At 48.0% G+C, this 116188-nt stretch overlaps 11 protein-coding genes, 1 long non-coding RNA gene and 1 other non-coding gene across 23 annotated transcripts; 7 read left to right on the plus strand and 6 right to left on the minus strand.

The window, feature by feature from the left end:
• The first annotated feature begins 430 nt into the window (after positions 1-430).
• On the plus strand, positions 431-1844 carry LOC120692368. Of its 2 annotated transcripts, XM_039975640.1 has the most exons (3): positions 431-870; positions 955-1022; positions 1111-1844. In XM_039975640.1, the coding sequence occupies exons 1-3, from the start codon at positions 494-496 to the stop codon at positions 1197-1199; spliced, it is 534 nt and encodes a 177-aa protein (XP_039831574.1). In that variant the 5' UTR covers positions 431-493; the 3' UTR covers positions 1200-1844. The 2 variants fall into 2 exon arrangements, 1 of the variants encoding a protein (XP_039831574.1); XR_005682598.1 differs by lacking the exon at positions 955-1022.
• A 4731-nt stretch (positions 1845-6575) lies between these two features.
• Positions 6576-10639, minus strand: LOC120691746 (probable 4-hydroxy-tetrahydrodipicolinate reductase 2, chloroplastic). Of its 4 annotated transcripts, none has more exons than XM_039974925.1 (8): positions 10211-10639; positions 8873-9110; positions 8407-8540; positions 8247-8321; positions 7865-7966; positions 7176-7285; positions 6940-7027; positions 6576-6843 (listed from the first exon to the last, which is right to left on the minus strand). In XM_039974925.1, the coding sequence occupies exons 1-8, from the start codon at positions 10343-10345 to the stop codon at positions 6775-6777; spliced, it is 951 nt and encodes a 316-aa protein (XP_039830859.1). In that variant the 5' UTR covers positions 10346-10639; the 3' UTR covers positions 6576-6774. The 4 variants fall into 4 exon arrangements, with proteins under 4 accessions (XP_039830859.1, XP_039830857.1, XP_039830861.1 ...); XM_039974923.1 differs by having other exon boundaries at positions 7176-7288; XM_039974927.1 differs by lacking the exon at positions 6940-7027.
• A 19-nt stretch (positions 10640-10658) lies between these two features.
• Positions 10659-11863, plus strand: LOC120691747 (chaperone protein dnaJ 11, chloroplastic-like). The gene has a single exon (XM_039974928.1). It carries the CDS (start codon positions 10799-10801, stop codon positions 11276-11278), a length of 480 nt encoding a protein of 159 aa, XP_039830862.1. The 5' UTR covers positions 10659-10798; the 3' UTR covers positions 11279-11863.
• Positions 11864-23569: 11706 nt separating this feature from the next.
• Positions 23570-26917, plus strand: LOC120692460. The gene is made up of 2 exons (XM_039975766.1): positions 23570-26113; positions 26727-26917. Exon 1 carries the CDS (start codon positions 23997-23999, stop codon positions 25938-25940), a length of 1944 nt encoding a protein of 647 aa, XP_039831700.1. The 5' UTR covers positions 23570-23996; the 3' UTR covers positions 25941-26113; positions 26727-26917.
• A 3154-nt stretch (positions 26918-30071) lies between these two features.
• Positions 30072-35230, minus strand: LOC120692570 (auxin transporter-like protein 2). The gene is made up of 7 exons (XM_039975923.1): positions 34919-35230; positions 34588-34773; positions 34357-34469; positions 34029-34212; positions 33815-33912; positions 32329-32794; positions 30072-30695 (listed from the first exon to the last, which is right to left on the minus strand). Exons 1-7 carry the CDS (start codon positions 35102-35104, stop codon positions 30378-30380), a joined length of 1551 nt encoding a protein of 516 aa, XP_039831857.1. The 5' UTR covers positions 35105-35230; the 3' UTR covers positions 30072-30377.
• Positions 35231-63110: 27880 nt separating this feature from the next.
• LOC120690668 lies at positions 63111-65156 on the plus strand. Its single transcript, XR_005681863.1, has 2 exons — positions 63111-63410; positions 64503-65156. It is a non-coding gene; the product is annotated as an uncharacterized LOC120690668 (long non-coding RNA).
• Positions 65157-68145: 2989 nt separating this feature from the next.
• On the minus strand, positions 68146-71664 carry LOC120690667 (thaumatin-like protein 1b). The gene is made up of 3 exons (XM_039973409.1): positions 71177-71664; positions 70315-71062; positions 68146-68642 (listed from the first exon to the last, which is right to left on the minus strand). The coding sequence occupies exons 1-3, from the start codon at positions 71235-71237 to the stop codon at positions 68471-68473; spliced, it is 981 nt and encodes a 326-aa protein (XP_039829343.1). The 5' UTR covers positions 71238-71664; the 3' UTR covers positions 68146-68470.
• A 6192-nt stretch (positions 71665-77856) lies between these two features.
• LOC120691081 (thaumatin-like protein 1) lies at positions 77857-80824 on the plus strand. The gene is made up of 3 exons (XM_039974044.1): positions 77857-78660; positions 78748-79435; positions 80227-80824. The coding sequence occupies exons 1-3, from the start codon at positions 78603-78605 to the stop codon at positions 80462-80464; spliced, it is 984 nt and encodes a 327-aa protein (XP_039829978.1). The 5' UTR covers positions 77857-78602; the 3' UTR covers positions 80465-80824.
• A 6229-nt stretch (positions 80825-87053) lies between these two features.
• Positions 87054-93106, minus strand: LOC120691034 (calmodulin-lysine N-methyltransferase-like). Of its 5 annotated transcripts, none has more exons than XM_039973991.1 (9): positions 92898-93106; positions 91271-91493; positions 90975-91054; positions 90294-90354; positions 89394-89509; positions 89103-89235; positions 88628-88728; positions 87642-87781; positions 87054-87442 (listed from the first exon to the last, which is right to left on the minus strand). In XM_039973991.1, exons 1-8 carry the CDS (start codon positions 93022-93024, stop codon positions 87660-87662), a joined length of 963 nt encoding a protein of 320 aa, XP_039829925.1. In that variant the 5' UTR covers positions 93025-93106; the 3' UTR covers positions 87054-87442; positions 87642-87659. The 5 variants fall into 5 exon arrangements, with proteins under 5 accessions (XP_039829925.1, XP_039829924.1, XP_039829921.1 ...); XM_039973989.1 differs by lacking the exons at positions 87054-87442; positions 87642-87781 and adding an exon at positions 88233-88375 and having other exon boundaries at positions 88464-88728; positions 91271-91386; positions 91461-91493; positions 92898-93100; XM_039973990.1 differs by lacking the exon at positions 87054-87442 and having other exon boundaries at positions 87516-87781.
• Positions 93107-93319: 213 nt separating this feature from the next.
• LOC120693711 lies at positions 93320-93516 on the plus strand. Its single transcript, XR_005683165.1, has one exon. It is a non-coding gene; the product is annotated as a U2 spliceosomal RNA (small nuclear RNA).
• Positions 93517-93647: 131 nt separating this feature from the next.
• On the minus strand, positions 93648-96850 carry LOC120692381 (endo-1,4-beta-xylanase 5-like). The gene is made up of 6 exons (XM_039975649.1): positions 96610-96850; positions 96464-96495; positions 95505-95661; positions 95244-95416; positions 95054-95155; positions 93648-94958 (listed from the first exon to the last, which is right to left on the minus strand). The coding sequence occupies exons 1-6, from the start codon at positions 96707-96709 to the stop codon at positions 93834-93836; spliced, it is 1689 nt and encodes a 562-aa protein (XP_039831583.1). The 5' UTR covers positions 96710-96850; the 3' UTR covers positions 93648-93833.
• Positions 96851-99364: 2514 nt separating this feature from the next.
• Positions 99365-105181, minus strand: LOC120688593 (acyl-CoA-binding domain-containing protein 5-like). The gene is made up of 5 exons (XM_039970956.1): positions 103546-105181; positions 100701-100806; positions 100560-100618; positions 100107-100159; positions 99365-99722 (listed from the first exon to the last, which is right to left on the minus strand). The coding sequence occupies exons 1-5, from the start codon at positions 105048-105050 to the stop codon at positions 99694-99696; spliced, it is 1752 nt and encodes a 583-aa protein (XP_039826890.1). The 5' UTR covers positions 105051-105181; the 3' UTR covers positions 99365-99693.
• A 3425-nt stretch (positions 105182-108606) lies between these two features.
• Positions 108607-113227, plus strand: LOC120690569 (26S proteasome non-ATPase regulatory subunit 4 homolog). 3 transcript variants are annotated; one of them, XM_039973262.1, is made up of 11 exons: positions 108607-108772; positions 108858-108971; positions 109110-109215; positions 109391-109505; positions 109589-109798; positions 109881-110190; positions 111048-111168; positions 111825-111922; positions 112032-112100; positions 112562-112644; positions 112988-113227. In XM_039973262.1, exons 1-10 carry the CDS (start codon positions 108761-108763, stop codon positions 112619-112621), a joined length of 1215 nt encoding a protein of 404 aa, XP_039829196.1. In that variant the 5' UTR covers positions 108607-108760; the 3' UTR covers positions 112622-112644; positions 112988-113227. The 3 variants fall into 3 exon arrangements, with proteins under 3 accessions (XP_039829196.1, XP_039829197.1, XP_039829198.1); XM_039973263.1 differs by having other exon boundaries at positions 112565-112644; XM_039973264.1 differs by lacking the exons at positions 112562-112644; positions 112988-113227 and adding an exon at positions 112221-112529 and having other exon boundaries at positions 109881-110191; positions 111046-111168; positions 112032-112173.
• Positions 113228-116188: the final 2961 nt, after the last annotated feature.

Raw genomic sequence — 116188 nt, forward strand, 5'->3', positions numbered from 1 at the left:
TGCCCAAACTAACCGCATGTGGCAAACAAATAAGAGTATTAGGATCTTTTCATGCTACCACTAATCTGTTTGAAAAAATCTTGAATTACACTTTTTATGGGACCGAGGGAGTAGTTAATATTACTGTTATTACAAACAACAAGCAATAATGTATGTATTAATCGCCGGCCATAGCAACACATATGTATATTTGCTACTTAGTAATATTATTATTATTGAGCCTCTTATTTTGATTTCGCCCCCGGCCACCCAAATCTCAGGACCGGGCCTGGGTACGAGCCAGGCTCAAAGGCATACCGTGTGTATGACCCAGCGAGCGGCAAGCTGCACATCACCCGTGATGCTGTCTTTGATGAAGCAAAGGGGTGGAACTGGGCGGAACCCGGCGACGGCGGCGTCCCTGACACGTTCACCGTCGAGTACACGGTGCGCGTAAGGAAGAAAATGGGGTGCGCCCCGGTCGCACTGTCGCTTCAGTGCGACCCCATCCGCGATGCCGTTGCGCTGCAATCTGACGGTGATGCACAACGGCTCAGCTCCCTCGGATCGGCTTCCGTGGGCACCCCATCTCGGCGTCCTCGGCTCGGCTTTCCTCCGACGTCGAGTGAGCGCGAGCCTCCGCTCCACTTCTTCTCCAATCGAAGCCTGGCGGCGGCGGAGAAGTCCACCCCCTCACGCGACTCGTCCCCACTCCGTGCCTCCCTCCCTCTCGTCGAGGTGCAGCCGCCTCGACCAGCCAGCAGCGGCGAGGGGCTGTGACGCTTCCATGCCGAAGATGGCATTCCAATCGTCTTCGCGTGACTCCTTCACTGGTGCCGCATACGCTGCCGTCGCAATCAACGATTCCCTCTCTCCTTTGCAACATCTGGGGTGAGGACTATTCACCCCTCTCACCCTTCCTTCTCCCTCTCGCTCTTGCATCCCCTCTGTTCCCACCTTTCACCAAACTATCAGGTTTATGCTCAGAAAACAAGTGTTTCTGCTATCATGTTTAAGCAGAGAAGACTACCTGCATCATTCTGGTGATTGTTTCTATTGTGCAATCATTTAATTTGTCTATCTTGCAACACATGGTTGATGGTGACTATTTGCATTTCTTCATATCTGCAGGTATACAAACTTCACCAATCAAAGAAATAATGCGATCAACGACATTGCAATCAGATTTCAAACAGATCACCCACAAACAGCTCCTCTAATATGAAGTAGAAGATTTAAGACTTCTTTGCCCTCTGTCTATGTGTTCATATGCCTAAGTTTCTGTTGAAAATGTTGCAACCTCTGGCTGCTGAAGATGGTAAAGCTCAATTACAAAATGGTGTGCAGTTTCTGTTGAAAATGTTGCAAAATCAATGATAGACAAAAGCAGCAATGAAACCTCTTGGGCCAGTCTAGATGATATTGGTGAAGATTTATTTTTCTTGTGCCAGCAGCTGTGAAGAGTGTAGATAGTTGGAGTGTCTTTTGGGATTTTGGGTTAACGGGAATACAAGGTTGTACTACTAGAGAAGACTGATGTGTATGGATGTTTTGAAATCTGCAGCGGAATGGATGTCTTAATAATCTGATTGTTGCCTGAAATGTATTGTGAACTATTGACTTGGATCCTTCCTAACGGCAGAGTGTATATATCCAGCAATGCAACAGAAATTTGTGGCCTAAAATATATGGTTTTATTGCAACAGAAATTATTCTCAACAATCTGTCAATAGTTACAGGCAAAGAAGGATCCGAGTCAATAATTTGTATAGAAATATGTTATATAGGATACACCATTTTGAACTTGTCATCCATTTGAGTGAACCATATTATCCATATCCCTTGCAATATTTTTTTGTCTTAAATTGAATCAGCCAAAACGGAAACCTGTCAATGTATACAAACTGAACAACAGCAATGTTCAAGAACTTTTGTATTTATTTGAGAATAATATCTCTTTTGTAATACATCCATACATTGTACAATTTGAGCCCTACACTATATACATCATGCAAACTTACTAAGCCACAATAGACTAAGCAACAACTGTCTCACTTCCTGATGGTGTTTCTATGGGTGCCCTGCTCTGATGTGATGTTGCATCAGAAATGCCTCCTGGTGTTGTGCTTCATGCATTAGGTCCCTTCTCAATAGACCAGCCAAAAGAGCATTCCCCGATGCTATGTGTGACTTGTCTGAAAATCTGAATTGCATCTGGGCAAGGCCAATAAGATCACTGAAACCATAGAAATGGATCAGGGTCCCTTGCACAAATGCATGAGCATCCAAACCGTTCTTCAGAATAACACTGACAGTACCAAGCACATGCCTTCAGAATAGCACCTCTGCAGCCATTTCCATCATCCCTGCCTTCACATATCCATTGAGCATTGAATTCCAAGTGACTGTGTTCCTATCCAGCATCCGATCGAACACAGCACGGGCACAACAAAGATCTGACACCACTGCATAGGCATGAACCAGGTTGGTGGCTACAATGACAAACTCATCCAGCCCCGGCGCAGAACAACCCCATGAGCCATTATTGCCACTGTCGTTGGTGCCCCATGGCGAACAAATGCCGTGACCACGCCGGCAAGGGTCACCTCATTGCATTGGGGACAACATCCTCAGCGAGCATGCAGCGGAACACGGCCACAGCGCGCCCAGCGTGTCCTGCCTAAGCAAGCGCAGTAACGAGATGGTGTCCCTGTGGCTATGTGGCATATCCTCGAGCAGGCGTGAGGGTAAGTGGCCGCTGGCGACATGGGGCCAGGCCATCGGGCGGGGAGGCGGCGCCGCCGAGCGGACTCGGCTGTGGTCGGCGGGGAGGGTGGCCCGGCGGGGAGGCAGAAGTGGTGGGTAACGGGAAGGGCGGCTAGGGCGTGTGGGAGCGGGGGACGCGGCGTCTCTGGCGATGGAGTTCTGCGGCGGCTCCGGCGATGGGATCCAAAAAAACAGGAGTGAAGAAAAGGAGGCGGAGCCGTACAAACAGGTTGAGCCGAGCCGGGCGCGTGAAGGAAAAGAGCCGAAGGAAGAGGTGAGCCGATTACTGTGCACTCCGTCGGATTGGAGCGGGACGGCATCGGGCCAGGGGGCGCACGAGAAGCTCCCTGCGCCCGGTGCGCATCCAATTTTTTTCCCCGCGTAACGACAGCGGGCGTCGAGCCTGAGGAGCCAGCATCTCCGGCTGCTTCACATGGCGGGGCACCAGACGTGGAGGAGCCTCACACTCCACCTAGTGGTGGCGACAAGACCGTCACGTTCGCCACGCTGCCATCGCATGTACCGCCCGAGATTGATCTGGATGCTGAAAGTGCGCCGCGGCGATACCACACCGTGGTGGACTGCATCAACACCTCTGAGCCGAGGGAGCTTGACTCGGACGAGCTCCTTCTGGTGGCCTCGGAGGAGCCCACCTCGTTCGAGCAGGCGAATGCGGACCCATCCTAGCGCGCATCAATGTAGGAGGAGCTGTCCTCCATCATCGACAACGGGACATGGCAAGTTGTCGACCTGTCGAGCAGCCACCGTCCTATCAGCCTCAAGTGGGTCTTCAAGCTCAAGAAGGACGCTTCCGGTGCCGTTGTGCGACACAAGGCACGCTTGGTGGCAAAAGGCTACGTCCAGCGCGCCGGCGTGGACTTCGACGAGGTGTTTGCGCCGGTGGCGCTACTGGACTCGCTGCGCGTGCTGCTCGTCGTGGCGGCTCACGAAGGCTGGGAGGTTCACCATCTTGACGTCAAATCGGCGTTCCTGAATGGCATTCTCGCAGAAGAGGTATATGTCGCCCAGCCCCCAGGCTTCTCCATCCCCGGGCGTGAACACCAGGTCTTGCGCCTCCACAAGGCGTTGTACGACCTCCATCAAGCCCCGCTGCATGGAACTCCAAGCTTGACGCCACGCTCGTGACGCTCGGGTTCGCCCGATGCACTGAAGAACATGGCGTGTACGTCCGCAGCGAGGGACAACATCGTCTTCTCCTCGGCGTGTACGTGGACGACCTCATCCTCACCGGCGCCAACTCCGACGAGCTGACACAGTTCAAGGAGGAGATGAAGCACAAGTTCAAGATGAGTGATCTAGGCCCGCTGAGCTACTACCTCGGCATTGAGGTTCAGCAGGGCTCTAGAAGAATCACCCTTGGCCAGGCTGCATACGCAGTAAAGCTGCTCGAGAAAGCGGGCCTGAGCAGCTGCAATTCGGTGCAAGCACCCATGGAGTCGCCTCTGAAGCTGACCAGGGAGAGCACCACCCCGGCCGTCGACACCACACTCTACCGCAGCATCGTTGGGAGCTTGCGGTACCTGGTGCACACACGTCCGGACATCTCCTTTGCGGTGGGCTATGTCAGCCGGTTCATGGAGCACCCTACGACTGAGCACAATGCGGCCGTGAAGCACATCCTGCAGTACATCTCCGGGACGCTGCACTACGGCTGCTACTATCGCAGAGGCCACACCGACATCGGAGTGATCGGCTACAGCGACGCAGACCTCGCCGGGGATCAAGATGATCGCAAGAGCACCTCTGGTGGCGTCTTCTTCCTCGGCTCTGCTCCTGTCTCGTGGCACTCCATCAAGCAACCTGTGGTGGCTCTTTCCTCATGCAAGGCACGCTCCTCATCGACAACCAGTCGGCGATCCAGCTTTGCAAGAATCCGGTCTTCCATGGCCGGAGTAAACACATCGAGACGCGCTTCCATTTCATCAGGGAGAACGTCGAGAGCGGGAAGGTCGCCGTCAGGCATGTCAAGACCGACGACCAGCTGGCAAACATCATGACAAAACCAATTGGGCGAGTGCGGTTCCAGCAACTTCGCCTGAAGATCGGCATCGTCAACATCAAGGAACATCTAGCTTAGGGGGGAATAATGTTAGATAAGCTAGCTGTAGATTTTCTTTTCCGTTATTCAGCTGTTGCATGGCGAGCTCATCATGCCGAGTCCCGCCCGGGTCATGCGCATGCTCGGGCTGCGACGTGGGGCGTGCGCCATGGCGTGGTCACCGCCAAGGCCGGGTTACGGGCAGCGTGGGATGGCACGTTCGCTTCCGATCAGTGCGTGATCACGACCAGTTGTAGGTAGTTTGTTTTCCTACTTATTTGCATATATACAACAGAAAACGCTGCAAGTCTTAGCGGCACCAAAAAAACCTCTTGTGTTCCACTGAGTTCGCGTGTGTTCTAGGCTCGCCGGAGAGCTCGCCGGCGCGGCCGCCCTCGAGTTCTAGCTGACATGCTTCGCGCAGCTCCACAGCGCGTCGAGCGCGCTGCCGTGTGCCCCGGGCAGGAGCAATCCAAGATCGTCGCGGCGCCGCCCGTCCACGACGGCGACGACAAAACGTTCGTCGGGCTCGGCGCGCGGCAAGGTGCGCAGCACGTCGCCCGAGTGCACTTCGGCGTTCGTTTGCTACCCTTTCCTCCACAAGCACAACCGTGTAGGGATCCACAAGCCTGTGGTTATCCCTCACGTGCCTGATCACGGCCACTCCCTGCCAGTGCCGCCTGTCACCAAGCCGCCGGTGGACGTGCCTGAGCACAAGCCTCCGTCGACGCCGGTGAACACGCCACCATCGACTCCGGTATACACGCCCCCGTCGACGCCGGCATCCGCCGGCGCAGCGGAATGCCGTCAGTGACTCGGAATTTTTTAATTTTTTTTAGATGATTATGAGCTTGATTTTTTTTCCCTGCGTGAGGTAGCGTTAATTTAGAGTGCGTGCTCTATCTATCGGAGATAATTAAATCTCTTGCGTAATTTTCTGTTAACTGCTTTCATTTATGTAGCTCTGGGTAAGAAAATGGAATGAACCATCATATTATATAGCCCTTGGGGTATGTTATTGTGTAACAAGAAACAACATTCATGCTTGGCGCTTCTAATGTTCTTGTGTTGATTTAATACACATTAAAAGTACATAACTTTCTTATGGGTGCCAAATAACAATCAATACATTGTTCTAATATCTAATTGAGAAAAAATTATGAGAGCCATATTATAAAGTGTAAATAATTTACATTCTTTTTATGGTCGTTTCAATTCATCATGTTGGCAATCTTATAAACGTATAACTTACTCAAAATTTTGATCTTGAAGGAGATGCACTGGATTGGCTTCACAACTTGAAATTATATCCTTGCTGTTGTGTTTGTAGTCAATGAACCGAAAGTTATTCCTGAAGCATGACCCCCCTTTTTGCAATGATGAGCTACGTTTTGACTTTCGTATGCCACTGCACTAATTCAAGCAATACCCCAACATTGCTTACTCTAAGGATGGGCAACCAAATCTTAGTTAAGGGAATCATACTTCACTCAAACTATGGTCATGCTTCAGGAATAACTTTCCGTTCACCGACTACAAACATAACAGCAAGGATAAAATTTCAAGTTGTGAAGCCAATCCAGTGCATCTCCTTCAAGATCAAACTTTTGAGTAAATTATACGTTTATAAAATTGCCAACATGATGAATTAAAATGACAATAAAAAGAATGTAAATTATTTACACTTTATAATATGGCTCTCATAAATTTTTCTCAATTAGATATTAGAACAATGTATTGATTGTTATTTGGCACCCATAAGAAAGTTATGTACTTTTAATGTGTATTTTTTTATTTCTAATGTATTTTTTCTTCAGTTTGATTGAAACTTGAACAACTTAGTACAGACTAACTGTTTACTTAGTTCTCACAAAGAAGCTCTATTAATAAAGTATCTAATACTTCCCCACAGACAACAACAAAAAAAACACTACGTTGCTTCAAGCTATTGAACAACTAATCAGTAAATTTTATCGCATGTATCCTTCTCGCAAGACATCCTCCATGTTGTATATTCTCTTAGAATCCTTTGATTGTACCTACATTAGACAAACCTGGATAAGGTACCAGTAGGCAGCAGTATCTGTAACGCAGTGCTACCATTTAAAAATAATCAATGCAACACATCAAACAACCTTCCTATGCAGAAATATTGCAGCATCAATAGTTCCTTCAGCATAGATTGAACGGCCACAAACATTGTGCTGGAACTCAAATGAAACACTGAAAGAGGAACCCAACAAAATCAACATGGATAAAAATATCAACCTACAAATTGGTCTGATGTATTAAAGAACCTACAAAAACATCCATGATTGAGTAGAATTCCTTTATTATCAGTACCACCATTTTTCAGGAGAATGGTCATTACCTATCATCCGAAGACGTGAGATGGTACAAATGGAATGCATGCCCTTCAATGTGCTCTTCAGGGACACCCACCATCTCAAGCTGCTGCTCAGGATCTCTAATCTTGACCATCTGCTAGCAAAGAAGGTAATAAGCAAAATCTAATAAATTTTCTATTTTGTTTTGAGGATAAAATGAGACAGAACAAGACAGGGGAAAAAAACATCAGTAAACCAAATCAAACAGTGTGCTCATCAAACAACTCTGAAAATGAAACCATGGATCCACATGTTGTTAAATGATGGAACTATTTTCATGGAAATTCACATATTTGTTTGGTCAGTTATGCACATAACATATACTGGTAGAGAGATCCTACTTATGTACTGACTTTCGACTGTAAGGAGACACCTTTTATTGGGTCAAATTATACAGTTCTTTCCGAAATTACTTATTCTATGACCTCATGCAAATAGAATCCTACCACGAATTTAGTTATTAGTTATAATTACTATTTCAATACATGAACTTTGAAAATGAATAGCCACGAGAGTTCATGAGAACAGCTACAAAAATTTACAAGGAAGACAACTTGATCCATGGAAATAGTGTGGTAGTTCTGCATTGACGTGTTTTCCAGAGCACAAACAGCTGTTTTTCTCATAACATGAATAATTTATATAAAATGTCAAGCATAAATATAAAGCATACCTTGTTCATATCATATGGCACACCTAATTTCTCAAAACAAGCAATCACATCTTTAGCTGTACCAGATGTGTCCTTCTTGCTAGCTTGATGCGATTCTAAAACCTGGAAAAAAGGAAACCCTGGCACTCAGAATTGCAGATATGTTAGATCACTTTTTTGTCACTAAAAACATCTTTAGCCTAATTGTCTAAAATAAGTTCATGCTAGAAAACTAATTGAAGCCAGCAGAGCAACTTAAATCACCAAGCATTTTTCCCCCAAGACATTCGACAAGCTTGACAGATGATACATTACTGGTCCAGTAGAAGTTTAAATCCTTAAACACAATGAACCATTATCTTAACCTTTGATTCCTACAGAAACATTCCAGGTAGAATTGCACCTCTAAATGATAACCCGAATAGGCTCCTGGAAACTGCTCGCCGAAGATTCTCATTAGAGCAACAAATGCAACCACCTGATCAAGAATGAAAGAAAATGATACAATAATGACAAACTAACGTGTTAACTTCTATTAAAATAGATAATTTTTTTTAATATACCTGTTTTCCCATCTGTGGAGATATTAGTGCATAGTTTTTTGAATCTTGCACTGACTTGTAGAGTAACTGCCGATTCCCACCAGTTGTGCCCATCACAAATGGCAAACCAAGCTTGCAATAGAGCTCCGCATTAGCTGCATAATGAAGAGCATTTTAACACAGGTCAAGGCTTTCAGCTAGAATGAACCCAATAAAAAATATGTTATTCTTATAATTGTTGTTATCCTGCCATGTAAGAACAGAAATATAATAATTAACAGAGACCTTACAAATTGAATGCACTTTGATTTGAACATAAAAGCAAAGAGATATCATATGAACACCAGCATGTTTAGCATGAACTAGAAAGAAGACTGAAGTGATATCTCAAACTGTGATATCATGATCTCATAATGTAAAGTGATGATAACTTATACTGAGAACTTTGTATAACATACTGAGAAAATAACAGGATTAAACTGTTTACAGTTCACAGAATCAGGTGCTGTGTAGTCCAGAACAATGACATCTGGGAATTCATCAGCGACAGATGAAAGAACATCTTCTCGTGCAGAAGGGCCATATATACGAATGTCTGTTTGTCCAACTTGTATTGTTCTTTTAACCTTCTCTCTACTGCTGAATGAAACGGGGACTAGATGAAGGCCCCTAAGAACAGCAGCCTCGGCAACAGATAGCCCCATGTTACCAGTGCAGCCATTCACCTACATAATTGAACAAATTGACAGACTAAGTACCAAAAAGATCAAGTCCCATCATACCAGCAACATAGAAAGAAGAATTCTGAACAGCTATTACTGTACAAAAATGCATCCACTGCATAAATAAAACATTGACATTGAGCATAGCAGTATTTAATGTGTGAACTGAGAAGTGCTGAAAAGTTTGGAAAATAAAATATAACTGTTACGATATGAGCTAAAATATTTTTGTTTCCCTTGTAAAGTATGAAGTTCTTTCATGAAAAACAGTAGGAACTACCTAAGTAAAGTACTAAACAAGTTGCCCACCTCTTAACATTTAAATAATTACACATGGGCATAGTTGATCAGCTAGGCTTATGTCTTTCTCGTTCCAAATCCTTTTCTCTAAGATCTTATCAAATTCTTATATAGTTCTGATCTTCCTGATGACCCAGACAAGTCACTATCAGCGCAAAGTATTTTTGAGCAGGATTTTTGTTGAGGAAAAGAAAATATGAAGACATTAGCGACTTTGCACTTGCTTTATGTGTTATAGAAGAAAACGCGATAGCTGAAGAAGCCTCCTTTGCAGCAAGGAGACCAAGCTTCATATGACCAAGTCTTTCACCTCAATATGTATCAGCTAACAAGAAACCTAGATTCTTGTTAAAAACATTTGAAAGAGTCGCCGAAAATCTGAAAGTGTAGTAACTCTTGATCAACCCAAGTTAAAAACATTTTTATATTAATAATGAGACATTGTTTCTCCAGAAAGGTAGTGTCGCTGACATTGTCGTCCTAGTAGATGTACAATCGCGGCTCATGGGCACATTTCTTCAGGCATTAGGTTGTAAGCAAAATTATCTTCTGAAGACCCCATGGATCAAAAGACACATCTGAATCCAAACCTAAAATTTTTTAACCCTCTGATTCCCACAAAAGGCAGCCCAAGCCACCGGCGAGGCCCAAGACGGCGAACCGGAACCGCGCTGCGGCATTACATCGAACACGTTGGTGCTAGGTGGAAACCATTATGTAGAATAACAGAGGCAGCATCTGCAGCGCATCGTTTCATCGGAACAGGTTAGCCGCACATCGGGAACGACCGGCGGAACGCGTACCAGGATCGGGAAGGAGACGCTCCCCGGCCCCGTGGCGCCGAGACAGTGCGGCGCGGCGGCTCCGCCCTGGCGGCCCCACCTCAGCCACTGTGAGGTGCGTGGGAACGTGGTGTGGGGTGGCCGCAGCGAGAGCATCTTCCTACTCCGGCGGCGGCGGGACGGGGTACCGGAGCGGGGATAGGGGGGACGAAATGGTTATCTCAAGTGGAACCGGGCCCAGCGGACAGGCATGGGAGTTGGGTTGGGAGCCCGTGATGAACATGCCCAGACGGGCTCCTGTACCCGCCGTATTTCGTGATCCGATCCGTCCATCGCCCGTGGTGGTGCGTACACCGAGGGTTGAGATCCCCTCCCTCGATCTCGGTTGCCTACGAAGTCAACTAGCACACCAGCCAATACGGGCAGCCCACAGAAATCGTTGACCAGCGGGCGCCCACAGCCCACGGCGAAGCGACGCGAGCCAAATAAAAGGGCTGGAGGAGCCTGCAGCGAATCCAACCCACCTCTCACAAAATCTCTCTCTCACACAAGGCTCGGCCAATCCCGATCCCTCCCTCCCCGTCCCGCCACTCCACCGCCAGCGCCAGCATGATCTCCCCGCGCCCCGCGATGTCGCCCAGCTTCCTCGCCTTCCGGCCGGGCTCCCCGGCCGCGTCCCCGCCACCCTCCCCGCGCCTCAACGGGCCGCCGCCCCTCTCCGCGTCCTTCTCCGCCTCCACGGCCGTCACCGCCCCGGACCACGCGGCGGCCGCCAGCTCCTCCTTCTACGACGTCCTCGGCCTCCGCCCGGGCGCCAGCCCGCGCGAGATCAAAACCGCGTACCGCCGCCTGGCGCTCGCCGTCCACCCGGACGCCGCCCCACACCCGGCCTCCTCCTCCGCCGAGGACTTCATCCGCGTCCACGCCGCCTACTCCACGCTCTCCGACCCCGACAAGCGCGCCGACTACGACCGCCGCCTCCTCCTCTCCGCCGGGCGCCGCCGCGCGCACCCGGCGGCGCTCGGCCGCTCGCCCTCCTTCCCGGCGCGCCGCTCCCGCCGCACCTGGGAGACCGACCAGTGCTGGTGACAGCGTAAAGATCTTCCGCACCTGCGGCTGTGGCGGCCCCTCGCTGTCCCCGTCGGGCCGCGGAACCTTCCCATTTGAATGGAGCCTTCCCAGAAGAATAGTGGTATAGCCTCGCGCGCCGTCGCCGGCGACATGTAAAAACGTATGGTGTGTGACGTCCCCCTTTTTGGATTGTGGATGTGTATGTGTGACTTTGGCCTGGTGTTGTGATAGGATCTAGGTCACCTTACCTTAATCTACGCTGGAGATAAGGCTGATGGCTGCAGCAACAATGCAATCCAGGTTTGAGAAGAAAGCGACTTGTTCTGTCTCGTTGCATACTACTCTTCTTCAGTTCTTCTTGGGTGTTTGTGCACGACTGGTCGTGGTGGGGGAAATGAGCAATCTGTCAGTGTCTCTGCATACTCTTCTCGCGTGGGCAGTGCAGACGTGTTGCGCAGCTTGTGGGCTCTGAATGCTTCCAATGGCACAATTGCTTGTTTTTTCCTCGAGGGAAAGGGTCGGGATCCATCTTCCAAAGTCGCCCCACGAGCGACGCAAATTGTATTAAACCCTGATCAAATATTCAGCAAAAATATTTGATTCCCTTGTTCGTTTGCGTCTCCATGTACAGAATTCCGCCGTTTCCGTCAGAGTTGCGTGCTTGATGTGTGCAGTTGTATAAGCTTTGGCGCCTTTGTTTGCACTCTGGTTTCTTTATACGACCAGCTGCCGCTGGCACGGACTAATCCGTTACCACTGCTGCTGATGCTGCAGCACAACAGCACAAGATCGGGCGAACATAGTTCATAGACGTTGTATTTACTATCAGCCAGCAGTTCAGCCGTCACCATCTCACCTCATTTTCGAATCAGAAGCACAAGAGGGCCGGTGGATCTTGGTTGTATGTATAGGTGGCCAAACGGGCGGCCCAGCCCGGCCCGGCACGGACCCATCTAAGCACGGCCCGTTTAGGCACGACCCGCTTAAGCACGAAAATATTAACGGGCCGTGCCGTGTCTGCCCATGGGCCGTGCCGTGCCTGCCCAGGCACGGCCCGAAATTGATTTAATTGGGCCGGGTCGGCCCGTTTGGCCCGGCAGCCCGGCGGCCCGAAAATGTTTAAATAGGGTTTGATAATGGATAACATAATATTTAAACGGGCCTATCGTGCTACCCATCGGGCCGATCAGGCCGCCCTTTTTCGGGCCGTGCCTGGACGCGTCCATGGGCTGACAGTGAGGCCCAGGCACGGCCCGGCTATCATGCCCGTGCCGCCCGGAGCCCAATAATAATCGGGCCCGGATCGTGCTCGAGTCAGACTAAATTGGGCCGGGTCTCGGACCCCATGGGCATCGGGCCAAACGGCCATCTATAGTTGTATGCGGTAGCCAACGGGTCCCGCGGAGGCACAAAGTATGCACCTATGATCCATCCATTAAAATTAATTAAAAAAAGGAATCCAATCCAGTACCAGCAAATATCAGATGCATCCTTTTCGGGCAAATATGGCCTATCCATAAATTGGCTGGTGACATATGATCGGGCAGATACTTTTTTTTCTATATGTGCTTGGCTCTTCGGTGATCTAGTGGTTACACTGCTATCCATCATGGATAATGGATTCATGCGCAGGTGAGACCTACCACGCGCTCAACTCTGTTTCACGCCAAGGCCGTGCTTGGCGCAAAGATGGATGTTTCCAAGAAGGGAAAATAAGGAGCGTTTCTCCTGGGTTCTGGTCGTCGCCCACTGGCATTCTTTCTATGAATCAAACTCTTTTTCTTTTTCAGCAATAATCAAATTCTCTCCTAGCCCTTAACCATGGAACCTTTATTCTCTCATTCTCTGGGAGGATTAAAAGAGTGATGTAGTGAGAGCTCGAGCAGGCAATCTTGTTTCGGCGACTACACGAGTGTGAACTGTGGGTGGATGCTGCGGTAGTGCTTCGCCTTTACTGCCGTCGTCGAATGGAGTGGCGCGGCCTCCTTGAAGACCCAATCCAACATTTTGTATGCTGAGTAGAGTTCAAGTGGAGGTGTGTGGCTATGTTAATATCCCAATCCAACCGGCCGGTGTCGTTGTTGTTGGTGGTGTGCCCAATCTAGACATTGTTTTTTCTTTTTAATATAAATCAGCAGCCCTCCTATCTGGTTCATTTCAAAAAAAAAATGTTGTTTCGTTTGTTTTTGTTTTTGTCTTTTTTTTTTTGGAACGGCAGACAATTGTTTTCATTTTGGGGCACAACTGATTTTTTGAAGGGAATGAGTGATAAACGATGATAAGCATATCACATCAACAAGGGGCCCATGTAGGCTAGCCCATCTGTTCTGAGGAAGCATCGAGGCGTCTTTTTTATTTTTGCATTTTTCAAAAAAAAATTTACAGAAATATATTTTTGGATTTAGGTTTTACAGATCTGTACCCCTACCGCCCAGCAGGGGGCGGCAGGTGGGCAGTAGGGACCTATATGTAAATAAAAATAAATTTTTTTTGCGCAGAGGTCCTTGGAGGGAGCCTGCCGCCAACTGGTGGGGCGGCAGGGGGCCTGCCGCCCGGCAGGGGGGCGGCAGGCTCCCTCCTCAAATATAAAACTCCAACCCTTCCCTCTGCGCCCTCATTTTCTGCCCACGAGATCCAGAGAGGGGAGAGGGAGAGAGGAGGGGTGAGGGAGGTAAAAAACCGGCGAAGCCCTGCAGGATTTTTTATCCGAACCGCAGGTAACCAATATTTCTCAACTATTATAGACTTGTTTCCAAAATAATCATGAATTAGAATAGATTTAGATTTTGGATAGTGAAATATAAAATAGTAAACTTAGTATGACAGTACCTTACTGTTATTGCAGCATAAGGCAATGTCTGCCTCCAATTCTGTTGGATTTTCATGGACCGAAGAAAAATCCAGTATATTTCTTGAGATCATGACACGTCTTGTAATCAGTAAGAAGTTGGATCCATTAGCGGATGGTACGATAGAGATGGTGTTGTCCAAATTAGTTGAGTTTAAATATTTGACATTGTTTCGAGGTATTACAATGTAAGATTTAAAGGAATACCTGCTAGAACGTAGGAAGATATACATGAGGATATGTGAACTAGCGAATCATCAATATGTTATTGGATTCTTACAAACTACTTGTAAGATATGGATGCGGCCAGAGGTGTATGAGATGCACATTAAGGTAACTCTTATTCAGTTCTAATCACGTCCGTTATTTGTAATACATATTTACGAAATAGTAAAATTATTGTGTAATTATATGCTAGGATTACCCCGAGGACACGGAGTTGATTAACAAATCGATACCAAATTTCAAAAAATTGGTATGTATCTTCGGTGGAGTTATGCCGCAAACTAGACGAAGGAGGTGGAAAAGATCTTCGGGTCATAGTTCTCGGCCTCCGCAAGAACACGTGACCGGAGGTTCGGCAAGTCGTGCTGCACCACCTCGAGCACCTAGTTGTGTTAACTGGAATGACGATATGGATGACTTCATGCCCCCCAAATCGTGGCCTCGAACACCTGATGTTCCTCCCCCTGTACATGAAAGTAGAACCATAAAAGAGAGAAAGGGAAAGTCAAGAGGTTCGTCAAGTCAAACTGCACCACCTCCAGCACCAAGTTCTGTTAACTGGGATCACGACTTAGATGATTTCATGCCCTCCAAACCATGGCATCCAAGAGATGATATTCCTCCCCCTGTGCGTGACTACCTAGATGATTTCATGAAATAATGTGTAACATATATTGTTCATCGGTCTAGATTGTGAAGCAAATTGTACTAAAATAATTTGGATTCTTCAGTATCATGGATGTGTACTCATTTAGCTATCTTCTATGTGTCACATTATGTGTCCAAGCATTTGGGGCTAGCCAATTTGATACAATAAACGATATATAAATATAACGTTAAACAAGATACCACATAAGATATTACATTCAAGGTTACGTTCATTACAACCAAATTCTATAGAAATACGCACTGCCAACTAGTTAAACAAGACATTTAGACATAGTACATACACAATATACTTAATTTCGTACACACAAATAAATGCACAACTAGATGCGGCGAATTCTTGTAGGTGGAGCCGATCCATCCGTCGGATTCCCGGAAGGTCCAGCCTCGGCAGCAGCATTGGGTACTGATAGCTGTGGGCACTTCTTGTAAGTGTGACCGTCCGCTCCACACAAGTTGCAATGTTTTTTCTTCTTTCCAGCCTCGGCCTCGTCCATTCCGTTCCGGATACGACGTGTCTGCCTTCGGCCTATGCCCCGCTTCGTAGCTGCATCAGGGATGAGAATTGGATGGAGATTTTTTTGAGTGAATGGGCCTAGACTACCAATGCCGTATATCTCATGACACCAAGTCTGTGCTGCGGCTTCTTTTGTGAAATATTGAGAAACATATGACGCAGCATTTAACCCAGATACAGAACAAGCCGCGATGACATGGGAGCATCGTAAGTGATGCACCTTTGGCTTCTGACATCGGCAGAACACCCTCCCGTCAATGGTTATCAAAACTACTTGAATTACCCTTTGTCTGCGGACACCCTGTCCGGTCCTGTCCCTGCATGATACCTCAAATCTTTGCTCCTTTGTGCCCATCGATATGACTGAGTGAAATCGAGCATTTTCAACTTTTTTCTCCATGTACTCATTGACCCTTCTGCAAAAATGCACTCCTGGATCATTAAGTAAGGGAGCGGCTGATGTGTATCGCTCCCGAAAATACCTTATGCATCCATACATGATGAACTCAACAATGCCAACAAGAGGAAATCCACGAACACGACGCATTCCCATATTGTAACATTCAGCATGGTTGGTCGTCTCGATCCCATAACGTCTCCCATCTATCATACAGAAGTGACCACTTCTCTTTAGGTGCACCATCAATCCACTGTGAAAATGGTTTAGCATGTCCAACTAATGAATCTGTAGAACGTCTCCTGCTGGATGATGAGGTCTGGCTCTTAAGCAATTCAGCACTCATGTCATCAATTATAACCCACAAAGCATCAAACTTTCTCTGCTGATTCTGAGTGCACAATCGCTTGAACAAATTCATCAGATCCTTATTCTTGAACCGCTCATAAAAGTTAGCAGCCATATGCCTCACACACCACCTATTGACAACATCTGGCCATATAGGAGGTGAAAATTGACTACCTTCTTGGAGCTGCCTTATAGCTGCAAGTAGACCTGCATGCCTATCACTGATAAGGCAAACATTAGGCCTTCCAGCAACAACGTGAATCTTCAGACGTTCAAGAAACCAGTACCAGCTTTCTGTGTTCTCATTCTCAACAAAGGCAAAGGCGATGGGAATTATCTGCTTGTTGTAATCAATTCCGATTGCCGTCAATATTGTTCCCTTATATTTCCCTGTCAGGAAAGTGCCGTCAATACACAGAACAGGAAGACAGTAAATGAATGCCCTCACACATGCTCCAATGCAGAAGAAAGCTCGCAGCAGAATGCTTGGCCCCCCTGACAAGCACGGTACACTGTATGTATCAAAAGCACTTCCAGGATTTCTTTGCACAATTACTTCAAGCATACGAGGTAGGTTGTCATATGATGCTTCATAAGTGCCAAACCTCATCTCAAATACTTTTTGTTTAGCCCGCCAAGCGTTTGCATAGCTGATCACATACTGGAAATTCTGTTCAATGTCCCTAATTATCAATGCAGGCTCATAATCCATTTTGTCAAGAATCACCCCATACATCTTCTTAGCCACGAAAGTTGATGTGATATTACGATGATGTCCCACTACACCTGTCATTCTACAAGTATGTGGTGTAACAATTGAACATTCCCAGTGTGTCTTGAACTTTCCCTTGTATGCATGCACTCGTCATGTACAGTCTCTATCTACACACCTCACCTCGTATTCTTTGCTGCTAGACTTCAGTACTCTGAATTTCTTCCTCAGAGATACAGCCCAGAGCTTCACAGCATCCTTCACATCCTCAATGGTACGATACTTTAAACCTTGTATGACCTCATTCACTCTGTATTCAAACTCCGGACATCTAATATCTTGTACCACTGGATTACCAAAACCCTCTTTACGCCATTCACCTAGCACTGGGAAGCGCTCATCGTCCTCATCGTCCGATGAGTCCCCACATTGCTCTATTATTTGTGCATCTTGGTCTTCTTTCTCCATATCCTCCACAATTCCAGGTATCCGCTCGCCTTCATCTGCTAAACCTTGTGGTTCTGGTTCTGGTTCTGGAGCTTGCACGTTCTCTTCTTCTTTATCCTCTTCCATCTCTTCATTGCAGTCAGATGTTGTGTGTGTTGACCCTTCACCTAAATCACCGGTCTTCTGGTGATTCTGAATTACCATTGCGAGAGGCCACCCACTTTCAAGAGCTGCGTGCATGTAATGTTGCCATTCTTCCATACTATTTATATGCGTCAACTCCCAGAAATCCCCATTAGCTTCCCAGGAAGTCAAGGTAAGAACCGTAAGCAAATGAGTCTTTGAATTCACATTGAACATCTTGTGAAGACATTTCCGTATGGACTCAAAACTCCTCTCTAGGGGTTTGTCTACACTGCACTGTCTTCTTTCCAATGCTGATAGATTTACTCCATAGGAATCATGAGTAATTCTATAAAAGTCACCGTAATGAACTTGAAATGCCACTTTGCTCGACATATCTGGAAGTGCAAAGACTTCATTTTAATTAATCTAATATCTACAAATATACTATGCCTTCAATTATAACCACTAATCCGAACCCTAAGTGCTTACAACAATAAAAAATACTAATCATAAAATTAAATATAATAAAAATCTGGAATGACAAAGTTGAGAAATATTGGTTACCTGTGGTTCGGATCAAAAATCCTGCAGGGCTTCGCCGGTTTTTTTACCTCCCTCACCCCTCCTCTCCCCCTCTCCCCTCTCTAGATCTTGTGGGCAGAAAATGAGGGCGCAGAGGGAAGGGTTGGAGTTTTATATTTGAGGAGGGAGCCTGCCGCCCCCTGCCGGGCGGCAGGCCCCCTGCCGCCCCACCAGTTGGCGGCAGGGGGACTGCCGCCCGGCAGGCTCCCTCCAAGGACCTCTGCGCAAAAAATTTTTATTTTTATTTACATATAGGTCCCTACCGCCCACCTGCCGGGCGGTAGTCCCCCTGCCGGGCGGTAGGGGTACAGATCTGTAAAACGTAAATCCAAAAATATATTTCTGTAATTTTTTTTTTTTGAAAAATGCAAAAATAAAAAAGGCTCAAGCATCGAGTTCCTGCGGACATTTGGCCCAACTGCAGCTCATTTTCGTGGTTACATGGGTGGGCTAGAAGAAGGTGCGCAGCTTAATAGGCCGCGCGGCCTTGCTGCTGCTTCCGCGTCTTTTTTATTTTTATATTTTTTAAAATCATTTTTTACAGAAATATATTTTCGATTTTATAATTTACAGTTTTGTATCCCTACCGCCTGGCTGCGGGGCGGCAGGGTACCTGCCGCCAACTGGCGGGGCGGTAGGGACCTGAATGTAAATAAAAATTATTTTTAATCACATTTTGACCTCTGGGGGAGCCTGCCGCCCCCCTGCCGGGCGGCAGGGTACCTACCGCCAACTGGCGGGGCGGTAGGCCAGGCAAAAAATTATTTTCTTTTTAGTTTCCAGAACAGTGAACTTCTAAATTCAATTAAAAATTATAGAAAAATCAAAAAAATGCAAACTAAATTTTAATAGGTTTCTTAAATCAATATCTACAGAGAAAAAATACTCATGCATGTGAAATGTCAATTTTGCCCCTCTAAAATTTTAGGTTGTGTTTAATCTAGTTTATTTTTTATCTATTGTTCTGTTTGTCTAAAAATCTTGAAAATTTTGTGGTAGCCTAATTTTTGCATGTGTATTTTACTGGAAAATTTTCAGGTGCATAGCCTAGGTGCATGTTTGTGGATCTATTATTCTACTGCTAAATGATGGAAATCCAACAATAATAGATCCACAAATATTCACCTAGGCTATGCACCTGAAAATTTTCCAGTGGAATACACATGAAAATATTAGGCTATCACAAAATTTTCAGGATTTTTAGACAAACAGAACAACAGATACAAAATAAACTAGATTAAACACGACCTAAAATTTTAGCATTGGCAAAATTGACATTTCACATGCATGAGTATTTTTTCTCAGTAGATCTTGATTTAATAAACCTAAAAAAATTTAGTTTGTATTTTTTTGATTTTTTTATAATTTTTAATTGAATTTAGAAGTTCACTGTTCTGGAAACTAAAAAGAAAATAATTTTTTGCCTGGCCTACCGCCCCGCCAGTTGGCGGTAGGTACCCTGCCGCCCGGCAGGGGGGCGGCAGGCTCCTCCAGGGGTCAAAATGCGATTAAAAATAAATTTTATTTACATTCAGGTCCCTACCGCCCCGCCAGTTGGCGGCAGGTACCCTGCCGCCCCGCAGCCGGGCGGTAGGGGTACAAAACTGTAAATTATGAAACCGAAAATATATTTCTGTAAAAAAATGATTTTAAAAAATATAAAAATAAAAAAGCGTCGCTGCTTCCGGCTTCCGGCTCGCCGGGCCAGAACTTCCGCAAACGAAAATATCCCCGAAACACCGTGCCTGCTGCCTTGTGAGCAGGCGGCGTCAGCTTCCCCCTCCGCTCATTTTGGCGGTGCGAGTGCGACCGGTGTGAGCCGGTGCCGGTGACCGCGAAACTTGTTGACACAACGGCGCAGGACGGACGGGCAGGAGGCTGGAGGCGTCGCGTCGTCACGGGCCCCGATCGCGCGAGCCCCTGGCCTCCTCCCCTGATCTAGCAGGACCAAAAGCGGCATCGGCATCTGGCAGTGTGGCACCCGTCCACCCGTGCGGGTCCTGCCGGCCAGGTGCCTGTAAAGTAGTGGGCGAGGAAAATTCCCTGGGGCCTGGACGGGCGCCACCCCCAGCTGGGCGACGGCGGCCTTTCTGCCTGTCACAGCTCACGGAGATCGTCGTGATCGAGAGAGAGCCCTTCGCCCCCCGGGATCGCAACCAGCCAACCATTGTTAACTCTCCTGTCAGGTGGCAGCGTGGCCCGACCGGAAAAGTTCAGTCTGTCGCCGCGTGATCTCCTGGCCCGCCGCGTGAATCTTGTCGTCCTCGTTTATTTTCTGCCACTGTGCAGCATTTTTGTGCGTCGTCCGCTGCAGTTCGCGTTCATTTGCTGCCAGGTGAAGCGTGAATCGCATCCGTGGATCGGTGATCCGACAGACAGCACGTACCATACAGAAGCCATTAGCCCATTAGTTTGGACATGGTTGTTGAGCGAATTGAACGAACAGATCGAGCACGCACCTGATTGCTGGAGCGCAGCCGGTAGCCTCTTGAGGGAGGATTTTGTTTCGACGAGGCCATTATTTGGATCTGGATTGCATTATTCCTTCAAACGGACTTGTCAAACAGTTTATTAGCAAATGGGCCGCGATTAGCGTCTACTCAGTTTTGTTTAGGCGCCGCTGGTATATTATTATTGTACTGTTCGCGGGCAAGCAAAGATTTCGCTTCCATGGTTGTTGCGGGATTATTGTCTCTCTAAATTCTAGAATAAGGCCCGGGATCGAGATGTAGGATTTTTCGCCGCATAGGCTCCTGCCACGTATTGCATGGGCAATCAGGCAGCAAATGCTTGGGAGAATATTTGGTGCCGGTACTGTAGATCGTCTGCAATCACCTCAGTCCTCAGCAAGCGTGCGTTCATCATTGCGTATCATTTAGCTACCCCCCATAAATGGTAATCTAGGACTGGTAGACGTGTTTCGTTGATGCATCCTTTTTACGGCCTGTTTGGACCATGCCATACACAAAGGCTGTGGATTGTTGAAACATGAACCGTTAAATGGTGGATTGTAAAAGTTGTGAGGTATTTGGATGTTACTTAGATTGTGGAGAGTGGTTGTCTCACAGGTAAATTAGAGCTATCATGACTCATGAGCTGAGATGTTAGGGTCGCAAGAAGCTGAACTGTAATAGTTGTATTCAGCTTGTACTGTTGAATCCGAACACCTCAAGAACATCGTCTAGCCGAGCGCGGAAAAAAAGTTCTAGAACATGGGGTTAGTATTGTTTAGTAGCTGTCGACCTCGGTTGGTGCTGAGTTAGTTTGACCCAAATGCAATTTGATTGGCCTGCAAAACATCATACTAGTTTATGCTCTTGCCCGCGATGAGCCGTAGTACGCCCTGTGTGCTACCGGGTCCTATTGATAGGGACGGCCCTGAAAAACCAAGGAGATAGGTACGGCCCTGTAAAACCAAGGAGATGGAGATTTATGTCTACAACGTTTTGTTTAGGTCTTGTTTAGTTCGTGAAATTTTTTGGCTTTTGGTACTATAGTATTTTCATTGTTATTTGACAATTAATATTTAATTATGAATTAATTAGACTTAAAAAATTCGTCTCGTCGCTTACGGTTAAACTATGTAATTAATTATTTTTTAATTGTGTTTAATACTGCATGCATGTTTTCGATGATTCAATATGGTGGATACTGTATAAAATTTTTTAGGAATTAAATATGGCCTTACTTGCTGCAACACACGTACTAATCAGATCGACCTCGATTTCTACAGCCCACGTATTTTGTCCATGTCACATCCCATGAGACTTTTTTTTTATCAATGACCCTTGAGACCTTGACCCTTGGGAAAGAGGTCGGCTCGCTGGGGGCGATTTGGCCAGTAGCGCTGGAGCCTGGAGGTGCCACCGTGCCAGTCAGCACCTGCCTTGGGATTACTCTCGTTGCTGTCCACCGATGGGAACGTTGCGCCAAAGGGCGTGGTGGGAACTAACCGTTGGACCGAGTTAATCAATCGCGTCTTGTTTGGACTGACAGGACACACTCGTGTTATGTTATGACCGATAGCTGCGTGGTGAAGACAAATCGAAGAGGGGTCCGTCTCATGACATGGATTGACCAGGGGCGGTAAATGGTCCAATATTTTAAACTAGAAAATCTAAAGGCCGGATTTTAAAAGGATTAGACTCTAATTTTATATAATTTTGAACTAAAAAATTTAAAAATTTTGTTGGGCTGTGAAAATGTCATTAGGGGTCATGGCCCATTACCACCCCTAGTGACAGAGCCCATGCAGGAAGGAATTCAGACCCGGCGAACAGAAACCAAGGGTAACAAAGGCCACTAATGCCATGGCCCATTACCACCCCTATTGACAAGAGCCAATGCAGGAAGGAATTCGGACCCGGCGAACACAAACCAAGGGTAATTACTCATCACAGCCTGACCGGAATACTGCACAAACCACACTGGTAGCAGTCGTAGCAGCGCATCGCGACAGTTCCAGCTCGCAGTTTTCGCGAGGATTACAACGTCGAGAGAGGGAAACGAAGTGGAAGTAGGCAGCGAGAACCGTTGCCCGGCGCCCCGGCGAGTGCACGTACACGAGCCGAAGCTGCGGAGCACACACCACCGATCTGAACAGCTGAACGCAGCGGCGGGCGGCGCAACGACCACCGGCGGCGCGCGGCCGCGGTATGCCGGTACCCGGTATGGCGGTATCTTCCATTGTCCCTCTTAGGGATGAAAACGGTCGGGAAAACTCCTTAACCGTTCCCGCAACTGTATTTTTTGGTCGGGAACGGAAACAGGAACGGAAAAATCGGACGGGAAAACTAAATCGGTATTACGGGATATCGGGAACGGAATCAATCGGTCGGGAGCATGCCGATTACGATCGGGAATCGATAACTCAAAACGGGAAAATACATACAACCCCTTCAAACATTTAACTCGATAAAATAATTACAACTATGCATAAATAACATGGAAACAAGACTCGTATAACTAGGAAACACAGGTAAAGTGAATCACGAATTCACAATTCACGTTGTAACACATACAAACAACAATTCACATTTCTAACACAAGTAACACAACCGACTACGACAAATACGGGAATTCCTGCGGGAATTTTCCCGTCTGAAAACGGGAACCGTGAAAACGGTCGGGAAAACACCCCAACCGTTCCCGTTCGTTTTGTTTTCCCATTTTCCTATTTTTTCCACAGAAACAGTTTACGGTCGGTTTAAATAGTAAACGGTGCCGGTCGGGACGGGATTTTCCCGTCCCATTTTCAACCCTAGTCCCTCTACGCAGAAGGCCAGTAAAGGCACCGTGAGGGCCCGGCGGCAGGCCGCCAGCCAGCCAGGCCGGGGAGGCCCGCCGCGACCGGTCCACCAACCCGGCGGTCTCACGACTTGACTTGCTGGCTGCTAAAACCCGCCCTCCCCAGCTCGCTCCTGCTGTCCTGCAGCCCTGCTCCTCAAGTCTTCCTCATCCCGTGCTGTCCAAGGGACGAAACCGGAGACGGCAACGCCCACAGGCCACAGCCGCGCGCCGCACCAGAGCCAAGCGAGCAGCTTAGGAACCCACGCGCCGGCGCCGCCGCCCTGCCCTTCTCGCCCCGCTAGGCGTGCGGCGGTTCGTCAGTGGCGGGATTTTTCTTCCATTTCCCCCGGCCGCCGTCTTGGGCGTATATCCCGGCTTCTCGGCGGCGTGCCTCCAGCAACCCAAGAAGTAGGAAGCAGCCCCCCGAGTTAAGCCTAATTCGTGGGGGAACGAGGCATCGGGGCATTCCGATTGCCACGCCGCCCGCCCCGCTCCGCCCAAATCTGCCTGCATCCTCGCCGGCGCACACAGCTTCGTGCGATCGCCTTCTGATCTCTCGTCCCGCGTCGTGCGGGGAGGATGGGGGAAGGGGCGAAGGCGATGCTGGCGAAGCCGATCCAGCTCGCGGACCAGGTGGCGCAGCAGGCGGGGTACCAGTGCCTCCGGACGGACTGCACGGAGCTGCGGGCCCGCGCCAAGCGCCTCGCCGACCTCCTGCGGCAGGCGGCGCGGGCCGACCTGTACGAGCGCCCGGCCGCGCGCGTCATGGCCGACACGGAGCGGGCGCTCGCCAAGGCCGCGGGCATGGCCACGCGCTGCTTCCACAGCCACTCCCGCCTCCGCCGCTTCTTCACGCTCAACCCGGTGTCGGGCCTCCCGCGCACCATCGCCATGCTCGACACCGCGCTCGAGGACATCGACTGGCTCATTCGCATCTCGTCGCCGCAGGCCGACGACGACGGCGACCTCCGGGGCCTCCCGAACATCGCGCAGAACGAGCCCGTGCTCGCCCTGATCTGGGACAACATCGCGCGGCTCCACACCGGCGGGCTCGCCGCGCGGGCCGACGCCGCCGCCACGCTCGCCTCCCTCGCCCGCGACAACCCCCACTACGCCAAGTACATCATCGAGGAGGACGGCGTCCCGCCCCTCGTCAAGCTGCTCAAGGAAGGCACCGACGACGGCCAGGAGGCCGCCGCCACGGCTCTCGGCCTTCTCTGCCGCGACGAGGAGAGCGTCGAGAAGCTTCTCCACACCCGGGTCTGCTCCGTCTTCGCCGCCGCGCTCAAGGAGCCGCCGATGCGCGTGCAGGCCGCGGTCGCGGACGCCATCGCGTCGCTCGCGCAGCACAGCCACAAATGCCAGGAGCTGTTCGCGCAGAACTACGCCGTCCGGCACCTCGTCAGCCACCTCGCCGCCGGAACCATCCAGGAGCACAGCAAGTACTCTGTCGGAGGGTACGGCTCAAGGAGCACCCCTACCGCGGCGGCGGCCATGTCGTCGCTTGACAGGCTCCACTCCGTTGTGCTTGCCAAATCGCGCAGCGTCCGACAAGGCGGGCCTGGTTCCTCCACAAACGAGCCGCCGAACCCGTCGGAAGCTTCGAATGGCCAGCACCAGCGAGGACGATCGAACCAGATGCAATCGGTGGTGAAATCCGCGATAGCTGCCAAGACGACGACAAACGTAGTCGCGCCTCCACCTGGTAGGCCTCAGCTCAATTCCAACGGTTCGAGCGGTCGCGGATCACGCGAGGCCGAGGACCCGGCCACCAAGGCGCACATGAAGGCCATGGCGGCGAAGGCTTTGTGGATGCTTGCGCGCGGCCATGTCGGAGTCTGCACCAGCATTACGGAGTCGCGCGCGCTCCTCTGCTTCGCCAGGATCCTCGAGAACGGCGATGGCGGCGCGGGCACGCATCTGCAGTTCTACTCGGTCATGGCGATCATGGAGATCACCCGTGTCGCCGAGCACAACCTCGCGCTGCGGCAGTCCGCGTTCAAGCCCAGCTCCCCGGCTGCCAAAGCCGTCGTCGAGCAGCTCCTCCGCATCGTGCGCAAGGGAGACGACGACCACCTGCTGCGGCCGTGCGTCACTGCCCTGGGCTGCCTGTCCCGCACGTTCACCGCTAGCGAGGCCCGCGTGATCGGCCCGCTGGTGCAGCTGCTCGACGACCGCGAGATTCCGGTCATGAAGGAGGCCGTGGTCGCGCTCACCAAGTTCGCCTGCACCGAGAACCACCTCCACGTGAACCACTGCAAGGCCATCGTGGACGCCGGCGGGACGCGGCACCTCGTCCAGCTCGTGTACCTCGGAGACCACCTGCAGGTCGAGGCGCTCATACTGCTCTGCTACATTGCGCTGCACGTCCCGGAGAGCGAAGAGCTCGCGCAGGCCGGGGTGCTCACCGTGCTCCTGTGGGCGTCGAAGCAGGCACACATGGCGCAGGACCTGCGTGTTGAGGCCCTGCTGCCGAACGCCAAGGCTCGGTTGGATCTCTTCCAGTCCAGGGCATCCAGGTGATGATTGCAGCAATCACCGGAGGACACGATCAGTACATTACAGAATCAGTACTATTCTTGGTTAGTTTCAAGTTCCTATTGTTAGAGTGTTCCTATCGCGGTTCTTCTTTGTCTCAAGAAAATGTTGATTGCATTCAAGGTCCTAAGGAATTCATGTTGATCATTTCTGTACGTGTAAAGTCAGGCCCGTATCTAAGCACGTGCGGGCCGTGCGACCGCACAGGCCCCCGAATTTGAAGGGCCCCCGAAATATTAGATATATATTAGATATAGTCATGTAAATACTTTAATTTAGTTAATTATTGATCTAATTTGTAGCAAAATATGGCCCAAATTGCTCCTAAAAGATAAATCATTGTAGGCGTATCACTTATCACTTCCTTTTACATGGGTGCTACTCGGGGTCAGGTGTGTGATCTCGAGTGGACCTATCACAGCACCACAACCTCTCCAGGATTCCATATTTTGAACCTAAAATCGGCCTAATAAACCAGGGCCCTCAATGCTTTGTTGCTAAAACAAACTTTTTTGGAAAAAAAAATTGTTGCTCAAACAATAACAATTGTTCCAGCAATAAAAGAAATTATTCCGGAACAAAAAAATAGTTATTAGACCTTTTGTGATGATTTAACTATCAGTCACACGTGTGACTTCTAATATTTGTGCTTTCACACAGCACATCGTGCTTGCCGGCTACTATCGCTTGGTATTCGCGATCCTGTACTAGACCACTAGGGCTCAGTCCATTGTTTCGCATAGGGCCCTCGAATTTACCGGTACGGCCCTGGTAAAGTCGAAATGAAAATAAAAGTTCTGTACTACATCCAATTGGTTGTCCGTTAGGTAGCAGTAGCAATACTGGCAGGTTGACTTGACGCACCCTGAGTCGTTTTTTTTTCTTGTTTTGTGTATCGATGTAGTCGAATTTAAGTAGATCATTTAGGACACATAATACTACAGCATAGCACGTACACTCTATCATGTTTATTGTTTTCAGAAAAAAATGTTTTGTGGTCAGAATTAATTTCTGATTGATGATTATGTCCTTTTGGGATAGCAAAATATAACTTCAGTACGTATTTTTAAACACATGTTTGTGAGCTTGTTCTTCCAGATAAATTTACAATGGTACTTGTCGGCTTAGTTGAAATCTTAAGAGAATCGAGGCCGATCAAAATCTTGCAATAGAAGGCCCCGGACCAGTTAGCTCATTTAGTTCGTTTGACCGGGTTAGTGGGGTACATTAGTCAGAGTTTGGCACACATCTAAAGAATGAACACCTGGTGCCGGTGGGTACAATGTTTCTTTATGGGCAAGTGCTCAACCTACCCTTCAGCAGGATAGTATTTGTCTACAAACTTGTCCGCCAATGAGGATCTTGCGGCGTATGCAAAATGTATTATATTGGGCTATTGTCTATCATTGCTCTTCTCAGAATAGTGCTACTTTTGACCTCCGGAATTTTGACTTTAAGCGGCTGAAAACGATGAGTTCCTACGGTGATATTGCAGGTAAGTTTCTCGATATTGATTTCGTCCTTTTTTAGTTGCGCTGTGTAAAATTTTTAAAAGGACATCTTTCTACATTTGAAATATTAAACATAGACTAATCACAAAATAAATTACAGAACTCGTCTGTAAATCGCGAGACAAATCTAATGAGCCTAAGTAATCCATCATTAGAGGTTGTTTACTGTAGCATTATTATAGCAATTTAGCGTCTAATTACGGCCTAATTAGGTTTATTAGATTCGTCTCGCGATTTACAGCAAACTGTGCAATGCGTTTTTTTATTTCGTCTAAATTTAATTTTTCATGCGGATGCCGGAATTTTTTTTTGGAATTTTGAACTTTGCAATTAAACAAGGGGTTCGTGCACAACTTGATCAAGAACAGGAGGAGGAGGGGGAGGTGCACATGGCTTCTACGGCTTGCTATTTTCCTGGTAGCTCTTGGGCAGCGGCTTTTTATGCCATTTTGTGGGGGTTTTCTGGGACAGTAGATCACACATTTCCTGAGTCGATGCTGACCGATGCAAAGTCAACATCGAAGCAAAGAAACGTGCTTGCCTACTTGATTCTGACAACTATGAGCATTGGTCAGTCTAGACTCTACCGTCAGAAAAGAAAAGAGGATTCTGAGTACGGAACATGAGCAGCTGACCAACCGTTGACTGGAAAGGGAAACGCAAAGCCGTAACCATTTATGATTACGGAGTTGACCGTTGATGCAGTACACAAGAATATGGGCCTCGTATACTTGCCGCAATCCAGAAGATCGGACCGGGCTGGTTCGCTTTGGGACGACAAGGGCCCTCGTATCGCGAAGGTTTAATTTTTCGGCGGAATTTCGCCGAAATTTCGGTTTTTTTTTCGTTTCCGCTAGTTATTGGGATCCGAAATTTCGGTATTTTTTGATATATTTCGTTTCAAAATTCAAAATTCAACAAATTTCGTCCAAAATCCACCGAAATCCATCGAAATTTACCGTCGTTTCCGCTAAACACCGGGATTTCATCGGAAAACAAAATGGTTAACCCTGATCGCGAATTAGGCGGGCCGGTCCGCCATGGGGGGTGCGGGATCTACTACGTGGCTGGGGACAGGCCCAGTAAACATCATCCTTTACAAATTTGGCGGTTCCCTAATTTCTGTTGAATAAAAATGGCCGTTCACGGTTCACCCAGACACCCATTCATCTCTTCTCATAAAGCAACTTCTATGAGCGGCAGTCTTGCCATGCCACAAACGACAGCAGTTTCAGTCTCCATACCGGGTAGAGCTAGCTCGAGCACTTGGCATAGGGTGCCAATAAAGCTCACGGCAACCGAGGAATGGGGCAAAGAGCTTCTGGCTCCTGAGTCATGGCACGAGTCCTGAGGGGCTGTTTAGTTCCAAAAACGAAAAAATTTGGATGTTAAATCGCATGTTTGACCAGATGTTGGAAGGGTTTTTCGGACACTAATTAAAAAATTAATTTCAGAACTCACTTGGAAACCGCGAGACGAATCTTTTGAGGCCTTTAACCACATCATTAGCACATGTGGGTTACTGTAGCACTTATGGCTAATCATGCATTAATTAGGCTCAAAAGATTCGTCTCGTCGTATACATTCAAACTGTGTAATTAGTTTTATTATTTAATTATATTTAGTGCTTCATACATGTGTTCAAATGGAAGTGAAAATTTTTTGTAACTAAACGGCTTGAGTTCCTGACTCGTGAGCGCACCAAGTGCTGCCAATGATACAGCACTGAATGGTGGAATACCGGCAGACTGACAGCTAAGGATGGATTCGGATGTATGAACATCCGAATTATCCGTATTCGTATCCGCTTAAAACGTAAATATGAATATCCGTATCTGTATTCGAATTTAATATGGATGTCATATGGATGCATCCGAATTCGATTTTAAGAACTTTTCTCTATCCGATTCCGTATTCGTATTCGAAGAATATCCGATCACATCCGTATCCATCCGTATCCGCAAAGAAAAAATGACTAGTGAGACAATCTTAAACTTATCTTTATACCTATTACTTAATGATGTACACTATTTAAATTATTTAGAAAGCTAGATAACTAATAATATATTTATTAAAATTAATAATGATATAAAAATTAACTTTAACTATTTAATATATTTATTTCATGATTAAAATTATTTAATACGAGTCAAATTAATTATTTATTTAATGATAAAATCTTTTTTTATATATCGTAATTATTAAGTATTTAAATATTTATTTATTTTACATTTATAATTAGTATTATATATTTAATATAAAAGCTATGCATAGATAATTATATTCTTTTTTTATTAGCTATCTCCTAATCCTTTACTCCCTACTTGTATAATGATTTTGATCTGCTATAAAATTATTGAAAAAATAAATATACTTATGATAGCTCTATGTTTCAAATCGAGAAGGTATCCGGATTCGTATCCGGATTCGAACTATCCGTTTTGTATTCGTATCCGATGAGATCCGCATTCGTATTCGTATCCGGATTAAAATGTGGTAAAAGGTGACATCCGGATCCGATTTCATCCGTATCCGATCCGAATCCATACTTACTGACAGCTGCAAAGGTGACGGGCTATATATGCTGTTGCATTCGCATGAGGACGAGAGAAAGCAGCAGGCAGCCAGACTTGCATTGGCATCTGCGGCCGTAGAAATATTCCTCTTTTTTGAGCTCCACGCCAGGACACAGCTCGGAACACAAGAGACTCCATGCTACTGGTACAGTGATACACCCTCGTCAGCCTTCCTGTAGTCACTGAACCCGGGAAAGCGAGCGACAAAGCTAGACAAGTCTGCGACCACGAAAGTGCTGGTGCTGCTAATTAAGCTAGGCTAAGTACTGGATTAGCTGGAACTGAAGCAGGGTCATCCCCAGGTAGCAGCCTGGCTGATCGTCTCTCTTCAGAGTTCAGAGCCCGTGGCTGTGATGCCGGTGGTGGTGGTGGAGGGAATGCGCCGGCGCAGGGGCCGCGGCCGGCGGGTGCCCGCCGGCGAACGGCATGGTGATGTTGCTGAGGCCGCCGGGGAACGCGAGGGGCGGCGGCGGCGGGCACTGGTAGCACTTGGTGAAGAGGCCGAAGGTGTTGATCTGGCGCACGAAGTTGGTCATGCTGGCCCAGCCGCCGAAGCCGAAGCCGACCACCAGCACCCACGCCACCACGAACGCGTTGATGATGTACGTCCCCGTCCACCGCCCCACCAGCCGCGGCGGAGGCTCCACCGCGTTCTGCACCGCACCGCCGCACAAGAGAGTAATTAGTTTAGTAGTTACTACTTGGAGCAAGCATGGTTTTCATTTGCATGGAACTCAGTGCTAACAGTCTACAAGGTTTAACATGTGCTCTACTCTATGATTTTGTTCCTTCTTTCTACCGAGAGATGGTACAAATACTTCCTGCAGATGAAGCATGTCTGTTCTGCTTAACGTTCTTTCCATTTGTCGCATAGCTTTGCGCCATCCTTTCTCTTCTTTCTTGCTACCAAAGATACAAAGCTTGACAGTGCCGTTGGTTTGTCTTATGTTTCAGACTTTTTAGCAATCAGTAGTACGAGCAGCCTTTTAGAGGCAGCGTTGATTAGGACTACCGAGCGGGGCTGGGCATTCGGTCTAACCGAGAAGGAACCGAACCGAACTGAACGGTTCCTTGAATTTTGGTTCCCAACAAATAGGAACCGATCGGTTCCTGCAGAGTCCAAGAACCAATGATTTTCGGTCTCAGTTAGTTCGGTTCGGTTCCTGTCCTCACCGAACTAACCGAGGCTTCCAGCGCCACGCCCTCGCTGCACCTGCCGGGGACCGCCGTCGTCGTCGCGCCTGCCAGGGACCGTCGTCGTCGCACTGGGGAGGAGCCGCGCCGGCTGGATCCGCTGCGGGGATCGGGGGAGCTCGTGCAGCCGCCTAGCCGGGGTCGCGCCGGCCGGATCCGCGCGTCGAGGACGAGGAGGCTTCACCGCCGAGGGAGCTCACTTAGCCGGGGTCGCGCCACCGGAGAGGAGCCGTGTCAGCCGGATCCGAGGGGCTGGTGGTGGCCGTCGGCGGCGGGGGCCGGTGGGGGCGGGATCCGACGGCGGCGAGTGCCGACGGAGGGTGGGGTTCGGCGGCGGGGGCCGACGGGCGATGGGGGCCGGCCGCCGGGGGCCGGGGGCGATGGGGAGGACGCGAGGAGGCCAGGCGCGGAGTCGCCAGTGGTCAGTGGAGATGGAGGGGGCTGGGAGGGGTGGTGAGCGAGGAGGCCAGGCGCTAGTGGAGAGCTAGGGTTTGGTTTGGGCCTTTGGTATTAGGCTTAGTGGGCTGAATTTTTCATGGACTCGATTCCTCGGTTAACCGAGGATAAAAACCGAACCGAACCGAGAATTTCGGTTCCCAAGGAATGGGAACCGAACAGAGAATCGAAATTCCTGGTTCCGGTTCTTTCGGTTCCGATTCTCGATTTTTTCGGTTCGGTCCTCGATTCTCGGTTAATTTTGCCCAGGTCTACTACCAAGCGCTTTATTATGTACTACTCCTACTACTAGCAACATTTTGCCTTGTAGAAGGTGTGGGGCCCAATCGAATGACTACCGGGTCTCGTGAATATTTAGGCTGCTGTCAAAGTGGCATCTAACGCATGCAGAGGAGCTAGCTGTGCAAAGCGAGCAAGCTACGCTACGAAATGCCCAAAGAACATATAGGCGTGCGGCGCTGCTGAGCGCGGCGACAGGCTACCAAATTCTTATGCACGATAAAATAAAGTAGAACCATGGGGTAAAAGGTAAAAGAAAGCAATAATATTGCCTGAGATTGCTAAGAATAAGATTGTAAAAACAATTTTCTTTCAAAAAAAAGATGGTAAAAACAATGCGAAGAAGTGAATATATACCTCACGGGCGGTTGCGGAGCGGAAGGTGATCATGTGCGCGAGCGCCGGGATGATGTAGACGGTGAAGCTGACGAGGAGGGATCCGACGGCGGAGTTGATGGGCCCGAAGAAGGGGAAGATGATGGCGAGGAACCAGATGGGCACGACGACGGGGAGGCGCGCGGCGGCGCGCTTGCAGAGGCTGCGGCAGTCGTGGAGGCCGACGAGCTTCTCCCACACGAAGTAGAGCGGCGTGCAGGCGAAGCCGAAGGTGATGAACTGGTGGACGAGCATGAGCACGACGGCGGCGTCGCGGAACGCCGTGCGCGGGAGCAGCGCCAGCGCGTTGGAGTGGGTCAGCAGCTCGTCGCCGAACGCCCAGTACACGCTCGCCGCCGACGGCAGCGTCAGCGTCAGCACGTACAGCGTCGCCAGCAGGTAGATCGCCTTGAACTTCTGGGGACGCCACATCGCGTGCATGATCTCCCTGCATGGATGCGGATCGAGCATTGTTCAGTCACCTTTCAGACGCTAGCTGCTGCTGGTCATCATCAGATGGCCAGTTTTCCACAGGACTAGACTGGACACTGACGGAGCCGTTGCTTTTGAAACTTTTGCGTTTCTTTTTTCGTGCACGCAGGAGCTTGCCTTGGACATCCGTGCCATGGTCGTGCAAGTTTTTCGTGTTGGTGGCATCCGCGGAGGGGTATCGTATCGGCATCTATCAGGAGTCAGGGCGCCGTGGTTGCAAGTGCAAAAGCAGCAGGAACCCAGCCTGCCGCCGCTGGGTAAAGCGGCAAGTACACGCTCCTAGGGTGGAGTGGCTCCTTTGACTGTACAACTGTACAAGCAATGAATGAGTCAGAGGAAGAGATGGCCTGATCTACTGCGTTCCTCTGAGCCTGAGGTTTTGCGAAGACGCACGAGGCAGAGATGAGATATATGGTGCCAATGCAAGTGCAAGATGGAACAGTGCACAGTGCAGAGTGTCACCATCTTGTGCATTTTCCATTCGGTCGATGGCATGCATCATCTGCAACTGTAGGCTCCATGCCTGCATTTGCATGTCACATTTTACAAGACTCCTATCTCCATTTGCAACAGCTCTCTACTTCTACTACCTTGAGCCAAACACGAAAGACCGGAATGGAGCATGCAAGAGCACTGTTGTGCCATGCACATCCTTCTCCGACAAGCGAGAGGCAAAACTATTTATCTTGTAATAAATTAAACTTGTGCATGCCTACATGTCTAGATGTCTGAAAGCGTATGGCGTGACCTGACGAAATGTATGGCACGGCCTGATCAGATCACACAGAAGAAGAAAAAAAGTTTCATTGGCTCAGGTCATGTGGTCCCCTATGGTGGTGCGTGCTCAAATCCCTACCTCCGCATGGCATGTGACCGCTGCGTGTATCTTTTAGGAAACCAACTCATTCTACTCCTTTGTAGCTTTGTTAGATCACTCATGGACATAAAACAGGGCGGTGCGTGCTTGTCTCCTTACACGGTAACAGCGTGCCCGCCGAAGGTGTAGAGGATGTTCGTGGCACCGGTGAAGTAGAGCACCATCTTGGTCGGCCCGGAGTGCTTCACGCCATCAACCTGCGAGTACATGCATGGGTCACCCATCCACAGGATGCTTCGACACGGCTCATCAGTCATCAATGGCAGCATGTGCTACTCGACGCACTTGAAAATGTGCGTGCAGTGTGTGTTACCTGGCCGTGGATGAGGGAGGCGATGGCGAGGTACCAGGCGGTGTAGGTGGTCATGACGAGGCCGAGGAAGGACCAGATCCGGTAGTTGTGGAAGGAGGGGATGAACACGGTGGTGGCGCAGCAGGCGCCGAAGATGTAGGTCCACGTCCGCTTGTCCAGCTTGTCGTTGATGTAGTAGATGTTGCTGCAGCAGCAAGCAGGCATGTCATCACTTAGACACTTACAGTAAGGATCAAACGCCCCTTTACCCTTTAGCCACAGGCTCCACTCTCATGCATGTAGTATACTGGTAGAAACAAACAGCCAGAGCACAACAATGCATGGTTACCTCGCGCAGGCGATGAGCTGGATGACAGAGCCGAAGAGCAGGAACGTGCAGTTGAAGACCAGGCCGACGTTCCGCCAGTGCTTCCCGAGCAGCCCGTCCAGCACCTCGAACCACTGCAGACGATTGATCAGCAGAGATGCGTGCACGGTTAAATTCAGAACAATGTTCAGACGGACACATGCATACACGCAACACGAGTGGGTAGCTAGCAAGTAGCTAGCAAATGCATACCTGGATGACATGGTTCCTGAAGTCGGCCTTCTCCCTCTCCTTCCGGGTCCGGTACTCCACGTACAGGATGCTGATGAGATACGCCGTCCAGCTGCCCATCAGGCCGTAGAAGAGCTGGAACAGAATGCCGCTCACCATCCCCAGTTGCGAGAAGGAGTAGGGCAGGGTCAGGAGCACCTGAGCCACCTGAGGAAGCACACACACAAGATGCCCGCACGCATGAGCTCCACCGATCTACTAGCTAGCTCGTCTTTGCGGCAGCACGAGCGAACCAGCTCGCTGGCCATGTACAAGAAGGAAATGGGAACGGCAAGCAAGGTCGCTTCATCACCTGGTTGGATGCGCAGCTGAACCAGGAGTCGTAGGCCGAGCCGCCGTGCCAGAGCAGGCCGGAGAGGCGCGACTTGACGGTGCTGGAGTCGCCGTCCTGCTCCATCTCCACGTACCGGCCGACGCCCACCGTCTCCGGCGCCTTCTCGTTGGCCAGGCTCCCATTGGCCGCCGCCTGCGAGGCCATCACCTCTCACTCTCTATAGATAACCTCCCCCTCGATCCCCTTGCGCGGTAGTGCCCGCGCGCGTGGTAGACCTCTCCTCTCTCGGCCTATATACGAGACGTTGGCTCTGTTCAAGTCGAGAAGAGGTGGAGGCCGGAGGGGGTGATATATATGCAGGCGAGGAGAGTGATGCGGTGCCGGCGGGGTGAAGCAAACACGGCAGCACATCCGACAGGTGAGGATAAAGAAACCCGTCTTTCTCCTAATATCTCTCTTCCTTTCCAGGAGCTCTTTTGGATACAAGCAGTCAAGCATGAATAAAAAGAGACAAAGGAAAGTGTCTCTTCCACAGTTCCTTTTCTTTTTGAACCATTTGCTGCTCTATGTTTCTCAGGCAAATATCAATGGCAATGGCGAAACCCGGACGGAATGGTAGAGGCTACTAATGTTGAATGATTAGTAATTCCTCTGTCTTTAAAAGAATGCAACTCCTGCTTCATAAAAAAATCAAACAATTCAAATTTGATAAAATTTCTGCAAAACAATATTAACGTTTATATTGCAAAATAAATATCAATGAATTAATAATGTAATATATATTTTCATACAAAATCCATTTTAATATAAAAATATTAGTACTTTTTTATAAGATATAAAAATAACAATTTTCAAACCAGAAAGCTGTCCAAATGATTTGTTAGAAATTTATTATTTTTATATCTCACAAACGAAGTCGAGTTTGGACAAGATATTTTACAATGTTGTGTATCATCGTATCATCTACATGTGAGATTTTTTTGGTTAATTTAGACGACTTTTTTCCCTTGGTTTGTATGAGTTTTCACGAAAGTTGTAATTTCCACCAGATATGTTCCCAACAAGGATAGGGGTGACAGTATTTAGCTTCGCTCTCTGTGGCACTTAAAAAAACTTGGCAAAAGAAAAAAATAAGATAAATGGAAACCGTCAATGCATAGTTTTTAATTTCCTTCAAAAAAATTAAAAATATATTATCTTATTATTTGGCCAACAAACGGAGCCTCTACGTTCGCTCTCAAGGCCTAGAAATTCCAACATTAATCGGAGAAAAAGAGAAAAATAAAAATTACCCACCACTTCCATTATGATAAAAATTAGCCTAAAATACCCCTATGCCTAATTAAAAATCACCCACCAATGCCATTATGAAAAATTAAATATAAAATATCAATTAGCTACTCCCTCCGTCCCAAAATACAAGTCATCGTAGGAATTAAAATTTGTCCCAAAAAACAAGTCATCCTACCCTATTTAGAAGGTGCATGCGCATGCAAGAATCAATTAGTGCCAAATATGGATAATATACAGGGGCAAACATGGTCATTTTACCTTCGTGTTAAGTTGTCCTAGAATTCTTAGGATGACTTGTATTTTGGGACGGAGGGAGTATATATCAGTTACAAACATATACTATTAATAAATAGGGTGATGTATGGTAAAAAAATAGTATAATCTTTAAGTAAGGTTACAACGACATGAGTTTTTTGAATTTTCAATACTAGCCGTGCAAACGCGCGGATTGTACGCCTAGTTTTCTATAGAAAATTCAAAGAAAAAGTTCCATCTTTCTCTTTAAAAAAATCTTCTCTAAATATTTTTTGGAAACTTGCTCAAGAATTACAGTTTCCAAGGGTTGTTGGTAGAAACATTTTAATGTTTTCTCTGATATTTTTCTCTTCAAAAAAAACATTAGAAGAACGAGCTCACCTGCTGCAGATGCTAACTTTGAGCTCGTATACTAGAAAAAATCGACGTGGTGACGCTTATATAACTATATACTATATATTAGGTGATACCCCGTGCGTTGCTGCGGGATTTCTTGAATAAAATTTTAACGTGAAATTTGAAAGTAGAAAAATTAAAATGATTGCATGGCAACATTCACAAAAAAAATCGATGGAAAACATAAATAGATGGCCCTAGTGGACGTTGATGTGGCATTTGATATAATGGGTTCCTATATGATGCAGATAACTTGCATGTTAAGAGAAATAGAGTTAATGACTTTAATGGGTGTCATCTATATAGGCTATATAGAAGATATGAATTTTACTTGCATGTTATTTTTTATCAGGATCTGGTAGAAATCGATAAACTAACAGAAGTAACATCAATAGAATATTTGATCACATTATAAAAGAATAGGTGCTCAAAGAAATGGAGTATGTATATGAATCTTTACGTTAATAGATTAAAGATTAAAAGTATTGCAAAAATAGAGTATGTATATGACTTTACGTTAATAGATTAAAGATTAAAAGTATTGCACATAGTTGAGGTCATATGGACATTTTCTTATTTATTGAATCTCGTAAAAATCGATAAGCTAAAAGAAGAAACACCAATAGAATATTTAATCACATTATAGAAGAATAGGTGATGAAAAAACAGCGTATGTATATAATTTTACTTTAGTTAATTAAAGATTAAAAGTATTGCATATTGTAAAGATGACATGAATATTTTTTTGTAATTAATAAGATAGTTGAAAGTTGGTGGGACACTTAGTAGAGAATAAGGTGGACACTTTGCATGAAGAGAAAAATAGTTAGTGGGTGCTATAATATATAGATATGTACGCGCAGCCGTTTGATATGACCCAAGTAAATTTTTGCTGCCAACCGGCGAATCCCCCGCCGCTTGTTGCTTTCGTCGCGTACGGAGCGGCGGAGCGCTCACACGATCAGGAATTCAGGATCAGCACCTGTGCTACAAGCGAACGCTGCCATTCGAAATCGGCACATCGCTGGCTCGCTGCGGCGCCTGCCCGGCGGCTCGCTGAACTGGAGGCCTGCGGGGCGTCTGATTGCTCGCCTGTGTGCATGCCGTGCCGCGTTACCTTTATTTCGCCACCAGTAGAGGCGCCCCTTTCCGTTCCCACGCCGCCTCAGCCTCGCGCCGTCGCTGCGCCGCGCCTGCACCGAGCCAGGAAAAGGCGCTTTGCCCACCCACATGGTCCGGAACGGAGGGGCTCTGGCGCTCTGCTGCCCCCGCCGCTCCGCGCGGCGCGCGCCCCACTTCGGCATCCAACCGGAGCACCACCGGCCCACTCCACGAAACACGCGGGGGGCACACCGCCACCACGCTCGCCGCCTCCGAGCACGGCAGATGGTTTCAGCGGCCACGCTGCCAAGCTAGGGGAGGCCCCATGCGGCAGCGAGGAGGCGCGCTTCTCCCCGCGGGGCGCGCGACGCGGCCACCTGGTCCGGGGACATTCCGTCCTTTTCTCCCGGAGCGGTGTCCCCCGCTTTGGCACCGGTTCTCGCGCGCGCGCCCCGCGCCCACGAGCCGCCCAGTAAACAACTTCATCCTCCTGGAGTAGCTCTCCGTGGTGGCTACTCCGCCGGCTCGCCCATTCTGTAGCCCTGCCGCGCCGCCTATTCCGTTCTTCGTCACAGAATGGAATGGAGTAAACTAACCACGGTCCCAGGACCCAGGCACCAGCCCATCTCGTCCTTGAGAACTGAACGCGCAATTCTTGAAGAAAGCATGGGGTGGGGGGCGAACAAAGATAATCCAGTTGGGGATGGGCGTGTCCGCAGTCCTCATTGGCCGAACGAACTCCCATGCGTCCCCCGAAATGTTGCCCGGGGAGCAAGAGCCCGTGTTCGGTGTAGTGTTTACTTCGTGACTTCGCCGGAGGCGGCGTTCCATCGAGGCGCCGATCGAGCACGGTTTCAGATGGTCAAGCAAGCACTCCGAGGTGCAGGATAAGCAGGGCCACTCGAGCTGCTCAGTTCCCCGAGTACGGCTCACGTCCGCTCCGGGTAAAATTAGTAGTACTCCCTCCGTTCACTTTTGATAGCTATATTTCATCTTGACACAAAGACCAAGGAAAATAACTTTACTTATCATATAATAAATACAACACGGACTTTTTTGTTGGTCCTCCAATGCTTTAACTGGAAACTCCTCGTTACTAGTGCTATTTATTGCCACAGCCCATGCCATTAGCAAATATAGCTATCATTTGTGAACATTTGAGTTTTTAAAATATAGCTATCAAAAGTGAATGGAGGGAGTAGAACCCAGTCCTTTACCCTAGGCTGGCCATTTCGATCTTTGTAAGCTCATGGATGTGCTAACCCTAACTAAGAACGAGTATGATTTGGAGCTGCAATTAAGCGGTCAGCTAGGCAAAAACAGCGAAGCCCTGCTATTGTCGCAGCTGTCAGACTATCTCATGGAAAAAGTACTGTAGCGCCGAAAAGTAAAATGTAGCACATTGTACCACTTTTCGTTTGTTTGTGTTAAATATTGTCCTACCATGACCTAATTAAGCTCAAAAGATTCGTCTCGTAACGTACATCAAAACTATGCAATTAGTTTTTTTATTTACCTATATTTAGTACTTCATGCATGGATCATTTGCTATATTTAATGTTTCGATGTGATGGAGATGTGATGGAAAATTTGGAAAGTTGGGAGGAATTTGGGGTATCTAAACACACCCAAAGTTGGGACGGAAAAGCTACAGCAGCATGCATCCAAACTCCAAAGCGCTCTGTACAGAATCTGCTCAACTCGATGCAGTGCTCCCAGGTCCAAACTTTCACCGTGTTCGGCATGCTGGAGCTGGAGGTTGGAGCTGAAGTGATGTGAGAGAAAAATACTGTTACCTGGCTGGTGGCTGGAGGCTGGAGGTGGAGTGATATGAGAGAGAAATACTGTAGGGGCTGGAGGGCTGTAGACCAGCCGAACACAGTGTTTGTCGAGGTGAAAAAAAAGCAAAGGCTGCTCAAGCGCTCATTCAGTTCATCTACTGTCTTTTCAGTATGGCTAGGAGTATCATTTGACAGCTCGGCTGCAAATTCTTGCCAATTGGCAGGCTGGAGCTGGAGTGGTGTGAGAGAAAAATACTGTTACCTGGCTGGTGGCTGGAGGCTGGAGCTGGAGTGGTGTGAGAGGGAATTACTGTAGGCCTGGAGCCCTACCCACCAGCCGAACACGGTGAATGTTGGACTTCGATTTCTGGATATTCAAACTGACGCGTGCACGATTTCTCATTTGCACCTGCATCGCCATAACAGTATAGTAAAACAACCAAAAATCCCAAGAGCTAATCCAAAATCACCTACTCGATTGACAAGCATAGCTTTTATAGCTGCTTTATCCGCCTGAAGTCGTGTAAACCACCCCGATCTTCCATTGAGAATCATTGATACAGCTCCCCATTTTTTCCATTATCAAATATATCATTTTTTCCATTGCCACTGATCAGCGCGAACTAAAGAATATTTCTAGTCATGCTATATTGAGTAAATTCAAAGGTTGGTTTGTTGATTAGAGACAGGGCAACTATACTGAGCAAATTGCATATCAGCGATGAGCCAATGATCAAATCAAGTTTTCATGCAGATGCAACAAGCAACCACTACAACGGTTGCAGTTTTCTCCAACATTCAGGGATAGCATGAGAACTAGCATCAGCTGAAAGAGAATGAATAACTGCTGCCTGATCATTACCCACAGTACTGATTGCAGGTTGCTTCAGTTGGATACAATGTGTGACTGCTCCTCTCCTTATCAAACCCTTCAATTTTCTAGAGCTGATGGCTTGGCATTTGGCGACCTCATGCTTCACACCATGCAGAGAGTAACCCTTTTGACTTTATAAGTGAACTTCATAATCTTCTTTTTCCAGTGCAGCCACATAGGGCTACATTCCTCTAGCCAATCAGCACCCACTATCATGTCATAGCATTTCAAGGCTAAAATACCAGCTTCAATAGAGAACACATGCCCTTGGGCTATCCACTCCAATGCAGAAATTCTTTCGGAGCAAGATATAGAACTACCATCAACTGTTAGAAAGTTTACCGCAACACAAGGTTTTGAATAACACTGCAGCTTATCAGCCAATTGCTCACTGATAGAAGTGGCCACACTACCGGAATCAACTAATATCAACACATCTTGGTTGCCCACTTTGCCTTTCACTTTCATTGTTCTGCGCTTAACTGAAGGTTGCACAAGCTGATCACCAACTGCCATGACCACATCAATTTTAATATCCTCATCACTAGCCACATAGTCTACTTCATAAGTTTGTTCAAGAGCATCAAATAACTCTTCAATGACATGGCGGGAAATTTGAGAAGGGCATTTGTGACTGTGGCCCCACTTCTCATCACACCATTCTTTTTTTTCTATAAACTAGCAGACTCTTCAATTTATCTTCTACATCAGTTTGATCAGGCTTGGTCTTCACAGAAACAACCTTGTCAAAATTCACTAGTTTAGGCTTATCAGCAAGAAAACCTGAGCGATAGTTGGATCTTTGGAATTCCTTCGAGGCTCATTGCTTCTTAGTATTGGCAAGTTCCTCTTCTTGCAACAGAGCTAAAGTATTCACCTCTTGCACATCAGCAGGACGATGCAACGCAATAGCTGATCGGATTTCCTCATTCAGACCACCCAGAAATCTCGTGACAAAGTAAGTATCATTGTAGTGGTTGTTGTACAGAAAAACTCCATGCGGCAACTCCACAAAAACGCTCCAAATACTCCGTGACCGAACCAGTCTGGCGCAAAGGTTGTACAGAAAAACTCCATGCGGCAACTCCACAAAAACGCTCCAAATACTCCGTGACCGAACCAGTCTGGCGCAAAGAATCCAACTGCCGCAAATGAATCTAGCTACCCCCTGCAGGGGTGTCTTACTGTCTCTGGTGTGAATGTGGCGCTCCATGGAGGGCAACGTCCTACAAGTGATACCTTTTCGCGGGACTGTCTGGTGGACCCTTGTCTACCATAGCCCGGGATCGCTCCGTAATGGACCCCGGGGGGAGGGGGGCTCCGTGGTCTTCCCAGGATTAGGGATGGCAACGGGTAGAAACCCGTTGGGTATCACTAACCCAAACTCGCACCCGGCAGGATAAAATCGTACCCTTTAAAAAACTCATACCCGTCGCGGGTATGATTTCATGCCTGTACCCGTACCCGTGCGGTTTTTTTACCCGCGGGTTTCCCGTACCCGATAGAAGAAGCAACAAAATTTAATAGAAAGCATAAACAAATACACAATGCATTATAAGAAAATGAGTCTATGAGTAGGTAATCATCGATGGGAATGGAAGTACATGAGTCTAAGTCTCTCTTAGCATGTAATTGGACCTTATTTTGATACAAGGCCTTGTGACATTGGTATTTTAGGTTATATGTAGTCGGGTTTATTGTACCCACGGGTTTGCGGGTTTGAGTACTTGGAGATCAAACCCGCACCCGCAAACCCGACGGGTATGAAGTTTATCCCATTAAGAAACCCGCGGGGATAGAATTTAGTCTATGCCCACACCCTAATGGAGCAAAAACCCATCGGGTTTCGGGTACCCGTTGCCATCCCTACCCAGGATAGCTGGCATTACTCCATGATCCTTTACTTTCCCCGGGGGTCACCCTTGTACATTTCCCCGGGGTGACAACTTGATGCCCATCTCGAGGAGAGGTGATAGTGGTGGGGGTCACCCCACCGTCCACCTCCAGGTGATGCGACCTAGCCCGGGGAAGGGTCCCTTCCTTTCCTAACCTAGCCTCTACGTCGTCTACAAGCACGCCTCCCCCGTAATCATATTATTTTACACCATCCTTGGGTCTCGCCCACCGGTAGCAAGACGATCACATTTAATGCTCCATCTAGCTATTCCTTCGCAGATAAGGATTTGTCTGGTTTGCTGGGAGACACATGGCTCTCGTCGGCCATGGGTCACTCGGAACTAGTGGGATCTTTGCACTGTTGCCTTACCCCCGGCTCCGTTTTGGATTCAGATCCTCTGCAGTCGGCCCTTTCGACTGCGTTCTGCAGTCGAGCGCATCCATCCATCCACTGGAGATCCGACAACACACTGCACAGTGCGGAGTAACTCCCACGAATGGATCCATCCTGGGCCTCGGCCCAACAAAAATACAGTGAGGTCGACAGCACGCGTGCCGGCACCGTCACCGTCGTTCCTCGCCGTCGCCGTCTTCCACGTTGCATACGTGCCGGCACCCGCTCCCCCGCCCTCGCTGAGTCTGTGTCCTCCAGCGCCGCCGCCGTCTTCTGGTCGCCACTGCCGGTCGCCCCTGCTGCAGTGCCGGGCCCATCGCCGGCTTCGCTGCCGCCGCCCGCATCCTCCATCGTCGCTGCCGTCTTGTGGTCGCCACGGCCAGCAGCCCCTACTGCAGCGCCAGGCCCATTGCGCTGCCGGCCACGTCCTCCAGCGCCGCCGTGGTGGTCTAGTGCCTCTGCATCAGAGAGTTCTGAACGAGCAGTCCATTATCCAAGCTATTGCTAACTAGCCTTTGCCATTCAGTAGTCTCACTGCTACTGCTAACTGCAAAAATGAAGTGTCAAAACTGAAGATTTCAGTTCAGTGCAGTAGCGGTGATCTCTTCCTATGTATTCCAGATTTATAGAGAAGATATCAAATTTTGTCATCAAGTACTTGTAGAGCAACCAAGTTTGTCGGGTTAAGGATCTTGAGGAAGCAAATGCTGAAGATGACAAGTTCAGACATGTCCGGACATGAAGATGAGATCCTCACAATGCACCAGACCACTTTGTTCTGTAAATTGGGGTTGCATTGTGTCTGTAATTTGTGGTTGCATAGTGCTGTGTAGAATTGTCCAGTGATAAGAAAATGTAAAGTACAGAATTGTTTGGAATGGTGAAATGACCATTGTACAGAAGCTTTGTAAAATGTCAGTACCAAAAGCTTTGTACCAAAAAATTTGTACAGAGATCAGCAAAAACTTTACATTTGAACAACAGAACCAAAAGCTATTTTCCAAAAGCTAACTGGGCAAGTTTTGATTGTATAGGAAGCAGCAATGACTTTGCAAATTGCATAGATGTAAAATTGTGTTTTGAATTGTACTATCATATAAATGAGCACAAGGTTGCAGAGCTCAAAATATTGTACCCGTTTTCTGCCTCTTTGGCATACTAAAATATAAACAAAAGGCCTCTTTGGCATACTGAAACAGAGACAAAAGGCTGCAGAGCTCAAAGGCACATACTGAACTTTACACTTGAAATATAGGACCAAAAGCTATTCTCCAAAACCAAACTTGAGTACTAGAATTCAACATTAAAATGATCGGTTGTTGCTCCCTGCAAAATGAAAGAAAATTAACAGAAAACTTTGTGCATCACTACATTAATCATTATTTTGAAATATTACCTTCAATAGTTGAGAGAAGGTATTGATGGCCATGTATGATTCGGACATCCCTTCCTTGGGACAAGAAGTACTAGGAGAAATATTTTGGACTGCAGCACTATCATCCAATGCCACTTTTGCAATTTCTTGTTTCTTCGATTGAAAGAGAATCAAATAATTAGATACAAGTGAACCTTTCTCCCTTCAATACAGCTAGAGAGAATCAAACATATTTTGTGTTATTACATACCACAGATGTTTTCCCCTTTTTCTTACTTCCCTTCTTTGTACCTTTGTGCATCTTATCAAGCCAACTTTTTTTGCGCTTTGAGGTTTTTGTCTGCACCTCCTTTTTCTTTAGGCGTGCTGTAATCACCTCACTTGGAGGAGTAACATTCGTGGGAACAGTGACTGGATCCATAGTACTAGTACAAGCATTGAGTTCTTCATCAACTTGCTTGCTAAGAGAATCAAGTGTGTTGTTTACTAGCAAGGTGCACCGTGGATGACTGGCAACCCGAAGTGCCAAATTGAGAAATTTTCGAGTCAGATCTTTGTAGCGAAGCATATCATTTAATCTTGGATTCTCAACTATGTTTCTGCCTTGGTTGTCATGCACTGTTCCACTACGTGCTTCTCGTGTCCAACGCTTCAAAATATATTGTCCTGGGAGTGATTTGATATTCATCAAATCAAGGACTTTTAGAGCATGGCCACACAAAATTCCAATTCTACCAAATTGCCCACAACTGCAGGTACTGGTTTGCTCTAAAGGATCACCAGTAACATTCAGCCCATTTTTCTTTAACCATGTATATACTATCCAACCAACTTTGCTTGCTCGCCTTTGCCCTTATGGTGTTAAATGCTTGTTCAAATGTTTCCTCATCTTCGTACTCAAACATACATGCACTAAAATCTGCAAGAATACTCGGTTCTTTTTCGTTGTCTTCAGCTTTCTGTTTAGGAGAAGTATTGGATTCTTCCTCGTCGGCTTCATTTAGATGTTTAGCAGCATTCTGCATAATATGGAAAGTGCACAAACCATGCCATGCTTCTAAAAATACTTCCTTAACTGCTTTTCCCATTGCAAAATCTTGATCAGTATAGATTGTTTTAGGTTGCTTGCCACTATGTGCTTTCAGGAAGGTTTGAAATAACCACTTGAAGGACTCAAATGTCTCATCGTACAAGAGAACAGCACCAAAAACCATTGTTTCCCTAAAATGATTGAACCCGACAAATACTCCAAATGGTCTGCTTTCTTTGTTTGTTCCAAAAGTAGTGTCGAAACTGACAACGTCACCAAAATAAGCATAGTCAATGAGCATTTTAGCATCAACCCAGAATATGTTTGCTATTTGTTCTTCCTCGTCCAACTGCAATGCATATTGAAATGACAGGTTCTCAGCAATTTTATCTTGAAAATACATGAGCATGCTCCCTGCTTGACCATATGCAATCTCCCGTTGGTGTTTGCCCCTTAAATAATTCTTATGGTCACGAAGAGTGTAACTGAGATTACATGAGCCACCAACTTGGAGACTAGCCAAATCATGTGCTGCTTTAGGCCTAATTCCTGCATCATCAGCTGTCTCAATTTCAAAACCTTGTAATTCTGAAATTTTTCTTTGAGAAGCCATCAAGTGCGAGGTTTCTGGCAAATGAAGGATGTGGTTGTGTTCCAAAACCAGATCGGCCACTTTATAAATTCCCTTCTCCTGGTCCAGTACAACACCTATGAGAACTTGACAATCAGTTCTAGTTTCAGCTCTTGGACACTTTGTTAGATGACCCCTTTTATCTTCTGATCGGTGACCCTCATTTGCGCAAACGTATCTGCAGGACCTAACTGTTCCATCCTTCCTTTTGTTTGCGTACCTTTTGCTAACCTCAAATCCTTTTTGGCCTCCATAGCTAATCCAAAACATCCAAGCTTCATCTATATTTTTGAATTCCATGCCAACTTTAGGTAACAAACTAGGCAGCAAGTCCTCCCTACAAGCAAAAGGCAAGTGATAATTGGAACAACTAAAATCTATTTGATCTCATGGGGGAAGAAGCAGCAACCATGGCATTACACACCTATTTTCTTCCATATCAGATGTGTAGATTTCGTTTTGTTGAAAGCAAATAGAAGTTTCACTCAACCAGTTCCAACACAATCTAACGAGAGGGACGAGTAAAGAGACTAAATTAGAACACTATCATTACAATATGAACACACAGGAAGAGAAAGGAGTGCAGATTACATATCTATTCTTCTATCAGGACGAACAACCACGGACACCAGCGGCTCGCCGCCTCACGGCTCGCCCTCGGCACCAGAGGATTGCCGTCTCGCGGCTCGCCGTAGCGCCAAAAGGACGAGCTCCGGCGCCAAAACAGCGACCATTGGCGCTAAAACGCCGAGCGGATCGTCGTTCATTGGCAAAAGGCTGTCGCCCTCACTGTATTTTTGTTGGACCGAGGCCCAGGACGGATCCATTCGTGGGAGTTACTCCGCACTGTGCAGTGTGTCGTCGGATCTCCAGTGGATGAATGGATGCGCTCAACTGCAGAACGCAGTCGAAAGGGCCGACTGCAGAGGATTTGAATCCCTCCTTTTGCCAATGGTGGGCCTGAGGGAGAGGAGATGGAGAGACCTTCTGGCCCACTCCCTCTTGATTCGTCCGGTGCTAAGGGGACCCCCCCCCTCCCGTAGCGCTGACAATAACTCTCTTGGGTATTCAAGAAAAAAGTTAAGGGAACCTATTTGTGAGTAGCGGAACAGAGATTGTTTTCGAGATCTCATAGCGGAACTAACAGCCACCATCGAAGCACTAGGCCTATGCGCAGTTGGGGGGTTGCAGTGCAGTGTCCAAGGACACTTGCAGAGGCTGCCGCGTTCCAAACGTGTGCTCAAGCAATCGGAGAAGTGCTGAGGACGTGTGCTCATATTGTTGTCGGAGAAGTGTCCAGGAGCGGCAAACACGGGCTAGGGGAGGGTCTGATCGAAGGATGGGCCTCTGCATTTCCAACTGGAATAGAACATATGGCGGACTCCAGTGCACCAGACGATATCGAGACTAGAAACACTCGAATCAAAGGTGCTTTTAAAATATCTAGTTCAAAATTTTCTAGAAAGACCCTACAATCGTAAAAATTCGATTGATTTTGGCTGATTCAATAATATTATCTGAGGTAGAATAAGCTAGAATAAATTGAAATAAGTCAAAATGAAATAGTGTTGGGCCAGTAGAAATCAGTATCTTTTTTAAAATATTCGAGGCGGCCTCCAGTGCACCAGACGATATCGAGACTAGAAACACTCGAATCAAAGGTGCTTTTAAAATATCTAGTTCAAAATTTTCTAGAAAGACCCTACAATCGTAAAAATTCGATTGATTTTGGCTGATTCAATAATATTATATGAGGCAGAATAAGCTAGAATAAATTGAAATAAGTCAAAATGAAATAGTGTTGGGCCAGTAGAAATCAGTATCTTTTTTAAAATATTCGAGGCGGCGCCGGAACCATCCATCAGACCGCGGTGGCGTCGGCGACCGCTGCTTGCCACGCGCGAGCCTCCGTCGACATCCGCTCGCCTACGCCTAACCGTTCCTCGGCTCCCGCCCGTGCCGCGCACGGTCTCCTCCGAAAATGCTGCCGGCGCTTGCGGCGGCGCATCGCTCCTCCGAAAATGCTGCCGGCGCTTGCGGCGGCGCATCGGGAGTTGACAGTTGAGTGCCCTGAGACGGTGATGGACCTTCTCCAGATCGCCGTGGGCAAGGCGGCTAGCCCGGGTGGCCGGCAGAAGGGGATTAGCGAATTCTGCCGACAGAAGGGGAAGATCAGATCGCGGACGCGCGGCCAGGCTCCGCTCGGCGACGGGGACGCTCGAGGAGGAAGCCATCGCCGCTTCCTGTCTTCCTCATATCCCATCCCGTGCCTAACCGGGAGATCTGTCATTTGCTTTCTCCCAGCTCTCGTCTGAAGAGAAAGAAGGGTCGGCATCATCATAAGACCAGGATCATGAGAGGCATAAAACACCCACAGGGCTCCATGATGTCTGATTAAGCCCCAAATCTTGGAACAGGCTAGGATCTCCCCAGTTGTAAATTTCGTATAAGACTACAAGAGATGCACATTCTTAAACTTTCAGGTGTACATGCCAAGCTGGCGACTCTGAAGAACACTCAAAAGCAAGTGGCGCAACTTATTCTCACTTCAGAAAGCCACTTCCATTTCGCCCTAATTTCCAATGAGCACCGTCTCTTCGTGTCCAAAAAGAAAAATGAAAAAGCAGAGATGTGTATTGTCTCTTCTACACCAAAAGGTTGTCACGAGCTGCAATCGATTGAGAGCCCATTTTGTTCCCATGTACGAGCTGGCTTTGTCATGAATAGATTCCCTTTCCGATGGAGCTTATAATTCGTTATGAGTAGTACCCATGGTGCTCATATGCTGATTTGCTGAAGCAAATACTCCCTGATTCATTGGAAATACTGGAGAGCCATATGAAGGCCAGCACTCTGCAAGCAGCAGCAGCAGCAGCAGCAGCAGCCCGTGAGACCATCCTGGCATCATGTCCCTGATTCAGTGGGTTTCTCCCTGGCAAGGCTCGTATCATCAGACGGCCTGAAGCGACGTTGTGTGAAGAATGTCCTGGAATCAATTGCATGATAAAGCTGCACAGCTGCAGTATTAGCTATGTTTATAATCAGTACCGCAACTGCACATCTTTTCTTACGGTTATGGATCTGAATAAACCCGCTCCTTGGGATTATACTACAACGGCCGTGTTTGGTTAGTTTTGATGAAATTTTTTTCATCTTTGACCACTAATTTAAAGTATTAAATGAAGTCTAATTACAAAACCACATCCACAATCCCCCGTGTAAATCGCGAGACGAATCTAATAAGGCCTTCGACCGCGAGATTAGAGGATGGTTACTGTAGCATCACTTTAGCAAATCATCAATTAATTACCGTCATTAGATTTGTCGCGAAAAGTTACACCCGTCCCTGAAAAGATTTTGCAAATAGACTTCATTTAGTATTTCATGCATACGAGATTCTCTTCTCAAAAAACGTGTGCGAAAAATTTCCAAAGTAACCAAACACGGCCAACAAAGCAAATTGATGTGTCGATAAACAATGCCTGCCGTCGTCTCTCGTCTGCCTGATGAGTGCATTGGATGGCACAATAAAGCTGCTGATGGCCATTGATCACACGCAGGTAGATTAGCACCAAAGGCTTTCGATGTGCATGCAACTAGCAATCGTAGCAGCTGATACTTTAATCGGCCGAGCTACTGCCGCCAGTGGCTGGTCGGAAGTTCTTGCCCCCTGTTTTCTGTCTAAATGACCTCATAATTCGATTCCACTGTTCACTCAAGTGGTCAGAGACTGCTAGCTGATATGCCTCTGCTAATTAGAAGCATGAACGCATGACACCCTGCTGTGTATACATGTTGCCATGACCATGATTATGGATTCTTTAGTGATCGAGTACTACTCAACTACTCTGCGTGATCTTTTGAGGTTGTTATGTCAATCGACAGAAGTAGGCGTGGCATGCCAATGCCATACCTCCCCACTGTCTTTTCTGGGTGCACTTATTATTAGGCATGCTGAAGCTTTCCTGTCTTTGCGATCGTGCCTCGCGAGATTGCGCTTATTGCCAGGCCGCAGACCCAGCAAAGCATGGCCGGATTACACACCGTCCGCTTTGCTAAGGCCTTCTTTAGTTCATTTTGCATTTTGCATTTTTATAAGAGAATCTTCAATATTTGAAGTATTAAATGTGGACTAATTATAAAATTAATTACAGATCTCGTCTGTAAACTACGAGACGAATCTAATGAGCCTAATTAGTCCATTATCAGAGCATGTTTACTGTAGCATTACTGTAGCGATTTAATGTCTGCTCACTCCCTGATTAGGTTCATCGGATTCGTCTCGTGATTTACAATTCATTTGTGTGATGCGATTTATTTTTCGACTACATTTAGTACACCATATAAGCGATTTACAAAAAATTTATATTTTGCATTTTAAGATCTAAACAAGACCTAATCGCCTTTGACCGTGATTCTGATTTCCTCCCTTGATCCTCATGGAAGCATCCCATCGTTCACGGCATCTTCAGACTTCGTGTTAGATTTGCGCTCTCGGCATGATGGAATGATGGTTTGGCCCCCGAGCCGGCACACCACAGCAAAGCGCCTGCGCCTTTCGGTGTTCGGCGCGCGCTTGAAGGCAATGAATAGCCCGGAGAGCACGAGCCCGTGATGGCGGCGAGCTTTTGCGACCACGACGCGTGGCGACGGAAGCTGTAGGGCGCGCGCGCGCATTGGACTCAATCATGGGCTCATGGCCCCGAACCCTCGCAGAACGCAGAGTCCCAGGCCAGGAACGGTGGTGCCTTTGGCGCAGGAATGTTGCCGTGCTAAAAGGCCGCGCCCGCGCGCAAAAGACTTAAGCATCTCCAACAGATTCTTTATATCTTCTTTAATTTATAGGAATATAGATTTTGATGAAAAATTAGCCACCAACAGACTCTTCAAATAAATATCCAAAGATAGATATCCTCTATTTCGGATTTCATGTTAGCTAAAGATAGAGAGTAAGGATGGCTCTCTAGACTACAAATAAGATATAGAAAAGCTGTTGGAAAAGACAAATATATGGTGTCGGTGTCCTGACCCGGGGGTCCGGATCCCAACTAGTAAATGATGCGTGTTTCCTCATCCCAGATGTTGATGCAAGAGGCAACACAGTAACGCACGGGTTTATCCTGGTTCCGGCCACGGGGCCGTACGTCCAGCAAAGGGGTGTGCGAGGGCACTGTATTATCTTGCACCCGGAGTGCTTATAGTAGAGGGTACAAGCGAGGCGAGAGAGGGAGGGAAGCTCCCAAGTCCATGCTAGAAAGAGGGGTTGAGCGTGGCGAATAGCGATGTCGGAGGTAGGAGCGAGTGCGTGTGCTCTGAGTGGTATGTGTCTAGAGAGTCGACCGACCCTCTTTAAGTGATGCCCGCCTCCTCCTTTTATAGACACAAGGAGGGACATGGTACATGAGTAGGGGAACGTGGAAGTCGTCGTCTTCCCCCGAATCGCGGGGGTGCAGTGGTCGATCACTGTAGGGAGTACACTGTGGGCATGGCGTCGGGCGTGGCAGTCGTCCTGGATGTCGTCCGTGGTCCTGCGGAGATCGCGCTGGCGCCCGGCCAACCCCAGCAGGCGGCGTGGTCGTCGCTGTAGAATGTCCAATCCTCCCGTTGTGGCGTTCCGTGGACCCTGCGGGTCAGGGTCCTGTGTGCTCCATCAGTGGCGGGGCACGCGGCGGTCCCGAACCCCCTGGATAGAGTGCCGACGTGCGCACCAAGAAGGTCCGAGGGTTGCGTGGAGGTCCCGAGCCCTTCGAGGGGGCAGGTCCGGGGCTCCGACTGCGTGTGTTGTGCGTCCCTCTTGGAGGGGCACATGGCGTCGCCGGACCCTTTTCCAAGCAGGAGGTGGGTCCAGGGCCATGCGTGTGATGAGGTGGAGTCCGGATAGCCGGGGTTGGCAGAATAGTACAGGAGCAGTGCCGAGCGCGTCTCGTCCCGCGTCGCAGGTCTCACAGTGCTGCCACAGCGTCCGGGATGGTGGAGCAGTGACCGGAGTTGGTGGATGGGACTCCGGTCACAGCCACTGTGGGGAATGGCGGCCTGACGCCATCTGTCCTGAGCACTGCGGAGGAGTGGTTGGCATTTAATGCCTCCGTACGGCGGGTGGTTGAGCTGCGGGGCCGTTTGTCCCTTACACCGAGGGGTGGTCTTGAGCGAGGCGGAGATGAGTTACCCGCTCGAGGGAGGTTCGCTGTCCTCGAGCGAGGTAGAGATGGTTTGCCCGCTCGAGGGTAGATTCGCTACCCTCGAGCGAGGCAGAGACGCGGGGCACGGTCGAGGGTCTCGATGGGAGCCCTCGAGCGAGGCGGAGATCGTCTCGCGGGTCCGAGAGGGGTGCGAATGGGCTGTATGCTGGGCTTCTTTGAGTCCTTTCCTTTCTTCCAGATTGGAAGGAGGTCGTGGGCCTTCGTGGGCCCAATTGCCTTAACATGTGTTTGCGTTTTTAGAGTGATCTTAGTACCTCGATTAGGGTGTCCCTAATCGTGGTACCTGACATATGGAAAACGATTTTCACTCAAATGACTATCCAAATGATAATTTAGAGAATAGATTTTAGAAAAGCTCTTGGAGATGCTCTTAGACCCAGCGTGTGCGTATGCCAGTCTGCTCGTGCCGCACCAGGAGGATCGGGCGCGCTCGGCCACGACACCATGATCGCCGGCCTTCGTCACCGCTCCCACAAGACCTATCATTCTGCCCGCCCGATCGACCCCATCCGCCTGCCCATCCTCGCCCTGCCGTCCGGCACGTGTGCAGGAAGTGGTGCACGCCCGAAACTACAACCGCGAGCGATCGATCGGTGCCCGGCCGGTTGTTGCGTTGCTTTACGGGGGAACTGTAGCCAGCCAACGCTGGGGGCTCTTTCCTTCATCCTTGTTTGGTAGCGTGTGGCGTCCAGCCAGCCACCGATGGCACGCCGGCAGCACGCAGGTGCAGTCATGTCTGCGCTTGGCCTGCGCATTGAGCTTGGACGCGATGCTGCCGCCTGTCTGGGTCTCTGGAACCAAGGTCTCGAGCACGCTTCGTTCAAAGGCTCATCCCGCCAGCTCGGCGCGCCAACGCGACCAGGTCAAACGGCTCGCAGTTCTAGTCTCTTCCTTTTCTCCTCCCTGCTACAGTTGAGAGCGGCGAAAAGGAGGAGTCCGGTGCTCCCGCCGGCGAGGGCGCGGTTCCTCTTCGCCTCCGGCGGCCCTCGTGGCCTCGGATGTGGAGGGGACCTGTGCTTCCTCGACCGGCGGTGTATAGTAGGTCCTAGGCTAGCTAGGTTAGGGTTTCCGGGCGGCGACGGCGAGGCGGCGGCGGCGGCGCAGCCATGGAATAAGTCCCTCCAGCCTCATCCCCGCTTCGTTGGTGTATACTCCGGCGCCGGCGAGAGGTCTGTGGGGGAGGAACTCGCGAGGTCCGGAGTTTCCGCGCCGCGTGGTGTCTACTCTGGATCTGTGTTGCTCCTGTGTAGGAGTCCTGCCGTCGGTGCTTCAACTAGGTACGGATTGGAGCTCGCCGGGTTCTTGCAGTGGGATAGCTAAGGGGTTCGTGGTGGTTGGGTGGATGGAATCTCTCCTGCTTCTTGCTGTTCGTCGGCAAAAGGAGTGGTTCCATGGCCTCAGGTGCTCGGGGTGCGTCCCCAGCCGACATGCTTTCTTCGTTGCTTCATTCTGCGGCTCATCTCAACTCCTTCGTGCTATGGAGCTCCTGCTGGCTTTGGGTGTCCTGTTGTTCTTCTTCGGCCTCAGCGTTCGTCGTGGCCGAGGAGAGTGGCGGCGATGGAGACGAACGGCGGTTTCTACAAGCACAAGAGATCCGAGGGACTCGGTTGTAATTTTCTTTTCTTTCAGGGTCTTTTGTGTAAGCTTGTGGGTAAAGCTGTCCCTTCTGTACGCGTCTAGTAGGTTCCTGTATGGGCTTCGTTTCGTATTTGTACATCTTTTGGTATAATATAGGTACCGTTTAATTAAAAAAAAACGCGACCAGGTCAAAGCAGTGCCCTCGCTCGCTTCCCTGCGGCCGCGTGGCCGTCGCAAAGCCCCGGCCGGCGGCCGCGGCTGTGAATCCCCAAAGAGGCCGGCCTGTGCCGCGCCAGAAAGGTGCCGAAAAGACGGGCGGCGTTTATAGATTTTTGACTTTGTTTAGTTGCAGGGTGTAAAATTTTTGAAAGAGAATTTTTCTACATATGAAGTACTAAACATAGATTAATTATAAAATTAATTACAGAACTCGTCTGTAAATCGCGAGATGAATCTAAGGAGCCTAATTAATTTGTCATTAGAGGTTATTTACTGTAGCAATTTAAAGTCTAATTACGATCTGATTAGGTTCATTAGATTCGTCTCGCGATTTACAGAGAAACTGTGCAATGCGTTTTTTATTTCGTCTAGATTTAAATCTCTATGAAGGTGCCGGAATTTTTTTTTAAATATTGAATTATGCAACTAAATAAGGGCTTGCTTTTGCCAGCTGCATGTGCGCGCTTCCGACCAGCTCCGAGGTCGCCCTACTTACATCGCCGTGGGGTCGCCGCCGGCGAAAGAAGGGCGCTTCAAGCACGCACGCGGCGGTGGGGCGCCCATCGGATGAACGACCCAACGCGCACGATCGGCCGGCGGCAAAAGCTAGCCCCGGTGAATCGCGTGGTATGCTTAGGGGTGGTAAAGGGTCTAAAATTTTGAACTAGAAAATCTAAAAGCCGGGTCCTAAAAAGACCGGGCTCTAATTTTATATAATTTTGAACTAAATAATTTAAGAGTCTTGTTGAGCTGTGAAAAGACCACTAGGGTCATGGCCCATTACCACACCTAGGTACGCTGATGCTGATCCCTGGAGGTCGAGCGTGGCAGCGGCAGGTGGGGGAAGGGGGTGATGCAATGCAATGGCTGCCTGATGATGAGTTTTACCGCGCAGGAGGGAGGAATCTTATCTTAGCGGACCAAAGGCCAGCAGCATCCATTGACGCCTTTGGCAGGCTCCTCTCCGTCTCGTGCCTTTTTTATCATGGCGGTCCGTGGAATCGGAGGGCAGCATCAGCAGACCATGTGACACGCTCGCTGTTCGTTCGCCCCCTAGTTGGTTTCAGTTAAGCATGTGCATGTCTGTCCATGGCTCCTTGCGTCCAGTTTCTGCTTTTTTCCCCCCACCGTGTATATGCGCTCAGCTGAAGGGTGCAGCCGAAGTGCCGAAGCAAGTTTTGGATCACAATCACAAAATGGTACCTTTCATATTTTTCACAAGGAAACTGACGGCTGCACGATTGTCTCTAATATCTTTTGTTATCCTCTGTCTAGCTGTAATCTTCGGTGACGAGATAAGGCGTAAGGTTTTGTATCGCTTCAACCACGTAATCAAATTATGCGCCCCATAAGTAGCCCTGCTAATGGGTTGGAACCCGCACCATACCCAACCCCACCCAAAATTAACATATTTAGATACCCAACCCCACCCAACCCAATTAGTTAATTTCTCAACTCTAACCAACCCGCCCCATTATAAGCGGGTAACCCATAAAAACCCATGAGTTCTACTATGCAGAGAAATTTAATGGTTCTATACTTAATGTGGGGACCACATATATGTCTAGCCACACTACTTTGCACAGAGTATCTGTCAGTCATATTAACTCATCTCTAAAAATTTCAGTCAATTTCGATAAAATTTTATAGTGTGAACGCGAGGTTTTAATTCTAGGGTCCGAGTCTTGATGTGGAGCCCACGTGTAGTTCTAGCCACGCTACTTTGCACAGAATAGCTGCCAATCGTACTGAGTCATCTCCAACAAATTTCAGTCAATTTCGATAAAATTTTATAGTGTGAACGCGAGATTTTAATTCTAGGGTCCGGCTCTTGATGTGGAGCCCACGTGTAGTTCTAGCCACGCTGCTTTGTACAGAGTAGCTGCCAGTCGTACTGAGTCATCTCCAACAAATTTCAGTCAATTTCGATAAAATTTTATAGTGTGAACGCGAGATTTTAATTCTAGGGTCCGGCTCTTGATGTGGAGCCCACGTGTAGTTCTAGCCACGCTGCTTTGCACAGAATAGCTGCCAGTCGTACTGAGTCATCTCCAATAAATTTCAGTCAATTTCGATAAAATTTTATAGTGTGAACGCGAGGTTTTAATTCTAAGGTCCGGCTCTTGATGTGGAGCCCACGTGTAGTTCTAGCCACGCTGCTTTGCACAGAGTAGCTGCCAGTCGTACTGAGTCATCTCCAACAAATTTCAGTCAATTTCGATAAAATTTAATAGTGTGAACGCGAGGTTTTAATTCTAGGGTCCGGCTCTTGATGTGGAGCCTACGTGTAGTTCTAGCCACGCTGCTTTGCACAGAGTAGCTGCCAGTCGTACTGAGTCATCTCCAACAAATTTCAGTCAATTTCGATAAAATTTTATAGTGTGAACGCGAGATTTTAATTCTAGGGTCCGGCTCTTGATGTGGAGCCCACGTGTAGTTCTAGCCACGCTGCTTTATACAGAGTAGCTGTCAGTCGTACTGAGTCATCTCCAACAAAATTCAGACAATTTCGATAAAATTTTCTGATATAAACACGTGGTTTTAATTTCAGAGTCCAGCTCTCACGTGGGACCCACATTTATATATAGTTATACTATTTTGTAAAAAATATCCATTTCAACCCACCCCAACCCGCCTCAACCCGCATTTATATAGAACCCGCTCCGACCCACCCCATTAACTAATACAACCCATTTTAAATCATCCAAACACACTCCATTTCAAAACCCACCCCATAAAACCCATTTCAACCCAACCCATTAGCAGGCCTACCCATAAGTAGCGGGGCTTCCGATATTGCCAGTTAGGGAAAATGCAATTTTAAATTTAAAATATGGTGAATATTAAAAGTCACACATGTGACTGATAATTAAACCATCACACGTAGTGGAATTACTTTTTTTTTTCTGGAACAAACTTGTTTTGTTGTTGGAACAATTATTTCATCAATAAAACAATTTTTCCACTTTCAAAAAAAATATTTCAATGTTTTCTAATATTTATCGTGAATTGATATATTAGACCAATCTAACTCTTACCTACAACCTATTTACTATTTAAGAAAGAAATAGTCCACCATAGTCTTGTGTGTGATGGACCGATCCACCCGGGTCACGCGTGTGAACCCGAGTAGCGCCCAAAAATATAGTTAGCATGGGGCGTACAACGAGTTTCGTTCTACTAATCATGGGCCTAAACATTACCGCTACGGAGATAACGATCCAAGTCCAGCTTCTGTGTATATATAGGCCTTACCAATATTGGGCCCTGTTAAAGTCGATGGGCTTAGTAGAAATGTGCGAAGTGCAGTTATGCTGGGCCTTAACTGCCCACTTTTGCCCTAGTCGCCGATGGGCTATAGTTGGGTTCCATTTTTTGACGGCTATCGAGATATTCGATTTTTATTTCTTCTCTACTACTAAAAAGAATGATTGGGAGAAAAAAAAATTGGTGTGACTCCAACCCTCTCCGTGGTGGTTCTGCCATGCAATCACCCGGACCGTCCGATTGAAACGCCGCTCTCCCGTACGTCCATCGGCCCACGTTCTGCCTAGAAACGATCCCGCGGGCGGGGCCGACAGTGAGCGGTCCTGGCCGGTCCCTTGCCCCCCGCGCGGGCCGGCGGCAAGCGGACCAACGCGGTCCCCTGCCCCCGCGCGGCCGGCGATGTGCGCTCCGAGGCCTGCGGGCGCGAGCGGGGCTGGCGAGGCCGACAGTCCCAGCCGGCGGCGTGCGGTCTGCGGGCGCTGGTGGCCGCCCCCCCGCGAGCGGGTTTCTGGTGAGATGCGAGAGTGGAGGGTGAGAGAGAGGTAGCGTGAAGGGATAAGGGTGAGGGTGATATTACTCGCGTGTGACGTCTCCAACCAGAGCAGAGCGGCTCCGTCCGCCAGATTTTGACGGACCTGTCTAACCCGCATCTTAGAGGTATATTCTCCTGGAGTTGGCTCCATCTCTCACCCAACCCCTATTCAAACAACAAAAAACGGGTCGAACCCATCCGGGTTGGTCACAGCACTCCAACCAAACAGACGGTAAACATGCACGCGAAATCCCTGCCCCGTCCCCCGCCCTCGCGTTACCCTTCTCCGACAAATCTGGTAGCCTCGACCTCAACACCATCTCCCCTAAACCCTTGCAATCGCAATCGATGTCGCATTATCCTCTTCCGAGCCGGCGGCAGCCCGACGCCGCCCTCGCCGTCGCGTCCTCCTCCTCCGAGCCGACAGCCTCCGGACTCCATCCACGCCGGGTAAATTGTGACGCCCTAGGTGATTAAATCGCTAAATCAACATCATGCATACAACATCTTGCATAATTGTCAGTAAGTTTCGAAATCATGTATTCTTGCATATGTGTATGTGCATGTGTATATAGGTGTGTGCATATAAGACTATTTCATAATATGATTGTAATATTTCATGCTCAACTTGTCATTAAAAGTATTTAATAGAACAACACTCATAATTTAGTGCCTTGCAAGTCTACATGAAATAATTAGGAATTCAAAATAATAGTTGTGTTAGATTTCAAATAACTTTCAAACTGTGGCTTAATTGAGCATTTTCCTGAAATAAAACTTGTAGAGTTTTAAATGTTGAACAACTTCCATGTTGATGGTTTTTTCCGAGTGCCACCAAAAAATGGAAGAAAAAATTGAATTCCGAGTCGAACAGGACCAAGTTCAAATACACTAAAGATTAAAAAAAATTAACTTTTGAACGAAGTCTCAAACGAACTGGTGCCTGAAACGAAAAGTGTAAAATTCGAAAATCTCTACAACTTTCATATTCAAAGTTTTCCATGCTTCAAAAGAAATTTTTGAGAAAAATGCGAGTCAACCGCGTTGACCTCTCATCCTTTCTCTACTCTCTCTTCTCTCCCTCACCCTCCTCTGCTCTGCGCCGGCCTTTCGCCGGAACGCCGCCAACCGCCGCCGCCGGAGCCCCTGCTCCGCGTAGGAGCCGCCTCCGGCCATCCCGAGCCCCACCCGAGCCACCCAGAGGTAGAGCTCGCCCTCCTCTTGCCTCTCCCCCACCGGGCCCTCGTCGCCGGCGACCACAGGCGCCGGATTTCGGCCGCCCGCCGCCTCCCCTGCTCCAAAGTCCAGCCAGGGGCATATCTGCGAGGAAATCACTTCTTCCAGGGGCCTCTGCGCAAAAAGTTCTTTTTCCTTTTTGTTTTCCAAAGCAGTGAACTTGTAAAATCGATATAAATTCGTAGAAAAATCAGAAAAATGCAAACTCAATTGATCTTAGTTTCTTGTTACTAGATCTACAACTTTCATTCATGCACTTTTTCATTTGCTCACTGGTTTTTGGTCTAGCTTAAATACAAATTTATTAGGCACTTAATTAGATCTCAAATTCTATACACAGCATGGCTACCGTTTTTGGTCAGTATGTTGCATGCTAGAAGATTAACCATATGTAAAAGTTTGGTGGCCAGTTGACACTTCTAGCTATAGGTTTTATCAACTCTTGTGTTATGCTATGAGTAAATAGATTTAATTTTCCTAGTTGCTATACTATTATTCTTGAGTTCAAACTTTTACAGTACTGCTTAATTGATGTCTAGATGGTGTAGAAAAAGTTTGAGACTCTTTAGCTTAGTATAACATGCTCAAGTGATTTATGCTTTGGATAAGTGTACTAAATCAAGAAAAACAGTTCCTCTGCATAGAAAAAAATCTAATATTTTTACTAGAGGCTTTAGCTGAGTATGTTACCCCGTTGATAAAATTTGAGACTCAGAAACTAAGTATAACCCTCTGTAGAAATAAGTTTGCATTATTGCTAGTAAAGTTTGTCTTATTTTTCATGCTCTGTGTACTGCTCCATAAAATCTGAAAAATTAACAGTGGACTCCTCATAAGTGTGGAAAGACTCAGTAAAATTTTTGGCACCGTCACTTGCATGGTTTGTTTTGTATAAATAGTTTCATATCCTAGCAGTGGCTGTGTATATGGTTTTTCATAATTTTTCTGCTGCATGAAAATTTCCTCAAATTTTTACAACAAGATCTATACTTTATGAAGTACACTAAATAAGAATTTCAACCTCAGAAACTATGTGTAACTATAGTTTTGGACAAAGCATGTTATCGTTAGTTTTGTTAAAGGAAACAACTTTTGTATGTTTTGGTATATGATGAAAACCCCACTTTGACTTTATGAACTAACTAATATTGTTTTCTAATCTATAAATGATTGCCCAATGAAAGAAAAATGATAGTGTTTTATTTTCTAATTTGAGTCTTGTTGGATTACACATTTATTGTGAAATAATTCATAAATTATTACCATCACAGCAACTCACCCATGTGCATCTCATATAGATACTACTACTCTCGTTGACGGAACATACGAGCTGGTGCCCGAGTCCGAGAGTGAGCAGCGTGAAGCTCAAGTGAATCTAACTGAAGCTACTGAAGACCCGAACTCAAATCCGGAAGAGCCCAAGACTAGCTACGCCCAGGAAGGCAAGCTCCGGTGCATCAATCCCAGTATTTTAAATGCTATTCCAGTTTATGTTTATATTATGTATTTGTGCATTTAAGTTTACAGGAGTTGACTGGAACCTTAATTGCATGATCCCTAGGTTCCCTCAGTTGATCTAATAGTATGTGTAGGTCGTTAGTACCGCCATGCTAAATAGGACTCGATAGAAGTCGAGTGATTTCCTGTCACTCGCGAGAGCTAGAACCATTTGGATTATAGAAAGGTTGTTGAGGATAAAACAATGTGGAAAGGAAATGGAGACCGGGCGGAGATGAATTTGGCTAAGGATATGAATTGGATGGAAAGTAAGTCTCCGTCTGTGTCAGTTAAGGACTAATCTATTGCTGGCAGTGCTGATCGAGGATTGAACAGTACTAACCACATGCCGGAAGTAGGATATAGTCGAAACCGGTAAACTCAGTACCATGTGCACACTGGTAGTTATGAACTTGATACTGTCTTCCCAGTGGTGCTAGTGGGTAAACTCATGGCTGACCCTTTGTAGGTAACGGTGGGGCTAGCGGTCCCGAGTTGCAGGGCAGTTCATATATTCAGTGTGCATATCGGAAACGGTTGACAAGTGTAGTCCGACGGGACTGTTGTCGGTCAAAACCCACCGACAAGTAGCGATAGACAACACGAAGAGCCGGGAGGTCGCCGGGGCGCTGGCAGGCACTGTTCCCTCGTCAACGGCCCGCAATTCCAACACACGCCGCGGCTTGTAAAGACGCAGGGCGAGCCACCTGACCTATACCCGACCAGGAAGGTGCGAACGTGCTTGCAACGATTTGCCTGCATACACAAACACGTGGAAACATAAGTCCGAGCCGTGGTCGGCTCCCCGGGACGACTCTTGCATCGGCTTTAAAGAGCCGATCGAGTCCCGGTGTCAGATTGGATCTGCTTGCATCCGGATTTTGATAAATAAAGCAAATAACTATAAAGCTGCTTCAATTAAATCTAGTTAATCTAATCCACGACGGTAAAAACTTCACTGCTAGATCGGAACATCCTACACGTGATTGGGCCTAATGAACGTAATAAATAACTAAACCTTAACCAGAACAGAGGCCTAAGAACAAGCTAAAGCCGATTCCCGGATCAATTACCTGTTAAGACTAAGGCAAAGCATCTAATACGCCACCGGATCATCCAACCCGTTTGCAAGGCCTAACCTAACAGATATTACGCCAACTCTTAAATATAAGAGCAAACCGTAACGGACTAGATCTACTAGATGGAAAAGAAGTAGGCTGTCGTTTCCATGCAACTAATTCTATGCAACAAGAATTAGCTTAAGATTGAAACATGACTGCACAGAAACAACATGATATTCGTAGATGGTAAGCAATAAAAGCACGACGAATCCACTAAAAGTCATGCTACGAACATCAGGATAACTAGTACTACTCGCCATCAAAAACGCTTCAGTACGAGCAATACCAAGGTAAAAGCAAGAACAACGCTGCCCTGATCGCGAGAAGCGATCAGGGCAGCATGGCGCTTACTTGGATGAAACCCTAAGATTAGGGGTGGCAGTGCGCCGAGAGTTGTTGATTGCAAACGTGATGACGTCCTCTTTACGAATAACATAGGGTACATATTTATAGTCCGGAGACTTGGGAAACAATCTAAACTAATGTGTCCATATCGGACTCTATCTCTAACTCAATCTGAACTAAATCTAAGAATACATGGCCCAAATGCTCACGCAGGAGCCGATTCGTAAGCCTCCTTCAATTTCCTCATTAAGCCCAACTCACTCTCGGCCCATTAATTAACCTGTTAAATTATGGCGATAACAGGGATAGATACATGTACTGTGTGTTAGGTCCACCTTGCAAGATTTAAAATCGGATCGATTCGTCGTGACTTGCGGATATGAGAGCCTTGATCTCTTTGTCACATCGTAGTAAAGGCTTGGAATGAGAATAGAATGGTTATACTAGTCTTGGAGAATTAATTTGATATACCATGCTTGCTCTACATAGGTGTGCGAACATAGTAAATACCTGCTACATTAAACTTGAGCTAAAATGCTGAAAGCTAGGACTCACTTTTAGCTGCGGTTTGGCAAAACAAAACCCTCAAGCCAAAAGCTTTGCATGTCTAGATAGTGGGCTGAGTATACCCAGAGTCGGGTAAGCCTTGCTGAGTATTAGTATACTCAGCCTTACTTGTGGCTCTAATTTTATTTAAGGTGAAACCTTCGAGGATATGATTGCCAGTCTGAACTGGCCTTGCACTCTCCCGCCTGGTTGGTCCATGGAGTGGGATATGTCCCCGGTCGGCGATGACAAGAATGAGTGATGTCACGAATCGGGCTTCATTGTGACACCCATACCGTCGTTAGATATCGTGTATTGTATCTGCTGCAATATAGAACTCTAGTGAATTCCTTTTATGTTGGCGCTACAAAAAGTACTTTGTTAAGTGTGGTACTTGGTTTGTAATTCTAATATTATGTTAAACTCTGTGATGTAATATATTGTGAGGTGTTGTAATCTCTGGACTCGCTTTCGCGTGAGTTATGTTGCTTTGTTCGATCCAGGTTTAAGTGGTTTCATCGGGATTTTACCCGACGGACTGCCGATGTGCTCCGTCTGCTGTGCGAGTTAAACCTAATTGCCTTTGCAACAATGGTTAGCGCATTTAAGCCGGTTTATGTCGGGCAGTTCTGCCACATAAATCCAGAGTCCCGATGTCATACTCGTGTTTCACCCACTCGTCGTCGCCGCCGCCGATGTGACAAGCAATTTCCTTTCTCCAGATCATCAGGATCAGGGTGGTCGATCGGAAAGCAGGCAGGTGCAAACGGAATTACGGAAGGGAGGTTATCCTCCTATAGATGCTGTAGCTGGATCCTGGTGCTCCGGTCATGAGGGTCGACGAGGTAGGTGGACGAGGCGGCGGCGTCGCGGATCAGGACTTCTGCTCCGAGATGCTGAAGAAGACGGGGTGATCTGAACCCGCCGCGTGCTTCAGTGCAAGGTAGGGCACGGTGTCCATGCCTGCTGTCTGGCCTGGAACTGCAGGTACGCGTACGCCATGGTCTGGCTGATTTTAAATAGAATTATAGATGTCCATTCGGGCCGCCCGGCACGGCCCGAGCCCGAGCCCACCCTGGCCCGCCCTTCATCGGGCCGTGCTTGGCCCGGCCCTATATCCCACCGTGTCGGGCCGGGCTAGCCCACGGGCTGCACCGGCGGCCCAGGCACGGGCCCATTTCCGTGCCGGGCCAGCCCGAAAAGCACGGGGGCGACAGGGCGCCCGTGCCGCCCACCTCCCGGCCGCCGCCGCGCCGACTGGCCGCCGCCGCCGTGCTGGCCACCCGCACCCACCGGACGTCGCAGTGCCGCACGCCCGGTTGTGCCGTTGCCGCTGCCCGCCGCAGTCCCCGCTAGCCGCCGGAGTGCCGCTGCCGCACGCCCGCACCCACCGGCCGTCGCCGCTGGGGAGCAGGGAGGGGAGCGGCCGAGCGGCGCTGGAGGTGGAGGAGAGGAGGGGGAGCAGCGCCGGAGCCCGGAGGTGGAGATTTGGGGAGCAGCGCCGGAGGGAGTTGGGGGAGCGGGCGGCGGCCGACGGGGCGAGCGGCGCTGGTGGTTGAGCGGCGCCGGAGGTGGAGCAGAGGAAGGGGAGCAGCGCCGGAGGTGGAGCCTGGTGCCCGGAGCCGGAGGCGACAGCCGACGGGGCATGCGGCGGCAGCGCTGGTGGTTGAAGTCGGAGAGGCCGAGAGGGGTGGGGGCGGTGGGCTGTGCAGTGTGCTGAGGGAAGGGGGCGGAGGGATTGAGGGAGGGAGGTGGAGGTTGTTGGGCCGAGGGATTGGGGGGTTCATTATGGGCTGTTGGTGTAAGCGGGCCTCTGTCGTGCCGGCTTGATAATTTTGTGCCGGGCCGTGCCAGCCCACGGGCTAGGGTGACGGCCCAAGCCCGAGCACGGTTGACGGGCCGGGCCAGCCCAGGCCCAGTGGGGAGCGGGCCGGGCCGTGTTTGGGCCGGGCCAAATTAGTCGTGCTTCGGGCGGGCTAACAGGCTGTATGGACATCTATAAATAGAACTGCAAGTCAAGCTATTTTGTATGAAGGCAGTTTTGCTCCACGTAAGCTCCTGGAACAAATCTAGGCGAAGTCAAGGCAGGGGCAGTCGCTATCACTCTCCAGGTAAGCTAATTACGATTTGGTCTCTAGCAACATTTCCAAACATATTAGTCTTTGGCATTTCATAATTGATAGATTCACACAGCTGTGCATTCGATCAGTATGTGATGGTCGTGGGTGTGGCATGTGTTCTCATACTGCCAGCCTTCACTCTTCTTTCATATAGTAGCATAAAGTTTATAAATTATGTCGATTCTATTGTATCTGTCAAATTGGGTGTTATTGGTCACTTTGTCCTGATAACATTTCATATAAGCTTATGCTGTGAGAATGTGAATTTGTCAGATAAATCTGTACAACGAAGAGTGTTTCTGGTGCTATATATATGATATGAGAATTATTTTGCTTGGCATTTCGTGGGAAAATATTGTTGGTCCGAGACGGCCAAGGAGCGCTCAACATGGCACATCGGAAAGGGGAGTCAACATGGCTCAACCTAAAGGCGGCGGAGTTGAACGCATCAACATGACACGCTCGGGCCATAGGGATATTGTTAATTGGATAATCATGCTTCTCTATTGGTATATTTTTTCTTTCTTTGTCATCTATACTAATGACTTTAGGTACGTGTTGGTTGGCCACATCTTTGAAGTCTCTAAATTATAAATTTTTTAAACAAATATTATGCTATAAATTTTTTTTGCTGCCCGTACGAACCTAGTTTTAATCGAGGCCCGCTGTTTGGCACCAAACACTAGACCGGTCACCAGACACGGTCGAACCGCTCATACCGATGCTTGACTGATTGAGCATGCTCTGAAGTCTGAACTTTAATAAGTGCTGTGGTAGGAGCCCATCACCGTACTTGGTTGCAATAATCGGTCAATCGCTCTGTTGCAAGATGGTCACGGCCACGGGTCGGAAATCGGTCAATTGCAGGCTGGAAGATTAGGACATGAGGCTGGAAGCGCAATCATAGCTCAGGGTGGTAATGGTTTAGAATCCAAACCAAAACGGCACCAAATTATTTTTATTAAATATATTTACATAAATCACTCTAAACCAATTCATACTAGGTAAAAACCAAACCAAACCACACCATTTGAGCCAGCTAGAAGGTTAGACAAACATGTAAATCCTATATCAAGAGCTGGACTCTAAAAACAAAACCTCGCGTTCACACTATAAAATTTTATCGAAATTGATTGGGATTTTTGGAGATGATTCAATATGATTGGCTGCTACTCTCTGCAAAGCAGTGTGGCTAAAACTACACATGGACTACATGTCAAGAGCCGGATCCCGAAAATAAAACCTCGCATTCACATTATAAAATTTTATCGAAATTAACTGAAATTTTTTTGAGACGACTCAGTATGACTGGTAGCTACTCTGTGCAAAATAGTGTAGCTAGACCTACTCGTAGATCCTACGTTAAAAGAGCAGTCACTCAGTAGTATTAATGACTAAAACCAAAGCAAACCATTTTTCTTGTGAAACCAAACCAAACCAAATTGATTGCTGTAGAAATCATTTCCCACTAAATTGAAGTGGATCCAATACAAAATCCAAACCACCACAATCGACTTTAACCCAAACCATTAGCAGGTTGAATCATAGCGATCTCGAATGCCTTACCGCTAGATTTGCTCGTGTCGTCACGAAGAGGCTGAGCAGTAGTTTCGTCGACGTCAGTTGCTACACCCCAACTGCAGGATCTGGGTATTGACCTGCACCGCAGCATCTACCACTCACGAGGCTGGGGCTCTAGCGCACCAGACGCACAACCGGCCGAACGGCAACGTTTGGTTCCGGGCTTCCGGCCATCGGTCGCCACGCCGCACATGCGGCGGCGCCGAAGTGCAGTGCTAAATTTGGCCGCCATAGCTGTGGCGAGAAAATAAACTGAAAAAGCTGTGGCACGCACAAGTTAGCTACTAGCTACCAAGCAGTAAACCTTAGTTTCTACGGTGGTAAAGAGTGGCGGCAAACCAAAGACGCCCAGAAGAACCAGCGGTTCACTTGCCACGGTGCGCGCGAGGCCGTGAGCCCTGCGACTGCGACAAGTCGAGGAGTCAAAGCCAGGGTTAACCTTACCGACCGGTCCGGCCAAACCGGCGCGGTCCGGTACCGGTATACCAGTCCGGTTTGATCGGAAACCGGTCGGTACCAGTGGAATTCAAATTTGAATTCAAATTTCGCAGTTCAACCGGTCGGTTTGGCTGGTAATCAGTCAAATTCAAAAAAAAATTCTTTTTTGGTTTTAATTCAAATGCCCGCAAAGTATACTAAATGAATGTTTGTATAACATGTTTTAGTCTAGATGAACCGTCCAATCTTTTTTGTACTACTTTTACATTGTATTTGTATATTTTTGTATGCACATTTTTTTTGTTTAACTTCAAATCCCCGCAACGAATTTTTGAGAAAATTTGACACCATTAAATTTGTCGCACCTTGATGTATTTTTAGAAATTTTTAAAAAAAATTCATTTTTTTGAAATTAAATTTGAATTTTGAATTTATGCCGGTTTTGTACCGGTCCAAACCGGAACCGGACTGGACCGGTTTGACCGGTAACCGATCAAACCGGACATGTTCCCACCGGTTTGGTGAACCCTGCTCAAAGCAGGAGTAACTTTCAAGGGACATCGATAGCATCTCAATCCATTCGTCCTTTCCCCACTGTCCAACAATTATAAAAGGTAAAACAACCATCATCACTGTAATCTATAGCACGAGGAACACCGATCGGATACATCGTTTGGGCCCAACCAACAAATCGAGGAAGCGTGGGGAAGAATGCAAGGGGTCATCACATCACATGCTACGGTTATCCTAAACCCTACCACATAAGCTACTCCTACTAGTAGAAATTAAAGCTGCGATGCGATGCGAAGCGGTCCGGTGTGGGGAGATATCGTTGTTTTCTCGATCGGTGGGCCGTGTCGTCAGCCTTTCATGGGCAGGTAAGGATGGATTCGGATCGGATACGGATGAAATCGGATCCGGATGTCACCTTTTACCACATTTTAATCCGGATACGAATACGAATGCGGATCTCATCGGATACGAATACAAAACGGATAGTTCGAATCCGGATACGAATCCGGATACCTTCTCGATTTGAAACATAGAGCTATCATAAGTATATTTATTTTTTCAATAATTTTATAGCAGATCAAAATCATTATACAAGTAGGGAGTAAAGGATTAGGAGATAGCTAATAAAAAAAATATAATTATCTATGCATAGCTTTTATATTAAATATATAATACTAATTATAAATGTAAAATAAATAAATGTTTAAATACTTAATAATTACGATATATAAAAAAGATTTTATCATTAAATAATTAATTAATTTGACTCGTATTAAATAATTTTAATCATGAAATAAATATATTAAATAGTTAAAGTTAATTTTTATATCATTATTAATTTTAATAAATATATTATTAGTTATCTAGCTTTCTAAATAATTTAAATAGTGTACATCATTAAGTAATAGGTATAAAGATAAGTTTAAGATTGTCTCACTAGTCATTTTTTCTTTGCGGATACGGATGGATACGGATGTGATCGGATATTCTTCGAATACGAATACGGAATCGGATAGAGAAAAGTTCTTAAAATCGAATTCGGATGCATCCATATGACATCCATATTAAATTCGAATACGGATACGGATATTCATATTTACGTTTTAAGCGGATACGAATACGGATAATTCGGATGTTCAGACATCCGAATCCATCCTTATGGGCAGGGCGGGGCGAGCCCCCCATTTTGTCCTCTCGAATCTTATCTCTGCCCCCGTCAGGCCGGAAGCGGCGCGCCGGACAAGGACAAGGCGCGCCAGCAGGTGGCGGGTGCGCTCGCTGCTGTACAACGGCGAGTCGGCGACGACTCTTGCCCCGCCGTTTCACACGGAGTGGCGGCTGCCCGGCCGGCTCAGAGCAGCGCGACGGCGGCGAGGGCGGCGGCCGCGAAGATGAGCGGCGAGGAATGGGTGGCGCCGATGCGGGCGTCGCCGGTGTCGAGCTGCTCGCCGCCGAGGTAGACCATGCTGCCGTTCGTGGGCTGCAGGCCCGCGGCCTGCGGGTTCTCGCCGGAGTACTTCCCGCTGTAAAAAAGCAAGAGAGTCACCGTTAGGCGTTAGCACGTGGTAGAAACAAAAATATATACTCCCAAGTCTTGTACTACTACAGTGAGTTCTTAACGTCGTGACGGTACGCGAATTGAAGTTGGAACTGTACACTGGTACGTGAGCATGCGAGATCTTTTGGCCAGGACAGTGGTTCAAGCGCATTGAGCAACGCGTAAATGCGGCTGCACGCATCTGAGCGTGGGAACGTGGGGGCGCAGGGCAAATCAATGGCTCGTGGGGCCGTACGACGGAACGGCTACGAGGCAGTCCGGGACAGAGGACAGTGCTGCGTGTCAGCGGCCCGTTGGCCTGTAGGCGCAAAAGGGGTGACCTCTCGGTACGTTTGGTTTTGTAAACAGTGATAGTTTGACAGCTAATTATAATATCAAACAAAATCAGTTTCCTGTAGTATCACTGTAACAAATCATCGATTAATTACCATCATTAGGTTCGTCGCTAAAAGTTATACCCATCTCTGAAAAAAATTTGCAAATAAATTTTATTTAGTCTTTCATGTGAAAACTAAAATAGACGCGCTAGAATTCTATCGCGCCTAACCAAACAAGGCCCTCCTCTCAGTGGCACTGGGCCCCACGCCTTCGTGGATCCATTGCCTGCCTGGCTGCCTAGAGCCGTTGATGCTACAGTTCTCCTGCTATTTGAGCCGTTGAATCGTCCGTTACCGCCTCTTGTGGGGAACCAACCACAGAACAACGGCTCGACATGACAAGATTTTTTTTTCTGGCAGGAACATGTAACAGCTTGCGATCAGAGAGGAGCAGTTGCAAAAAGGTGCTCATCAGTCACCAGGTCACATTTCCGTGTGGACTCTCTGATATGTGAACTGTTAATTGCCTGGCGCCAGCGGCGGTGTGGCGTCTTGGGCTACCTCTCCAGCCAGCCCGCGCCACCAAACACCTAATGAATTCCCAACATCCGAAACACGCAATTCTGTCATGGGATGATCCTGATTTCCTACCGGTCCTATCGAAATCCCAACTAGCGTCTTTGCAGAATTCTACACGAAACCGGCTCTCCAATAATTCAAAGCTACGATTGGCAGGAGTATTTGTCAAACTTGAAAGGTGCCGTTTAGTTCCCAAATAAAAAAATTTTGGGTGTCACATCAACAGTTTGACCAGATGTCGAGAAGACTTTTCGGATACTAATTAAAAAACTAATTTCAGACTCACCTGGAAACCGCGAGACGAATCTTTTGATGCCTTTGACCGCATCATTAACACATGGGAATACTGTAGCACTTATGGTTAATCATGCACTAATTAGGCTCAAAAAATTCGTCTAGTCATGTACATCCAAACTGTGCAATTAGTTTTGTTGTTTAACTATATTTAGTGCTTCATGCATGTGTCCAAAGGGAAAGACACAAATTTCGAGGTGAAAATTTTTGGGAACTAAACGTAAGAATGGTGAAGCCATCACGAATCGTGCATGTCAAGACAAAGACTTCCACGTAAGAATGGTCACTATCCATTTAAGCCCTCTTGGTTAAAACTGCCCCGACCGTACATTTCATTTCGCGCCAATTTTTGGGTATTAAGCTACTGCCTTTTTCGAGCTTAATTATACGGTGGTGAAGCTTTCAAGCAGGAGAAGTTAAATTTAGTGGCCAAGAATAAGAATTTACCTGGTGGTGCTCGGGCAGAAGGTGATGGCGTAGCTGGTGCCGGCGGCGCAAGTGAAGGTGGAGGTGGAGTCGTCGTAGGCGTAGCTGTAGGCGCGCGGGCACGCCGTCTTGAAGAACTGCGAGTAGGTCGACGGCTTGCACGTGTTGGGGTTGCCGTAGGCGCCGCTGCAGCAGTACTGCGGCGTCCCGAACGCCTCGCACGCGCTGCGGCACGCCACGGCCCCGCCGCTGGCGCCGGCGCCCGTGGACGCCGAGGCGGTGGCCATGACCCTCAGATCGGCAGGGCACGCGCCGTTGAGGTCGACGAGGCAGCCCGTGGCCATGCACTTGCCGGAGTCGGCGGACCCGTTGCTGCCGCCGGCGGCGGCGCCCTGCGGGACGATGAGCATCGGGACGTTGTACCCGTCGACGAGGCTGACGTCGAAGAAGTCGAGGCCGCCGGAGCCGTCGAGCGTGAACTCGGCCAGCGTGGCGGGCGGCGCGGCGCCGCCGCCGTTGCACTGGACGCTGCCGGAGCCGCAGTCGCCCGTGGCGCAGGTGAACTTGCCCGTGGCGGCGTCGGCGGCGCAGAGCGTGCGCGCCCACATGCGGCCCGACCAGCTCGCGGGGGCGTCCACCGTCGCCGACGCGCCGTGCGCCAGCGAGAACCCCGTCGTGGACAGCGGGGCCGTGCCGGCGCCCGACAGCAGGCCAGGCCACACCGTGTAGCCGCAGTTGTTGGTCATCGTGAACGTCGCGGACCACGCGGCTGCGATCACCGAGAAAACCAGAGCTCAGTTCAGCGCAGATCACAGCGACATGGAGCAAGCAAGCACACAATGCGCAATGCGGAGAAACAGAGCAGACTGGAGAACACTCTCACCTGGAAGCAGGAGGAGCAGAGCAAGTGAGCAGAGAGCGGCGTGAGCTGATCTCCGCGCCATTTGGATCTTCACTCGCTGAACGGGTAGCGCGCAGGCGCAAGTCTCAGCTCAAGCTCTCCGGCGCTCGCTGCTCCTTCCTTGCCCGCCTCTGCTTTCGCGTAATGGGCCGGGAGAAGACGGGCAGGGTGTGGCCGGGAGAGCCCTGGACACGGTCACCCACCCAATTTATAAAAGGAATTCAGGCTCTCCGCAGCCCAAGATGAGAGGAAAGGGCAGCCGCACATGGACTGTCGGTCACTGGGCCCGGGGTGTCAGCCTCCCTTCCAAAGTCGGCAGCGGCTCCAACTCCTCTCGCTGACTTGCACAGTTGCTCCCTTGTCCCGTTGTCCGCGCGCGGGGGCAGCAGCGACGAGACTGGGGCTCCGTGCACGGTGACGCCGAGCCGAGGTCGGCGAGAAGGCTCGAAAATATCTTGACGTCGGCGCCGGTGAGCAACCGACCTGCGCTGCTATGATGATCCCCTCGCCTCGTCCGGTCCTCCATTTTATAGGGTACGGGGGCGGGTATGGGCAAGACAGGTTTTTGATGCGAGAAGAAATGGGGAAGTCGAGCAGGGAAAGAAAGCTCTGCCGCGGGAGAAGCTGTGCCCGAGCGGTTTATGGTTACGTGCGCGCTGTACTTGAGTTCACCCATCGGATTTTCCCTCTAACCCGGAAATAGGAGTGATATTTTAAAACCGAAGAAAGGGAGGAAAAAAAATCGGGCGCCGTTTCTCCTGGTTCGCAAGGCACGACTGACGGCTGTTATCCCGTGGAACAAACAGGGATGGAGTACGGCGTCCATTAGGTGTGTGTGCATGTGTCTGATATAAAGATTCACGCATGGAATAAATCCAGGTCGACCTTGGGTTAGCAGACTCGACGACGACAGCGACGAGCTCGACGCAAAACATCTGCGCGGATCCGTTGGTGGCAAGCGAGCGCATCCCCTCCCCGGAATCGCCCGTGCATGAGGGGAGCACAACACAGCAGCTCCACATGGCGAGGGCGAGAGCAGATCATTCTCCGGCGGCGCCAGCGAGCGTAAGCGTAACATGCCCCGAGCCGGACAGGGTCCCCGGGCGTTCCGAAAGCGGCGAGCCGAGCCGCCGCAGATCGTGTGGTCGCGGGCTCATGGAATTCGGCGGATCCGTCGACAGGGACGACCGGTCCGGTCCGGGCACATGCGCACGCTGCCATCTTATCCGCATGAATAATGTAGGACTAGTATGATGAATAGTATTCTATGAGAGGAAATAAGTCGAGACAAACCAAATCTAGATAAGCCGAACAACCTCTTTATGCATGCTGCATAGTACTAGCCTGCATGCAAGTGGGCTTTAACGCCACACTGGACGCCGCTGCCAAACCGCCAAAAAAAAATCGGCGAAACCGACACGTATTGCAACGGTCGTGCGGCACCAAATGGCACGAAGCAGGTTGATGAACAGGCATGAGAAAAATGGAGGAGACCAATTCAGGTAGGGAAAAGTCTATTTTTAATCTTTGAACTATTATAAAAATCTGATTTTTAACCTTTAACTACAATAACGGATAACAAAAACCATCCAACTATTGAAATCGGACAAATTTGATCTTTTATGTGGTTTTGAAGACGGTTTTTTCATTTTGTGAGAATTAAAAATATTGAAATTTAAAATAAAAAATCATAATTAATTCATTTTAATAAAAAAATACAAAATGGGTGTAATTTTTTTTTCTAAAAATGTAACTCATCTATTATTTTCATAATATTTAGTTGCTTGTAATTATGTCGATTGTTTTTAAATAACTAAGATTCTAATAGAGCAATAATAAATAGTTTACATTTTTAGAAAAATTGGTACTAGTTTGATATTTTTCTAATTCAAAATGAATTAGTTTTGATTTTCTAAAGGTAATTAGAATTTTTTATTTTTTTAAGAAATGCAAAACCACTTTAGAAACCAGCTCAAGGGCCAAATTTGTCTGGTTTCAACAGTTGGATGACCTATATTATCTGGTTTTGTAGTTGAATGTTGCAAATTAGATTTCTGGGATAGTATGTATCGGCCCGTATTTTGAGTTTTGGATAGGAATTTTTTCTGACTCCTGCGGCTCTGCCTGCTCATCTACTACTTTCCATGTTCTTTCCCACGGTTTGGTACTACGCATGCTTTCAGTCACTTCAACACTAGGAAAAAATGAGATGCCCGCGTGGCGCCAGCTGAGACTGACGACCCGACGCACCGCACCGCGCGCACATGTTTCAGAGGATCTCAATCCATATGATATGACGAGAAAAAACGTGGAGGGTAGAAGCTTTTGATGGAGACGGACGTGTGCCCTATACCGGTGGCGGAAAAAGAGGTCGCAGCTGCGACCGTATTTTTGACTCGGCCATCTTCTAGGCTGGCTCTCCCGTCTTTTCCAAGCGGTTTGGTAGGCCACATTACGTGTCTCCGGACACGAACTTCTGCTACTCGCGACAATTCCTGCTGGAATTCCAGCACAAGTCCTCGCGACAGATCAGCGAGTGGATGTATGTACACTTGCTTTTGCGACCACTGGCCGAACGTCCACGTGGCTGAGTCAGGGTGTTTAGATAGGTAGACTCATGCAGTCGTATGATCGTATCCAGTGGAAGCATGGAGCTGCCAGCACCGTGTCTCCTTCCAACTCCGCCGACGCCGTCTGACTGCTGCCTTTGCGGGAAAGGGGGGCCGGGAGGGCACCGTGCCAGATCGGCGTGGCAGGACAGCGCCCGGCGTGCAGGGGGCGCGCACGGCGGCATGAGCTCCACTCCGTTCTGACTTGCCAAGCCGAGTGGGTGGTGACGCGAGCGGAGGAGCTTTTGTGGAGGACAGAGAATGGAGGTTTATCCAATATCCATCCATGGACATGGACGATGCAACTTGTCAGCACCTTTCAGCGACGAGCTCGTGTAAAGGTGGCTCGGCTGCTGCCTACTATGCCTGTTTGAGCGGCTTCAGGTTTTCGCCTAGGGATTGGGCCCGGCCGGTTGCCAAGCGGAAAGTGACCGGCGGAACAGGGCGACCATCTTCTCGCCAAAGCCTGCAGCGGGGTTCAGAGAGAAATCGATCGAGGCGTGTTTTTACAAGTGGTTACCTCCACTGATCGCTCGAGCACGAGCAGAGAAGCGGTTGACAGCTGATGCATGAACATGGTCAGACCATCCACAGAGTTTTCAGCTGTAACCAGAGATGTTCTGGACCATTTTGGTGAGTGCCGTGACGTCATATTTCTGGACCAGTACGAAAATCTGCACGCTTAACACACGCTAAGCATGGAAATTGGAAAACACGGGTGCCCTGTGCACCTATGAGTTGTGACGGCACTGTCTATGGGTGTTCTTCTCAGGTTGTGCAGCCTGAAAGGTTCGTCACGCGCCATGTATGGATCGAATGGGAATCTAAGGCAGGCAATCCACGCGGCTGTTTACGTGCCTCTTCCGCCGTGTCGCCGTTGAAACGAGCTTGTTTCCCTGTCAGCTGGGCATCCTCGCCGATTGCTCTGGTTGTCTGCTGAGCCTTCTGTTTGTTCGTGTCAACCATGGGCCAGGCACCAAACATTCAGACTAGCTCTCGGAAACCGAGTACGACAGTTTTGGACGGCGACGCGCGGATAAGTGGCCGAGCTGCGACCAGACGTCGGACTGCCTGAGGCGCCTGCAGCCGTCCGTTGCGCTTGCGCGGGCGACAGCGGCCGGCGGGTCGCTCGCCGCCGTCCGGCCGTGGCGGGTGGCAATGGTCGACGTATCCCAGGCATGCGGTGGAAGAACTGGCAGCGGCCGCAGCCCGTCGCGCGGAGAAGAGGGAGATCTGGTGCCGGGAGTAACGGCCGTCGCGCCGGCGGCAGCGGCCAGGCGTCAGGCGTGCTTCCCTCCGGCGGCGATGGGAGCCTCGAGCCCGTGGGCTTTTTCCTACATGGGCCGGGAATAGTACCGTATCGGGTAATTGTTCGTCACAGAGCTCCTTTTAAAAGAATTAGTGGGCTAATTTGTTCGCGCCTCCCGGCATGGGTGGCACAGCATAAAACAACATGTACTATACATATAATGTTGTAGAAGAACAAAATGTAAAGTGTAAAAAAAATGTAAAATGTAAAATAAACCGTACATACGCTGGCTGGAAGCACCGTAATAAGTCGTACAGCACGATGATGATGTTATGTGCTAGACATCAGATAATGACAATGTGCTGCTAGACATTAGCACAAAGTTTTTTTTTTTTTTGCCAAGACAAGCTCAAACAGTGTTTTCCTTTTTCTCTTTAGCTCAGTGCTCACGTATGCGAGGATAAACAGGTTGGTGTTTTCTTTATGCTTTGCTTAAAATCCATATATGTTATTAAATGCCTGTTTGGATGGGCTAAAATTGAGAGCTAAACCTATTAGCATTTATATCATTCCTAAAGTTTTTAAGTCTTGGCTAAATTTTATCCCACCCCATTAGCACTCATGTTTGGATGAGCTAATGCTAAAGTTTAGCACTTTTAGGCATTAGCAGTTGGATCCAAATACACTCTAAATAATAAAAGTATAATTCACAACAAAAGGTATCAGAAAACTTACGTGTCGATAGAGTTGACATATGTCGAATTTTGTTGTACATAAATATAGAAACATTTTTTAGGCAAAAAAAGACATTTTGATCCCTCAATTTTGATCCGTGGATCAAGTCCATCTCTCAACTTTCAAATTGCTAATATAGTCTCAACTTTTGTTTTTAGGTCAAACTTATCTTTATATTATTATTATACTACATAATAACATGAGATTTATACAAAAAGTCCACCTTGCCCTTGAATCCTTCTCTTCTACATCCTGCAACATTTTACTATTACTAAAAAAGTATTTGACCAATGCAAGTGAATTGACGTAGTGGCATCTATGTATTTAGGAGCTGAACATCTCAAGTGTTTGAATATATAATTTTATTACCCAGACATTGTATTATTGTATTGCATATGCATGAAGAGTAAAAATTAAAGCTACTTGTTTTTTTTTTGCAAGGAAAAGCTACTTGTTGTATAACTAGGTACCACCATATAAATGTTACGGAAAGTTGAGCGAACAGTAACACAAATAGTGGAAATTGAGAAGGGATAGGAGCAGCCAAAGATTTTTTTTAAGACATTTTTCATTTGTATCATGTTATTGTGCAGTATAGTATCAATACAAGGACAAGTTTGATCTAAAAATGTAAGTTGAGGGACTATATTGGCCATCTGAAAGTTGAGGGATAAACTTCACGCGAATATCATAGTTGAGGACCAAAATACTTATTTTGCCTTTTTCCTTTTAACGAAATATAGCCACGTTTTGGGTAAATGAACGAAAGAAAAAGGTTTTCATATAACATGTGCTTCATCAGGATATCTGCACCTATCTTGGTGATCTAGATTGGGGATAACCATCAGGCGTGTATTTAACACAAACTTTTCGGCGGCAGGTGTTCTGCTCGAGGCAAATGTGGGAGAGGGTAGTGGGGGTGTAGGACAGAATCATAGCAATTTGCAGGTTCGGCTAACGTAGGGTCGTCGCCCCCAGCTAATGCTCATCCCACAAGCAAATGTTAATTTGCCATCACTAGCTTGTATCATGGGAGTTTCTTAATACAAAGTGTGTGTGGAGTGATACCTGATTGCTGCCGCTGCCACAGCGCATCAGCAGAAGCTTCACCTGCACAAAGTTTTGCAGGAGCTCAAGGAAAGAAACGAAAAGGTTCTCTCTTTACTACACACGCAAACTTGTGAATGGAGTCGAGAGGCTAAGAGGCAGTTGCAATTGCAACAAATTGCTGCAACTGTTTCAAAATGCAAAGAGATGACCAACCTGCTTTGCGTGAACATGTCGCGTGTTCGGTGTGACCAAATTAATGGCACGGTTCAGTTCAACGCAATTAATTTGGTGGCATCTTTGCTTTCGATAATCAGCGTCGTGGGCTTCGTTCAGGCCCTCACGGCAAACTGGTCAACGTACTTCTGCTTACGCTGCAGATCTAGGGGATCAGAAATAAATGAATTGCCATGTTCTTCGCATGGCCAAGGTGTGAAAACTTCTCCTATTAGCACAGCCATCATGACTCATGGGTTGACAGAATGCTGCTGTAAATTCACCAAAAAAATGTAGCGATGTGCGGGAGAAATCAAAATGCAACTTGTATGGGATTTACTAGACAGCGAAGGTGCCGAAGCACGAAAGTCTTGGCAAACTGTAACCTGAACTCTGTTACTAGAAGTTCTGAACATGTGCCAAAAGCGTCACCCTCTTTCTTCCCCCGGGCCGTCATTGTGCATCTGTTGTTTCGACATGTGGTCGCAGTGTGCGCTTAACAGCGAGCCATCCATTTTCTTTCAGTGCTTTTCTTTGCGCTGCTGGATTGCTGCTCCTGCATTTTCATTTCATTTCCTCCTATTGTTCTCCCCAACAAACAATTCAGACTATTGTTCATAATCGAGATATCACAATCAAATCGTTTTCAGGAACGCGACACAATGTTGGGTAGCTGATTTTTCTCAAAAAAAATTGTTGGGTAGCTGATTCCCAATAGCTCGCCGCCTCGGTTCTTCGGCTTCCATTTCTCTTTCAGCACCTTTTGCTACTAGTTTCAGAAATCAGACAGGCCAACTACCTTGTTATCGTCTGCACATGCAATGCAGGCCCTGACCACCGGGACTTCAAGGGTGTTAGCTTTGCTGCATGTACCCTCCATGATCACCGGCAGAACAGCTCGGACAACGTCCTCCATTTCCTTATGTTATCCTCTAATCCCCCACAGGCCAGAGACGTTGGTTCAGCCATACCTGTCACCCTTCCACTAAATCTCATCGCGATCGACGCCTTTCTGCTAAAAGATGCGGCCGGACATCACCGAGCACCAAGCCACCATGCTTCCATCCATCCTGGAAACTGCAGTGCCCAGGGCGATTAGAGCAGAGCTACGCTTCCCACTGCAAATTGCAGGGCAAAAGAGCATCTGAATCCAATCAGGCCGTATTCACTTTGCTGAAGAAAGCATGATTATACTGGGCGGAAAGCGTGTTAGCAAACTGCCTCCCTTGAGGCTTGAGCTATAAGTGTAGCCCAGGAGGGAGTGCTCGGATTCCCCCTTCTCCGCTCCACCAGTCTCCATCCCTCGTCCTAATCCTGATAGTTTATGGGTGGTGGCTCTTCCGTCTCGCCCAGCCCTGTCTTGCAGTCATCTACCTTCCTCGCCTATCCCACTCCGCTCTAACCACTGTACTAAACTAGCAGTACCGGAGCTGGACTGCCTCTACTTGTACTGATTGCTTTGTAGCTGCACTGTGCTGACATTATATACCTCTTCTTGCTCGAGCCAATTGCCATTGCCACCCACCACGCAGAGCTGCATTGCTTCGAGGACATGGGAATTGCAAGAAGTTTCGTCGCCGTTCTTGTTCTGATTTGCATCTTCCTCAGAGGTAACTCGATTGTTGAAGAGTAATTTCTTTTAGAAGTAATGGAATTCCTGTAATGGTGAGCTGAAGAAGCGACGACTTTGGGTGCAGAGGGGAGGGCTGCGACCTTCACGTTCGTGAACCGGTGCACGGGGACGGTGTGGCCGGGCATCCAGTCGAACGCCGGGAGCTCGAGGCTGGACCCGACGGGCTTCGTGCTGCCGCCGGGCACGTCCCGCGCGGTGCCGGCGCCATCGGGCTGGTCCGGCCGCGTCTGGGCGCGCACCGGCTGCGCGCAGGACGGCACCGGGAAGATGGTCTGCGCCACGGGCGACTGCGGCTCGGGCTCCCTGGAGTGCAACGGGCAGAACGCGGCGACCCCCGCGACGCTGGCCGAGTTCACGCTCGCCGGCGGCAACGGCGACGACTTCTACGACGTGAGCCTCGTGGACGGGTACAACCTGCCGATCCTGATCGAGCCCGCGGGCGGCGCGACGGGCGCGACGACGTGCGCGGCGGCCGGGTGCACGGCGGACCTGAACGCGCGGTGCCCCGCGGAGCTCCGCACCGAAGGCGGCGCCGGGTGCCGCAGCGCCTGCGACGCCTTCGGCAAGCCCGAGTACTGCTGCAGCGGCGCGTACGCCAACCCCAACACCTGCCGCCCCACCGCCTACTCGCAGGTGTTCAAGTCGGCGTGCCCCAAGTCGTACAGCTACGCCTACGACGACCCCACCAGCACCTTCACCTGCGGCGGCGGCCGCGACTACACCGTCACCTTCTGCCCCGTCGCCACCCCGAGGTCCGCTTGCTCTCTCCTCCCTCGCCGCCTCACATGCCCACGGTTCACTGCATGCGCTCCAGTAATTAACTTAACATCCTCCGATGACCACAATAAATGCTCGCGAGTTTTGGCCGCGGCAATGAATTGAATTGAATTGAATTGGCGACGGCGGCATGGAGCCGTCGTGTACCGGTAGTGCTTGTTGGTGCATGATCATGGGTGACCGAGCATTGAGCGCGCCACATCACCTTATCTGTCTGATTTAAATAATGCATAGAAAATGAGTGCAGGTGCAATTTCGCCACGCTACTAAAATTCTGATTTTTTTCTCAATAAAAATCTGATTTTTTAAAAAAAAAAGATTATGAAGTGGAGCAGAATGGGGCAGTGAGAGCGAGAGGTTTGGAAGGTTGCAAGGTGATGTAATGATTGGCCGGGATCGAAGTTAGTAAGCAACTAAGCATGATCTCATTAGGTTGATGCGCAGTGGATCTTGCCATTTGCGTTGGTGCTTATAACTTGTTAACGAGAGGTTTGAGCCCCCAGTGTGGAGCCTTTTTACTGCTGTCGGTTTACTTGTCAACGTCGTGGTAGGCCAGGCCAGGCCAGTCGTTTTCATTCCTATCTCGTGAGGTCAGGGCAGAAAGGGAACGTAAAACAAACCGTAGCTCGGCAGTAGGGAATATTTACTCTGCAGAAACCAGAAAGGGATAAAAAGCCACACACGCAAAGGTTACTTTCAGTAGATTTACTAGGCGTTCTTTTTCACTGACTGCCTGAGCCTTTTTCTTTTTGACAAAAACGTGCAGCGTGAAATCGTCGGGCGGGCCTGGAGCGACGACGGCGCCACCGACGCTGCCGGGGGCGGGGGCGACGCCGCAGATGCCGAGGCAAGGCGGCACGGACGGGCAGGGCGTGATGCTGGGCGACAATTCCTGGCTCGCCAGCCTCGCCACGGGCGACGTGTCGTCCGCGCCGCCGAGGCCGGGGCTCGCGCTCCGGGCCTCGCCGCTCGCGCCGCTCCTGCTCCTCGGCCTCCTGCTATAGCAGCAGCGGCACCCAACCAACCGAACCCAAGCGAAACTTTTGGTCAAAAGAAGCGGGCGTCGCGCGCACGGGCCACCGGAGCAAAGCGAGGTGGCGCGGGGGCGCTCGGCTGCCGGCCGCCGCCGTGCCGATGCCGACGGCGAGCCGCTCGACGGAAGAAGGGTGGTTGGTCTGTGCGTGCATGGGGGATGATATGATTTGATTTGACCAGGATCGCGTCACGCCATTTGTAAAATCCGCCATCCTTTTCTTCTTCTTTTTGGGTTTGTGCCGTTGTGTTGTGTTCAGGGAAAAAAAAAGAAAGAAAGGAAATGTACATGAAGATTGTTGCGCAGGTAACGAAAGAGCAATGATTCTGCACGCACTCAGCACTCAACACTCCGGCCATCAGGCGCTAGTGGCGAACCAACAAACACTTGCGCACCACGGTCCACGGATCATCAGGCTAACAAAAGTTTATCACTCCTAGTAGCTCACATATTCAACGGACAGAAACACACAAACACACACACGTCTCTTTTTTTTTCCTGAACGAGTGAACCCGAAATTTCATTACTCAGGAGCAACGAAATTACAGTTTTGGTGAGTACGTTACATGTCTCTTTGAAAGTTGAAAGTACTGTCCCGTCCGGGCCTACAGTGGTTGCTGTCACCGAGCGGCCGTTTTCAGAGACGTGGAAGGTGCACTATCTCTCGGACAGGCTACCGAACGCTCCTGCTGCATTTGAAACATTTTCTCAGGCATGGTGCAGCTGTGCAGGAGATGACCTTGATGGCTACCTGAACGCCGCAGTGCCCCAATCAACAGCTACAGGAAAACCTAATGGCCTGCTAATGGCTGCGGTGGCTAAGGCATGGACTGAAATGCTAGAATACTAATGCTGAATTGCCAAATCGTATTGAACCTACTCCCTCCGTTCCAAATTATAAGCTATTCCAAGAATCTTGGAGAATCAAAATTTTTCAAGTTTGACCAAAATTATATAACAAAATAATAACATTTATGATACCAATTAAGTATCATTAGATTTTTTGTTAGCTATATTTTCATAGTATGCCTATTTGATGTCATAAATTTTTTTATTTCTCTCTATAATTTTGATCAAATTTTGAGATGGTTTGAATCTTTAAAATTCTTAAAATGACTTATAATTTGAAACAGATGGAAATATACTGGTAACGCCGCCCTCGGCGTCCGGCACATGGGAGAAAAGACGCGCCGCTACCTGTGCGTGCCGATCAATCAGATGCCACAGGTCCGGTGCGGGCGCGTGGTGGGGTGGGGTGGACCCTGGACCGTGGACATGGGCGTGGTGATGCCGCGATGGCCACTGATCCGGTCAGGTCCACTGCTTTCGAGTGAAGCCAAAGGAAGAAGGATCGGTGCCCGGTCGCTCATGCATGCCCATGATCGGGGTTTGGTTTCCGACCTGCGTCGTATCAGGCAGGCCTAGTTATTTTCAAAAAAAAAAATCAGGCAGGCCTAGGACGATCGCCTTTCAGTGCCTGCGTAGAGCCCGCCTCCTCTGCTGTCGTTGATGCGATCTGTGACAGCCCACCAAGAGAAGTACTAAGCACTGTCAGCTCGGCAGTTAGCAGTACGATTGTACTGCTACTGGCATGCCGACTCGGCAATTGGCAGACAGACTTCAGAAGGCAGCGGCGCTAGGGGTTGCGTTCAGCACCAGGAACTAGACGCGATGGGATCCGAATTTCGACCATTTCTGTCAATGCATGCTCTTGTTAGGTGCAGGCGTGTACAGTTCTATGATGCTTATCGTCACCATGTACGAATCGCGGAATCTGGTGCGTACCTAGACCCGTTTGACTTACCCCAACATCAAATCGCAGCAACGGATGGAATTTACAGCGCCAAATGAGCATACAACTTGCGGTTTGAGGAGAGATATAGCACATTCAGAAGTGACACAATTTGGCAAGCTGAAGCTGAAGGAAAACACAAGTGTTTTGCATGGTTATTGGTGCAGTGCAAGATCTTGACAGTAGACAAGTTATTGGCCAGGCAATGGCCTTGCAATTCAATTTGTTCACTCTGCAATGTTGACCAAGAAACAGCAGCACACCTCATTTTGCATTGTTCTTTTGCACAGCAAGTTTGGGAAAGGTTACAGAGCTGGACAAATCAGCTTATTCAGATACCGGCTCAAGAGTTGGGAGTAGTGGATTGGTGGGAAAAGGTGTAGGACCGAGAAATGCGACCAGAGGGGGGTGAACGGGAGCCTTCGAAAATTATCTCAATCGAAAACTTCGGCTCAAGATCCAAAAGCGCACCCCAACCCTAGAGTCCTAGGCGTAGTGCAGAATAGCTATAGAAGAGCTACACGAACACTAAAAACCTTAGGAACAAGTGAAATGGAGCACGGAAGCAAACACACGAAATCAGCTCGAAAACAGCACGGTATACTATCACCGGTTGAACCGACGTATACAACTTGAGTACGTCGGTCTATCCGGTGATACAAAGCCGGCAGCAGGTGAACAGCGAGCGCCGGTTGATCCGACGCTAGGTTTTGAACTGCGTCGGTTCAACCGACGCCCTGCACCGGATGATCCGACAAAATCAATGAAAAACACCGGTGTAGTTGTCCAGAGAAGCAACAAAATGTCGCGTGTAGATTACCGGTTCAACCGATGCTAAGAAAAGTCAATACGCCGGTTAAACGAGCCAAAACAGCACACACACAAGCAACACCGGTTGATCCGACGTATATGAAGACTGAAGCACCAGTGCATTCAACAGACACGCCAAAAACCCTATCAATCGAACCTTGTAGGCACCGGTTGATCCGACGACCTTGAACCCAAGCGTCGGTTCAACCGGTGCTGTCCAGAAACATAGTCTAGAGCGTTTTCCAGCCTGCGACCATTGGAAATCTCGACGATCGAAGGCCCAAATCAGGTCGAAAGCTCACCAAAATTTGCAGGCACGATCAAAAAGATCTTGTGAACCTACCTACCGAAGGAAACGACGATTCACTCCATGGTTTGACAGGAATCGACGAAAAACCGAGCAAAAACGGGGTATTCTGGGTTTTCTAAAAACTGTGTTCTTGAAGACTCATGACCTAAAAGGGTTTTGGCACTTGGTTAGGACGATTCAGGTCGCACAAAAGAGCATCAAGTACCACAGCAACAAGTAGAAGAAACCCCAAAGCAAAAGAACTCAAGAAATCGGGCGTTTCACACAAGGATCTCCAAAAGAACACGAACTTGAATTCGATTTCAAAGCCCCAAGGGCACAAGGAGGGAAGGGCCTCCTTTCCCACGAAAATTCAGTACAAGGTCTTCACAATTCCATGGCTAAAATCCTACCTAGAAGAGAGGAAGGAGGAAGAACATGGAGGGAGAAGAGGAGGAGGAGGCGCCTGGCTCTTTTTCTGTTTCTTCCTTCTGTCCAGCACCACCACCAGGAGAGGAGGGCGCCCCATTTTGCCAGCCCCCGGCGCACCCACTCCCTCTCCCCCTTTGCTTCTCCTCCAAGCCTTTCTCTAAAGACTAAATTACCCCTAAGTGCTAGAATTAAACTAGAAAGCCCTTAGGGGCAAAACCCGAAAAGATACATTGAAGACCATCCGATGGCGCGACGACTTGGAGTAGTTTGCTTCGACCCAACGCAATCCCTCTAATGTCGCCACGCGTCCTTCTGGAATCTTCACGGGGGCAGTTTTGGGAAAACCGCCGAAACCGAGTTCGGGTGCGGTTTTGGAGGAACCGCGAAACCTTCCCGCGCGATGTTTCCGGGCACACCCGCCAAGCCCGATGTCGCCACGTGTCCGACCTCCCGCCGGAACCCTAGCGCCTTCGTCATCCCTGATGCCATCGCCATCTCTCTCCGACTCGGCCGACGTCGACGCATCCCCGCCGTTGGTTTTTCCCGAGCTACCAACAAACTCCACGCCGTCCCGCCTTGGCACCAGGAATGGATCGCAACGCGGCCCAGCAGTGGCCCAAGCATCTGGGCCGCCCTTCTCCACCGCACGGTCATCCGGTCGGGCCTCCAACGCCACCGCAAAGTCTCCCGCCTCCACATGGTCGTCGAGCTCCCTGCCACCGCAACGCCGCCGCATGGTGCATCGGCACGTGCCTCGCTCTTGTCCAAACCATCTCGCTGCCACCGCGCCATCCGTGTACCTGCACACCACAGACCAAGAACTGGCGCAATCTCCACAGAGTCGCGACTATACATAGTTAGTCCACTCCACATGTTGGCAATCACTCATCACACCAAGGAGCAGGCCTCCACTGCCTCTCAAAAGGAATTATCCCAGCTGCCAAAGAAGGTCAGACGGCTAAAAGCTGCATTGATGATTTATGGAGCCCGGAATATATGGAAGGTGAGAAACAAGTGTGTCTTTGAGCAACGATCTTCGACACCGGCACAAGTTGTGCATGACATCAAGGAAGAAGCCAATTGTAGGACTTTGGCCTGCGGGAGACCGGAGCTTTCTTTGTTTAATGATTAATGTTTTTCTATTAGAGTTCGTGTTTTTCTGGTTTTATGTAATATCGCTTTAAGGTGTATTCGGAACTTGTTTCTTCTCCCAGCTTAAATGACAAAGCGGTGCTCCCGCAATCTTTTCCAAAAAAAAAGAAGTTAGCTAAAAGCAGCTAGTTCCGTGTCATACCTAACATCCAGTTCCTGCGTTCATGAATCAGTCACCATTGCCGAACTCTCACAGAGAAACCTCCTTTCAGATCGACACGACGTACATGCTGCCTGCTGACGAAAAGGATGAGACGGGCGTCCTCAGCTTAGCAGTTACAGCAGTCTTTTCCATCCCAAACTGGACAGTTTCTCCAAACAGCAGCGAGAGTGCGAGACAGTGGGGCACGTTCGCCGTAACCGCCGGAGATCCGGCAATTGACATGAACCTGACGCGAGGCCCCTCGTGACTCAGCAGGCGCCGGTCAGGATGAATAACGAGATGAGGTAATGCCGGGCCGGCACATGAGGCTGTCCGGTGACCGCGACGCTGACCGGCCACCGACCCGGTCGTCTCTTTCAGTTCTCTCGCTCACAAAGTCACAAGGGAGGTGCTTGCTTGCCAAAGTGTTGATTCTGATACGCGACGGTGCCTCAGAATTCAGAAATCACCGATCAGAGTACAAGCACAGCTACTGCGACAGCATTTGCGCCTCAGTTAGGGCGTGTTTAGTTGGTGAAATTTTTTTGGGTTTTGCTACTGTAGCATTTTCGTTTTTTATTTGGTAATTAGTGTCCAATCATGGACTAGTTAGGCTCAAAAGATCCATCTCATCATTTCCAGCTAAACTGTGCAACTAGTTATTTTTTTAAACTATATTTAATGCTTCATACATGTGTTCAAAGATTCGATGTGACGGAAAATCTTGAAAATTTTTGAGAACTAAACAGGGCCTTAGCTGCCTAGTAGTAGAAAAGATACACCAGGGCACAGCGCTGCCTGCAGCAAAGGGAGCTTTCTGATTCATGTGTGTGTGTGTGATTCAGCATTAGTTGTAAGGCAGCAGCTAGCATTGTCGCCTTTCTTCACTAAATCCCATTGCTTCTGCAAGTGATTGTCCAATGTCCATTGGGCATTGTGGTTGCCTAGTTGCACCCTCGTGAACGATGGGTTCGCCTTTTCGTTGACTCCCAGTCGCCTATTAGCAACCGAAGCTCTGAAAGTAGGACAGGTTTAGCTGTAACTGAGGTTTGTTAAACCGGACGGAGGAATCATGAGTCAAAAGTTGAGTGTACTGACAACAATCCCGCGATAAAAAGATGCTAAAAGATCGAGGATTCTTTTGGGAACGACAGGGATGCTTGTAAAGAAGAAAGGTGATCAGGGAATGGCGAAAAGGAATGGAACGGGATCATGCCGACGACAGTTAGCAGAGGCTACCTTCTATTGGTCCATCGCCAAGGAATGTCCTGTTCTGCATCGGTGTCCCACATGCTTAGCAATAGCATACTACCACTTTGCTCTTGATTATTAGATTATGGGCGTAATTGTGCTACAATACATACACGGTCATTTTCAATGCGTTCTGCGTTGCATAAATATTTGTACTAAGTTAGGGGAGAACACTGAGACCTTGCCCTAACATGAGCTGATATACTTGATGAAATTCAGAAACTAGCAGCAGCAGGCAACAAGAATCCATTATTACAAAAAACTAGGCAGTTGCATGGACATTCTATCATTTGGTAGTAGTTTCAATGCATCCTCACTCCTCAGTCTCACTTCAGGAAGTAGTAGATTGAGCACATTAGTATATTTGTATGAGATCATACTTTCGACAGGTCGTATAAGCTCGCACATGGCGTCAACTACACAAGAAGAAAACGATTTTTCGGAGGCTTTTCTTTTAATGGCGTAGCATTGGAAAGAGAAAAGAAAAAGGAGCTGCTGCTTTGGGGAAGTGCCACTATGTTCACGGAACCTATTAAACATAAACATTACATTCGTCATGAAAATATCCACCGATCCTAGGGTACCTATGCAATGGGGATTGACAAGAACAATACACCTAATAAGGCAGTTCATGAATAGGAATTAAAGCAAGTGCAAACGATAGCATCAACCGAAAATGGACCACCTGAGCAACTGCCGAAAGTCTCACTGGGATGACTACGCCTTGACGACCCTTCAGAGAGTACTCATTCAGTTACACACCGTATCTTGATTGTTCCCTATAACTATGAGCATTTGATATGCTCAGATGCATCAAGACCAAATAAAGGCAATCACATAAAAAAAGGTTCATGAGGTCTATAACGTGCTTAGTTCTATGAACCGAGATAGGTAACATATGATGAAAACAATTCTGAATCCACTCATGAATAAACTCAGATGCAGAAGGATGTGGATCACGCACTTGCTGGCGTAACAAAGTTCAAAAGCATTAGGAGCTAGGCAGTTTTCCATGAACCCTTGCTGGCATCTCTGAAGATAGCTTTCATCCAGTCAGCAACCATGAAGATTTTGCAACAGCCTAGGAACCAATTGCATTTGAAAAAAAATTGAGGATACTAGTCATACAGACGCAACATCAGACAATAAACAAATTTCGGTGCTGTAATGCAGTAACCACTAGATTAAGATAACACAAGTCCTCAATCATTGTTAGTCAAGACGTCAGCTTAGCAGATTAAAAGTCATAGAAAGCGGCAACGAATAACATTACTTTCAACCTGCAAGCTGTTATCTTATTAGACAAACAGGCCACGATGAAGCATAGATAGCTGCCAAAGCACCAAAGTTATACTCCACGGCCAACTAATGCATGCTACTCCAGTAGCAGTTGTACAAACGCCAGATCGAGAAGGGTGCACTGCACACACCAATAGGCAGTTAACTGTGTAATGATTGGTAACTAGACAGTTGGGTAATAGTTGCATGAAAGGAGAATCTAATAATCGTCTGACTCAAAGTTTGGCTACACAAGCAGTTACAGATAACTAATAATGTTTTATATTACCCAAATAAAACCATTTCAAATATTGAATTATATAACACCCATCAATACTCAATGGCACCCACGTCAATTTTAAATTCTAACTGTTTTGGACAACACAACTATAATAAGAGGCTCAATGTGTAAGTCATCGTCCGAAGCAAACCCAATTTTATGTACTATAGATAGGACCGTAAAAAGGGTGTCTGTAAGATCATCATGAGGACAGAGGACTTGAACACACAATGGCAACAACTTGCAACATAATGTCATATCATCTTATGAAAATAATGCACGGTTACATGTCACACATGCACTTTGTATCAGTGATGTCATGGAAGCCTGTCAGATGAGGAAAGGTTTGTTTGCAATTGAATGCCTATGAACTGTCTTGTTGGTACTTCCATAGAGAAGGGAAAAACAATTCTGAAATGTCCAATCAATATCCAACTCCGGGTTTACACCATGGTACTGGAAGGAGTAGATTAAAGAACAGGTAAAGCTAATGAATTGTAAACGGTTTTTCCAATGATTACTAACAAAATGAGCTAATTCTAACCAGCAGAGGGTAGCAATGCTCCTTGTCATAATTAGGCCAGGTTTTGTCATCACCAGCCTCATATTTTTTATGCAGATTCCAGACAGTAGGATCATAATTGTCTATCAACTCACAATTAAGCCCATTCTCTTTAATTATTCCCAGGAACTTGTCGAGTGAATCACCTCTTTTGGGGCTTAGGAAAATGGCCTGTGAGGTTGCTGAATGCTTCAGCAAGGATTTGACTGTCCGGGCAAGGCTCTCATGGAATTGCTTGAAAAATGTGCTGCAGGACCAAGCAAAATGTGAATAAGAAAATTCAAATGGAACTTATTAACCTAACAATTGTTTATTACTAGTAAAGATACATGGTGCACTCAAAGTACAGATGAAATCAACCAACAGCTAAAAGGTATAGCTTCTGAAACATTCATTCACATTAAGATGGTAAGAAGGAGCTCCAAGCCATCAATATTACTAAATAAAAAAACACACTAGCTGGTTAGATGCATGGCTTAATGCCAAATTAACAGCCTCACAGCATATCACCCTTGCAGCGTATCACTGGCATGCGAGAATTGAGAAAACAGCAAGCAGGTACAGGATTGAGAAGAAAATCAGCATTCAATAATAGCAAAGTATCAAAAGGGTTGAACATACCAGTCACTTGCAACAATGATGTCAAAAGTATTCAACATTCCTGAAGCTTGCTCTTTGTCCCAATGCAGTATCATAGATTTAACCTTTGTTTCACCAAAAGTTTCTGCATTGATGGATATGTTCTTCTGAATATCTGCGGGTTAATGGCTTGCAAAGGGCACGATGTGCATTTGAAAAATTAAAACAAAGACCGTAAAAGATTAACATGGGAGTAATCAATTCTGTTTTTCTGTGCAATTTATAAAAATTAGCAAAAACTCAATTGTGCATACATGAAATTGAGAAGGATACATCCAACTACTTGCGGGTTTCCATCAGAAATAACAACCTCATCAGCATTTGTACAGGCTGCAATAACAAGCCCAGCCAATCCATAACCAGATCCAAGTTCAAGCACTTTCTTGGCCCTAGAATGAATTAAACAATTCAATTATGGGATAATATAATAGAAACTGATTCTAGTTAAAGCAGCAATGAACTACTCTACTATCATGGAAAAAGCTTTCAATGGACCACTATTATGCAAAAGCTTTAACGTTAGACTATTGCCCAATATGGCAGAACAAAAGGTATTTACAATTCTTCATATAAATAAAGTTTTGCAACACAAGAAAACTGTGCACTGTTGCAAAAATCATGAGCTAACACAGGACGCAGCTCTCCGATATCTGTCCATTTTCTGCTCTTGATCTCATCGAGAACAAAATATATGATGAAAAATGGATAAAAAAACTAGGGTAAGAATGTAACAAGTTGTCCTAGAAGGCCACACTGCAACATATGCTATGAGACTGTGACAGGGTAATGTACCTCTATGGACTGTGGTCCTGTTTGGCCACACCCAAATCTGTGGTTGCCCCAATCCTAATCCTAATTCCAGCCCATCGTAGGTTCAACACAGAAGCCAGGTCAGCCTATTTATTTACTAAAATCCAACGCTGGTTGAATAAGCAATTCACTTAGGTCCTTGAATCCCTAGTAAAGGTTTAGAGCCAACAACATCGAGTGCCTAAGTTGATGGACTTAAAGTGGAGAATTGTGATCCCGTGCAAAATACTGAACTACAAACCGCCTGACCCCAGCATGTTGTGCCAAATCAGCTAAAGGTTCAAATGTTTTATCTTTTTTCCAAAAAAAAGGCATAGGAGTGACACATGTGTGAGACCTCGCAATTCACAAGACAAGACAAACCTGAACTTGTCTGAGTGGTTAATACAGTAGTAGGCAAGGACCTCTTCTGATGGCCAACAACCTTCAGGAAAACACATGTAAACTTAGAACTGAACTTGGATTCTATGAAGGGTATAACATGAAAAGGTGGAAGCATCAAAAGAAATTCAGACGGCACTTTCAACTCTTTTACTGATCTCACAATTCTATATTGAACTTTTATAGCAATCCTACTTCTAAATTCAGCCATATGCAATCTTAAGTGCTTACTGACTGGAGAGTATAGTCTATGATGCAAGTACAATAAACTTTTTATAATTGTATTAGTTAAGTTATAAAGTTCATTAGGTTTGTAGGAGCACACCTTTTAGTCAAAGAAGGAAAAAAATGCCTTGCATAGAGGGATTGTATCAATTGCCTTTGTTGGACAAAACAGTATGAAAATAGCGGTATTCTGCAAAGTGGCCAAAACGCCAAAGTTCACAATATGCACATGTTTTCATTTCTTTTCTACACAAGAGCCTTCCTATTTTCATAGCAAACAGCAAAACAAAACAAAAACATCTGGCAAGAGTTAATAGACAACAATCTGAAAAATGCAATATACATGACCATACACATGAATTGATGTATAATTGTAGATAGATGGAATCACATTGCATATGGCAACAGGAAAAAAAAACTTGCTTGAACAAAACTTACATACTAGTCCAGTAGTATCAATGTTGTATCTGTTCGAAGCTTCCATGTCATTTAGTTCAAGGGAATCCTCTCTTCTGTATCTGGAATCATGCACTAAAATAATAACCAACCGCAAGTAGTGCGCCAACCTTTCTAGCTGGTTGAACACTTCATGATGGCTAGCTAAATTTGTAGCTACGCACAGGGCTTACTTGCGAGAAACAACTATGATTCCCAATTATATCAGGGAAAAGGAAGATAGGGAAAAAACTATGTACAGTACGCAGGACACTAGGGGCAAACAGTAGATTACTTACACTAGATTAAGTTTAGAGGAACCTCCACAAGGCAGCTTATAATATACACAAACATCCTTTTGGTATCCCAAATCATTTTCATTTCCATCAGTTGAATTCTCAAGTGATTTTGTTAGCTGCGAAATTGGCAATGAATGGCATTCAATCAGGTTAAAGCCACGTGAGGCCTTTCTTGAAATGTTGATGGTACCATCTTTGATATGCTGGTCCCTAGAAGTTCCTTCTGCATGGAAAATAATGCCATAAAAGAACAAATTAACGTAGCTTAATATATAAAAACAATTAGCAATTATGAACTGTTTATGCAGTAGAATGGTGGAATTCAAACTGCTTAAAGTTGCCATGTTGAAAATAAAGGAAATAATAACAAAGACATACAACAACAACAACAACAACAACAACAACAACAACATAGCCTTTTTTCCCAAGCAAGTTGGGGTAGGCTAGAGATGAAACCCGAAAGAAATAAGTTCAAAGTTCAGGCACATTGATAGCTAGTCTCCAAGCGCTCCTATCCAAAGCTATCTCTTTAGAGATATTCCAATCCTTAAGGTCTCTCTTAACCGACTCATCCCACGTCAGTTTAGGTTTACCTCTACCCCTCTTTACATTATCGACCCGCTCAAGAACCCCATTACGCACTGGCGCCTCAGGAGGCCTTCGTTGGACATGTCCAAACCATCTCAGCCGATGAAATAATAACAAAGATATACAATTAAATTATTCTATGCAAATTGCCGAAGTACTGAGAGGGGAAAACTACTATTGCCTTCTGGCCTAATATGGTAAAATAAATCACCTTACATAATGGTTCCACAGTGCTTCTATATGAAACTGAGGACCAAAAACAAATCATTCATAGCCTGTATGCTCACACACTCAGAAACCAGCAAGTTGAGTTTGTAGGTGAATAGTTAACCGGTAAAAGTGCCCACAACTAAAATGAAATTTAGCTGGTAAAATGCACAGACACACTTTCATGGGAAACACTAATTTTAAAGGTGAACCACCATAATTTTTTTAGAGAAAGGATCACCCTGCTTTTATAGAAAGCGAATACCAAAGTTTGGGTACATCAATGCTGGGGTTACCAGCTTACAAGAAAGCTAACAGAGCAAACAGAGATACTACACAAAAAGCCTAAAAAAAACTCTCGCCGCAGCCTCCAGAGGGCTCAGCAGAAGTCTGAAACCAAAGCAACGTTCCAGGAGCACCTGTCCCTCCCCCCCAAAGTCTTCCAAGGAGCTTAACGCAGCTAAGAAAAGCAAAAGAAAAAAAAAATCAGACCATACTGACTCCCTTGAGGGTTTAACTAGGTAACCATCAAACAGGGCATGCCACCATAAGTTTGTGCATCAATCCCCTGCCATCACCCATCAGTAGTACCAAACATTACCAGAGTGTGTAGTAGCGTGTCAAGGGCTCAAATCGCATGCTAGAATTACGCAGGAGCAAGCGGACTTCTGCCCTATCATCTACGCAGGAGGTCTACTCGTCCTTTTGGATCGACTGATGACGCGAATCGAATGCTACATAAACGGCGGGACTTACCTATACTACGTTTGAACGAGGCGGACGCAAGTGTTGGACATGGGGTGCGGAGAAGGGGAGAGGGAATCGGCCGGACCTGGGGCGCGCGAGGAGGAACGAGCGAGCACGGCGTGGCGAAGGATGCCCCACCGCTGAGAGGCATTGGAGGATCCACGGGATCGAGCGGGTGCCTGCAGCCGCGCCGGCGACGAGGAAGAGTCCATGGGAGGGAGCTCGAGATGCGGGGTCTCGTTTGTTCGTTTGGAAGAAGCACGAGAGAGAGAGAGAGAGAGAGAGATTGATCCAGCTTCCAGCAAGACTAGGAAGGCCGTCTATTTTGTGTGGATCGGGCTCGTTCGGGGTTCCGAATTGGCAGCCCACACAGCCCAATGTCAAACAGAGCATGCGATGCGCTTGTGCGCCTGTGCGGTGCTTCAGTTTTAGTCCCACCTCGGCAGGTCTGAGAGAGCTGAGCCGGAGAACGTGAATAAAAGGAGAGCCAGGGCTCAAGTTCAACTCATACCTTTCTCGGCCTTTTGGCTAAGATCAAGTGTAGTATCTGTTCTTATCAGTTTAATATCTGATATGTGGGTCATGTGTCCACTTCGATATTAAATTAATTTTTTTAGGGGGAGGGTCCACCACAGTGGCTTGCCACTGGGGCCCTCACGCGTCGCTTGGGCGTTGCACTACAGCCCTAGCCTGGCGCACCCCGCCAAGTCGCAATTAAAATTTTAATGGGTCTTCAATTTTCTGTTTGGGCCTTGTCTTCTGTCTGGTAAGCAGCCAGCCCTTGAGAGGAACTTTCCCTGTAGAATTTAACTTTTTTCCTCGCTAACCAAGAAAATGTCTAATAAGTTGATCCATCCACTGATCTAATTTCCACACATGACAGGATGATAAACATGTGAAATTTCTTCCACAGCAATCACTACATTAGCTAGTAAGCAGTAGCATACATCACCCTACCCGTATGTGACAAGGAGTCAGGAGAGAGGAGCCCGAGACAGCACAAGGGCTGGCTGGTAGGCAGTCACATCTGGACGTTGATGTGCCTGGTCTCATCCCCCGGCGAGAGCGAGAAGGTCGACTGCGTCGTCCTGTTGTTGTAGGTGACCGTGAGGATGTACTCCCCGAGGTAGCCGCTGAAGCTGTAGGCGCCGTGCGCGTCCGTCTGCCCGCCGGCCTGCAGCGTCCGCCACTCGTTGAGCAGGCGGTCGACGACGTCCCCCGTGGGCAGGTTGTTGAGGCCCCAGTCCGTGAGGCACATCTGGTAGCACCCGCTGGGGTGCAGCGCCGTCCACAGCATCACCCCGCTCACCGCCGGGTGCGCGTACGCCTCCCGCAGCACCTGCTCCAGGTACGCCGCCTGCGTCTGCGCGTCGAACTTGTTGCTGATGTCGATCTCGGTGAACCAGATGGGGAGCCCCAGCGTGGCGAGCTTGTCCAGGATGGCGCGCATCAGCGGGATGTTGGGCCTGGAGAAGTGGCCCTCCAGCCCGATCCCCTCCAGGATGGCGCCGCCGGCGCGGAGCTCCCGGAGCTTGGCCGCGTAGGTGTCCACGGTGGAGAAGGGGTCGTCGCAGGTCTCGACCACGTTGTACTCGTTCATGAAGAGCGTGGCCAGCGGGTCGGCGTCCTGCGCCACGCTGAAGAACTCCATGGACGCGTTGGGCCCCAGCCGCTGCTCGTAGAAGTTGTAGTGGAGCATCTCGTTGTTGACGTCCCAGTGCGCGAACTCGCCGCGGTAGCGGGTCATGAGGCCCTGGATGCGCGCGTTCACGGCGGCGCGGAGGTCGTCCGGCGAGGTCAGGTTCTTGACCCACCGCGGCGTCGCGTCCTGGTTCTCCCAGAAGATGTTGTGGCCGCGCACCATCACGCGGTGGGAGCGCACGAACGCCAGCATCTGGTCCGGCACGTCGAAGCGGAGGAGCCCCGACGTGGGCTCCGTCGAGTACCACTTGAGCTCGTCCTCGAACACCGCCGCGTTGAAGCGGTCCACGAACCACTTCTGGTACGCCTGGTTGCCCAGGATGGTGGAGGCGATCGCCGACCCGATCGGGAAGTCCTTGGCGGTCTGCTGCACGGACACGGACGCGCCCACCACGCGGGCGCCCTGCGGGTCGGCCACGTGGATGGTCGCCACGCGCTTCCTCCTCTGCGGCCAACAGAGTGAATTGAAGCAGAGCAGAATTAGCTGGTCGCGTCCAAGAACTAGCTAAGCTAGTCGGGTGGGTCATCTCGACACGTTACCTTCCGGATGGTGTCCTGCTGGTGCATCGCCCACTGGTCCGTCGTGAACGGCTGCAGCGACCCGCTGGCGACGGTGATCTTCATGGGCGTCTTGTCAGCGTTCTGGACATGCAGACAGAGCAAAAACAAATCACTTCTGATTATATTTCTGAATGAACTTTCTGTGCAGCTCGTCAGATGCGACGCTTACCTGGAAGAAGATGACGGCGGTCTGCGTTGGCCAGTCGAGGACGAAGCCGCCCTTGACGAAGGCCCAGCAGTCGCTCCTGGCGAGAACCGTGGCGATGCACCTCGCGCCGGTGTTGTCCGGCGCCAGCCTCGCAGTGATCAGAGCGTTGGAGGCGCCTTCCAGCTTCACCCAGCCTGCACGATGCCGGAAATTATTGAAGCTCACATGACTGCAGGAGCTCATCACACTGGAAACGGGGAGAACATGCATGCAGGAGCTCACATGAGAATGTGTACATGGTGGTCTTGTTGAGGTTGTAGACCACGAACGCCGGGGAGAAGACGCCGGTCTCCGTCGTGCGGTATCCGTCCGGGTCGTCGCTGTTGCCGAACTTGAGGATGCCGCCGTTGTACAGCGCCGGCTCCGGCTGCCCTCTGCACTGCACGCCATGCAGCAAATCCCAATCAGCACACAAACACACAGAAGCCATGCATTCCATTTCACGCAGACATCAACCAAGACTATTTTGTCAAGCTTAAACAAGTGTCTGACAGCGACAGATGACACGCGACGCACACAAAAAGCGCAGCTAAGTGTGTACACCTAAGCGTTGGTTGGCCACTCGGTCGGCCCAGAAACGCATGTTACCCCGCTGCAAGAAGCGCATGGAACAAAAATGACGGGCCGATGCCTGCCTGATCACTTTGATCAGGACACTCTCTACCATCTCAGAGCTTGGCGAGTTGGCGGTGGTCGATGCTTAAAAAATTAGGACAAGCGTAGTAGTATAGTTTTGTGTCATCTGGTTCCGCGCGACATTGGTAGTGGTAGGTAGGTAGGATGCTGTGCTGGTGGGGGCTGTGGGGTGTCCCCAGCGCACGCATGGGAACAAAACTGGAATAGCCGGAGGGGAGGATCATGTGGATTGTGGCCTTGTGGTTGTGCGGAGGAACCATCTGTTGAATTGTTGTGGTCCAGCAGTGGCTTTGAGCTTCGTCATCTTCCCCCGGTTGATCCTCTCTGCCTAGTTCTCTAGCGGCATTGTGTTGGTTATTTGGGGTGTGGTCACCAGGATGCATGGCATGGTCTTTGATAACGATGCAAGAACAAACGGGTGATGCGAGGCGGTTTCGGTGAACAGTTGGCAGTTAAAAAAGCTTGTTGTTGCTCATGCATGGCGGCGTGCAAAAAGCTTGCTACTAATTCTGGAGGAGAGGATGTTTCAGAGGGAGACGACTTACGTCTGTGTAGGCGGCGTAGTCGTACCAGCCATCTGCATTTGAACAGGAAGTTCCAACAATGTCAGCTACTTGTACGCTTGGGAGCGGAGGAGAGGGAGCGAGGAGGAGCGGAGAGGATGACTGGATGAGCAGGTAACCACACTGACCAGGAGGCACCGCCGCGACGAGCTCGCTGCCGCAGTGCAGCAGCATCCACAGCACGACGAACCCCGCCACGGCACGCGGAGCGGAGCGAGGCGTCCTCATCGCCGCGACCGAACGAGCGAGCTCAACTGCTTCCTCTGCCCAAGGCAAGGCTTCGAGCTGCGGGCTATGGAGGAGGAAGCTAGCAGCAGCAGCTAGCGAGCAGAGGAGGCCACACACAGCACACACACGGGTCGTGATCAGAGCAAGGAGCTGTGGCGCGCTATATATAGCCCGGCCACATGGCACTCGGCTCCAGCACTTCGGCGCGCGCCCTCCCCGGCCGCACCTGGCGGCCCGCCATTGGCCGCCGGGGTCACGGGTCGGCGCGGGCGCCCACCGCGCCCTCACGTACGCCTGGTCCTCGGAGGCTGGCTGCCTCCGCACGCAAGCGCTGCCCCCGCTCGGTGCGGGTGGCCTTGTGGTGCGCTGCTGCACCGGGCCTAGCCAAGCACTAGCGCCTGTTCGCCCGGTGGAGGGAGGCTCACATGCGGCCGGCCGACCAGGCCAGGGGGCCGAACCGGCCGAACGGCGAGGTCAGAGTCGGCAGCATGGCGGGCACGGAGTGGGTCAGTGAGATCAGGGTCAGGGCGCCGTGAACGCGAGCGCCGAGCGACCCCCCTCGGCTTATTCTGCGGCCGCGTCGCGCCATGGGGATTGTACCACGGGCCTCGAAGTTTCTCCTGTTGTTTTCCTTGCTTGCTGGATGCTGGCTCCGGCGTTGGAATGGGCGGGGTCTCGGGCGGCCGGTGGTGCGTGCGTGTTAATGCGGCGCCGGAGGCTGCGCTACGAGCTCGATCGCTCACGGTCGCGACACCTGTTCACGTGCCCCGCTCCGGCAGAGTGATCGAGTGAATGCCGCGCGCGGGCGTAACAGTGATGCCGTGGCGGTTGTGCCTCATCGCCTGAGGCTCATGATGAGGAGGAGAGATCACACCCCGTGGATGAACACGTACTGGCCGCAAACACCAAAGCTGCTCGATCATTCAGCAGTGATGTCATGGGAGTTTACATAATTTTTTTCGTTTACTTGACCTGTACTCGTACAGCTAATTAAATGTGCTGCATTACGCTCTGCTGGTTGTTAGCGGCAGTGTTGGATAAGTAAAGAAGTGGGGTGTGTGCTAAACAGCCTAACACCATCGCGAAAACATAGCGTAGACGACATGCATCGCCTGGTCAGCTCTCAGCTGAGCTGATCACTCCCACTGACACCATTCCATATTTCCATTGCTATAAGCAGCAGCACACCAAATTGCCTAAAGGAGACACTTTTTATAAACTTGCAACCTTGTACTCATGCGGCCACAACCTACCACCGCCTTTCGCGAATCCATAAACCTAATGCCAACCTCGCATCTTCTTATTATCCTTCTCTGCTTTTTTTTTTGTTCATCCCCCGACCAAACGAAAAGGGGGGAGTTTAAACCCATCTTTTTTTCCGCTGGGAAATTGGTCCAAACTGCAAAGGCGACGCACGCCGAGGCGGTTGGTGCGCTAGAATTCGACCATAACCGGCCAAACTATTGCCTGCGCTCTCCTCTGGACGCCGGAATTATTGCCCGCCTTTCGGAAGTGGGTTTCCAAAGCTACTCGCCTTGCCGGCCGGCCAAAAAGGAATCCACCACCCCCCTTTGCAACGCCGGACCATGCCATTGCCATCCAATGCAAAGAAAAATGCACGCGATCGGGTAGAGCGTTCAGCCCCTCGCCCCCAAAATACACAGAGACGCCGGGCACCTGCGGTTGCAGAGTGTCTTTTGCTCCGTAGCCGGCCGGCCGTGTACGAGCAAAGCTACGCGGACCCGCGGAGTGGGGCGCTCGCACGCGCGCGCGAATCCCACGCTCGCAAAAGCGTCTGACGTCTGTAGGCGCCACCGCCACCGCCGCCGCGGGGAAAAGCGCATCGCCGGGAGGGCGGCACCGCGGCAGGCTGCGGCGGCGGCCTTTGCACGCCGCCTCGAGATTTTGGCGGTAGCGAGCCGGGACGCGGACGCTGCCGGCTTGGTTTGGCGCGGCCTTGGGTATGGTTGGCGAGGGGCACGCCTCGGTGGGATCACGGGCGCGGCGCGCGCGAGCCCGGCCACGGGGAGCGTTTGACTCGCGGGCGCCGGAAGGACACGACGCCGGATGGTGCCGGGCGCCGGGGGCTTCTTCGGCGGCACGGTCACGGACGCGGCCGCGCGCGGGACACTTGTTGCGGGCTTCGCAGCTCGGCTGCCGCGCCCCCGCGCTCTTTGTGGCTCATGTGACCGGCACAGAGCTCTGCGGCCGACGCCGAAGTGATCGGGCCTTTTTGTCCCGGCCGGTTGTGTCGTCGGACGGCCCGTGCCAAGTATTTCACCGGTGGAGTACGTGTGAAGGGGGGGGGGGGGGGGGGGGGGGTCATGGCGCTCTGCACTTTTTGCTCAGCTGTTTCCATCGCAAGGGCGCGGCTGTGGCCTACCGCTGTCCTGATCCAGGCGTACGTCCAGCCAAGCCTCGGGACGCCGCTGGCCTCACGAGTTCCATTCTCTGCTCCGGGAAATGGCGGAATGAGGTGAACGCGACACGTAACGTGCGTTTTACCATTTGTCGCGGTATCAGTGTCGCCCTCAACAAACCCAAGCGTTCCTGAGCCATTCAGATGAAGATAGCGTGAAAAGTTACTGGTTTGGGTAAAATAGTAGTAGTACTGTGCAGATCCAAACCAGAAGATTTCAGCAATTGGGAATGAGATGAGAGTCTTTACCTGAACCGCTTAAATTCTTCGTTCCGAACTAGTACGTGGTAACAAATACAATTACCACTTACCAGTTACCAAGGGTAACGTTAATATTGACTACAACCGATGACATGTCTGCAACTGGCCAAATATACAGGCGGCAGCAGCAGCAGTAGTTACAGATATATACAGTTATATATATACACGAACCAACATCATCATAGCACTAGTATTAGCACAACCACCACAACTGTACAAATCTAATCTTATGAGGAAGGCATCAAGAGAGATCTCAGCAATGGGCTGGAATCGCTGATGCAAGAATATTTGATGAGCATTGCATTCATTCAGCAGGGGCATCAGAGCTCTGGCCTGAAAAATTACAGGGATAACACAATCGAATGAGTGATAAAACAGATTAACGAAGCAGACAAACAAAAGCCAACAAAAAAATGACCAAGTTCGAATCCATCTACATAGGAATTAGGATATTTTTTTATAGACCATGGTGAATTTATATTACCATATGGCTAGAAAATATTGCATGAATGGTAGGAGAGCTATCAACATCCAGTTATGGCAGATAGAAAACATAGGTTGCACCAAACTCGAAGTGAGTTTCTAATAATAAAATTAACTGACAACAGTAGTTCCAACCATTGATCCAGTGCATCTTATAGTAGATGAATTCTGAATATGTTCTCGTTTTTCTAGGAGGAAGAAAAACCATGCCACAATGTTGAGTTTATGTGATACCTTTCTCTGGGTTAGGGGTAGTTCCTTCATCTATGCTATTACTATCTTCATTCCTGCAAGAAATTCATCCACAGCAGAAAGTCACAAACCTCTGTATATGCCCTTGTTCTAAAGATTATCATACTGGTTCACATCACAGCTACCATTTGCGAACGGGAGATATTACCAGCAAAACAAACTGGTACAGACAACTGAGAAGTTCATTTAAACATATTGATACCAGCACCAATCCATACCAGTCAGAATGTCAAGTACAACATGGTTATGGTGATAGTGTTCTTAAAATGTAAGCTACATTTTAGTACATAAGTAGTTTCAAAAAATGTAATTAGCTTTCTTTGAAATGCAATCTTTTCATAGAAATTGTTTGTCAAAGCCTCAGCTTGTAGAAACTAGAAATTGTTGATGTCCTAAATGAGATATGTATTTTGATCAGAGGGAGTAGTAACTTACCCTTGATTGCTCCGTTGAACACCAGTAGCAGTCATGGTTAAATCATGTTTCTTTGTGTCCTAGAGGATAACATACATAAATTCTCCAGTTTACACGAAACAACAAGGCAAGAAAGCATGTGTGATGATGATGATAAATTACCGAGGTTTCATTTCCCATCCACCCTGGAATTGTCTCCGATAAAAGATTCATGTATTTTTCCATAGCAATCTCAGGATGCATATTCCCTAACTTTTGCCAAGCAACCCTGAGAGAACAATGAATGGTTATTAATAGTAATGATTATGAATCCCTACTCTTTACGCATGACTTCACGAATAAGAAAGTAGGCATAGATCCTCCCTGATGTCTAAAATTTCACCATTCTTTTCAAGCTTTTCAGACACTTTCAGTGGCGAGTGGCAACGACCGACAAAATATGTCAAAAAAATAGAAGGGTTATAAAAAATTCTCTTATAGGAAATCTCGTGTGCCTTTCCTTAGCTCCATTGCAATATCTAATTCCCTGGAGTTGTTGGAAATAAACTTCCTATACGTGACCATCATATAACTATTGCAAGTGTCAATTGTAGCATTACTTATGGGCATACAAAAATATAACTGGTGGAACATTGACCAGCTTCCAAGACTTAACGTAAAGAGATACACGTACACACCAGTCTGCCATAAATAGGGGCAAGATATCTGTCCTGTTAAATACTGTAGATCAGTTAGGTACGTTGAAGTTTTTATTGAATACTTCTGGCCACCAGTCCATATTTTATAGAATACAAATTATTCTTCTCACTCCATGGGAAAGCTTTGGTAGTTAGATGTATACGACTGGTTGTTAGTAGCCCATTTTAATTGATCCATAAAAAAATCATGGGCAGAAAAAGGAGAGTTGTAATGGCGTGCATGTGCAAAACGCATCAATGCATCTTTTTAGTAGTCTGGTCCTGAGTTTTTGTATTTTTTAGTAATAGGCTTGTTTTAGAAATTTTGCATTACTCACTCTGGCCCAAGGTGAGGAATGCTCTTTTTGTAATTGACCACTCTTTCTCTCTTAATATAAAGATAGGCAGCTGCATGTTCTATAAAAAATGGTGGAAATTACTAGAAATATTCATTTGGTGACACGTCGCAACAATAATTCATTCTGAACTCTGAAGGCAAACTAACAGTGACTAGTTCCTTTGAACAAGATGCTCTTATTTTCCCTCTAAACGCTATGCTTCCTTTTAATTGTTAGCTGGATGAAGCATATCTATATATAGTGCTCTCATACACAATGAATTGGCACAGTAAAGTGGCCCCAAAATTCAGGTGGCAAGAAGTATTAGCAATACTAGAACAGGGTGCAGGTGCAGCGAAGGCAGCACCAAACAACCACCATATCTTGAAACGGAATGCATATCAGCAATCCATTGCAAGACCAAATACAGAAGTGTATTTATGGGCAAGACGGTTCTAAAGTTGATGCCATTCTGAAGAGATGACTTCCGGGGTAACTGCCAAATGGGGGGGCTTTTCCTTGGATAATTATATGCAAAAAGTATCATAGGGCAGTGCTTTATTTTAACTAATAGGTGCAAAACTTGCTGAAACAGAGGATGGCCAGTGACTACTTGCTGCCAATTATGCCTAAACTAAACAAGAAACAAAAATTCACTTGATTGTTAGTTCACTCAATCATTGCACCAGATCCAACTCTACGATTTTGACCTCTCCCTTTTTTGCATTTCTCTTTATTTATTGATACATACCTTCATTCTTAATTTATTTAAAAAACTCAAAACACTATCCTATAAATCATGCAGGATCATGCACTGATCTTGTTAACTGCTCAGAATCAATACAACTCAAAAACGGCTAGTACCCCTGATCAAATTTGAGAAGGAAAGTGTGGATTCTAATTGTCTGGTGAAGGAAAGTGAAATGTTCTCTTTGCTACCAAGGAGGCAAGGCATATAACGCCAACATTATATGCTTCTTTTGCTCTTCTGAAAGGAATTCTATGCTTCAATGAAGCTTACAGAAGCTGGTAAACCCAAATTCAGGAAATGCCCTCGAAAAAAAAATCAGGAACTAAGAAGAGGAGAAGAGGAAACCCAAGACTAGTAGTGCAGAGTTGCCATAATCCTATTCCAACTGGACACCCTAATCTCTTAAACATAAATGCCTAAACCTAATCATGTTGAATTATATATGCATGTTGCACTTTTCCTATTTTCATGAACCTCACATCTTATGAAATCAATAATCAATAGTACACCAAAATGCAAAAGTCCTTCAGACCAAAAAAGCAATACATTTCTTCACTTCTGGCTTACTTTAACCATCATGATTTATCAGCAAGGATAAGAAAACAAATCCATTGCTATTAATGTGGTCTGGCTAAATATAGCAAAAGCTTCGAACTTCAAAGTTGATTTGGATATATATGCCTCAACTTTAGCATCGGTTTAGCCTTATAAGCAGAGGTGCCTGATGTGCAGTTCATAACGCTTTACCAAATAGCTGAAACAGAGAAACCTGCTTCCACATATAAGCCACAAACAATGCAAAGCTGGTGAAAAAGGTGTTGTTTGGCTTCCCAAGCAGAGCAAAGACAAATTAGCTAACAAACGATCTCTCTCTCTCTCTCTCTCTCTCTCTCTCTCTCTCTCTCTCTCTCTCTCTCTACAGTATTGAAGAATTTGGTTGCTATTAGGATCTTGCTACTTACAATGTGCCAGATTTCCTGATGTACAACTTTTGTCAACTTGAATCAATGAACCACAAACCGATTTAGTTTTCAATAGGTTTTGCTTACGTTATTTTTTCCTATTGGAAAGTTCTAGTGTCATTATGCTACCCTTGCTCTGCCTTGATATAAACTATAGCAGTGGACTAACACTCCAGTGTTGATGACATCCAGGCCAGGCTTTTCTTATCTTTGAGCTGCATCCTACCACAGCGAAGCAATGAGAAATGTATCCAAAGTATCAGGAAGAAGAATGGGTACCATTTTGCGCGAGACGAAGGCCTCAGTGTAAGTGGCTGTGTAGAGTCATAACAGGGACCGTCAATGGCAACCTTGAGGAGTCCTTGGAGCTGCAGCTGCACATCACTATCGAGCTTTGATAGGGAAGCCGCCCCAGCCCCACTAGCAGTAAATGCTGCAGCTGCACCAAACCTCTTCTCCACTTCACTCCTCTCAATCCCTTCCCACTCCTCAAAGTCCATGTCTGATTCAGTGTGTCCCTCCGGCAGCCCTGGCAATGTCACTGCCTCCACGGGCAAGGCCACTTTATCACCAGAACTGCATTCATGGCTAACATTCACAACATCAGTTTTCCTTGCCACCGGCTCCTCTTTGGGAACCAGTTCTTCTTGTTGATCAACTGGGTGGGCCTCGCATTTAGCTTCCTCCTTGCTCTGCACTTCCTCATTTACGTTGACAGCTTCTTCAACGGGATGATGATCTTTAAGCTCTTCCTTCCCTGCCAGTGGCACCTCGAGAACTGGTTGTGTGGCAGCCTCGGCAGGCAATTCACGCTCCTTCACTTCAACTACTTGCTCTTCCTCCTCTAATACCACGTCAAGAATCTCTTCTGGAGCAGTCTCAGAGACCAATTCATCCGGCGTCGCTTGGATAGGTTGCACACTCTTCCCTGTCAGTCCCGCGTCAAGAACATCTTCGGCAGGAGTAACTTCGGCAACCAGATGGTGCTGTTTCAGTTGAACAGCCTCTGTTTCAATCTCTTCGGGGGCAGTCTCAGAATCCAATTCATCCGGCCTCGCTTGGATAGGTTGCGCACTCTTCCCTGCCAGTCTCGCGTCAAGAACTTCTTCGACAGGAGTAACTTCGGTAACCAGATGGTCTTGTGTCACCTGAACAGCCTCTGTTTCCAAGGGAAGGACTTCCGCTACTTCAACAACTTTCGGGCTCGCCTCAGCAACTTCCACACGCTGCCTCTCCGATCCTGCTCCGAGAACTTCAATGGGAGCAACCTCAGCTCCCATATCATGCTGCTTGACTTCAACATCTTGTGCGCTCCCTTCCTCCAAACCCGCCACACCAATAACCTCCCTATGCACAGCTTCATCCGCGAGGCTCACCTCAGCAACCACCGCCGTCGCAGCAGCCGTGTGAGCCAAATCACGCCGCTTCACGCCGTCGCCGCCCTCCTCCACCTCCTCAGCCCCACCACCAAGGCGCACATCCCTAGCGGCCTTCACGGGAACCTCCTCCTCCTCGGGCAAGCACTCCAGCTCCTGCACCTCCTCGACGGCCACCGCCGGCGCCTTCTCCACCTCGACCCACCCCTCCGCCACCGCCCTCCCTTCGCCACGCCTCACCTCGTCGACCTCGATGATCCTCTCCTCCTCCAGCACCGCCTCGGCGATCGCGGCGGCGGCGCGATCGGCCCGGCGCGACGGATCATTGGCGGCGAAGAGCGTGGCGAGCAGGAAGGCGGCGAGGAGGGTGACCGCCGCCGTGAGCAGCAGCTCGCAGAACAGCTCCATCTTCTCCGGGGTGGTGGTGGTGCGAAGGACCCCTTTCCCCTTCGCTTTCTCGCTCGGCTGCGCCGGAGGAGGGAGGGGGACAGGGGAGGGCGGAAGGGAAAAGGCAAAGCGGTAGGGGGGAGAGCAGGATCGAAGCGGTGGGTGAGGGGGGAGTAAAGGCGGAGGTGGGGCGCCGAAGGAAGGCATATTCGGGCTCGGGCCGGCGGATACGATCGCCACGAGGGCCGCAGGTTAGCCGGGCGGGGCGACGCCGAAAAAGTCTCCTCGTCCGGGAGCTGCTAGCGGGAGATGCCGACGCCGTCAGGCGTCAGGGGATTTCGTGTGCCCCCCTCCGGCACGGTACGGTTCCCGAGCTAGGCAGGAGCGTGCAGCCATGGAGCCACCGCAAAGTCTGCGAGTGCTCGCCGCTCGCCGGTGCAAGGGCGGCGCGGAGACTCGAGGCTGCGTGCCGATCTGCCGAGGCCGGGATGATTTGCAGGTGGTTTGGCTTGTGCTTTGTCAGGTGTCACTGATGACGCGGCCACATCGCGGAATTTACTCTAGCTGAGCTGAGTGCGCTTGTTGGGTAATGCTAACTTGTTAACGAAGAAAAGGTCCGTTGAGAACAGTTCAGTGCCAACTGCCCAAAAAAAGAGAGCCATGACGCTGTCGCCGTCGTTAGTCAATGGGCACTGTACAGTGCGGTCGTGCCAGGTGGTTGCGTGATAAGTTCAATTGTATATACGTGATAAATTCGTGGAGGACGTTTACATGAATACGGTATGGGACAATGAGATTGTCCTTCCTTGCGTGGTGCCGCAAACAGGAAGCAAACGCATCGTTTCTTTGTCCTCTCGAGCCGTGCATATGCATGATTGCTTGATCACCCCACATGCCGCCGACGAGTACTCGTCGCCACGCCTTTCTAGCAGCACTACAAAGGCCTCAGGGGTTTGGAAGTTTGGACTTTTGAGTTGGCAAGGACTAGACTCCTTGTTGCAACTCCACCACGGTCGTCGCTGTGAAAGCACAATGAAACTCCATTCATTCACTTTTTCCATCTCATTCATAGATCAGGTATCCTACCAATCGCTAGCTTGCATTGTCACCAATTACCTAATCATACCCCCCTTCATATTTGTGTCAATTGGGTGTAATTTTGTTGCCACGTGCACCTGCTTGGAGGGAAGGATTAGGGCTGGACGAAATGCTCGTAACTCGTCAGCTCGCTCGGCTCGTAGCTGGCTTGGCTCGTTACAAAGTACTAACGAGCCGAGCAACATTTTTTGCTCGTTATCGCGAGCTGCGCGCACTACCCAACAAGCCCACTCACCGCCTAAGTCAATTACCCAATCCTAGACTCCCTCTGATCCCCCAGCCCCCAGACCCCCACGCCTCCTGCCGCCTGCCCCGCCCCCCCACCACCCCTAGGCCCAGCGCTTCTCTCCGCCCCAACATGGACATTGATTGATGGATTATCATATACTCATGTATGGAACCAAGTTTATGGGGTTGTTCAACTGTTGCATGTTTTTTAGTTTAATTTAAACTGAGATGGACCTAATACGTATATGTTCATGGATATATAAATATTTGATCATGTTTCATGTTTCAGCTCGCGAGCTAACCGAGCTGGCTCGCGAGCTGAAACGAGCCGAGCCAGTTTTTTGCTCGTTTTGTTAACGAGCCGAGCCGAGCCGGCTCGTTATCCATCCCTAGGAATGATGTTGAGGGCACTTCTCAAAATCTAGTGTCTCCAACTATGACATCGTGATAACTTTGCGCTTTATAAACAGTTCGTTGTAGACAAGAGATGATGGATGCAATACCTAATATATCGATTAGTGCAGTGTGCGTATTTGTTGGAACTTGTGGTTCCAGACGAGAAACGGCCCTTGAAAGGTGAAAGGGGCTTTGGAGCTTAACACTGCAGAACCGAGCCTCTATTCCAAACTAGGAGAACCAACAAGAGTTGAGAGCCCCGTGCTCTCTTCACGATCCAACTTAACTCTTATATATTTGGTAAAAGTTTGATTTACACCATCAAACTATAGCAAAAGTTCAATTTTCAACCGTCAACTGCAAAATCGGATAACATATATCATCTAAATATCGAAACCGGGTAAATTTGACCCTTGGAATGGTTTCGAAGGTGGTTTTGTATTATTTTTTTTAAAAAATAGTTAGATGAAAAATCAAGACTAATTCATTTTAAATCATACAAATATAAAACCATTACCAAAATTTTTCTAAAAATGTAACCATCTATTATTGCTTTATTTGAATCTCAGTTATTAAAAAATAATAGGCATAACTATAGGCTACTAAATATTATGAAAATAAAAAAATAGGTCTAAATAACAGACAAGTATCGTGCCAATAGATAGGTTACATTTTTAGAAAACTTTTGATATCAATTTCATATTTTTTTTGACTTAAAATGAATTAGTTATGAATATCTAATTTAAATTTGAATATTTTAATTCTCACAAAATGTAAAACCTCCTTCGAAACCACCTACGTTACTAAATTTGCCTAGTTTCAATAGTTGGATGGGCTCTGTTATTCAGTTTCGTAGTTGAGGTTGAAAATTGGACTTTTATGATAGTTCAAGGTTATAAACTGAACCTTTCCCTATTTTAGTTTAAATTGTATAGGATAAGACTCTGGCTCTTAGATTATCTAGACTAAAATTTGAGGCCCTTTGCCACCCCTCCCTTCTTTTTTATATATAATTTACAACCCTTGTCCTTATGAGAACTTCTATATTGCTCACCAAGTTAGGTGGTGTGGTGCTTTAATTTGGATGGTTGCAATGGAAATTCCCAACAAAAAATCGTCCATGGATTAGGAATGTAATAATCCATGTTCATGCAAAGGTGAGCTTGAAATGATTTCTATTTTGCTGTGCTTAAACTTTTTTTGTGACAATTTGATTTTTACATGAATATTGATGACCATGTTCTCTATCCGTCCATATTTTTGTTGGATCTTTTCATATACTTTGCATATGCAATCATCTAACGGGAATGCATGATGGGAATACTAGAGATGACATTTGTTCTTATATGTGATTTGACCCATTTTTATATAAAGTTTTGAAATTCCCTAAGCTTTTCTTAGACTTTACTTCATAGTATTGATATTGAATAGAATCCGGTGACTCATTGTTAGCATACAGCATGCTAACACATGAAGGCATTTGATTTAAATAAATTTTAAATACAGTGCAAATAAAATACAAAAGAGGAGAATAATTACATCATACTCGATCTAGAAATTTGAATAAATGTGTATGCACCTATGTGTATGATGCTCAATCTATAGCAGACCGCCAAGATATAACACATATATTATTTTTATATGTTGAGTTTGGATAGAGAACAATATCTTTGATATGTTTTACAAATTTATTGTGATAAAAATATTTTCTAAATAAGTATTTTGAAGAAAAAATCATTTGTGAATTGTGATGAGAGATTGAGAGGATAGCTTTTCATTGCTAGCTCATCTCATAGACCCAAACAACCATATCCGCGATCACACGGTCCGTACCGCTACCGCATAGCAGGCGGGCTCGGCAAGTGTTGGGTTCGGAGTAGACGCACCCGTCTCCACCAGCCTCCGGCTCCAAATAAGGCCGGCACCCGACCCTTCTCGTTTCTATCTTCTCCGCAAACTAGCCCCAAACCCTCCCGTCTGTGCGGCGGCGACACCCCAGCGGCGACGCCATGGTGCTCGAGGTATGCCGCGCGCCCTGCCGCCGTTTCTCTCTCGGCGAACTCCTTGAACTAATCTCCTCCCCTGGGCTTTGGTTTTCCCCTGCAGGCGACTATGATCTGCATAGACAACTCGGAGTGGATGCGGAACGGCGACTACGCGCCGTCGCGGTTCCAGGCGCAGGCTGATGCGGTCAACCTCATCTGCGGCGCCAAGACTCAGGTACCAATCGCCCGTTTCGCGCCGTCTGCCCGTCTCGCCCCGTCCTCCGATCCGATCGATCGGATTTTCGCAGTTTCGTGTGGGTTAGGGTTTCTGAGATTCTGGATCTGATTCCTTCTCTGTGTTCGGTGGCTGCAGTCGAACCCGGAGAACACGGTAGGCGTCATGACGATGGCCGGCAAGGGCGTCCGCGTGCTTGTCACTCCCACCAGTGACCTCGGGAAGATCCTCGCCTGTATGCACGGTAAGCTCACATCGATCCGAAAACCTGCTTTACTACTGTGTCCTTTGGTGGTACCAAAGGAGAATTGTGCGAGTTAGTTTAGGGAGTCAGTGTAACTGCTTAATCTGTCCCATAATTTCTTAATCATGGTGCTTGTAGTTTTGTGACATTGATTCACAACAATGTACTTGTGTAGGGTTGGAAGTTGGTGCTGAGGCAAACTTGGCTGCGGCCATCCAGGTTGCTCAGTTGGCGCTAAAGCATCGCCAGAACAAGAGGCAGCAGCAGAGGATCATAGCTTTTATTGGAAGGTATTCGGAGATGGCATAACTTGTATGACAACTATTGTTATTTTGTTTGAGTTGTGCTTAATGTTATTTGTCGCATCTATCAGTCCTGTGAAATATGACAAGAAAGTTTTGGAGACAATTGGAAAGAAGCTGAAAAAGAACAATGTTGCTCTTGACATTGTTGACTTTGGTGAATCTGATGATGAAAAGCCTGAGAAACTGGAAGCGTTGATTGCTGCTGTCAATAGCAGTGATAGCAGTCGCATTGTTCATGTTCCTCCGGGTGACAATGCCCTCTCTGATGTCCTTTTAAGGTAATTGTGTGCCATGTTACTGGGATCTTTGTTTTCTGATGGTGCATATCTGTTGATGACCTTATTTTTCTATCTTTCCCAGCACTCCTATATTTACGGGGGAAGAAGGTGGAAGCGGTTTTGCTGCTTCAGCAGCAGCAGCTGCAGCCACCGGAGCATCTGGATTTGAATTTGGTGTGGACCCAAATGTAGATCCAGAATTGGCACTTGCCCTGCGGTTATCTATGGAAGAAGAGCGAGCAAGGCAAGAGGCTATTGCGAAAAAGGCTGCTGAGGATACTTCAAATACTGAAAACAAGGACCATGCCTCAAGCTCAAACAGCGATTCTGTTATGGCTGAAGCAGAACCTGCCTCAAATGCTGCTGCTGATGACAAAAAAGAACAGCCAAAGGTATTATCTCTAACAATGACCTGACCAACGCTCTAAATGTTTGTGCAACTTTTGAAAAAGTTTATTTCATGTTTCAAGTTTTGATTGTTCTATGTACTTGTTATGTGAATTTTGAAACGATAGCATATTTGCTTCCATGTGCTCTAGAGTCTAGATTACATTCAAACCTTAGATGATGAGCCGCCAGTGATTGTTTGTGAAGGTTCACCCAGCAGCAACGCAGGTTGAGACCTTATAGGCAGCCCTTTATATGATACTGTTGCATTAATTAACAATGAATTATCTTGATACTTGCAACCTCCAATTTTTTCTTGATTGCCAACTACGCAGCAATCAGTTTTTGTTCTTGTTCAACAAAGAAAAATATGGAAAGTACTGAGTTGGAGTTGCATCTTCTCTCAACTTCTATGGATATACCTACTTGGGCAGATATATGTCAAGTTTTGAGGGCTCTGCATATGGATTTCGACTTGCAACTTGCTTGTGACTAAATAAATTGAGCCACTGCTCAATGCTTTTTTTAATCAATTGGTCACTAAAACCAGTTGTCAGTAACCATCAATATGGTACTTTCTTTGTTGATGATTCCACCACAATTTATCTGCCTTGCCTGCTTAACTTTCTTTCCTATCACAACTTCTGCTTAATTTATACAAGCTGTTTGACTACTTTGAGTATAAGTATAGCGTGTTCTCTGTAACATTGTTTTGATAGTAAAGGTTGTAAGTATCAAGGATCTTTTTCAAATAAAATGCCTGACTATGTAACTTCCTTTTCTATTCTTTGGATATTTATTTATATAGGTAGTTAATTTTGTCCATATGGATATCAGATGGCTAACGTAATTGTGATCACAGGATGATGATCTGCTACAACAGGCACTTGCTATGTCAATGGAAGGTGGTGCTTCAGGATCTGCAGCTATGGCTGATGCTGCTATGGCAGAAGCTGGTGCAGTTGACCCTGATTTGGCACTGGGTGTGTATTTCTCTACTTTCTCATGTTGTTTGCAGTCTCTGCAAGACTACAATGCTAGTTAATATGGTGTCTATTCAATCAATTCATTTTGGCAGTGGCAAATTACTACTTGCTAGTGTTCACTCAAAAACTTTGTCTTATCATTAACTTAAACATTTTTGTTGTGGGTATTTGACTAGTAGTCAACAAAAATGACCTAGCTGGAAAAGCGACCATCTGGTCGATTTGTTGATATGTTTCCAGTCCCCGCATGTCATCTTCCTAATAGATGTTTCCCCTCTCATCATCTGCCTATTTTTATGGAAACTATCTTTTTTTTTCCTTTATTAGTTTGTTTCACAACTATCCTTTGAAAGTTTTAATGTGTACCCTGCCTACTTAATCGCTCCTAATATCAACCCTCTTAAAACAATATATAATTCATTAAGGAAACCTGCACTTTGCAATATGTTAACTCAGGTTATACTTAAGTAAATCTTGTAGCATTCAACGTCATATCTTCAAATAACTCGACACATAACTTACTGAGTTTCTCTGTTTCACTACCTTGTTTTCTTTTCTATTGATACCTATTATTAGACAGTTATTTTTCTTATATCGTCCACATGTTCTAATATTCCCATGTTCTGATGTGTATTCTGACGATTTATGTGCAGCTCTTCAAATGTCTATCCAGGATGCTAACATGTCCAGTGACTCTGATATGAATAAGGTGTTTGAAGACAGATCGTTTGTTACATCTATCCTTAACTCGGTACGTATTCTTTAAACCACTAATTATTGTTGTTTTAAACCACATACAGATACAACTTTAGTTTCATTACAGTCACTTACTATTGGTCCTTTTTTGTGTGAAATAACAGCTTCCTGGTGTTGATCCCAATGATCCGTCTGTTAAAGATCTGCTGGCATCATTGCACGGTCAGGGAGAGGTATGTTCTTATATGTTTTACTTTCACTAGAAGGTCTGCCAGTACACTGATGCTACCATGTTCCCTCCTTTGGATAATTGAATCTTAGTATTTCAAAAAAATATTTGAATCTTATACAAGATCATTTAGCTTCATCTTCACTCAATGAGAATCTATAACAGCTGTTAGAAAGTCTTCATTGCATTGGGACACAATTTCTATGCACATTTGTACAGCAATTTCACATTTTAAATGTAATGGCACTGCTCTTTGAGGTACCAGCATGAGGATACCTTACAGGTACCACCAAATTGATATGCCATTTTTTGGTTTGTTTTTACGGGCTTGGTGGAAGTGAATTGTGCTCTAAGCAATGGACCTAAGTTTCACACTGAACGGCTATCATGTAATGTTAGGGATCAGGGCTAGGTTGTTCTCTGGAAAAATGTATGTGCAAAGCTGATGATTTCTTTTTTTGGCAGCAGGAGAAGAAGGAAGAAGATAAGGACAAATCAGACAAACCAGAAGATGGGAAGAACTAATGTAGCCATGCTCTTGCTTCCATGTAAGAGTTCATAATATCCATCGTTGAAAATTGAAATGCATATTCAGCATAGCTTGTTCAGCCCTTATCACCTATTTACCATATTACTTTAAGATGATGTTAATAAGAATTGGTGGGGTTTTTTATATGTAGTTGGATGTTAGGCAATCCAATATTCATTCTTGGTCACTGTTCAGTGCCACATTTTCCTTATAGTATGTGATCTCAGGCGAAGGATAGGCACAAAATATACTGTCATCATTTCCTTGTCTAGTGATAGTGCGACCTCTGATTATGCATGCCTTCTGTTCTGGCTCATTTCTTCTGTAAGCAGAGAATTTAACATGTCTTTCTGATTTTGCAGGCGAACAAAGCAATCGAAGATTTGTCTGCATTAGATGCGTTTGCCCTGTTGGTCATGGAGTTTCCTTATCCCCATGGACTGTGCTTTGACCATAACTTAATGCCGAGGGAATTTGTATTATGACTGCTACAGACTTGTTTCCGTATATGTTTAAATGATTCCGTATTTCAGGCTCTGTTCACTCTGTTTATTCCTAAACGCTAAACTGGCAATTCAACCGCGTGTGTAAGCTTTTCGAGATTTGGTTGGTTGCAAGAAATGACTAGGTAGGCGTATGAGGTATCTGTTGTTTTTGCGTTAGTACTTTGCTTGCACGTATAGTATAGTGATGATACCCCACTGGCATTTCTATGCTGAGGCTACATGCCTAGACGGCAGTTCTGAGCCCAGAGTAGTAGGTAGGCTAAATTGTCGATCGTTTGTTTTGGTTTGCATGATTCGTTTCACCAATTGATTAGGCTATTGTGGCGGCTGAGTGGATGGTTACCTCGACTATCCGGACGCCTGAATAAATATATACACCCACATTCCTCGCGAGGAGTGGCTAGTTTTTGAGCTTGCCCTCAGCCAACAGCTAGACGGAGGCTGGAGATAGTATAAGATCTCCCGAACCCGGATCCAACGAACTGCTCAACCAGTTGGCCCCTGCGAAGCTGTGCTGTGGGTTGCGGCTGCTGATGTTACGGCGGTGAAGAATAGTGTTTGGAAACTTGGAGCTGCCCTCCGATGTACTCCATCACGTCGCTATCAACCATACCAGCCACACACCTGCCTCTTGTACGCCATTGGCAGCGCGCATTTCTTTGCCTGCCCGTACCCGGGACATCCTAATTCCTAAAGGCACGTCCTTTGATTCCCTTTAGATCAGCGCCCCGACGTTCGCTGGAGTCCTTGCACTGCCAATCAAGCCGGTGCGCGGTGCCCCTCGTTTGGGCAGCAAACGGGTACGCCACTGACAGGGAGGCTTGTCGCGTAACCCTTGTCAGGATAGCCTCCCCACAACGGCGATCCACGCGACGATGTGCTGTGCCTGTCAAACCCTCCTCTTCTTCCGTCGCTTTCTGCTGGTGCCGATCCACTGGCGCCCCTGATCGATCGGCGTCGGCTCGCGCGTGCAGACGACTAGACGAGCGTGTGCCGTGTCGCCCACATGGCCATGGAGTAGAGCCTTTTCTACCCTTGTTTAGTTTCCTTCGAAATTCTAAAATTTTACAAGATTCCACATCATATTAAATTTTTGAACACATGCATAAAATATTAAATATAGCTAAACAAAATAACTAATTATACTATTTGTCTATAATTTGCAAGACGAATCTTTTGAACCTAATTAACCCATAACCGGACAATAATTACCAAATACAAACGAAAATACTACAATACTTCACAACTTCGCCTTTACGCATCTAAACAAAGGCCCAATCATCCGCCGCAGCGCCGAGAACAGGTCGCTAGGTCGGGATCAGCTGTCGTGTTTGGCGGGGTTTCGTCGTCGGCAAACATCGCGCGCTATCGGCTGATCGGCCGTGCACGTTCTTGGTGTGATCTTCTTGACGTACCTTTTGCTGGGATGTCTGCGTCGTCGCTCTGTCCACAAGGGGCCCACCCACCCTGCAGGCCTTAGGCCTGCAGCTCTTGACCCGTTGAAGGGACGCGGCGCTCTGCTTGCGCGCATCGTTACTCAATCATTGGCTGGCTGAGGCCAGCAAATAGCGACGGGGAGTTAAGATTGCGAGTTAGGAGCAATGGGGAGAAGAATACATCGGTTTCAACTAATTAATAAAGCCGGGCAAAATTCTGTTTGCAGGATGCCCTTTGCTTCTCTTCTATACTATTTTCCGTTGCCAAACATCTTCCTTTTGTTCACGGAGAATGTTTGGATCATGGCGAGTTTCGCCATCTATATGTGTCTGCCTGCATGCCTATTTTTCGTCTTCTTTTATTACCATTGCAAATTATATGTAACATCAGCATGGATGCTGGAGGGCTGTCTAGTAGCATAGAGCCGAGGGGTTCATGATTCATCACTGTTTATTACCGCACAGCCTCACTCTCGAGCACGCCTACGGGCTAGAAAAAATGATCACTCGGGGCGACACGGCTCTAGTCGTAGGCAACTCAGGCTGTTTTACCTGGGTCCATCATGCGCTCGCTGTACCTGACGAACGACTCCTCTCGTTCTTATCTTCAGAGGAAAAAAAAGAAAAGGCATATTATTCCCCGGTCCCTCTCCGGACGCTGAAACATTTGCCGAATTTCAATGTGGGGGCTAGGGCTACCTTGCTACGCAATCCAATCGCCCACACTCGTCTGTTTTCTTCGCACCAACAGCCTGTTGCAACGAATTTCTTATACGGCGCGCGGACCGCGACTGGTCCCGGCGAACGGATGACGTGGCACGCGCTCGTCCACGCATTCGTCGTCTTCAACCTGTAGCAGCGCACGGCTCGTCTCCGCCGCTGCCGGCCGGCCGAGCTAAGGGTTGGGGGAGGGGGAGGGGGCGGCCAGGGAGGGTGGGTGGAGCGGCCGCCGGCGACCTTAGATTTTGGGTTGCCGGGGTGGGGGTGGCTCGCCGGCTTCCATATCCGCCGGCCATAGGGGAGGGGTAAGGGGCGGCGGCGGTTCGGCCAGCGCCGCCGGCCGGGCCAGGCCGGATAACGGGTGGGCCTGTGCCGGCTGCGGGGGCGGAGAGCGCCGGCGGCCGTGGGCGGTGGGGAAGGCCGGCGGGGGCGGGTGGAGGGCGGAGCGGTGCGGCGGCGAGTCGCCGCCGGCCGCGGGTGGCGGTGGTGGTCGGCGGGGGGCAGGGCTGGGGCAGGACGGATGGGGTGGTGGCGGATGGGGTGAAGAAAGAAGAAAAAAATGGGGAAGAAAAATAATGTTTGCTAGTGAAGCACGAGCGTCCGCCAGCGGCCCCATGTTGCAATCTGCAACGTCCACAAGCTCCGTAACGATCCGGTCAGTGGCCACGTCCGTCTGCCATCTCGCAGCATTGCATATCAAACAAGCAAGCATCATCGCGCTCACCGTACTCATCAGAGCTCGTGAAGAAAACCGACGCCACGTTCAAATTCAGCAGCGCACAAGAATCAAAAGAGACGGCCTGACTGCTGCCTGCACTGCACGCCCGCAGCCCTCAAACCCCGCTCCGCACGCGCGGGCGGAGCTCCTCGTCGCACCAAGAAACCCACGCGCACGCAAAGA

This window comes from Panicum virgatum, chromosome 9N (assembly GCF_016808335.1).
Source record: "Panicum virgatum strain AP13 chromosome 9N, P.virgatum_v5, whole genome shotgun sequence".
Classification (NCBI taxonomy): Eukaryota; Viridiplantae; Streptophyta; class Magnoliopsida; order Poales; family Poaceae; genus Panicum; species Panicum virgatum.

Coding starts and splice junctions, on each gene's coding strand:
- LOC120692368 (XM_039975640.1), top strand. CDS start 494: ATGCCGTTGCGCTGCAATCTGACGGTGATGCACAACGGCTCAGCTCCC. Junction 871..954: donor TCTCCTTTGCAACATCTGGG/GTGAGGACTATT, acceptor CCAAACTATCAG/GTTTATGCTCAGAAAACAAG. Junction 1,023..1,110: donor AGACTACCTGCATCATTCTG/GTGATTGTTTCT, acceptor TCATATCTGCAG/GTATACAAACTTCACCAATC.
- LOC120691746 (XM_039974923.1), bottom strand. CDS start 10,345: ATGCTCTCGCTGCGGCCACCCCACACCACGTTCCCACGCACCTCACAG. Junction 8,322..8,406: donor CTCCACAGATGGGAAAACAG/GTATATTAAAAA, acceptor ATTCTTGATCAG/GTGGTTGCATTTGTTGCTCT. Junction 7,967..8,246: donor ATTCGGGTTATCATTTAGAG/GTGCAATTCTAC, acceptor CCTTTTTTCCAG/GTTTTAGAATCGCATCAAGC.
- LOC120691747 (XM_039974928.1), top strand. CDS start 10,799: ATGATCTCCCCGCGCCCCGCGATGTCGCCCAGCTTCCTCGCCTTCCGG.
- LOC120692460 (XM_039975766.1), top strand. CDS start 23,997: ATGGGGGAAGGGGCGAAGGCGATGCTGGCGAAGCCGATCCAGCTCGCG.
- LOC120692570 (XM_039975923.1), bottom strand. CDS start 35,104: ATGGCCTCGCAGGCGGCGGCCAATGGGAGCCTGGCCAACGAGAAGGCG. Junction 34,470..34,587: donor TCAGGAACCATGTCATCCAG/GTATGCATTTGC, acceptor AATCGTCTGCAG/TGGTTCGAGGTGCTGGACGG. Junction 32,795..33,814: donor GGCGGGCACGCTGTTACCGT/GTAAGGAGACAA, acceptor GCATCCATGCAG/GGAGATCATGCACGCGATGT.
- LOC120690667 (XM_039973409.1), bottom strand. CDS start 71,237: ATGGCGCGGAGATCAGCTCACGCCGCTCTCTGCTCACTTGCTCTGCTC. Junction 71,063..71,176: donor TCTGCTCCTCCTGCTTCCAG/GTGAGAGTGTTC, acceptor CGGTGATCGCAG/CCGCGTGGTCCGCGACGTTC. Junction 68,643..70,314: donor TTCTGCCCGAGCACCACCAG/GTAAATTCTTAT, acceptor GCTTTTTTACAG/CGGGAAGTACTCCGGCGAGA.
- LOC120691081 (XM_039974044.1), top strand. CDS start 78,603: ATGGGAATTGCAAGAAGTTTCGTCGCCGTTCTTGTTCTGATTTGCATC. Junction 78,661..78,747: donor GATTTGCATCTTCCTCAGAG/GTAACTCGATTG, acceptor CTTTGGGTGCAG/AGGGGAGGGCTGCGACCTTC. Junction 79,436..80,226: donor TGCCCCGTCGCCACCCCGAG/GTCCGCTTGCTC, acceptor AAAAACGTGCAG/CGTGAAATCGTCGGGCGGGC.
- LOC120691034 (XM_039973987.1), bottom strand. CDS start 93,024: ATGGACTCTTCCTCGTCGCCGGCGCGGCTGCAGGCACCCGCTCGATCC. Junction 91,494..92,897: donor TTCCTCCTCGCGCGCCCCAG/GTCCGGCCGATT, acceptor TTTTCCATGCAG/AAGGAACTTCTAGGGACCAG. Junction 89,236..89,393: donor AAACCCGCAAGTAGTTGGAT/GTATCCTTCTCA, acceptor ATTAACCCGCAG/ATATTCAGAAGAACATATCC.
- LOC120692381 (XM_039975649.1), bottom strand. CDS start 96,709: ATGAGGACGCCTCGCTCCGCTCCGCGTGCCGTGGCGGGGTTCGTCGTG. Junction 96,496..96,609: donor CGTCGCGGCGGTGCCTCCTG/GTCAGTGTGGTT, acceptor GTTCAAATGCAG/ATGGCTGGTACGACTACGCC. Junction 95,662..96,463: donor ACTACGCCGCCTACACAGAC/GTAAGTCGTCTC, acceptor CATGGCGTGCAG/TGCAGAGGGCAGCCGGAGCC.
- LOC120688593 (XM_039970956.1), bottom strand. CDS start 105,050: ATGGAGCTGTTCTGCGAGCTGCTGCTCACGGCGGCGGTCACCCTCCTC. Junction 100,807..103,545: donor CCTTCGTCTCGCGCAAAATG/GTACCCATTCTT, acceptor TTGTTCTCTCAG/GGTTGCTTGGCAAAAGTTAG. Junction 100,619..100,700: donor GGATGGGAAATGAAACCTCG/GTAATTTATCAT, acceptor GTTATCCTCTAG/GACACAAAGAAACATGATTT.
- LOC120690569 (XM_039973262.1), top strand. Junction 109,216..109,390: donor GATCCTCGCCTGTATGCACG/GTAAGCTCACAT, acceptor GTACTTGTGTAG/GGTTGGAAGTTGGTGCTGAG. Junction 109,506..109,588: donor ATCATAGCTTTTATTGGAAG/GTATTCGGAGAT, acceptor CGCATCTATCAG/TCCTGTGAAATATGACAAGA.